The 144,179-nt window shown below is 35.3% G+C and overlaps 1 protein-coding gene and 2 pseudogenes across 1 annotated transcript; all 3 read left to right on the plus strand.

Annotated features, from left to right (window-relative positions):
- Nucleotides 1-21,955: 21,955 nt before the first annotated feature.
- Nucleotides 21,956-90,791, plus strand: Prp4k (Pre-mRNA processing factor 4 kinase; the record flags this gene model as incomplete). The annotated part of the gene is made up of 10 exons (XM_089097648.1): nucleotides 21,956-22,465; nucleotides 25,196-25,767; nucleotides 44,564-44,753; nucleotides 51,570-51,863; nucleotides 60,578-60,813; nucleotides 79,036-79,211; nucleotides 80,124-80,239; nucleotides 82,823-82,943; nucleotides 86,381-86,613; nucleotides 90,457-90,791. Coding segments are annotated over 10 exons (2,655 nt in total), but the record flags the coding sequence as incomplete, so codon positions are not given.
- A 7,134-nt stretch (nucleotides 90,792-97,925) lies between these two features.
- LOC148946265 (sialin pseudogene) lies at nucleotides 97,926-99,395 on the plus strand (annotated as a pseudogene).
- A 24,948-nt stretch (nucleotides 99,396-124,343) lies between these two features.
- LOC148946266 (sialin pseudogene) lies at nucleotides 124,344-125,813 on the plus strand (annotated as a pseudogene).
- Nucleotides 125,814-144,179: the final 18,366 nt, after the last annotated feature.

Here is a 144,179-nt window from a genome sequence, read left to right on the forward strand (position 1 = left end):
ACGGTGGAAATTCACTAGCTCAGAATTGGGGTCATAGTCCACCAGCCTGAATGGTGGAAATTCACTAGCTCAGACTTGGGGTCTTAGTCAATGTTCAGAGTGGAGCGTTAGGGTCCAACTATCAAGGCTTTTATTTGTCAAGACCTGAATGCAAAGCGGTGGACATGAACTCGATTGGGAACCCATGATGAAGATAGAAAAAACAAAAAAAACAAAAATATATTGTTGATATGTGTGTAGAGCATGGCATGGTTACCGCTAGGGCAACAGTCTAACCGTTAACGGTTTTAGATATCTATGACTAAGTTCTAAAGCGAGAGTGGAAGTTGGGACAAATTTTTTGGAAGTGCCACGCCTCACCTGCCCAGAGTCTCAGTCAAGTGATCCTAAATTTGAAAAAGTGGAAATTGGCTCAGATTTTCTAAACTAAGCTGCGACAATGAATAGATACTATTGGGAAAGTGATTAGAGACGCTGGACATCCGTGAACAAGTGCTAAATTGAGAGAGGACTTTCGGACAGTATTTGGGGGCACCCACCCGCCCAGAGTCTCCGACTAGTGACTAAAAAATTTAAAAAACACACAGAGACGACAGACACAAAGAGACGACTCAAACACAGAGATGACAAACACACAGACACGACACATAAAGACGACACATGCACAGAGACGATACGTTTTAATTCAAAAGTGTGACCCTAGGATTCCACTTTTCAATCTAGAAGAGTTTAAGTGTCCTAAATTTGAAGGGGGCTATCACCGTCCTGAAGACGAGATTAGGTTCTTCGCACAGTGGATACCTAAGAACATACCTGATCGGGATAAATCCATAAGACATGTTAAAAACTATACTATATCATGGGACAATCGTTTGTGGATGTTTAAGAGTGAACTCTAATTAATATTTTTATGTAAACATTTGTTTTTTTTGTTTTTTTTTTTTTTCTCAAAAAAAAAAAAAATATTTTAAAAAATTTAACCAATAAAAATATTTAAGCTTAAATCCTTAATTTTATTTAGAATAGTTCTATTTTAATCAATTAACAAACTCTTTACTGAAGTCACCTCCTGGATACACAATACAGAAATTTTCATTAAAGAAATTATGAAAAAATTGTAAGTAAGTAGCAAATTCTTTCTTGAATTCACCTGCTGGATTAATTATTTATTTTAGTAAAGTAATAATTTATTTTAGTAAATTAATAATTTATTTTAGTAAAGTAATAATTTATTTTAGTAAAGTAATTATTTATTTTAGTAAAGTAATTATTTATGACGTTATGTCTGCTTTACAAAAATATTGGATGAAGCGTTTTATTATAATACTTCAACAGAATTAAAAATGAATATTAATAAATTAATGAAATTAATAAATAGGAGTTCAGTAATGATAAACTCGCACGGTTTAGTACATATGGTTTTGTAGTGCAGTGAGTTGTTACTAGTAGTAGTATTTTCATTTTTTTTTTGCAAGCCGTTCATACTATACTTTAAATGCATTATGATATTTTCTTGATAAAAAATAGTCATGACTACATCAGATGTTTTTGTAGTGCAGTTAGATGTTAATAGTAGTAGTATTTTCGTGTTTTTTGCAAGAAATTCTTACTATACATTAAATTCATTCAGTTATTTTCTTGATAAAACATAGTCGTGACTACATCAGTTGGTTTTGTGATGCAGTGTGTTGTTACTAGTAGTAGCACTTTCGTGTTTTTTTTTTGCAAGCCATTCATACATGAAAAAATTCCAAGTAAGTAACAAACTCTTTATTGTTTTCATGACTTAGATACATGATGTAGAAATTTAATTCAAGAAATTATGAAAAAATTCTCAGCAAGTAATAATTTCTTTCTTGAAGTCAACTCTTGTGTAGAAATTTAATTCAAGAAATTATGAAAAAATTCTCAGTAAGTAACAATTTCTTTCTTGAAGTCAACTCTTGGATACACAATAAGGGACTTTCATTCAAGAAATTATGAAAAAATTGTAACTAAGTAACAAATTCTTTCTTGAATTCACTTGTTGAATAAACAAAAAGAAATTTCATTCAAGAAATTATGACAAAATTCTAAGTAAGTAACAAAATCTTTAATGTTTTCACGAGTTAGATAAACGATTTAGAAATTAAATTAAATAAATTATTAAAAAATTATCAGTCTAAGTAGCAAATTCTTTATTTAATTAACATGTTGAATAAAAAAAAAGAAATTTCTTTCAAGAAATTATGACAAAATTCTAAGTAAGTAACAAAATCTTTATTGTTTTCACGAGTTAGATAAACGATGTAGAAAATTGTAAACAAGTAACAAACCCTTTCCTTAAGTCACCTCTCGGATACACAATGCAGAAACTTCATTTAAGAAATTATCAAAAAATTATAAGTAAGTAGCAAATTCTTTCTTGAATTCGCCTCTTGGATAAACAAAAAAAGTCATTTCATTCAAGAAATTATGAAAAAATTCTAAATAAGTAACAAATCCTTTCTTGAAGTTACCTCATGGATACACAAAGCAGAAATTTCATTTAAGAAATTATCAAAAATTGTAAGTAAATAGCAAATTCTTTCTTGAATTCACCAGCTGGATAAACAAAAAGACATTTCGTTCAAGAAAATATGACAAAATTCTAAGTAAGTAACAAACTCTTTCTTGAAGTTACCTCATGGATACACAATGCAGAAATTTCATTTAAGAAATCACCTGCTGGATAAACAAAAAAAGACATTTCGTTCAAGAAACTATGACAAAATTCCAAGTAAGTAACAAACTCTTTATTGTTTTCATGACTTAGATACACGATGTAGAAATTTAATTCAAGAAATTATGAAAAAATTCTCACCAAGTAACAATTTCTTTCTTGAAGTCAACTTTTGTGTAGAAATTTAATTCAAGAAATTATGACAAAATTCTCAGTAAGTAACAATTTCTTTCTTGAATTCAACTCTTGGATACACAATACGGGACTTTCATTCAAGAAATTATGAAAAAATTGTAACTAAGTGGCAAATTCTTTCTTGAATTCACTTGTTGAATAAACAAAAAGAAATTTCATTCAAGAAATTATGACAAAATTCTAAGTAAGTAACAAACTCTTTATTGTTTTCACGAGTTAGATACACGATGTAGAAATTAAATTCAAGAAATTATGAAAATATTCTCAGTCTAAGTAGCAAATTCTTTCTTGAATTCACCTGTTGGATAAACAAAAAGACATTTCGTTCAAGAAATTATGACACAATTCTAAGTAAGTAACACACTCTTTATTGTTTTCACGAGTTAGATAAACGATGTAGAAATTAATTTCAAGAAATTATGAAAAAATTCTCAGTAAGTAATCATTTCTTTCTTGAAGTCAACTGTTGGATACACAGTACGGAAATTTCATTCAAGAAATTATGAAAATATTTGTAAGTAAGTAACAAACTCTTTATTGATTCCACCTCTTGGATATACAGTACAGATACTTCATTCAAGAAATTATGAAAAAATCGCAAGTAAGTAACTTTTTTCTCTTTATCACAAACAATTTTCACTTAGCTACATGATGTAGAAATTTAATTCAAGAAATTATGAAAAAATTCTCAGTAATTAACAATTTCTTTCTTGAAGTCAACTCTTAGATACACAATACTTAAATTTCATTCAAGAAATTATGAAGTTATTTTGTAAGTAAGTAACAATCTCTTTATTGATTTCACCTCTTGAATATACAGTACAGATACTTCATTGAAGAAACGTGATTAAACACGTTTTGAAACTACATGCTATTTGCAAGCCTTTCCTTGGCACCTTTCCAAATGAGCGGGGATTCCCCACTGTTTCCTACACATTGCGAAAAGTGAGCAGTACGAGAACTCCACGTTTTCAACCAGACTGGTTTTTTAGACAACACACCCACAGAGATGACACACACACACATAGAGACGAGACACGCACAGACACGACACAGAAACAGAGTCATAGTGAGAGAGATATCCAAAAAAGTTGGGTTGATCTAGGTTCACTTAGAGTGGCGCGCCACTCTAAGTGAACCTAGATCAACCCAACTTTTGGATATCTCTCTCACTATGACTCTGTTTCTGTGTCGTGTCTGTGCGTGTCTCGTCTCTATGTGTGTGTGTGTCATCTCTGTGGGTGTGTTGTCTAAAAACCAGTCTGGTTGAAAACGTGGAGTTCTCGTACTGCTCACTTTTCGCAATGTGTAGGAAACAGTGGGGAATCCCCGCTCATTTGGAAAGGTGCCAAGGAAAGGCTTGCAAATAGCATGTAGTTTCAAAACGTGTTTAATTACGTTTCTTGAATGAAGTATCTGTACTGTATATTCAAGAGGTGAAATCAATAAAGAGATTGTTACTTACTTACAAAATACCTTCATAATTTCTTGAATGAAATTTCAGTATTGTGTATATAAGATTTGACTTCAAGAAATAAATTGTTAATTACTTAGATTTTTTTCATAATTTCTTGAATTAAATTTATACATCATATAGCCAAGTGAAAATTGTTTGTTATAAATAGAAAAAAAAGTTACTTAATAGCGATTTTTTCATAATTTTTTGAATGAAGTATATGTACTGTATATCCAAGAGGTGGAATCAATAAAGAGTTTGTTACTTACTTACAAATATTTTCATAATTTATTGAATGAAATTTCCGTACTGTGTATCCAACAGTTGACTTCAAGAAAGAAACGGTTACTTACTGAGAATTTTTTCATAATTTCTTGAAATTAATTTCTACATCGTTTATCTAACTCGTGAAAACAATAAAGAGTTTGTTACTTACTTAGAATTTTGTCATAATTTCTTGAACGAAATGTCTTTTAGTTTATCTAACATGTGAATTCAAGAAAGAATTTGCTACTTAGACTGAGAATTTGTTCATAATTTCTTGAATTTAATTTCTACATCGTATATCTAACTCGTGAAAACAATAAAGAGTTTGTTCATTACTGAGAATTTTTTCATAATTTCTTGAATGAAATTTATTTTTGTTTATTCAACATGTGAATTCAAGAAAGAATTTGCTACTTAGTTACAATTTTTTCATAATTTCTTGAATGAAATTCCCGTATTGTGTATCCAAGTGTTGACCTCAAGAAAGAAATTGTTACATGCGGAGAATTTTTTCATAATTTCTTGAATTAAATTTATAAACAAGAGTTGACTTCAAGAAAGAAAGTGTTACTTGCTGAGAATTTTTTCATAATTTCTTGAATTAAATTTCTACATCGTGTATCTAAGTCATGAAAACAATAAAGAGTTTGTTACTTACTTGGAATTTTGTCATAGTTTCTTGAACGAAATGTCTTTTTTGTTTATCAAGCAGGTGATTTCTTAAATGAAATTTCTGCATTGTGTATCCATGAGGTAACTTCAAGAAAGAGTTTGTTGCTTACTTATAATTTTGTCATAATTTCTTGAATGAAATGTCTTTGTGTTTCTCCAGCGGTTGAATTCAAGAAAGAATTTGCTATTTTCGTAATAGTTTGGATTATTTATTAAATTAAATTTATACGTTTTTCATAAATGTCGTAAATTCAAGAAAAGATTTGTTAATTAGTTATAATTTTTTCATAATTTCTTGAATGAAAGGACTTTTTTTTTGTTTATCAAAGAGGCGAATTAACGAAAGAATTTGATACTTAATAACAATTTTTTGATAATGTATTAAATGAAGTTTCTGCATTGTTTATCCGAGAGGTGACTTCAGGAAAGGGTTTGTTACTTGCTTACAAATTTCTACATCGTTTATCTAACTCGTGAAAACAATAAAGAGTTTGTTACTTACTTAGAATTTTGTCATAATTTCTTGAACGAAATGTCTTTTTGTTTATCCAACAGGTGAATTCATGAAAAAATTTGCTACTTAGACTGAGAACTTTTTCTTAATTTCTTGATATTAATTTCTAAATCTTATATCTAACTCGTGAAAACAATAAAGAGTTTGTTACTTACTTAGAATTTTTTCATAATTTCTTGAACGAAATTTCTTTTTGTTTATTCAACAAGTGAATTCAAGAAAGAATTTGCCACTTAGTTACAATTTTTTCATAATTTCTTGAATGAAATTCCCGTATTGTGTATCCAAGAGTTGACTTCAAGAAATAAATTGTTACTTAATGAGAATTTTTTCATAATTTATATAATTAAATTTCTACACAAGAGTTGACTTCAAGAAATAAATTGTTACTTTCTGATAATTTTTTAGTAATTTATTTAATTAATTTTATACATATTTTATATATTTAATTAAAAAAATAAATTTTTTTTTAATTAATTTTAATTTTGTAATTTATTATTGTCTTTCAAAAAAAAAAACACGAAAGTTAAAAAAAAATTAAAAAAAAAAATCAAAACAAAAAAAAATTATTTATTAAAGAAAATTTTATATCAAGAAAAAATATGAATTCATTTAATGTATATTAATAATTGATTGCAAAAAACAAGAAAATACTACTACTATTAACATCTCACTGCACTACAAAACAATCTTATTTAGTCATTTCTATTTTTTATCAAGAAAATAACATAATGAATTTAATTTATATTATGAATGGATTTAAAAAAAAAAAATGAAAATACTACTACTAGTAACAAATCACTGCGCTACAAAACCATCTGTACTAAACCGTGCGAGTTTATCATTACTGAACTCCTATTTATTAATTTCATTAATTTATTAATATTCATTTTTAATTCTGTTGAAGTATTATAATAAAACGCTTCATCCAATATTTTTGTAAAGCAGACATAACGTCATAAATAATTACTTTACTAAAATAAATAATTACTTTACTAAAATAAATTATTACTTTACTAAAATAAATTATTAATTTACTAAAATAAATTATTACTTTACTAAAATAAATAATTAATCCAGCAGGTGAATTCAAGAAAGAATTTGCTACTTACTTACAATTTTTTCATTATTTCTTTAATGAAAATTTCTGTATTGTGTATCCAAGAGGTGACTTCAGGAAAGAGTTTGTTACTTGCTTACAATAGAACTATTCTAAATAACATTACGGAATTAAGCTTAAAGTTTTTTTTTTCTTAATTTTTTTAAAAGATTTTTTTTTTTTTTTTTAAAAAAAAAAAAAAAAGAAAAAAACAAATGTTTAAATAAAAATAGTAATTATAGTTCACTATTAAAAATCAAAAAACCATAGTCCCAGGATATAGGATAGTTTTTAAAATGTCTTTTGGATTTATCCCGATAAGGTATGTTCTTAGGTATCAACTGTGCGAAGAACCTAATCTCGTCTTCAGGACGGTGATAGCCCCCTTCAAATTTAGGACACTTAAACTCTTCTAGATTGAAAAGTGGAATCCTAGGGTCAAACTTTTGAATTAAAACGTATCTTCTCTGTGCATGTGTCGTCTTTATGTGTCGTTTCTGTGTGTTTGTCCTCTCTGTGTTTGATTCGTCTCTTTGTGTCTGTCGTCTCTGTGTGTTTTTTAAATGTTTTAGTTACTTATCGGAGACTCTGGGCGGATGGGTGCCCCCAAATACTGTCCCAAATTCATCTCTCAATTTAGCACTTGTTCACGGATGTTCAGCGTCTCTAATCACTTTCCCAATAGTATCTATTCATTGTCACAGCTCAGTTTAGAAAATCTGAGCCAATTTCCACTTTTTCAAATTTAGGATCACTTGCCTGAGACTCTGGGCAGGTGAGACGGGGCACTTCCAAAAAATTTGTCCCGAATTCCACTCTCGCTTTAGAACTTATTCACGGATACCTAAAACCGTTAACAGTTAGACTGTTGCCCTAGCGGTAACCATGACATGATCTAAACACATATCAACAATATATTTTTGTTTTTTTCTGTTTTTTCCATTTTCACAATGGGTTCCCCATCGAGTTCATGTCCATCGCGTTGCATTCAGGTCTTGACAAATAAAAGCCCTGATAGTTGGACCCTAAAACTCCAATCTGAACACTGACTAAGACCCCAAGTCTGAGCTAGTGAATTTCCACCGTTCAGGCTGGTGGACTAAGACCCCAATTCTGAGCTAGTGAATTTCCACCGTTCAGGCTGGTGGACTAAGATCCCAATTCTGAGCGATTGAATTTCCACCGTTCAGGCTAGTGGACGAAACTTGTAGCAATTCACCTCCTGGAAACTTCCCTCCCCCTGGAAAATTCTCCTTGTGGAAAATCCCCTGCAGTGAACTCAAAATTTGGTACTTACGTGTTAACTCCCGACAACACTCAAGGAATGAAGTTAAGTTAATCCTAATCGAATATCCTAAAACATGATAAAAATATAATACTTTAGTAACCAAAAGATTCAAACGATCCCTGAGCTAGTGAATTTCAACCATTCAGGCTGGTGGACTAAGACCCCAATTATGAGCTAGTGAATTTCCACAGTTCAGGCTGGTGGACTAAGACCCCAATTCTGAGCTATTGAATTTCCACCGTTCAGGCTAGTGGACGAAACTTGTAGCAATTCACCTCCTGGAAAAGTCCCTCCCTATGGAAAATTCTCCTTGTGGAAAATCCCCTGCAGTGAACTCAAAATTTGGTACTTACGTGTTACCCTCGACAACACTCAAGGAATGAAGTTAAGTTAATCCTAATCGAATATCCTAAAACATGATAAAAATATAATACTTTAGTAACCAAAAGATTCAAACGCTCCCAAAGAGATACACATAGCCCAAAGAGACACACACGACCCCTATAACTTTGGGGAAATTGAGCATTGAATGGAGCTTAGTTGCCCCTTCAGTTTTTTGGTCGCTTAAACAGGGCACTAGAACTTTGTCCCCAACTTCCACTCTCGCTTTAGAACTTATTCACGGATATCTAAAACCGTTAACGGTTAGACTGTTGCCCTAGCGGTAACCATGCCATGCTCTACACACATACCAACAATATATTTTTGTTTTTTCCATTTTCACAATGGGTTCCCAATCGAGTTCATGTCCATCGCTTAGCATTCAGATGGGCTATACATGGAAGGAGGGGTCCGTTTTCCCAGTTGTAGATTTTTCTTGCTTAGAAGGAGAAATACCCAGTAACGCTTCGATCTATTGATATTTTTGAAAGGGCTAATGCCCATTTAAATATTGGCGTTACTGTGGTACAATATAAAACTGAATTTGAAGATGGGACTCGCTCAAAAAAGAAGGGGGTGGTATTCCCTGTAAGGGGTCCCTCAGTTGATGTGGTTAAACACTGGGTTTGGTTGCTTATACACACCACCTAGTCAACCAAACGCAATCGGTCATTTTAACCCTATCACTGACATTAGTAGAGTTCTGGGGGAGGGTAAGAATAGGGGGAACGTTTCTACTGTCCAACATGCTTGTCACAATTCCGTAGTGATATAAAACTACGGGATCATATGAAGCATTGTAGACGGCATGGCTACCAGACAGTGGAAACGGTTTCAGGGGATAGGGCCATTCTACGTTTCAAAAATTTCCAAAATACCCTTCTCCAGTGCAACAAAATATCTTTGGATTGTGAAGCTAAGCTGGTGGAGGTGAACGATGCACAATTTCCAAACCGAGTCAAAGAACATCTGGCTATTGCAGTGTCCTACGCCCACGTGCAAAGAGATAGTTCTAACACCATGCAGCTGTTAGAAAGAGTTGAAACATTGGATGAGGGACCTGAGTGCATGGACAAGGCATTGACTAAACTGATTGGCACGGCTAATGGTGCTATTTCTCGTTTGAGAAATACCCATTATCCATTGGTGTTGTCTGCAGAGGATCGTCTCGTTATTAAAAATCAAAAAATCTGTTGGGTGTGTAAGGGGGAGTTTGCCGCGGTGGATACGGGGACCACCGGGCCACGTGGGGGGCGGGGCAAAGTCAGAGATCATGACCATTTGTGGCAGGAAATATCATCGGGGGTAGTAATTTTAGAGGGGTTGCGCATCAATCGTGTAATTTAAATGTTAGCCAGCAGTTTTTTATCCCTGTTTTTATTCATAATTCCAATTATGATTTAAAATTTATTTGACCGGCATGGGCACGTATGCATAGGGAGGGAAGGGGAGTAGATTGTCCATGGGTAAATAGTTCATTTACCTACAACATTATTCCCAAATCAACTGAGAAGTTATTGCTTCTCGAGCTGAAATGGCAGGCAATGGATAATGAACTTACGTTCTGGAATAAAATCAGGTTTTTAGATTCCTTTAGTGTTTTCCCCAAGGCATTGAGTCAATTGATTCAAGTGAAAAAAAGCGACAATTTTGATAGCTTTCCATTGCTTAAACAGCACTTTCCAGACAGTGAAATGTATGACCTGTTGACCTGCAAAGGTATATATGCATACGATTATTACTGTTCTGGCGCACGCTTAAGTGAGGAGAAACTACCTCCAATTGAAGATTTTTACAATTCACTGACCAACAGTGAATGCACAGCCGAGGAGTATGAGTTTGCCAAGAAGGTGTGGTCCAAGGGGGATTGTAAAAATGGGTGGGATTATTGTAGACTGTACTTGGACAGTGACGTTCTAACTTTGTTGGATATAGTCTGTAAGAACACAGACCAGATCTATTCAGAGTTCGGGTTAGATATTGGTTATTATTTTTCAAAACCCCATTTAGTGAGGGATTTAATTTTAAAAATTAGCAGGGAGGAAATAGGCCGAATCACCGACGTAGATCAGCACCTTTTTCTAGAGCGTTCAATGAGGGGTGGGTATGTTTTTCATGGGGACCGCGTCTTATCAACCGATCCGAGCGGACAAAGCACCGGTGCAAAGTCAAATGCAGTGTTCTTGGACATGAACTCGTTGTACCCCTCGGCAATGTCCCACTGCTCTTTGCCGTGTGGGAACTATCAATGGCTTGAGAATCCTTGTGAGTTCCCCGACATTACCACCGTCGAGGACAATGGGCCACAAGGATGGTTCTTTGAAGTTGATGGTCACATTCCGCTGGCGCTTCACGACTCAGTCAAAGATTTTGTGTTTCCCTGTATCAATCGACCGGTGAGCAGGGACTCTCTGAGCCCCTACAATCGTTCATTGGTTGAGGATATGGGTATGCACTGGACCCCTTCTAAACAGAAACTGATTGCTGATTTGGACCCTAAGGATAATATCATTGTTCACCATGTGCTTTTGCACTGGATGGTGAGCATTGGTTTAAAAATCACCAAAACACACAGGGTCCTGCAGTTCAATCAGCGACCCTACTTGAAAATGTTTATCGACACCTTTGTCGATAAACGCTCTAAGGCAAATTCAAAGGTGGAGAAGGAAATGTACAAACTTATCCTAAATTCAGCGTTTGGCAAAATGTGTGAAAGCGTTCGTAATAGATCTCGCTGCGACGTCGTGACTGACCCTCTAGAGTGTGCACGAATTATTGCCGACCCCAATTTTACATCGTTCACGAGCATAGAGGCTGGCATGGTTCTTCTACACAGGTGAAAGCGAACTGTGGTACTGAACAAGAATATTGCAGGCGGCAGTTCAGTACTAGAAATTTCAAAAAAGCTCATGTTGTCGTTCTTTTACAATGTGTGCAAGGTGCAATGGCCACGGGAGGGGAGGTTCAAGTTTACTATGGTGATACAGATTCTCTGCTGTTAAAGGTAAATGGGACTGAAGATTTATTGGGTGATTTAGAAAAGGGGTGCACATCAGCACGCGGATGGATTTCACCAACTGGAATCCGACTCTCTAACCCGAGCTGGTGAAACGTCAAGCCCCCATCAACTAGTAAAATTAAAATCAGAGACGGGGAGTGATTTAATCTCCAGGGGGGTGGTCCCAGGTTCCAAAGTTTAGTGCGTTGAAACTCAGAGTGGAGAAGACAAGAAGGCGTGTCAAGGGGTGCCTATACATTTTTTAAAGAGCAATTTCAACATGAACGTGTACAGAGACTGTGTAGAAAGTAGCCTAGTGCCAAGAGCACAAGTGCTTGCAATTCGCTCTCTACAGTATAGAAATTATACTGTGAGAGTGGAAAAAAATGCAATGTCATGTATATCTGACAAAGTCTATGTGCTCGAGAATGGTGTGACTGTCCTACCTCACGGCCACTACCGTATTTCAGATCGAGTTGAATGCATTGACTATCGCAATCAACTTGGTCTGGATAAATTAACCTAATCTGACTAACCACCACTCAACCTGTACATAAATTAACTAACCTGACCCAGTCTAACCACCTTAACTCAACCTCATCTAACCCAAGCACTAACCACCGCTAACCCATCCACTAACCTGTAGCAGTGACGACAACTATTGTTTTTCCATCGCGGTCCCCGGGGGGAGGGGGGGTCCCTTCCCGCGGCCGCCCAGGGGGGGGGGTCCCGCCCGCGGCCGGCCGGCCTTCGGCCCCGCGGCCCCCGGGGGGGGGGACCCACACACCTTTAAATTCACCGTAATCAAGTTCAACTGTGCTACTAGCAATTTCCAAGTGTGTGTGTATTTTCTGTTGTTGTATAGAAAAGCGTTTTTTTGTATAGAAAAGTGTTTAAGTTGACAAAAAGTGTTGTACAGAAAAGTGTTGTTGAGGATGGACAAAAAAGTGTTTTTTTATTGTACATAAAGTATTGTACAGAAAAATGTTTTTAAAGACAAAAAGTGCTTATTTATAAAGTTTTATCATTGCCCTGTGTTCATGTTTAACAAATAGAGTTTTCATTTTGACCACCGGAGAAATTTTGCCAATTGTTCTTGTTGAACAAGTGTTATTATTTTTATCGTTGTGCAGTTCATGTTGACTGCAAATATTTGTTATCATGCAGTGTCGAAATAAATGCTACCATGAAATATTGTTTTTTTTGTCTCTTGAATAGATAGATCTATGAGGAAAATTATTGCTACTTATTCATTGAGCACATATGATTTACAGTTAGTTGTAGTCCGACTGTTGTCAACAGCAGCATGTATCAATTTAAAACACCCTTCAGATCGTTTCTGTGTGGTCCGTCAATGTCGGGAAAAACAACACTTTTAACTAGAATAATTCAAAATTGCGATAAAATGTTTTTGGAAAAACCAAAAAAATCTACTATTGCTATAGTATTTGGCAGGAGTCCTATGATAAAATAAAAGCTAGTGCCACAACCATACCAATACAATTCATACGGGGACTTGATGTTTTCAATAGTATTGAATCGAACTCGTGGTTGAGTATTGATGATTTGGCTTAATCCATTGAAAAGTTCTCACAGGAAATGCTACAACTGTTCACTGTTCGCTCCCACCATGAACACATTTCTGTTACTCTGGTTCTACACAATCTGTTTCATCAGAGCAAATGTATGCAAACCCTTGCTTTGAATTGCACCATCTATATTATCTATCGAGTCGTTGGTGATTAAATCTAGCGAATAACTCTCAAAAAGCAGATATAACCCGGCGCTCCAAAATTTCTGTTGTCACCGTACACTCAGGTGACTAGCAATCCCTACGGTTACATTTTGCTGGATCTTAATTAGAGCCCGCCCGAGGATCTACGTGTAGTCACCGACATTTTCAACAATGAAATTACAGTATATCTTCCGGTGAACAGTAGAAAAGACTAATAGTCACCATTATGACACTGAAGAAACTACACGAACAACGGCATTTGTTTTCCGTTTTAAGCACTTCAAAACTTCTGCTTAGGAAGGCTATACTCAAACATGGGGTTGACAATGATTTCATTAATCTAATATCTGAACTTTGTTTAAATTTAACTGAGGGCAATGTTCAACTGCCATAAGGTGTTAGACAACAGAAAAAGAAACAACGTTCCACTTTACGTGCCTGGGCTTTTAAAAAAAAGGGGAAAAAATTAAAAGAACACGGCTCCTTCAAGCAGGCGGTAGCTTTTTCACACTTTTACTGCCAATAATTGCAGGACTTGTAAACAGTTTTCTCTAGAGAGAGAATGGCAAAACCATATAAATTGACACCATTTGAACTTGTCCTCTCGCCCATCGAACATTTTGAAGACAATCTAAGCAAATTCATTAACGATGAGAATATTGCCGATGACGAAAAACTGCTTTTACTTCAAGATGCATTACGACGTGTGGAAACGCAAAAACCATATCGTGAGAGACCCACCGTCGCCGATCCCTCTACACAAGAAACATCTCAAGATTCTGTACAATCAAAGGAGAAGGAATTTAATTCAATTGTATTGAAAATTGGAAACCTAATGACACTCACCAATCGAGATCAGAGTAAAAGAGTATTATCATATCTCGTATCGGAAACTGACGATCAAGTTCAAGTCGAGAGCACAGGGAAACAAATTATAATTCATGGAAAAAGTTATAATCTAGTTGATTTAATTTGTGATATGGTTACGAATCGTAAAGCACTCATATCTTTTGACTATAATCTATACACCTTTATGTGTGTATCAAACTGTCCCAAAAGTCTTATCTGCAATAATCAAATTCTAAAGAAACTAAGAGAATATATTTCTCCAAAATCACCATTCAAAAAAGAAGAAGAAGATTCAATATTTGAAGATACTAGCAGCGTCACTGATTTTACAACACCTGTGGCTGCTAGGCAAAAGTGAGGACGAATTGATTCGCCCGCCAGTGTGCAAAGGGGGAGTGGACATTACACTACGTGTTTACGCTCAAAATGGATGAAGTTTTGAAAGGTGTCTATGAAAATATTGGTGAAGCGGGGAGTTTAAGTTCTCCCAAAACGCTTTCCAAAGCTGTCTCCGGCACCACCACATTAAAAAATGCAAAAGAGTATCTAGAAAATGAATCGAGTTACACACTACATCGGAATCACAGGCTTCGCAGTAAACAATATCGACAAACTAAAGCCTTTTTCCCTCTGCATATAATGCAAACGGATCTTTGAACTTTAGACGCACGTCAACGGCGTCACAAAGCGCCCTATAAATATATTCTAGTGGCAATCAGTGTCTTTATTCGCTACGCATTTGCCATTCAACTACAGTCAAAGAGAGGTGTCGAAGTTGCTCGGGGCGTTGAAAGTATTCTTGAACATGATTCATATAGAAAAATTCAATCTGATCGCGATAGTTAATTTGTTAATCCCCATTTACAAAAGGTTATTTTTAAACAAAATAAAACACTATATCATAGTCACAGTCCGATAAAGGTTGCATTGGATGAACGATTAATAATAACGATTCGTCTATTAATTTCAAGATATTGCACATTTAAAAATACATCTGCTTTTATTCATGATTTAGATAAAATCATGTTGATATATAATCGACGACCCCATAGATCTCTGTCCAACTCTACATTAACGGATGTTCACTACACTGAAAATGCATTTGAATCTTTTCTAAAGCAATACTTCAAGGGTGAACAGGAGAAAAAGAAGAAGCAATTCAATGTTGGTGATACTGTTCGAATTAATAAAACCACCAATATTTTTTAAAAGGCAAATTATTTATGGAGCACTGAACTTTTTAAACTGTCTAAACTCCTAGACACCATACCCATAACTTATCGACTGCGAGACACCAAGGATGATAAGATTGTGGGCGGTTTTTATGAATATGAACTACAAAAAGTTAGAAACACTAGTGAAATGTATCAAATTGAAAAGATATTAAAGAGTCGTACACGCCATGGTAAGAAACAGTTGCTTGTTCGCTGGTTAGGATACAACTCAGATTTTGATTCTTGGGTCAGTGCTGAAGATATAGACAATGCCCAATGATTTCTATGTGACTTTCATGTCCAATGTTTCTGATCCTCTCTACAACGACTTGAACAGAACAAGTGATTTTTGGACGAAACTCTCCCCCACCATCAAATTCAACGGAAAGTATGAAGTGGCTCTTGTCGACTGTATTCTCAAAAATACCTATGACATCCTGAGAAAGGATCGTAAATATGAAATAAAAATTAGACCCTATTATTGGCCGCCACCAACAGGTGATCAAGAACAAATTCAAAAAATCAATTGGTTGGATTATCCTTATATTGAATTACCTTATGAGGAACTCACCTGTATGAATGATTTATGTCGTACTATCAATAAAAGAATTTCCGCTCGTAAAAAAGGAGCTTTTCATTTCAACTATTCAAAGGAGAAGGGCAAGATCTACATTAGTTCACCTATTGCCAGTGAAAAGATTATTCTCAACGATAACCTAAGGGATGTTCTTGGCTTTAAGCTCAATATAATCAATGGTAAAAGTGCCGAAAACACTAATTTCATTTTGCTGACTACCCGCCTGCCTTCTCCACAGACACCTGTATATTTCTCTATGCTTCATTTGCGGAAACATCTCGGGTTGGTAATTCAAATGTTCCCCTCCTACGAGTTCTTGAACGAAAAACCAATCAAGAACATATTTACCACTACAATATAAAGCATCTTTAGTATAGCCCCGTAAACACTTCCTATTTGGAACTCTGTCAGTTAACACTAAGAACTGAATTGGGTGATCTAATAGCAATTTCAAAGGGTTTGGCTGTTATTACATGCCATTTTCGACCCATCGTTCAAATGCAATATGTCTAATAAAAAAGTGGTATTCACTTGTCCTGATATTGACCGCTATGTTAATACTCTTGGCCCAAGACAACAGGGCAAAGGGATGGACTATTACAAAGGACGCTCGTCAATGTCTGGCTAGGGCCTTGGCAGTTGGTTTGCTAAGCTGTTTCGCTCTTCACTACCACTGGCTAGAAAATATCTTGTACCGGCTGCGACAGATTTTGCATCCTCTACACTATACGATTGGGGCTCTGGCAAGGATTTTAAAAAAGTGCTTCGGAAAATCTTAGGTCCAGTGCGCGAACCCTTGGCGAGAGATTAAAACAGAATGGTAAAGGTTTAAAAAGGTCAAGAAACAACGCATCACTCATCAGTCTCTACTCAGGACGGTAACGTAAGACATCCCTTTTGTCAAAGAAAAGAAGGAAAAAGCCGACACGTAGTGTAACCAGAAGCCCCAGGAGGAAAATTGTCAGATCGAAACTAGATGTCTTCTCCTAAGATGTCCTACCTACCGCATAAGGATTCTCAACCTTCAATCACCGCCTCATTGAATCTATTCAATGCTGAAAATGTTGATGTGAGTGTCAAGCATGGATACTATGAACACTTTTATAAACAACAACCCCTCTCCGATAATATCCACTTTCAAATTTATTCCAATGAAGACTACTTTATTGATATGTCTTCAACATTGATAGATTTGCAAATGAAAGTCCGAAAATCCGATAATACAATGCCAATTCGGGCCGATGGGATATCCTTTGAAAATTGTATACTATATAGTTTATTTCGTCAAATTAGTGTCTACATCAATGGCACGCTGGTGAGCACAAGCAACACTCTCTCAAATTATACAAGCTATAAGCAATTCATGCTGATGACACCCAAGTCGTACAAGGAATTGAGAGGCGCCTCCAATGGATATGAATATATTACTGATACTGATAGTACAGATGCACTTAAAAATGCTACAACTACTGAATTACATCTAGTTGGAAAAATATATCATGAAATATTTGATATACCCCAATGGCTGCCGCCCAATGTTAAAGTGGATATAAAACTGACGCTTGCACCATCCAATTTCATATTGTAAAAAGAACTTGCTGCCAATCCCGATGTGAGTCTCTCCCTCATCTCGGCAATACTACATGTACGCAAACAGCAGGTTATGAGTTCTGTTGCATTGGCCGTGGAAAAACTGAGAGCCAATGGCAACAATATTAAACTACTTGTTCCACATACAATCACCAATCAGCGTCATATTGCAATGGGCTCACGCACCTTCACCGATTCATCCTTTATCAATGTTGAAATCCCCTCGAAATTGGCTTTGGCCTTTGTAAAAAGTGCCAGTGCAATTGGATCATGGTCTGAATGCCCACATAAATTCGAGATGTTTGGACTTTTATCTCTTGTATGCAAAGTAAACGGCATCCCACTCTACAATCTATCTTTTGATAAATCCTATAGAACATTGTACGATTTGACCATGCAAACCCTAGATCATGACTCTCAACTATTTTAAAATGGTATAACCGAAGATATGTTTACTAAAACACATGGTATCATTGTACTGGATTTGTCTGGCACACAGGATATGAGTATAGTACGTACAGGGAGTGTGCGTTTAGAGTGTACATTTGCCGACCCATTGGCTGAGAGTATTGCACTAATCTCACTAAATCAATATGAAACCTATTGGGAAATCACTCCTGAAGGCAGTGTTCTACTAGACTTGGCGCCATGATCACCAGTCAAATAGTCAATGTATTTAATAGGGACCCCTACATGTCCTAATACAAATTCTATTGTCTACCTTCGGACTTTCTTAGAAAAATTCACCGTGTCAAAAATACCTTAATCATTGTTAATAGCAGTCCATCAACTGTGCTGACGGGTCATTGGCTATGCATCTTTCAAACAATGATAACGATTGAATTTTTTGATCCTCTCAGCCTACCATACACAGTCTACATATCTCACATTAGCAACTATATTGAGAGCAGTGGGAAAACTATTATTCAAAATCGGAAGAGGGTGCAGGATCTAACGACTAAAAGCTGCGGCTTCCATGCACTACTATATTTTGTGTTCCGATGTCGTGGATATACTTAAAAGCAGTTTCTCCACATTTATAGTGACAATCCTCATCTCAATAACTTGCTAGTGGAAAATGTTCTCTCAGACCTATATAGTATTGATTTCAATGCCCTAAGATTAAAGTGCTTAAAAAATGTATGTGAATTTGTTTATTAATAAAATGTATATATATACAACAATGTCTTTCAATCTACATTTTAGATTTCTTCATCTTCAATGTATAGGCAACTATCACGAACCAGTAATGCCGATAAATCATTTGGATTCACTGTATACTGATCTTGATTGACTGCAAAGTCAGTGTTACATTTTCTACAGTATAATGTAACTTCACTTTTGTCATATCTCTTTGTATAGTCAATGATACTATTTGCATTCATATTATGAAATTCAAGAGTTTCAATCTGTCTATTTGAAGCAATATCACATACAATGTTTTCAAATGGTGAATCACATTCGGTAACTGCCAAATAAAAATCACTTGGTTTATAGTCATAGTAGGTAGTGTCATCAAAACGATGACGTAGAAACCTAATTGTCTTGTTACTACAACAGTTGAATCGTAGACCAGAGTCCTCTTCCCAGAATAATTTAAATCCGCGACGATACCAATCTCGTAGAAATAAACTGAAATCACGTTTAGGATTCTTTCCAATCATAGCGGGGTAAGTATTCTCCTACTGATCACATTTATCATAGTGACAATTGGAGCACAGGTGCCCTCTAGGATGAGAGTCACACATCTCCTCAAGACATGAATTACGTACTTTAATTTGTACTGCATAGCCTCTATGTAATTTAGAAGTATTAAATAATTTACACTTTTCACTATAGTCATCAATAATTGTACAATTCTCTCATTGATTCCAACTGCCAAGAGTGTACATGCACAATGGACATATATAGAACATTTTTTCGGTTTCCGATGTCAACTCACTCACAGCTAAAACGAAACTGATCCTCTTCGTTCGATAAATTCAATGAGAGGGAAATGGGGGAGAGAGGAGTAACTCTGTAACGTTACCTCTTTCGAATGATGGGGGGAGCCATCTACATTGAATCCATTGGCAATGCTTTCAAAAGTATATCCACAATATGATTCTGTCTTGTTCCAATTAATATATCAATAAATTGGCTATAAGCATTTGAATCACATTTTAAAAGTTTCATACAATAGTCCAATGGGGGAGAATCACTACTCATTATATTGTCAAGTTTTCCCTGACAAGAGAATATCCTGCGTTGAAGAGATAACCCGATAAAATCATCATCCAAAATCAAAATGTTTTTCCATAAACACTAGATTTGATCTAATTCTCTCTTTCTCGAATTTATTCATTTTTCAATCCTTTCACTCTGACTGCTGACTCTAGACTGATCCTGATTCGTTAGCCCTAACCAGAAAAGAAAGGGAATATTTTCGATTTCAAAACAATTTTATTGAATAATTACAACAACAACATCAATAATACAGAGCATTTACAATTAACGATACTGTTTATTGTCTTCAATATGTTTTACTAATGCACTTAAAGCACATTGAAGTCTATTCACATGCGCTATATCAACTTTTGCGGTGAAACATAATTGATCTTCCATTTTAAATTTTCTCAAGGATGTCACATGACTTGCATATACTGCATTCCAGTCCATACAAAGCCGTGATCCTTTTGTGATGTCCACCTTAACGTTTGGTGCTCTTGTACCATTATCAGCAACTCCACTATCAACTTCTAATAGTGTAAACATTCCACTCATCGCCATCAGCACAAATATTTATCCAATGAGTAAAGTCAAAACTGTTCTTCTCACTCCTTTGAATTCTAATCACAGACTAATAAAACTATATCAAAAATCCTGTCCTTATATCCACACTGCCGCTAATATGTAAGCAGGCCTCTGATTGGCTGAGAAGGAGGATGTATCCGTCTCTCTGATTGGCTGAGAAGGAAACACGTGATCTAACTGTTTCCGGGAATCTCATAACATTGCCTAGAGCAACAACAACAAATACTATTTCTGGACACCATGACATTCACGATCCATTACGCAATCAATTTCTCGGAAATTCACTTCCCCCTCGAGTCCTAGATCAATAACATTGTTCCCGTTAGAATTCAATGCGCATTTGCAACCTTCGTTCCAGAGTTATTACACATAGAAACATCAAATAAATCGACCTTGAAAAAAGAGGTCATTGACCCCATTCCGTAATCATTCTCCCTAGGGAGGCTATGCCCTTATTTGGTGCCCCGTCATTATTAAAAATGCTGACATGACCACGTGGTCATGTCACGAGTCGGACCCCCATCTCTACTAGTGCCCTGGTCTAAAGAAGAAAAAAATAAATAAATAATACATTGTGCCAAAATTTAGGCAGCGCTAGTGCGCTGCCTATGATTCCCTATTTTTATAGCCATCTCATTGGTTGTCTGCAGTATCCCAGGGTTGGGTCTAATACCTGTATTGCTAATAATAATGTGACATAATAGCAGATTGATTGACCAGTAATTTTGCTCCTTTCATATATGCTCTTTCAAGTATAGCTACAAGTTGTTCACCATTTTTTCCTGAGTAGTACAATAGGTATGAAGATCATCTATAAGTGTTTTGAGACTTCCTGGCCCTGAAAATTTTCCTTTTCCATCTTTCCTTGAACTGATCCTGTGCAGATGTCCAACCATACCTTTTTATCTTTTCCAGGATACCTTTTCCAACAATACTATCTGTATAATGTACAACATTTTTCCAAGTATGATGCAGGTTCTGATATGGTCTAACCCCCTCGTATATGGCTATTTTCCAATATACCTGAGATTGGTCTAATCTTACTACTTTGGAAGAATTGAAAAAAAAAGTCCAAAAATACATTTTTTGGTTCTACACCCTCTCCAACCCCCACAGTACTTACAAAATGCTCTAGTTCCCTCAGTTTGTTGAATTGCCAAGATTATGAATGCAAAACAGACACAATCTATTATGACAATGTTAACAAAAGTTTTTTTTGCGCCTTATTTATTTCTAATTTGTCATCCATGACATTGATCAGACTATGTAAATGCTAAGAATACTATTTTAGGGAAGCCTACAAAAAGTGGGCAATGCCTGTCCTATGGCCTGAAAGTGTCTTATTTCTGTCAAATATATCTTTCCTTCCATTGCTTGACAATATGAATGAAGTGTTTGCCCATCCCTTTGGCATTTCTGGTACAGCGCAAAAAAAAAAAAAAAAAAAAAAAAAAAAAAAATCATATTCAAAGAAAACATACAAAGGACCAAAGAAAAAAAAATATTGTGATGCCAATTTTCATGCTGAATTTTATAACATCACGCAAACTGGAGTTTGAAAATCCACTATATCCTAATTGCACAAGATTTGAGTACTTTAACTCTCATTTTTAACGTTTTAATTTTTATGTTTATAGTTCCTCTGATTCAGAAAGCAGTGTTCAAGAAGTGCAAGAGGATAAAAGTGAACTCAGCAGAAGACAAAATAATAGTGATAGTGATGATTCAGTTTCCAGCAAAGAAGCCCATAAAAAGTATAGAAAACTGAAAAAGTCTAAGAAAAAGTCAAAGAAGGCTGAAAAGCACAAAAAGCAGAAGAAGAAACATAAGAAACATAGACATGCTTCTAGTGATGAAAGTGATAGCTTGCAAAAAAAGCATAAAAAGAAGAAAAAGAAAGAGGCAAAGAGGAAGGCAAGTGATTATGAAAGTGAAGATGAAACTCCCAAAAAGAAGAAAAAAATGAAAGATGAAGACAAAAATAAACCCGGAAAGAATCATGATGTCAAAAGTATCATTGATACAATAATCAAAGAAGCTGACACTAATGAAAACACAAACGGTCACACAAATGGTGAAGTAAGCAGAGAAATGTCAGTTGAGGACAAGGAGCTAGAGGAACTCATGAGGCAAAAGGTTTGTACCTTTAACTACCACTGTATCTTGTACTTTGATAAATTTATGCTTAAGATGGCAAGGAAATTGAGCTAAAATGGATTTGTCAGGTTTTTTAGTATGATAGGTGAGCTTTTTGAGAAAAGACTTGTGCAACTCTGTTTATCAAATCTCCAAGCTTTAAGTACCAGACCCATTGATTTACTCTAAATTTTGCAATTATTCAGAAAGTTGCCCCCCCCCCTCTTCCATTAAAGAAAGAATGACTACCTAAAACTAGCTAAATAGAGACTAATTGGCTGTTTTACACAACGTTTTTGGAAGACAGTCAAAGATTAATTGATATGGATTTATAAGAACAATTGTTGACTCTTAAGGAATAAACTGGCTCTTTTTCTGCGTGATGTATTTTGAAGATAGCTTATTCTGTGGGCCCAATATGCCATTAGTCCTCAACCTATATTTTATATATATGTTATGCTTTTTTTTTTTTGCAAAATTAACAGATGGCTAGGATAGAATAACCATTGCTCTCCCCCTGGAAGATATTTTCAGATGGATCTTCTGTGCTGAACAAGTATGTTTTCCCAACCATGTATTTTAAGACATTTTCTTCCTCAAGTAATTAGAGTTATTTGTGTGCCAATATATTTGTCTTGTCTTGAAAAATTGGATCTCAATAAGAGAGTTCCTCACAAGGAACTGACTGGCCGTGCCTATAAAAGTGTGTTTAATAGTCTAAGATGGGTTTGGCAATGAAGTATAATGACTAGCAGTTATTTTTCTTTTTAATCAATAGAAAGCGTTCTAACCCTACGTCGCCTAATAATTTATATCTTGGTTCTTGATTAATCCAAATTTCCAAGAAGCTGCAAATAAGGCTTTTTTCTTGGAGCTGATATTTTGCTAAGTGTCACTTATTTTAGACAGGTTTTTTTTTTTATTCATTCTACTTATGTTGTTTATTTTTTATCTAAAATAATTTACCTTTTTTATTTTCCTTTTGATGTTGAAACCGTCGAGAGTGAAGTTCACCTCTAACACAAGTTTTTGTCTTCTTTAGACTTGTGATATATGACCTATCTAGATTAAAGTTCTTGTCAAATCAAAGGATTGAGTCCCTGGAAAATAAGACAAGGATGATGGCTTCTTCTGTCTACCCTCTCTTACGGGCTGCCCCTCTATAAAAATAAGTATTTTCTTATAAAAATTATTTTATTTTATTTAGTATATTGCTGTGTATAATCTCTGCCCGACTAGTTAAAAATAAAATTGAATTTCTTACAGTTCAACTTATCATTGGTTTCTGTGATGCTATTAAAAAGGGGGGCGATAAAGGGGCTGGACAATTTCTGGGTCTTCCAAACAACATCAAATTTCGTAAACTTTTGAATTTGATTGTTCCTAGTAATGCTGGCAGCAATTCAATTTTCAAATTTCACAGGTAAGTATTCCAAATTTTCCTTTAAAGATCTTGCATTGATTGGAATTCAGGCAGGCACCCAGCGTTGTCAGTAGACATACTATTGATGAACCATTAATACTTGTATGATATTCTTCTGACTTCTGTATAGCTGTTTCCTAAAAGAAAAAGCATTTTCTTAAATAGTTTTTCAATTGGAGCCTTTTAAAATGGTTAAACAGTGTTGGAATTGATTTGGTTATGCATCTGCCTTTTTACAGTTAGTAAGTTTCTAAATTCAAAACTTCAGCATTTTTCAACAAAAAGAATTGTACATATATTAAATTTAAGGCCTATTGCCTCAATCCCTATTGTTACAAATAATTTATAGTGAAAAAAATGTGTCACTAACTGTTCATGAAAATATAAGACATATAATGGGTGTAGGGCCATACGAAAAGAGGGTCGTCCCCAAAAAAGGTGGAAGGATGTTGTACGGGAAGTTTTAAGGGAAATGGGAATTTCTTTGGAGGGTGTAAAGATGTAGGCTTTCAATAGATTGGGATGGAGGAAGGGCATGTGTAGCTGTGTTGGTCTCAGACATCTTGATGCTATAGTGAGCGGTTTTGTAAGAGTAGTAGTGTCACTATCCCTGATCTGCTGATGGGGAGGATAGGTGGCATCATCTCCATTCCTGGACGTGTCCTAGAAGAGACCCTAACAAAATCCAGGAAATGGTAAATTATTATCAAAGCAGACAGTGTATCTTCTTTGTCAATTATCTCTGATGTTTATTTTATTCATTTGGTATCAGATTAATGCATGTCCTTACCTAGATGGATCTATGTTAAGAAATTATGCTTTTCTGTTACATGAGAGGAATTTCTATGAGATCCATTGCCTTTGTAAGTAAATTACATTTTGGGAAAAAAACAAGGTCTTACATTGGTGGTCGAAGCCATAAATTCTCTTGGAAAGTGGGCATGGGCGTGTAGGCAACTCATTTTTGAACTATCTTGGAAAATGCTGATCATTTTTAACAAGTGTAGTACAGCAGACGCAGCCAACATTTTAATTGAGTAAGGTGACAAAGGATGTTTTTTTGGAGGGAGGGGTCTCAAAAACCAAAAAAGTCTATTCTCTGGCAGTGTTTTCGTGAGATGTCCTTTGAGCTTATTTTGCAAGGATTCACCCGGTATGCTCTCTTGTATGCAAATACGGTCTTAATTTAAAATTACCCATTTACGAACCTTCAGATAATAATGCCTGCGTGTATCTGCATCTCCTTTATGCTCTTTGTATATGAGCATAATATGTATATTTTCTATTAATTTGAGGTAAATTTACAGGCGCTACTTCAAGCTCAAATTGGTGCCTTTGAGTCTGATGAGGAAAGTGTTGTATCAGCTCCTCTTAAAGAAAAAGTACATGCTAAAAAATCATCCAAATCTGAGGAAAAAGAAAAGCGAGATGAATCCCAGCCAGAGAAAGTTTCCCCTAGGAAAGATAAAAGTAAGAGAGAAAAAAGTAAAGAAAGAAGAAAAGATGAAGCGAAAACAAGAAAGAAGCCCGCAAACGATATAGTTGTAGTCGAGGAAAAGAAGCCAAAGGAAGATAAAAAATATCGACATGAAAGTGAAGAACGTGTTGTAGTTGTATCTAAAACGGACAGACCAAAGTCACCAAGACGATCTGATTCTCGAGAAAGAAGATTTAACGCAAAGGATCAGTATGACCGAGATAGATTTGATCGCCGTGAACGTGATAGACAATATGATTACAGGGATAAACGGGGGGATTATCACCGAAATAGAGGGGATCTAAGGCAAAGAGGATATGGATATGATAGATATCGGGGTGGAAGAGGAGATGGCAGAAGGTATGATAGAGGAGATGATAGACTACGGAGAGATTATGAAAGGTGAGTTGATTTTTTCACCAAAGATTGTTTATTTAAAAGAAACTTATGATCAGCCTTTGAATAACTTCTTTGACTTTTTGTATCTATGTAAGCTTGTGTTTGCATCGACTTAGTCTTGCGTCTTATTCAAATCATTATTTGAAGCATAGAAGTAAAAGTTGATGAAATTCAGAATTAAAATTTTTTGACATTTAAGTAAAGCATATTTGAACTAAAAAAGACCTGACAAATTACTTCTTTCTAGAATTTTGCTGAATATTTGCTGAATATTTGCTGAATAAGAAAAGTTTCTCCTTTCTTAGTAATGCTATTAGAAAGTTATCATTCAGCAAGAAAATGAATTTATGAGCTGAGAGAGATACAACTGTCTATTTAACACTAATCAATGCTCTCTGAAAAGCTTATGAACGTATATCGTGTCAGGTTTTTAGAACTTAAACTTGTGTAGGAGATAATCCATTTTGAAAATTTCGAGAGGTTTGTGAATTGTCTGCTGGGGTATCCCAATGGATAATAATTAGATAATGGCTCTGCCCAAAAATAAGTAAAACCGGATTCATTAAAAAAACATGCTTGACCCAAAAGTGGGCCTCTGGCCTCTGTCCCCCTTCTCCCTCTTATGATTGCTTTTGGCAAAGAGGCAGGCATGTACCAGTCCTTTAGAGCTAGAATCATGCAAATATTTTTGGGATTGAAATATGTATGATCGAAATCCAAATTAGGGCAGTAGCATCCCCCTCTCCTCGCACACCATCCTACTGCTAACTATTTAGCAGAGAGGTAGGAATGTTGCACCTTGTTTGAAGTGGAATCACATACAGATTGTCAATCTGTAGTGACGAAGACACAAACTGGGCCCTTAGGTCCTTCACCCGACCCCACCTCCCTTCTCAGCCTGTCCAATGCCAACTTTTAACAGTGCTTGTTGCTCCTTTTTGGGAAGGATTCACAAAATAATTTTCAACTTTGTGATTAGAGAACAACCCCTCCCCCAAGAGGCGTAATTTACTAGACAGAGGAAGGGCAACTGTCTCCCCAACCCCAATTCTTCCTCCCCCCGTCCCCCCAGATGAAATTTAGTGTCTTCTGAAATCTTGTCAGAACTAAAATAGGCCTACAAAATTCAAACATCCACGGAAACAGATCTGTTTTCTTTAGTATACATTTGCTTTTATGGCACTATATGGCTCATTTTTCATTGTCATTTTCGCTTGAGTTAGGAAAATTGGCTCCAATTTACCCCCCCCCCCCCCGATAATTTTGAAAAAATTACGCTATTGCCCCTCCTCACCCCATCTTCGCCCCTTCCAACTCGGTAGAAGAAAGGTAGAAATGTTGCAGCTTATTTTGAAGTGGAATCACACATGATTTTAAATTCTGCATTGATTTAAATCAAGACATTACTCCTCTATTAACATTTCTAATGTTCTAAAGAGGATAAAAATAAATTATTATTATTCTTGACGGATGCACATCAAGAACCGAAATGAGACAATTGCCCATTCGACATTTCTCTCTTCCAACTTTTCACTGGAGAATTCGGCACGTTGGAAATGTTTGAAAAAAATTATAATGGTGATCTTTATCAGTTCACTATGATTCTGAAATCTTTATGATTTCAGGTATAAAATGGTCCTAGGCCCCTCAAAGATGACTTTCCCTACACTGCAATATTTTTTTTTATTTTTATGATTATGGTTGTTGTTTTTTTTTTTTTTTTTTTTTTACTCAATTTGCCAACATCCGATGAATAAGGTCAGTGAAATTTAATTGATGACTCATACTTAAGAAATGTTCACAGAGAATATTAATGCAATAAGCCGGTGTATTTAAGCTTTAAAGATCGAGGCGTTTAAAGAGCAACGAAACGTAAATTTGCACAACGTAAAAGGAAAAAAGGACATTTATCTGGTAATAAAATGAATGACATGCTATCACATCCAACAGGGTTATGTACATGTGCTGATTTGTCTTTGACAACGATACTATTGATAATAATCAACACAATACATATTTTGGCAATTAATAGGAAAGTATTTACATGACAATCAGTGAGCTATAGAGATAAAAATCGTTTTCAGCATCAAATATATATGAAACAACTTTTGGATGTTATATTTTGAGACAAAATAACGTAGCCATTGCTTGTAGTAGCTGTAATTTTATAAATATCTGCATAGATTTAGACTGGTTTTATGTCTTGACAAACTGATAAAGAATTTGTATATGGTGCATTTTAAAACTAACAACATGATTTGAATGTTGAATGTGTCTTATTTTGAGACCATCTTTAAGGAATGTCTCATCATTTTTTCTTTTGAAGGAAAACTCTTTCTAAGACTACCATTTTTGAAGCTTTAAGGGGTTGACACTGGTTGTCAATCAATCATGAAGAAACAAAATCAATGTGTTGCTCCCACGCCAGTTCCGTCAGCAAAGTCTCCCCAAATTTGCTGCGAAAATTCATGTTGCCCTGGCTACGTAAATCTAGTTATAGGCCCCTATTTCAAGTTGACAGATCTACAACTTGAGTCTCAACTTTGACCTATCAGAATGAAAGCAGGGAATATACCTACCTACAAATATCTCACCTCTCCCTGATTCGTATGATCATAGAGACAGCGCAATAGCATTGCCTAAGTAAAGAACGATGTTGACAAAATGTATTATTATTTTTTTGTTTTTCTTTTTCTTTTTCCATACCAGGGCACTTCGTATCGAAGAAGTTGTCGTAGAAACTTCGAAAAGGGCCCGTTCGATTGGAAATTGGAGTGGCTAGTGCCCTTTTTAATGCTCGAAAGTGATCGGAGGGCAACTAGCCCCCCCCCCCTCCACGCCCATCATTCCCCCAAACACATCCAATCAAAATTTGCACTTTACTGAAAAAAATATAAATGTTTTTACTTTTATAACTTTAATAAATCAAATGATATTAATATTTTGATTACTAAATATAAGTATATGTATATTAAACTGACAATGCGTATTCATTTGTATTTTTTCAGTGAAATATAAATTATGTTCTGGCCTTGGGAAGGCATAGGGGTTTTGAGCCCAACTTATGTTAATTTCTGCTCATTTTGAGTTTGACTCGGTTATTTATTGTAATTTCTGTTCATTTTGGGTTTTATTTATTTATTGATGCTGATTTGTGGTAGTTTCATGCTTGTTAGATTATTTGATTTTATTTTTGCTCATTTTTTGTTTAATGAGAGTTCTTTACTTTTATTTGAAAAACTTATTTTGTGAAAGTTTTTTTTAATTAATTTACAAAGAAGAACTAGCTTAACTACATCTTGGTACCACAGTATAAGAGAAGTCATGAAGGAAAAAAAAAAGAATTGATCTGAGAAGTGGTTCCGGGAAATCTGGAACCGTTAGAGGCACTGTTACTTGTCTCTACACCATCACATTCGTGCATCAAATATCTGCATAGATTTAGACTGGTTTTATGTCTTGACAAACTGATAAAGAATTTGTATATGGTGCATTTTAAAACTAACAACATGATTTGAATGTTGAATGTGTCTTATTTTGAGACCATCTTTAAGGAATGTCTCATCATTTTTTCTTTTGAAGGAAAACTCTTTCTAAGACTACCATTTTTGAAGCTTTAAGGGGTTGACACTGGTTGTCAATCAATCATGAAGAAACAAAATCAATGTGTTGCTCCCACGCCAGTTCCGTCAGCAAAGTCTCCCCAAATTTGCTGCGAAAATTCATGTTGCCCTGGCTACGTAAATCTAGTTATATTTCAAGTTGACAGATCTACAACTTGAGTCTCAACTTTGACCTATCAGAATGAAAGCAGGGAATATACCTACCTACAAATATCTCACCTCTCCCTGATTCGTATGATCATAGAGACAGCGCAATAGCATTGCCTAAGTAAAGAACGATGTTGACAAAATGTATTATTATTTTTTTGTTTTTTTTTTCTTTTTCCATACCAGGGCACTTCGTATCGAAGAAGTTGTCGTAGAAACTTCGAAAAGGGCCCGTTCGATTGGAAATTGGAGTGGCTAGTGCCCTTTTTAATGCTCGAAAGTGATCGGAGGGCAACTAGCCCCCCCCCTCCACGCCCATCATTCCCCCAAACACATCCAATCAAAATTTGCACTTTACTGAAAAAAATATAAATGTTTTTACTTTTATAACTTTAATAAATCAAATCAATCAATCAATCAATCAATTTATTAATACTAAAAAAAAACAATACAATTACAAACTTAAAAATTTAAACACGCCCAAGAAGCTAAGCTTGTACAGGGCCAACAGAACAAATAAGACACTATTATAAAGCACTACAAAAAAAAAAAAAAAAAAAAAAAAAAAAAAAAAAAAAAAAAAAAAAAATTAGATAAGAGACATTTATGAAAATAGGAGAAAATAGGAGAATTATTTGAAATATATTGAATGAAAAAAAAAAGACATAATTGTGGATAGAATGCAAAAAATGAAGAAAAAAGGGGGAAAATACTATACTGGAAATACCCAGCGAGAAAGTGCCTTTGCAGAAAGAGATAGAGGGACATCAGGAGGGATGGAGTTCCATAGTAAAATAGATTGATAAACAGGAGACCTCTGACCTGATATTAATATTTGATTACTAAATATTTGATTACTGAAATGATATTAATATTTTGATTACTAAATATAAGTATATGTATATTAAACTGACAATGCACAGTCATTTGTATTTTTTCAGTAAAGTGCAAATTTTGTTCTGGCCTTGGGAAGGCATAGGGGTTTTGAGCCCAACTTATGTTAATTTCTGCTCGTTTTGAGTTTGACTCGGTTATTTATTGTAATTTCTGTTCGTTTTGGGTTTCATTTATTTATCGATGCTGATTGGTGGTAGTTTCATGCTTGTTAGATTATTTGATTTTATTTTTGCTCATTTTTTGTTTAATGGAGTTCTTTATTTTTCTTTGAAAAACTTATTTTGTGGAAAAAGTTTTTTTAATTAATTTACAAAGAAGAACTAGCTTAACTACATCTTGGTACCACAGTATAAGAGAAGTCATGAAGGAAAAAAAAAAGAATTGATCTGAGAAGTGGTTCCGGGAAATCTGGAACCGTTAGAGGCACTGTTACTTGTCTCTACACCATCACATTCGTGTTAGCAAATAATTTCTCAAAAGCAAGTTTAAATATCTAGGTTTCATTAGAGAAACTAATAAATGCGTATTTTCTACAATGAATTTTGACAAATTAAAAAACAAAAACGAAGTTTCTTCAACAGAAAGTAAGGAGCAACATTCAAACTTAAGACGGACAGAAAATATTACGTATATGAGGGAAATTTACCTTCTCCTCAATACCTAGCTCTTTACGCTAAAGTTTGAGTTTTGTCATAATTCTTCAAGAACGACTCCTGAAACACAGGGGTCGTTTAATTAAAACAGTAAGAATTTTTTAAAACTACTAAAATACTTTAGCGTGAAGAGCGAAGTATTAAGGAGGGGGCAACGCCCCTCATGTACATAATAATTTCTGTTCCTTTAAGTTTTATTGTTGCTCCCTACCTCCAGTTGATAAAAACTTGTTTTTTTTTTTCAATAGATCAAATCTTCATTGACACGAAATAAAAGAAAGTTCCAAAAAGCTGAAGTGAAGAACCCTCTTTACGCGGCCAAACGTAACCATGAACAATTAGTACAGCGTCATCCAAATAATGAAAAGGGGGCTAATTTAAAAAATCTATTTTTCAGCTCAACAAATTCCTCAACAAAGCAAGTAAAAGGACTCAGTTATGCAACTAAATTGCCAGGAAAATCTTGTTCCTCCGTGAGGCTAAAGTTAAAGTTACATATCTAAACAAGAATATCAATATTTGTTTTAACTGTTCATTGAGTGGAAGCTAGTATTCATTGTTACCCGAATATTCCCCCAAATCAAGACATATTTTCGATCGCGTGGACGTGAAATCCGGCAGGTGATACGAAATAGACTCCTATCAGAGCCGAGTGGTTAGCGCTCCGGACTTGAAATCCTGAGGTCAGGGGTTCGAGTTCTGGTGTCACTGGTTATTTGGTTTGGAATGGGGGCCAGTGGTATGACCCTATAAACTAAGTCACAGTCAATCCCGCCTTAGACGGGTGCCTGTAAAAACTTAGGGGAAAAACACGGGAAACGTCGGATAACTTGCCCCCAACCACGCATTGCACTCCCGGCCGAAGGAATTGAATCAGGAGATCGGTACCTGTCCAACGCAGACCTTCGGTCAGCATGCGAAAAAGTTTTTTAAGTTTTTATCAGAGCCACGCTTAACGTTTATGCTCCCTTTGAAACATAAAATGCATTAGTTCATCCAATTAAAATTACGATGTTATTTAGACTTGTTCTCACAGAATGATTTAAACTGGCTTTTAAAATTAAATGATAAGAAGTTCCATTCGAACGATTTTCAAACAATTTTCAATCTACAAAAAATGCTAAACAATCCCTAAAAATAAAATTCTGAATAAAACTGAACCTTTGCTATCGGTTTATAGCAAAATTTTCATCTGTCGTTGAAATAATTAAAAGTCTACATACCAAAAATAACATACCATACCAAAAAGTTGAAAAGGGAAAATAATTCTTAATAGAAGATATAATCATGTTCAAAATAAAACAAGGTACCTTGTAGTTTGTTTTTACAAAATTTGGTCAGACAGTGAGACAGATTCCTCAGATAGATTTGTATCCACTGTTTACGTTTTTTGAGTTATATTGTCTTAATAAAAGGCAGGGGAGATGGCCAATAATAGGCCCAAACCATATTTCATTACCCTTAGTCGAAATACAACCAGAAACGAGTATGTGCACCGCATAGATACTGCGATATTGTCAGCTAGTGCCATTTATCTAAAGTTATTGCTATGCCCAAAACGAAGTAATACATCTTTTGCGTATTTCAAAAGTCATCCACTGTTCACTTTTGTAGATGCATATTAGGAGAGGGCCTTTACTGATACAAAATATATTTCATTATATTTAGCTGAAATAATACCTTGCACAATAGTATGTATAATATACCCATACTATAAGTAATTACCCAATAAGAGCTAGATTCTAGTACGAGTTTCCAACACCAAGTTAACAGAAATCGCTGTTATATTCTGGAACTACTCTTAGATTCCGAAACCACAGAGGTCCTGTGGTTTTGTGTACCTTAGGGGTACACCCCTTTGTCATCTGAAGGATATCTGAAAGGCCTTTGATAAACAGAATCAAATGGTGAAACTATAGAGGGAATAAAAACGAAATTAGTGGGAAGGCTTACAGTCTTGCCTCCTAGTCACGCCATTGCAGCTACTAATTGGCGTTTGCTAATTTCGAATCCCAATCAAGTCCTTTAAGTTTTAAACAAGCTAGTTTCATTTTAAACTTGTTTTTATAATCAATCATGAGTTTGAATTACTGATAAATGGACTAAAGCCAAAAAATCTAAACGTTTATTCAGAAATACTATCAGTTGATATACATAGTTAGAAATAATAATTTTGATTTTTTTGCTTAGAGGCTCAAAATTTAATCCTAGAATTTAATATACAAAAGGGGAGAGTATTTCGAAAAAGTTTCATCTGACAACTTTTCTCCCTCGTTTTCATTCATATTTTGTAAATTATAAAATTTGTTGCTTTTCAAAAATTTGCCATTTTCAAAAAAAAAAAAAATTAAGAAACTCATTTTTAAGTTTATTTTTTTAATCACACTTTTTTTTAAATACTTTCTTTTGGGAGGCATAATTGGTCTACACTTTAAATCGGCCCGTTGCGACAATTCTTACATGATCATTAAATCTATAAATATCATAGCGTTTTTGAGAGTGATAATTTAAAAAAAGGAAAACGCACAATCTTGCTCAAACGCAACACCAAATCACATTATTCGCAGCCTTTATTTTCTAGTCTTTAGTTGCGGCTTTAGATACCCTTAATACAAAAGTTAAGTCTGCCAAAATATATAGTTTTGTTTTTGGGATGTTTAGAATTCTAACTGATGCTACCAGTTCGAAATAGACATTGTTCATAATAAATTTAATCTATTTGTAGGAATTTGTACATAGGCCCTAAAACTAATTATGAAATAAAGCGAAGTAATAAAAACGGTAATCTGATGTCAACAAGAATGCATGGGCAAAAAATTCACAATCTATCATGATGTCATATTTCTACTCTTGTCAAATCACAATACAAAGTGATAGATGACGTCATTTTGTTTTCCAAAAAACTTTTTCAATTATGACATCATTAAGGGTACTTAAGGCGCGGGCAAACTGGTAGTTTAACTCAGATTTAATAAAGCAATGTCAAGTACAACATTTAGTAATATGTATGAAACATACAACTGCCAAGACTACGAAGTCTACGAAAATTTCGAAGACATAGATACAACTTCAAACACATGCAACTACGATGGTGGATATGATTTGGAGGAATATTTTACAAATGGGTATAACTAAAGATATACATCCCAAGTGAAACCAATTCCACAAACAACAGAAATATTGCCTTTCAAGAGCAACTACGTCTTCTCCATCAAAATAAGAAAATTCAAACCTAATACAAAGATTGTTGAGTCAGCAGAAACTGACGGGGTGCAAGAGGAGACTTGGGGTGCATTTGAAAAACAAATAGCACATTCACAATAAAATGATATTTCTAACTGTACACTTTGATCCATGTTATAATCTGCTATGTTGTTGTTTGATGTAACTTTAGTTCTCTAATGATACATCCGTGTGGTGTCGATAATGGGCCATAGAGTACCACAGGGAAAACCGTATCGTGTCTAAAAAGTTGGGGTAGGGGGCCTTAGAGGTTGGTGGTTAGTAGACCTTTGGAGGTTGAGGTCCTTGATGGTTAGGGTCATTGATGATTGCGGTCCTTGATGATTCAAACATATTTTACAGATGAATCGTGTTTGTAGCTGTACTTAGCTATAATTACTATTTGAAGAAAATCAGAGTCGAAAGAAAGATAAAAATAGGCTCAAAATCAATCATGAAAACGAGAAAATTCAAAGAAAGAAGTCATCTCGTTACCCCAAATTTACATGAGGCGAAAAATATATCTTTTTAGACCTTCTATGTCCCCTCCCCGCTATTTTCATGTTTTTGCAAAACCTTAAATATTGATATTTATTTACATGTTTTAAATGTAATTAATCAGGATTTTAAGGGGCCGATACCTCAAATTATATCTTGGACATGTCCGGGTATGATTTGGAAAACAGCGAGAAGTTTTAAAAAATAGAGAGTATTGCTATTGTAGCTAATTTAGAAGGAAAATGCTCCATCAAGGCTACCAAAAAACCCTTGAAAATACTAATAATATATTGTAAAATTTTGCTATTGTAGTTAGTTGAGACGGAAGTATTGATGTCCTTGGTAAAAGCCTGGACGAGGTTTCATGTTCTTGGTAAAAGCCCGGATGGGATTTAATGTCCTTGGTAAAAGCCTGGACGTGATTTAATGTCCTTGGTAAAAGCCCGGACGAGATTTAATGTCCTTGGTTAAAGCATTTTGTATAGTTAGGATTGGTTCTACTTACAGCTAAACTACTTTGTATTAATATACTGTGAGTATTTTATAACCAATACGACATTACAAAATTCCTGTAATACTTCTCCATTGTTCCAAAATATTAATTACTAGCTGAAAATTGCTTTCGTTTTAAAACTCAATTGAAACAATATAAAACATGATTTTTTGCCGAAAAATTGATTTCTTGTGAGGGACTAGAGACTCACCAGAATAGAATTGCAAAATAGATAACAAGAAACAGCGACATGCTTGCCTATTGTTGGCGTAAGGTGGCTTTGTGTCACAATGAATTTGCATTCACAGCTATAGTATTACTATGAAACAAAAATATAATAAATACGGACACGGGAATTAAAAACCAGACTAGGGGAAGGTCATTTCAAAACACTTTGAATGTACAAACGTCTCTTTTTTCACTTGGTTTTACAGGCGAAAAAAGGGCTCCTGTAAAAGTCATAAAAAGATAGTTCTTGTACATAAATTTCAGTATGTGCATTTGTAGATGAGTAAATTCAACTCATTTCAATGTAAAAATAAATTTCCTTATTTTTATATTATCTTGTTCAACTCTGACGTAGATAATTTTGGAGACCACACTGCCTTTCCATGACGATAAATAAAAGTTCAAATAGGGATAAAAAAAGTTGGAGGAAGGGGTCCAGTCATCTTGATGAGTCTGTTACTTACAACTTTTTTAGTGTTAAGTAAAAAATTTCTATCTCTTTTATTGCATATTTTATATTGACAACACTGCTCGATGGTACTTGTGTATTATACAGAACACAGTCGAGTAGTAAAGCTATGTCATCTTGATGAGTCTATTACTTTCAACTTTTTTAGCGTTAAGTCAAAAATTTCTATCTCTTTTATTACATATTTTATATTACCAACACTGCTCGATGGTACTTGTGTATTAAATAGAACACTGTCGAGTAGTAAAGCTGTGTCATCTTGATGAGTCTATTACTTTCAACTTTTTTAGCGTTAAGTCACAAATTTCTATCTCTTTAGAGTCCCCGCTTAATGTTCTAGCATTTATGACATGTTTCAAAGCTAACATTTTAAAAGTCTGGTCTGTGCAGACAGGCCTGATCAATATATACAACGCCCCCTTATGTCATAGCAAATAAAATGGTATTTTGATTTCGAGATAGAAATTATGTAAATTCAAACAAAACACCTCTAGAAAGTCTGGTCTGATTATGTCACATCATCCCGTTAGTGTTCCAACCGGTGATTGACCTAGAAAGAGGCACGTGATCTTGTTCGTACACAGATTGTAGGCCTTTGATTGGCTGTCATCTTGTTCGCACCGTTGTTCGTACCATTAGTAGGTCAATGATCTTTTCATGCTCGTATTCACTGAACAAGTTGCGTCACTCCCATTGGTAGATCAATGCCCATATATGGACTTCCTTCCGGACTGGCACTCCATCTTCTACTACTGTCCCCTCCTCAATATCTCGCTCTTTACGCTGAGGTTTTTTTTTATAACATTTTAAAAAAGGTTGTTATTCTAATTCACGGACCTTGTGTTTCAGGAGTCGTTCTTAAAGAATTGGTCAAACTTTAGCTTAAAGAGCGAGGTATTGAGGAGGGGACAGCCCCCCTCACATACCTAATCCTTTCTGTTCGCTTTAAGTTTTGATGTTGCTCCACTCCATGGAAAGTTTTTCTCATTTAAGATACCACATACCACCCCCCCCACCAAGAAAATTCTCCCCAGAAAATTCCATCCTAACTGAAAATTCTTCCTGGAAAATTTCTTGCGCAAGATTCCGGGTGAAAATTTTTTTCTCATCACACTTTCATTTGAAAGACTTTGATTTCTGATTGTTTTTAAAATCATGCCAAAAATCCTCTCCTCCGTGGAAATTTTGACCCCCCCCCCTTCTCGTAGAAATTTGCTCCCGGAGAAAATTACCCCTGGAGAATTTATTCCGTGGAAAGCTCCCCCATTGAGAATTTCTCCTGTGGAAAATTCTCCCCTCCCCCACCTACGGAAAGATACTCTAGACAACTGCTGCCAGATTAAATTTTGCCCCGGGCAATTTGGCAAAGACAAAATAAGACTAATAAAAATAAATTTGTATAAGAATTCTGGCAAATTCCCGCAGTTTAAATTTCCCCCGGAAAGTTCATCTCCCGGAAACTTCCCTCCCAATGGAAAATTTCCCCCTTAAGAAAATTTTCCCCACCCGAAAAATGTATGCATACTTCCCAATAACAAATACTGTATGTAAACAATGGGCAAATTTTGCGACTTTAAGCCCTTTCACCAGGGGATGTGCGGGGTCATGTTATCTCTGAAGCCATAGTTATTGGGCTTTTCAACTATGCTGAACAAAACGGCATTGTAAAAATTTCGATTTGACGACTTTTAGGAACAAAGGGAGATGAGAGAGGTGGGGGACTAGTCGCCCTCCAATCTTTTTGGTCGCTTAAAAAGGACACAAGAACTATTAATTTCCGTTTGAATGAGCTCTTTCCCTATATTCTAGGACAATTGGTTCGATGCGATCACCCCTGGAACAAACGAAAAAACAAAATTAAAAACTAATAAACACGCATCCATAATCTTTCTTCTAGCAAAAAAAAAAAACAAACAAAATTTCATATTTGTGAAGGTGGGAGCTTGAAACTTGTACAAGAGGGTTCTCGGATACGCTGAATCTGATTGTGTTATTTATGTTAAGATTCATTGATTTTAGAGGTGTTTCCCACCTTGTTCGAAAATCAGGAAAATTTTCTTAGGCTCATACCGTTTTATGGATAGCTCTTAACTAAATAAATCTTATATATTTGGAATCAGTATAATTGCCAATTCTTTTAATATATCTATTGATGCCAAAATTCCGTTTTTTTTGTTTCGGTTACTTTTAAGCCGTGTAGCTCCTTACTTACAGTTCGTTACCAAGAATTGTTTAATCAAACCAGTCTTAGGTCCTGACAGGTGTTTTCGCGCAAATGCTCTCCGGTTCTGTGAACCAGAAATGCTTTTGATCCTGATCAGCGTTTTCGTATCAATCCGACTTTGTCTCGGCTGAGCCTTTGGTCAGCACAATAAAAGGCCCTAATAAGAGCTCGCTACAAATACATTTAAGGTGGCACTTGAAGGCTGTATTTAATTAGATAACTGAAAATACAAAAAGTCTGGATTTGCCTTGACGAGAACATTTCAGCATCCGAGACCAAATTCCACCAAATTTCTATATCAAAGCAAAAATTATACGAAGGCCAAACAATATCAGAGCCAAATTAATATAGAGCACTGCAAACTAAAATTTAAAAAAATTTTGAGAACAGGGGAATGAATAACGTAGTGACATTATTTGCTGCAAAAATAGAGCTTTGGGCAGTAAAAAAACTGATTAAAAAACTTACCAGTTCAATTTCCCTGAGTAAAAATGTATGTAAATAAAAAAAAGTCAATTTGTTGCTTCCAGAAGTACAAGCTCCCACAGATCTAGACAGCTTCTAGAACGCGTACGATCCATGCTGATCTGACCACGTCCTAACTTTGATATAAATAAAGGATGTAAAAAGAAGAAACACTTGTACTTTTAGAACCCACATTTATTCACATCTGATTTTAAAAATGCAGTAAAATCTAATATATATCGGCATTGTATATTTGATACTGCCTGTTTTCATACTAAGGTTCGTTCAAGTCAAGGCACTGCTTCGTTCAGTATTTGTATACACCCTCGTTCGATTGAGCCTATTCATTTCAAGATCTGCGATTGGGGCTAATTTTATAGTTTAACTCAGTATTTAAATACCACGTATTAGATACGCTAAATACCTTACTTACCTTAATTCTATAAATCCGTTCCGTCCTATTCAATAATTGCTAATAACGTGTCTGATAGTAGTCTCTCATCATCTGTTAAAGTGAGCAAAAACTTCTTTCTTACACCCTATAGTTAAGTCCATTGGCACGGTAAGAGTTTTCTATGTGCCATACTTTGTAAGATACAATCTAGCATGCGGTAAAAATAAATTTTACCGAATTTTGTAGCCAAAACACAGAACGGACAAACTAGAATAATGAAATCTAGTATGTATGTCTAGTAGAAAACAGAGTTGCAAAGACGGAAGAAGAAAACATCGAAAATGTATTTAACAAAATTCTGTATCTTCATCTATTTCTTCCCGCTCAAAAAAAAAAGAAAAAGAAAAATCATTATCACACGGATTTCCCAAAAGTTTAAAAATTTAGATGCTAGGTTTTGGATTGTGCTTAATTTCCACGCACAGCAGTAAAAAGGCACTCCCTGACAAAAGGAATAGAAGTAAACCCAGAGATGTTAATTGTATACATACATGTGAATCGTTTTGAAGATCAGTTGGTAGCACTTCGTTCTCATCTGAATCCCCGGATTCCGCCGGAGGAGGGGAGGTTTAATTTTTGGCGGAGCTAATCTGGCAGTTGGAGCTAAAAGCACTGCTTCAGGTTAATCAAGAGAATCCAGTTTACTGAAAAAGTGTAAATGTTTTTACTTTTATAACTTTAATAAATCAAATAATATTAACATTTTGATTACTAAATATCAGTATATGTATATTAAACTGACAATGCACATTCATTTGTTGAAAGTGCAAAAAATTATGTTCTGGCCTTGGGAAGGGCGTGCGTGTAACTGAACCACCGTGTAACTGAACCACAAACAACTGAACCCCTGTAACTGAAGCACCGTGTAACTGAAGCACCGTACAACTGAACCACCGTGCAACTGAACCCCCGTGTAAATGAACCCTCGTGTAACTGAACCAGCAGGCAACTGATGAATCTCATTTAACTAAACCCTCGTGCAACTAAACCCCCATGCAACTCAACCCCATTTAACTGAATCTCCATGTAATTAAACCCCCGTGTAAGTGAACCCCCGTGCAACTGAACCACTGTACAACTGAACCACCGTGCAACTGAACCACCGCGCAACTGAACCACCGTACAACTGAACCACCGTGCAATTGAACCACCGTACAACTGAACCACCGTGTATCTGAACCATCGTGCAACTGAACCATCGTACAACTAAACCACTGAATTCAGATTTTCCGTTCTCTAAAAATATTAGGCAATATCATTGTGTAAAACACAAGTTAGAATTTTTACATGTTCAACCTTGTTGAAATTGTTTGTTTCTTAAATTCACGATATAAACCCCTGTCAAAAGTATTCATGAAGCTTTGTTTTATTTTTGCAAAAGAAAAAGAAGATCCGATGTCATAAACCTTTAAAGCTGATTTATTACCTTGTTTATTACCACAAAATGAAAACAACAAAATAAGCAAAGTGGAAAAAAAACATTACAGTATGTAGACAGTGAGAGCCGCTGTTTACCCCCCCCCCCCGTGAAAAACATCCCTTGAGGAAAATACCCCGCGGAAAATAACACCTCGCGGAAAATACTCCCCTCTCCAGAAAATACTTACCTGTGGAAAATCTCCCCCTCCCCCTCCCAAAAAATACCTCTTGCGGTTGGTTAGTCTCCAATCACTTACGGATTATAAAAAAAAGACAAGAAATGCCTGGGGATTATCAAGCAATTTCTTTCTCCATTCTCCTGTCGTCTCTCCCTTAGAGCTAATTCTGTATTTATTTTCAGGCTCAATAAGAGCTGAGATGTTTCGGCATCAAAATGCACCCTTTGAGGTATCTCCCTCTACCTAGCTACAAAACAATCAGAAAACCCCATTGCAGAAGTTTCAGTTCCTTTTTAAGTTTGTTTTATTTGTCTATTGCTTACAGATAGTATTTGTCATTGGGAAACATACGGAAATTTTTTGCGTGTTTTTTTTTTGGAGGATATTTCATTAGAAGAAAGTATTTGCACGGGTGGGGGGGGGGCAAGATTTACACATAAATTCCTTTTTTTCACTTCCCTTAGAACTTCTCAATTAAACTCAAAAATAACACGGCTCAAAGAAGATTTTTAAATTTTGAAAACCATAATTTCCGCAAGAGGGGTATTTTGCAGGTGAGGGGTTTCCGTGGGTGGAGGAAGGGAAATTTTCCTTGGGGGAGAGGCGTAAACGCTTAGACCCGTAGAAAGTGACAGGGTGAAGGGAACCCCTATTAACAGACATAAAAAAGAGAAATAAATCCGGATTTGAGAGCTTATGACGTCTGATTTTCTTTGTTTTTGTGACAACAAAACAGAGCATTTTTATAAAGTAATTTATATAAATTATTTATATTTATATTTATTATTTATATTTATATTTATATATATTATTAGTAATTTATTTATATACAGTAATTTATATAAAGACTTAAAAAAAAAACTAACAATTCCAACAAGGTTGAATATGTAAAGATTCTAACTTGTGTTTTACCCAATGTAAGTACGGTGGTTGAGTTGCACGAATGTTCAGTTACACGGTGGTTCAGTTCCACGTTGGTTCAGTTACATGGTGGTTCAGTTACACGGGGGTTTATTTAAATGGGGTTGAGTTGCACGAGGGTTCAGTTAAAGGGGGTTTAGTTGCATGAGGGTTCAGTAGCACGGGGGTTCAGTTGCACGGTGGTTCAGTTGCTTGGGGTTCGGTTACGGGAGTTCAGTTTCAATGGAACCCTTGGGAAGGCATAGGGATTTTGAGCCCTACTCGTGTTAATTTCTGCTCGTTTTGAGTTTGACTCGGTTATTTATTGTAATATCTGTTCGTTTTGGGTTTCATTTATTTATCTATGCTGATTTGTGATAGTTTCACGCTTGGTAGATAATTTGATTTTATTTTTGGTCATTTTTGGTTAAATGGAGTTCTTTACTTTTCTTTGAAAAACTTATTTTGGGTAAATTTTTTGTTTATTAATATTCGTAAAATATTCATACCGTACCATGGTTAATTAAATTTCAAAGTATAACGTCTGTAACTTGTGTCTGAATTTTAACGAATCAGATTAATAGCACATTATTAAGTACTTACTTTTAAATGCCCACCTTCCCTTCAATCGGTAAGAGTGAGACCTACAAGTTGTCACTTGGATAGAAATGTTTTTTATGTAGTAATTCTTGAAAAGGATTAAAACACAAACGTTGTTTAAAAGCACCTGTATTTAAATGTCTGCATTGCCCTGATTGGTTTGTTAGAAGCAGCCTATCTAGAAAATATCACTACTGTGGTTAATTGTGTTATAAGTTGTAAGCTCTACAACTTGTGTCTGAATTTTAACCAATCAGAGGGAAAGCAGATTAAAAAATACATTGCTTAAATGCTTCACTTTAAATAGTAAATGGTAAAGCCTCCTAACTTTCACTTGGACATAAATAATTTATTTGTTGCTACTCAAAGAGTATTGGTAACTTAGAAGAGTTGGAACTGGCGCTAGTGCCGACAAAAAAGGAATCTCAACGCCGTCTAGCATTTGGGGACACTACTTTTTTGTACTATAATAATGAGAATAATTAATTTAGTTTGTTTAGTTGGTAAAAAAAATAGTGTAGTAATAAGTGTCTGATCTTAGTTCCTGACAGAAAAACGATTACAAACCTTGAAAAAAAATGCCAAACGCTAGATGGCACTGATGTTTTTTTTTGCCAACGCAAGCACCAGTTTCCACTCTTTTAATATACCCATACTCTTTGTTGCTACTCTTGAAAAGGGAAGAAATAAACCGTTCATTGTCAGGTATCTGAATCCACTTATTCATTGCTCCTCTAATCTGACCCTCTTCCTTTTCTTGAACTCAAAGGAAATTGATTCGACACTTATCTTTATTACTTTTTCACCCTTCCTGGGAAACACTTAGGAGGTAATTGGTAAATAGCATGTTGAGGCTAAGTTGCTAGATTAAGTACATGGAATTGACATTAGGGTGGGACTTGGAAACTAAGGATTTGATTCATGTGGAAAAAACTGCATTTACTCTATGTGTTCCTAAGATTGGGAATGAAATATTCTTAAATGGAGTATCTACAGAAGAAGCAAACTCAATTCTAATAAAAATCTGGAAATACAGCAAAAATTATTCTTTTTTGAAGATGCCCCCCCCCCTGCCTAGAGTAGAAGTTATCCCTTAGCAAAAGGATCCCATCAAATCGTTGACTATGAGTGCTTATGATTATTATTTATATAAAGTTTTTTACCCCCCCCCCTTGTTTCTGGTCTTGCTTGTAAGATAATATATAAATAATCAAATTTGTTGCTATTATGCATGCCAAGATACGACCATTATCTTACTTAAAATGGTTCCAAGGACTGGGATTATAGTTGGTGAATGGTAATTCTGTGGAAAATGATTTTTATATTTAAAAAAAAAATGTTCAGTTTGTTCAGTTTTAGAGAGCAATAGCCTCTCCTGCACTGCCTATCAAACCCTAAGGTCTGCAACCCTGGTGGAGAATTTCTAGCAGGCGACCTGTACCTTGTCCCCTCTTGACCTGATAAAGCAGGTTTTGTGTACAATCCTCAGTTAGAAAAGCGAAAAAAAAAAAAAAAAAAAACAAACAAACAGAATCATGTCATAGTCTTTACAAACCCTTCTACCTGTTGAATATGCATTGGTTCCGTGGCTTTTAGGCATAATATAATTTTGCCCTTATAACTTACCTACAGAAGGGGCGGAGGGGGGATGGGGAGTAGTTCCTCCTTAAGTTATTATTGCCTGAAAATCTTGTTATTCTATGGCATTTAGACCCTCCCCCGCCCCTAAATGTGGGTCTATTTGCAACTATGTATACTGAGAATGGGGAAAAATAAATGGGATAATAGTTTAAAAAAGCTATTTAGCTTCACTGCATCATACTCAGATCATATCATACTGTCAACTCTAGTTAAAGGCAGTTACACATACTTTAATTTGCTTCATAGGGGTGTGTAGGGTTTAGGGATCTTTGGGCTATGTTTCTATAAACTTAGATATGCGAAAATGGGATTTCCAGGTCTTATAAAATTTCGTTTCATTTTGAAACATACCATTTAAAATACGATCCTGTACTTTTACAAAAAAGTGAACCCAATGCATATTACCTCTTTTGAACTTTTGCTTCGATTTTTATTTGACTTCCTTTGCCCTACTTTTACTTTTCTATTTGAGGTAGAATTCAGGTCTCTGATGAGTTAAGTTTAAAATTAATTTAAGGCTATTTTGATGGTTTCTGCTTCTACTGGCAATGCTGTACTATATGTTGCTAGATGTTTTTGGTTCCTATTTCTTTCATTTTTTTTTTTTGTACCAAAGGTCTCCTATTCATTTTCCTATTCTTTGAATTTGTTGAGAACCTCTAATCAGTGTGATAATATATTTTATAGGTATGATCGCGACCGTCAGCGGCGATATCGAAAGCCATCAGATGAAGAAGAATTAGAGCGTTTAAAAAAGAAAGAAAAAGAAGGTACTTCAAGTGAAGAGGCTCTGTTAGACATTGATATCAATGAAGAAGAAGAAGATGAAGAGAAAATAATTGAGGAGAGACGGAGAAAGAGAGAAGAACTAATGAAGGTATTCGTATTATAGTGCCTGCAAAATTGTCACCTCAATATTATTCTGTCTAAATGGCACTCTAGAAACTCCTAATTGCAGTTGCAGACGTTTAAAGATTTTTGCCAGTTTAAAGAGAATTTAAACATTGCAAACTATATACGTAAAATCATATAGATAGAATTTAGCTGCTGGATAAACTGAATTTTCATTTTAAAGCTTAGGAGCTTGAATAAGTTTCTGGACAACAAACGACATAAATGGTAAGCTTGATTAAAGCAAATCCATTTTTCTTAGCCCCAGTGGCTTCACGTGGAGTCTGTAGGACGTCTTTTTTGTGTTTGTCAAATGAGTATTTTGTTTTAAGTCGGAACGTGTTTGGCCACTCGACACGCAAATTGACATAATTAAACAGTGATACAGTTTTAGAATAGACTAGAATATAGAATAGAATAGATTTATTTTAAAAAGAGCTTTCATAGCTTTGGCCTGGGCCACAACTAAATAACGCTATTTTTTACAACATTGGTCACTAAAGTGAAAAACAAAAAAACAAAATACGAACGACTAAATGCACTACAAAAAAAGGGACGAAAGAGTCCACGAAACGATCTGTACGGCACCTTGGGGGCTCAAGTTTGATTTTGCTTCGGGTATTCACATGTTTTGTGCGAGGAGGTGGTAGTAAAGAACGGTGCTACTCACATGCGAGCAACGAATGTCCAAACTTAAGCATTAGTTCGTATCGGCGCTCACGGAGAGACGGAATTTTCCGCGACTCGAGAGCGGACTCATAAGACACGTGATTTGGACTTAGTATGATTTTTGTAGCACGTTTCTGTACAGTTTCGATGTCACTACTTAGGTATTCAGTAATGTGCATTCAGTAATGTTTGAATTCTTGCTCCTGATTTTCCCCGAACATTTTTGTAGCGCTTTATTCAGCAGAAGGGTCAAAAACACACCAAATTCACCCTGGTCTGGTGATAGACCTGGCCTGATCTAGAAACCCATTTGGAATCAAAATATTCAATCTCTAGTTTTTCAGCGGCGAAATATTTCTAGTGACTCTCAAACCTCTAAGCTGTATCATTTATTGCTTTTAAATTATGCCAGTGTTGCCACCCCCTGGTATATTACTCTATATGTGAAGTATGTCGTGGCTTTTAAAGCAAAAATTTTGGGAATGTAGTTTTGAGTGCCACTATTATTTACATATGCTAGAAAAAATACACTCAACAATAGAAGCTTGTGCTAGAAGAGAAATGTAATATCCGAACCTGAGAACGACGTTGTCTTTCTGGTCAAAAACTCATTCCAGGGTATACGCGACTGAAGATTTTGAACGCTCGATAGTCCAGTTAATAAAATCGTATCAGCTTCAGTTTTTCTTCTGTGAAAAGTGACGACTTTTTGGTTAGATTAAAGACAAATTATTTCTGACTGATCAACAGAGACCATTCAAGCGGATAAAATTATTCTAAATGGCGGAACATCTCCAAAGTTTTGGTATCTTATGGAATAGGATAATTACTCTTGAGTCGTGGTATTTTCGCGGCATTACGTCTTATTTATGTCTTAATGACAAATAATTGGTCAAGTCTTCGTCTAGGTACTTGTGGTGCTGTTACGTGTAATATAATTGTCGTATTATCAGGTGTGCGTAGTTTCGATTCAATTTGCAAGAGTTAAAACTCGTGCACGAATTTTGACCAATCAGATTAAAAGCAGACTGAGAAGTACTTTTTGATTGGCTGAAAATTATGGCTCTTAAGCTAGAGCCTTAGTCAAAACCTTCGAATACTATAGATGCCATTTAATGATATTTCAAGCTTTCTCCATGCGTCTTTTCTTTGTTGGCAGTACACACATTGGGAAAAAAAGAATCACGCACGCTACTTATATGATTTTGTAGCTTGATTTTATTGACCGTCGGAGTAATATGAGACCTTTGGCTTTAAGTAACCATGAACAAGAATCCTCAACAAAGTCTGGCTTCCTCACCCTCCAAAATATATCTTTTTGTTTTTCAATAGAACACAAAATTTATAAGTTATTTAATGAAAAAAAAAAGCACAAGCTTGGTTGAAACTCAGGTAGGAGTCATTGCTATTGCACCTGAAATTTTATCTAAGCACGGAGGGAAATGGCTGATATGGCTGCTGCGAGCACTTTATCAAAGGTATAACTTTTTTAAGTTTTTTTATAGATAGAAAATGAAAAATTTTGAGTTAGCTCATTATGTCGTGCCTGAAAACCATACACCATAAAAAATTATGGTAAAACACCGAAAATCGCTACACCTTAAAAAAAACTATGGTATAGGTGGAACAAATCGTCAATAGTTTATGAAAGTGTGATTGTTTTATCCAATTTTCGAGAAAATTAAAGGATAGTACACAGTTTTTTCTCTTCTTTTTCCTGTGTTGATTTTATTGATGCCGTTGTAATTCCCTGCTCATTTCTACAGAAGTAACATTTGTTGCATTTGTGTTTTGTCTATAAGAGTGCTCTGAAGCAGAAGCTGGTTCAATCCATATAGACCATCTTTATTTTATTGAGCTCTATGTACAGTTTTGCTGTTTTATCACCTCCATTAAATCTAAGAAAAATATAATAACAATAATAAAAAACTTCGCGTCGGCTATTTAAAGGCTTGGTAATGTTGCATATTGCCTCAAGTATTGTTTCCATATCAAACAACCTTTCGAATACAATTGTCAACTTTTTTTTTAAATAGGCTTAAATTTCTAAGGCTATTCGTGACCTATTTTATCTTTTTGTTTCATATATGCTGCCAAAAATCAATGGCTTTGCTATAAAAATGTCCCTCTTAAGGAAAATAAGGAATTATAATCAAAATCTGAAAACAGCCTGAAAACCTTAAAGAGTCGATGGAGTTTGCCTAGAAACGAATGATAAGAGATAAATTAAAACCGTATTCTGATTTATTAGAATCTTTTTTTTTTAATTTGATCTATTGCCTTTAAATCGTGGAAAAAAGGACTGCCCACTTTTCTGCATTTTCCTGTGGCAAATGGAATTTGGTTTTTACAGGTCTCCAACGGTGGCAATAAATTATTTAAAAAAATTAGAAATAGTTTTAAAGAAGAATCTCGGCAGGACTCTTAATTTAGGGGTTTTCGCTATTTTAGAAAGACATTGAGCAAAGTGAATGAAACTCAGGAAGACTTTATAGCTCAAATTAGGGCCGGGCAAGGTATTTGCAGTACCTACATCCACCAATTCCTCTTCAACTAGGGCACTTCCTTTTCATGAACTTGGAAAAATGTTCTGGTAGGAAAAACCAACTTCCGAAACAAATCTACAGATCAAATAAAGGTCTTGATCTGTGTTCCAATCTCAAACATCAACAATTCCATAACCGTAATTTTTGGAAGATTCTATGAAACGGACCTTATTTAAAAAAAAAAGAAAATGCCATAGAATCTAGGTCAAATATGAGAAGCTGCCTTATCAATACCCACAGTCGAGAGAAACCAAACTTGCAAAACATGAATTTTTTCCCAAAACTTAATATAGTCGCTCGATGCTACAGGATCTTTTTGAGCAGTAGTTTCCAAACGATTAATTTTATTAGATAAATCGACACAGGATTTCCAAATATTAACAAGCATTTAGTGTGTTTACAACATTTTGTAGAAAAGTCTAATAATTGGAAACAGCTTTAGAAATGCCTCTAGGACGTACAGTCTTATTGACAGCGTTGAGAGGGGCTCTAATTCATTAAAAAATGTCTATCATATCCCATAATGGAAAATGAATTTAGAATTGTCTCTGTAGTCCTGCATTCCTATTGAATTTGTTTCGAGTACCTGACCTACCTAGACATGATATCACTGATTTCATTTAAATATTTCTTCAAATCGATTTTTTATTGGTTTGATTTGATGAAATCTTTTGATTTCATTAAGACGTTAGAATTTTAAGTTTGGCACGTCTGTACTTTTTTGTAACGGGGGGGGGGGGATCTAATCAGAATATTGAAAACAGGATTTGTGTCAAAATTATTGGGTCACAAATGTCGAATTACTTCGATGTCTTATAATATTTTGGTGCCCCCCTCCCCCTCGATGTACTCATGTTTTTAGACACTTTTACTATACCGTATTAAAGGATTGTATTGACCACCAAAGCTGGCTAAATAAACTCTGGATCAGAATAGGAGTGGTTTATAGGGGTCAAAATAGGGAATAGGTTTTCCAGCAATAGGGGTCAGAATAGGACCCCTATTCAGAAAGGGTCGGAAAGGGGTCAGAATAGGGAATAGGTTTTTCAGCAATTCAGCGAAGTATGTTCCTTCGGTCCAATATAAATTTTTAGCTCGTAAAAATTCCTAATATAAGCAGTTAGTAAAGATACTTTGTTGTGGGGCTTCGTTGGAGTATTTTGATCATGAAAAATTGATGTTGGAAAATTGTCAAATTTATTTTCATTAAATGATTATTGACTGTGTTAATAATTATTGTTAGGTAGAGTAGATATGTTTTTATTTAATTATGGACAGCCTTTACGTTTCATTGCTTCTAAATCTATTAGCATTACTTAATAAAAAAAAATAAGTTAAGTTGGATGCTCTTTCACAAATAACCTTACTCAGTTTTTTTTTTTTGATAAAAAAAGGTTGAAGTATGTGCCTTCTAAATTTGTGTACCCTTCCAAAGGAAAAAAGTGCAAGAAAAGACTCCCAATTTATGCATCTATTGAGTCAACGCACTAGAATTCAATTAGAATTTAAAGTAAATTATAATTAATTAAATGTTGAATAGGAAAGTGTCCAGTTCATTATTCAGCAGCCATTAACTTCGAGGGATGAAATCTTGAAAAAAAATGAGAAGTGTATACACCCCTTTGCCTTTGGACATCTTTGCTATTACTACTGCTACCACTAACAACTCACCGCAACAGCAAGCCTCCTGAGACCAACACAATAACGCACGTTCCTCCTCCATCTCAATCTATTCAAAGCCTCCCTCTTTACACCCTCCGAGGAAGTTCCCATTTCCATTAAATCTTTCTTTATTACATCCTCCCACCTAACCGCGGACGACCTGTTTTCCGTTTAGCCTTAGACGGTTGGCCAAAAAGGACAATCTTGTGCAATCTGTCATCCTTCTTCTGTAGAACGTGCCCTAGCCATCTCAACATTTCTCTTATTATAGCCCTATAAAGCGGGATGGAACCGCACTTTTTGTACAGCCTACTGTTTGAAATACGGTCAGTCAGTCTTTGCTATGCCACCTTAATAAATAAAACGAAATCATTAAATGAAAAAACAAGAAAAAAACTAGCGAAATAACATGTTTTCAAAACCTGGGTCTTCAGCACCTTTTATGTTTTTGGAAAACTGGGACGAAAAATTAGGGAACTCAACTAAGAAAGTTGTAGCAAAAAGGGAGGCTCATGCCAGATCCTGTCAGAGCGTACATGCTTGGTTGAATTTCCCTGTTTTCCAGAATAGGAAAAACAGGCCATTTATAGACACTCTTAAGGTTTATAACACTCAAGTGTTTGGAATGTACCTTAAATTCAGATTTATCACATTTTGCGGATATATACTTTTACCTATGAGTGGCTGTGTGATTCCTGCTTTTATAACCAAATATGGTATAAAAAGGATACGAAGGAAATTATTTCCTAATTAAATATTTTTTCACCCAGAAACCAAATCTATCATTTCCTCTGCATCCTTTAGAAGATTTAGAGCAATGTGCATATGCATACTTTTACCTATAAGTGGCCCCCTTTACCTATAAGTATGTACTGGTAGTTTTTGTATTAATATCTAAATCTGATATGAAAAAGTAAAGAAGTAAATCACTTTCTAACCATAATTTTTTGGTGCGAATTAATCCTTAGGAAGAATTGTAGCAATTGGCATGTACATACTTTTACCTAGGAGTGGCTGTATAATTTTTGTAAACAAAGTTGGCATAAAAAAAGATCAAAAGAAGAAAAACACTTTCTAATCAAATAGTTTTATTCTTAACCCGAATACTCTAGTGCGAATTCATCTTTGAGAAGGTTTGCAACAATCTGCATATGTACACTTTTACCTGTGACTAAATTAAATTTGCATATATTGAATCAAATGAAAAAAAAACGTAAAAGTTTAAAAAAAATAATCTTTAGTTTTATTGCTTCTATCTACATATAGACAACTTCAATTGATTTTACCATTACAGGACAGTAGTCCCATTGAAGAAAAAGAAGTATATCATTTAGTTCCCTATTTAATATTCCTTCCATCTATTAATCACTGCCGTCGCAATTATGTTCTTTTCCCCACCCCCACCCCCCTAATAGGCCGGGATATAGCCCTAGGCTATTTTAAATTGACTTGGAATTATGAATCAACTGTTGACGAGAAATAACTTTAAAATCTTTTTTTCCAGACAGTGGTCCGCGTAGCGCAGGTACAGATCTCTTGATTATCTGCCTTCGGCCGGGAGAGCAATGGCGTGGTTAAGGGCAAATCATCTGGCACTGTCGGGGCCCCCCCCCCCCCCACATGGTAAGAAATAAGCATAAAAATAATGAAAATTCACAGAACCAACAAACTTTTGTGTATAAGTTAGCGCTATTTCTGGCCCATTTGGGAGGATGGGTTTGAATCGTGACGGCAGTGAATGTTATGTTTGGAAACATCATTGAATGCGGAATCAAATGATATGTTTCTTTTTTCTTATCTGCGTTCTACCCTATAAGTAAAATAACCATTACTTTCACCTCTGTAATGTTTTTATTTTTGATTTTATAAACTAAGTTTTAATACAAAACAGAGAAAACACGGGAGCTAAATAATTTGTATTTCAGAAACTAAATCCTTCAGTACCTGCCCAGCCTTCAGAAGAGTCACAACAGTCTTGGAACGTTTCACCAACTTATTCCCCTTGTGCACAAAGTGAGCGACTCCCTACAAGCGGAGTGGACACGGATAGTCTGGGCATTAATAGTCCGCGATCCGGGACACCTTTGGTGATGAAATCACCCATTCGGGAAAAGGATGAAATAGAACTGGAAATGCCTCCTCTGCCTCCTTTACCACCGCCAAAGAAAAAAGCTGCAGATATGTTCTCGGAGAATGATATGTTTTCAGAAAATTTTGAGGTATGAGATTAAATTTAAATTGGATGATTCAGAATCAAATATGACAGGGTCCTTAAAAACACTGGAGAAAGTTTCGAGGGAATAATTGAACCCGGTTTTGATACTAATGCACTAATTAGCTGGTAGAAAAGCATATTTGGGATGCCATGATCAATTTTCTGTCAGGTTTGGGTTTAATCCTCATTTTTATGGAGTACCTCTGTTAGTTGGCCCCTATTAAAACTTAAAAGTTGGCCCTATTCTTCGCTAAAACTTTGCAAAATATAAACTGTTGGCATGATTAGATTATCTTATTAAACGCTCAGTCAAATAAAGATGTGAAGGAAGCATCGTTCACATTAATTTGAAGTCAGAAAAATAAGGTTTAAATATTCTTACTGCAACCATGCAAATCATCTATACTGTTTAGAACGTAGTATGTTAATAAACCCTTTTTTTCGAGTAATCACCATTTTAGTGAAGCCTTCTTTCACATCTAGTTAGTATAAGTTGTGCTTGTAAGTTTCGTTATTTTTAAGTGAATTATAGCTTTTTTTTTTATTTAGGGATAGTATCCATTGGTGTCTCGACTGACTCTAGCCAAAAAAGCACATTAAAAGTTTTATAGCTTTTTATCTTAAAACTAATTTTGCGGATTTCAGTGTCGGCTAACCGTCACAAAGACCAAGGACTCATTAACGAATTCTCAAAGGGGATTAGCCATCATGGAGACATGTCGAGAATTTGTGGGTTGACTGAAAAGTCGCTGAAACTTTACTCCACTTTCGTCGACGAGCTTGTCGATCAAGGCAGGTGATACCATAGGGAATTCCGAAAACTGTCAAATTACTCAAACGGAAATTCCTTTCGGCTGATTTTTAGCGTTTTCTTAGAAGGTATGCTTGAACATTTTTAGGGACTGCCCTATCCTGAACTTTAAAAAGGAAATTCTGCTCCATTTAATCTAAACAACTAAATTCCCACTTTTTGATGATATAAATTGAATTAAAACGGAACATTTCTTTCCTCATCACAAAATGCGAGAAGTTCAATGCTTTTTCTAAGATTTCTAGAAAAGTAGATGTCGGCTTTTAGTTTTGTCATACCTCTTATCCAGGTTTATTCATACCTCTTATCTTAGTTTATTCATACCTCTTATCCAACCTCTACCAAGTTATGGCAAGACTGCACAATTAATTCTAAATAGTTTGGCCACATAAACTTAAAAGGTTTATAAGAGACGAGATAGGATGAACCAGTAAGGTGCTATATGACCTTAAGTGGGCTTTTATTAAGCTTAATATTGACCCCCCCCCTAATATATGTCTTATTTGGTTTGAAATTGTACATTGCTTCTAAGTTGAGTATGATGTTCACATTTAGGAATGAGCCCAAGTTATTCCCCCTCCCCCCAAAAAAAACTACAAAGACAGGCGAGTTGTGAAAAATAGGGGGAAAATTTCTATATGTGTGTGCCTGGATACACAGCGCGAATATTATCTCTGGTAAATGTTTTTAATAAATTTTCTGGCAATCTTCCTCGTCCATGAGCTGAAAAACAACTGACAACCTTAAACAACATTAACACAACGTTAATTTGACATCAACATCAACTGACAAAATTAACATTAAGCTCGTCCATGAGCCGAAAAATCATAGGCAGCTTAATCACACTGCCTTAGTAAAAAACAATGTTGGCACAATGTATTATTATTATATTTTTTTCTTCCAGACCAAGACACTTTGTATCAAAGGATTTATCACAAAAACATTAAACAGTCCTCATTCGATGAGAAAATGGAACGGTGAGTACTCTTTTTATTACTCAAAAGTAATTGGAGGGCAGCTAAAACACCTTCCGCGCCCACCATTTACCCAAGCACATCCAATAAAAATTTTGAGATAGCCATTTGTTCAGCGTAGTTGATTTCCAGATAGAAAATATGTTTTTGAGCAGGACACACCCCACAACCCTCAGGGCAAGGTTTTAAGTGATGCCCTGGGGGCATATAAGAACAATGTTGGCACAATGTATTATTATAATTTTTTTTTCCTTTAGACCAGGGCACTTCGTATCGAAGCAACTAACACCCCTTCCACGCCCACCATTTCCCGAAACACATCCAATCAAAATTTTGAGATAGCAATTTTGTTCAGCGTAGTTGATTTCCAGATATAAATCATGTTTTTGAGGACACTCCCTCTACGGCCCTCAGGGCAAGGGTTGTAAGTTATGCCCTGGGGGCATATAAGGTTTTTATAGAAATGTTTGTCGTAGAAACTTCAAAAAAGCCTAATTCGATTGGAAATTCAAAGGACTAGTACCCTTTTTAATAGTCGAAAGTGATTGGAGGGCTAACCCCCTTTCACGCCCACCTTTTCCCCAAACACATCCAATCCAAATTTTGAGATAGCCATTTTGTTCAACTTAGTTTTAAGTTCTGGAAATTAGGTCTTTGAAAATGACAACACCCTCCTTTTGAAGTAGAAACTTCAAAAAGGGCTCATTCGATTGGAAATTGAAATGGCCAGTGCCCTTTTCAATAGTCGAAAGTGATTGGAAGGCAACTAACACCCCTTCCACGCCCACTATTTCCCCAAACACATTTAATCAAAATTTTGAGATAGCCATATTGTTCCACGCAGTTCAATGTTCAGGAAGTTATACCTTTGAGCACGACACTCCACCCACAGTCTTCAGGGCAAGGGTTATAAGTTATGCCCTGGGGGCATATAAGGTTCTTATTGAAATCTTGAAAAACTTGAAACTTGTCGTAGAAACTTGAAAAAGGGCTCATTCCATTGGAAATTGAAAGGATTACTGCCCTTTTTAATAATCGAAAGTGATTTGAGGGCAACTATCCCCCCTCTCACGCCCACCTTTTTCCCAAACACATCCAATCAAAATTTTTAGATAGCCATTTTGTTCAACGTAGTTGAAAGTTTTGGAAATTAGGTATTTAAGGATGACAAACCCTCCCCCCCCGACAGCCCTCAGGGCAAGGGCTATAAGTTATGCCCTGGGACCATATAAGGTTTTTTATAGAAAGCGATGTTGTAGAAACTTCAAAAAAGGCTCATTCAATTGGAAATTGAAAGGGCTAGTGCCCTTTCAAATTTTGAGATATCCATTTTGTTCAACGTAGGTGAACGTTCTGGAAATTAAGTCTTTTAGGATGAGAACCCCCTCAGAGCCCTCAGTGCAAGGGTTGTAAGTTATGCCCTGGGGGTATATAAGGTTTATCTAGAAAATTGTTGCAGAAATTTCAAAAAGGGCTCATTTGATTGGAAATTGAAATTGCCCTTTTTAATAGTCGAAAGTCAGTGAAGAGTAATTAATCCCCCTCTCGTGCCCAACATTTCTCCAAACGTATTCAATAACAGTTTAGAAATAGCCGTTTTGATCAACGTAGTTGACAGTTCCGTAAATTATGCATTTAAGGATGACAAAACCTCAAGAACCTCCAGGTCAAAGGTTGTAAGTTATGCCCTGGGGGCATATAAAGTTTTATAGATAGAGTTGTCGTAAAAACTCCAAAACGGACTCATTCAATTGGAAATTGAAAGGGCTAATGGCTTTTTTAATAGTTGAAAGTGATTGAAGAGCGACTAACGCCCCTCTCACGCCCTCCATTTCACCAAACACATCCAATCAAAATTTTGAGATAGCGATTTTGTTTAACGTAGTTGAAAGTTCTGGAAATTAGGTCTTAGAGGATGACAACCATCCTAACAGCCCTTAGGGTAAGGGTTTTTAATTCATGCCCTGGGGGCATATAAGGTATTTTATAGAAATCGTTGTCGTAGAAACTCAAAAAGGGCTCATTCGATTGGAAATCGAAAGGCCTCGTGCTCTTTTTAATAGTCGAAGGTGATTGGAAGGCTTGACATTTTTATAGTAAAGATAGATGTGGGTATAATGTTTTATTTTGTTGTTGTTGTTGCTTAAACCAGGGCACTTCGCATTGAAGGAGTTGTCGTAGGAACTTCGAAAAGGGCTCATTCGATTGAAAATAGAAAGAACTGATGCCCTTTTTAATAGTCAAAAGTGATTGGAGAGCAAATAATCCCCCTCCTACGCCCACTCTCCCATTTGCCTATTACGTTTAAAACTAAATGTTGCCTTAAGATTAAATCAAAATGCTCTGTGTTAATGCTAATTCCCAATAAGGCATTTCAGCAGTATTCTAAGAACGACTGAGGGTATTATGTTCTAACTTTCGGGGCTACTTCTGCTCTTAAAATTTAACCAAATCAAAATAGCGGAAGTGTATCAAAGAAAGTAAACAGATTTTTTTTGCGAATGGTTTCAAGTTTTTCTTTTCAGGTCAACTAGAGGAGGCATGAAACTAAATTAAACACTACTATTTGCGTCCAGATTTTTAAGATGATGCATGTTGTTAAAAATTTCTGAAAATTTTTCTCCAGCATACAAATAGCAGGACAAACTATAAAGTCTTAAAACAAAAAGATTTAAGAATTATTCTCTTTTTCCCTGAAAAGACTATGTCAATATAAAACGAACAGAAATTAATTAAAAATCATTTTCCACAAAATAAGTTTTTCAAAGAAAATTAAGAAACCCAATTAAACAAAAATGGGCAAAAAATAAAATAATCTACCAAGCGTGAAACTACCATAATTCAGCATCGATAAATAAATCAAACCCAAAACGAACAGAAATCACAATAAAAACCGAGTCAAACTCAAAACGAGCAGAAATTAACATAAGTTGGGCTCAAAACCCCTATGCAATCTCAAAGCCAGAACATAATTTGCACTTTACTGAAAAAAAATACAAGTGAATGTGCATTGTCAGTTTAATATACATATAATGATATTTAATAATCAAAATGTTAATATTAATTGCTTTATTAAAGGTATAAAAGTAAAAACATTTATATTTTTTTCAGTAAAGTGCAAGTTTTGTTCTGGTCTTGGGAAGGCATAGGGGTTTGACCCCAACTTATGTTAATTTCTGCTCGTTTTGAATTTGACTCGGTTATTTATTGTAATTTCTTTTCGTTTTAGGTTTCATTTATTTATCGATCCTGATTTGTGGTAGTTACACGCTTGGTAGATTATTTGATTTGATTTTTGCTCATGTTTTGTTTAATGGAGTTCTTTACTATTCATTGAAAAACTTATTTTGTTGAAAAAGTTTTTTTAATTAATATCTGACAACATTAACACATTAACATTAACAAAACATTAATTTAACATTAACGCCAACTTTAACTGACAACATTAAACAATATTAACACATTAACATTAACACCACATTAATTTGACATTAACATCATCATCAACTGACAACACTAACATTAAAATTCGTCAATGAGCTTGTTTTCTGCATGAGTCATGAGTCATTGTTTTCAATGAGTCATTGTTTTCTGCATGAAGGACTACATCCCAGAGTTGCTTTTAATCCAATTAGTGAGAATGTGTACCCCGTCTCTTGTAATCCTCTGTATAAAGACCTTCATTATTATTTACAATCATAGTTGCTATTATAAAAATCACATAAGGATGTAATTTGAAAATATATTTAGGGAATTACGTTCATCATTAACTATAATACAGGTCAAATCAGAGCTGAATCATACGCATGTATACCCTCAGGTACTTTTCAACAATAGATGTTGCATGCTGGTGAGGTTTCTGCCGTTTGTGGTGAAAATATCTGGAAGGAAATAGACAAAAGAATTTCTTTCATAAAAGGGCAAATAAACTTAAATCCCTCCCATCCGTCATATTAACAACTCAAAGCAAATGTAATAAGATTAGTTCCGTTACTTAAAGGAAAATGCAACTAGAAAGTATTTCAAAATTTTAAATTGTGGGGAATTAAGCTTCTGTCGTTTACACATAAGTGAAAACTTGTTGTCGCAACGATGAGAAAGAACAGCGAAGATATACCAATAAGAACCTTCAGATAATTGTTTTTTACAGTTCATTTGAATTGCCATGGTTAGAGAAGTTGTAATAGATGTTACCACACAAGGTGGGTAACAAAATAAGTCCAGATTATAATAGATTGCAACGTGGGAGGGAAAAGATATCCCTTACATTCTATTTAGAATAGCTAGAATCTGTTTGTGCAACCTAATTTCCAATTATCCTTTTTCTCCGGGATTTTTAGTGTCTTTAAATTCGTCAGGTGAAACACCTGTACGCACGTATCTTAATAGTAACTTCTCGCATTCGTTTCTTTTTTGTGTGGGTGTGTATCTGTGTATGAGTCACTAATTTGTTCTTTGCACCTGTGCTCCTTTGTGTCATAGAAATATGCTTTATATTATAACTGAAAAGAGAAGTGACTAAGGTTTGACGCGATCCTTCCTTTGAAGTGTGTGTGTGTGTATATGTGTATGACTCACTAATTTGTTCTTTGCACCTGTGCTCCTTTGTGTCATAGAAATATGCTTTATATTATAACTGAAAAGAGAAGTGACTAAGGTTTGACGCGATCCTTCCTTTGAAATTTGTGTGTGGAGTTAATTTTTGTGTTAGGAAAACGCCCAATAAATGCGGTTTATGGAAAAGAATATAGTAATTTATAAGTGTAGAAACTGGGGCCAGTGTTGATCCACCTCCCCCCCAACAAAAAAAACATTTAGCGCTTGGCGTTTTTTTGTATTTTTCTCAATCTAATAATAAGAAAAATTGATTTTTTTCATGTAATTGGCATCAGTGTAGCAATAAGTATCTGACCTCTGTTTCTGACAGAAAAACAATTTCAAGGCTTGAAAAATACCAAGAGACGCCAAACGCTAGATGGCATTGATCGCTTATTGTCGACGCACGTGCCAGTGTCTACTCTTGTAAGTTGCCCATGCTCTTTGGTTTATGGTGTTGTTTTTTTCTAAGGAAGTAAAAATATATCACCAAAACTAAAAATTCCGGGACAGGAAAGGAGAATCGTTAGCACGGAATAGCGTTAACAAATAATTCTGTTTATAATTTATAAGATTCTAAGTTAAGTGTTCTTATATTGGCCATGAAAGATGCTAGTTCTGGACAAATAAATAAAAACTATTGGCAGGGTCTCCCCAAAAAGCATCAACATTGAATTGCCAAATATAACTGACTAGTGATTTTTTATCTTTGGAAAACCCCACCAAATGTCATTTCCCTAACAAAGTCAGACATTTCACTCAAAACTGAGAATTCCAGGGCATTAAAGGTGATTCGTTAGCACAGAATAGTATTACTTTTTAATTGTGTTTGTAACTTTTTTTTTAACTACATCATCAGAAACGTCAACACCTTCCCCATCTGAAAGAATAGTTGTTCAAAGACCCCTTGCCCACCTCTGAGAAAATGTGACAACACTGCCTGAAAAACTGCCTCCTTTTTTGGCATTTTATAACCCCTCTCCCCATAAGAAAAGGAGTGTACCCTTTTCCAATTGATTTTCATTTTTGAAGCATCGTCAAAAAGTTGCACTTTAGCTTGTAAAATCAGGACTTGATGGGGGTGACAGTCCCATTACATTTTAGATACTCTGAGTTTGTTATTTAAAACAGGCAGAAAAAAAACACAGTAAACAATTAGGTCTTATTACAAAATATCACAAAACATTTTAATAAAAAAAATTAGGTCATAACAATTAAACAATTAGGTCATAACAACCATCACATTTTAGATACCTCGAGTTCGTTATTTAAAACAGGCAGAAAAAAACCACAGTAAACAATTAGGTCTTTTTTTAATGAAAGTGAGAATAGCTTACAATGAACAGAAATGATCATTTACACGAAGAGGGCTGCTACCTTCCTAAATTTTAAGTTAGATATCCTTCCATTGGGCCTGACAGATGCTAGTGTTTGATAAGTATACAGTATCAGAAATACAGCACACTACAGAAGGAAGCATATAAAATGCAGATTTTGTAATGGATATTGCCCTGGCTACCCTGGCCATTAAAAGAGTGACAATATGGAATATTGAAGATGGACCTGAAAACACGAAGGACTACATCATGTATTGTTACTACAACAGATATTGGACTTGAATGACGACGCACCCTTGCATAAGGATCATGGATTTTTGATGAATAGTAACCCAGACTGTCCCATTCATCAATACAGTCTGGCAAATTTGGGTAGCAGAAGAAGAACCTGAAAAAGTAAACAACTTCTACGTTTACCGATGCTACAACAATCAGATACTTGAATACGGTACAACAATACCCTTTATACGGTTGCCCAGTTTTTAAAGATAAGCTAACCATATATAAATAGAACAGCCGAGGGTAGGACGAGTGACGTTAAGTGCTAACAAGTTTTGCAGCAAGCGTTACGAGAAAACACTTCATTTACTAAAATGGTAGTTATTTTTATTTAATTGTATAGAATTTAAAATATATATATTCTGTACCCTGAGATTGACAAATTAATTTCGAGTTGAAATGAACATTTTTGAGCTGAATGAGGTCCGGTGCAGGAATAAGGTTTTCAGGTTGTTTAAGGATTCAGTTGTTTCGGGTCTTAAGTGCTCAATACTCAAAATTGGATTGGTTTTCTCAAAACAATGTCTGGAGTTTCTGAGGTAATATATTGAGTGAATCCTCCTTAATGATCGGTTTTGTCTCTTGTGTTGTACATTGTGAGTAGAAATGAGTGTTTTTACTTGTTTTTTTTGTATCTCTTTTAGGATTTTTATTTCTTGTGTTCAGAGAAGGTCCTGTTTCTATTTTCTACAATGCATGTACCGAATATTTAATTTTTCAGAGTCCAAGTGGTATAGAACCGAAAAGGAAGATTCAGGAAGGAAATGTTCACTTAACAGACAACTGGGACGATTCTGAAGGATACTACCGTGTCCGTATTGGGGAGGTGCTGGATGGTCGCTACTCTGTATATGGCTATACGGGTCAAGGGGTTTTTAGCAATGTCGTCAGAGCTAGAGACACAGCTAGAAGTAACGAGGAGGTTGCGATCAAAATTATTAGAAATAATGAAATAATGTAAGTTTTGCATTCTTTTCTTTGTTTCTTGCCTCTTCCATAACTGTACATCACCCCTTATCCTCCCTCCCATCTCCATTTTATAGGCATTCTTTGTTGTGTCACAAGCTGAAAGGAGGGGTTGCTATTAAAACGAGGACTAAACCTGCTTTTGTTGAATTGTCACGCGTAAAGGATGGCTGCAGGTTAGTTCCACAAATCCTTGGTGGTGACTTGTCCTCCTCTGTGTCCAACGTATATGACTTACTGTTGTACAATTCTTTTTTGTCTCCATTTTAGCAAAGATTTTTAATCCAATCAATGTAATATTATGTGAAGAATATACAAAATTATCAAGGTGAAAGAGTTTTCTAAAGCCCTTTCTTTCTCTTTCTAACTAATGTTCAAAAGATTACTATTAAGGATTTTTCTTCCTTTACGACATGAAGAGAGAGCAGATGGGATATATTTCGGAATAGGGGAAGATAAGACTATTTGATCCAGGATTCATTCGTTTTAAACTCGTGTGGGTAGATCTAATATTCTCAGCAAAAGATGTTGATTTATTACGCGTTTATGGAAATCAAATACTCTTTTTTGTTATCTTTTTTTTTCGGTGTTTTTTTTATTTATTTTTTATTTATTCCGTGGAAACCATTTCACAAAAATGAAGTGGTGGGAGGGTAAGGTATATTGTATGGCTTGACATTTCCCTGTTTCTTCCAAGAAAGTCTTCTTTTTTTAGTGTTCTTTGAGAGCCAGAGGAGAACTATGACCCCACTCGCATAACTGACCCCAAATTGGTGGCATTGTGGTATATATATATATATATATATATATATATATATATATATATATATATATATATATATATATATATATATATATATATATAATACTACTACTACTACTAACACCCCGCTGAAGTATTAAGTCGCCTGAGGCCAACACAGCTATACACGTTCCACCTCAATTCCTATCTTGCGACGTCCTCCCATTTCATCCGGGGACGACCAGCTTTTTGTTTTTCCCTAGATGGTAAGACGAAAAGGATGATTTTTGGCAATATGTCGTCCTTCATTCGCATAAAATGCTCTGACCATCTCGACCTTTCTGTCATTGTAGCCCTAGAAAGCAGGAGAAAACCAAATTTTTAGTACAGCTTACTCTTTAAAATACGTAAAATACGGTCAGTCAGGAGGGTATATAAAGAATCCATAGACAATTCCTCTGGATAACATCTAGCAAATCCTCCTCCGTCTTTCGAAATCCTCCTCCATGTTTCAGAACCATATTTTACCACTGTCATCGCTGCTGGATCTCATGTTTTAATCTTGGTTCGCAGAGTTATCTTCCTATTCTTTCAAACTTTCTTAAACTGTGAAAAAACACCCAGAGCCTTTGGCTGTCCTACTTTTAATATTTTCATTGTACCCAACACCTTTACTAATAATGCGACCGTTATTTTAAGCTTGACTTATTGCGTAACTATATTTCTGCTTTTTAAGATTTAATATCACTCAGAACCTTAAATTCTCGTTATATAGATAACGAAATAATTGAGCTTATTTAACCTAAGCAATTAAATAATTAAAAATAAGTCAATCTATTTTAGATAATTGAATTCCTGAATTCCGGCCGCACAAATTTGTATATGTGCAATCGACTTCCATCGATGATTTAGAAAAAACGTTGCTTGTCGGCAAGGGCTTTTTCAGGATTTTGATTCGGGGGTTGTTCTACAAAAAACAACTACAATTAAAGAACAGCAAAAAAATTTTCAAATGTGTTTTCGTTACTTTTACGAGTCCCACAATTTTTTTTTTGGGGGGGGGGGTCAGACCTGGTAAACTTCTTCCTACCCTTGATACGGCCTTGCTTGTCGGAGACACTTTTTTGCGTGTGAACACAAAAGGATTTTCATAACAGATTTTTAATAAGCTGACCAAAATATTAAAAAAAAAAAAAAAATTATAATTAGAATTCTTCTTTTGTGCTTCTTTTTAATATAACAGTTACTATTCCTCCCCCCTAGATGATCCCATACATAGCCCTAATGATGTATTTCTCTACTATTTCAATCTAGTCATACGTCAAACCTTCTATATTAAACCAGTAACCTTCTCAGTCTGGAATTTATCACATTGTACAATTGAGTACATAGTTTACCGAAATATTGTTTAAAATGATTTTAAAATTTGGATAAAAATAGAAAGAAATATGATAATATGATTAATAGAAACTTCCTGTATATTATAAAATAATAATTTAATTGTTTTAGTTTTTTATTTTAGTTTTTGCCCAAAGAATCTGTTGAGTATAATGTTTGTGCATATTATAAAGTAAAAATTATTTTTTAGCAGGTTTCATTCTGGAAATACAGCAATAATACCATATTTTTTTTTATCCAAGAATTCTATACTATAACTTTGACAGACATTTTCCACCAGGTCAAGAATGTGAGGAATAGGTTTATGAAGAAGCCCACATTGTATCATGAGACAGAAAAAAATATATTTTTTGGCTATATCTAGGCCCATCAGGAGGGAGGGCGGGGTGTTCTGTAGGACAAGCAATGATAGGCTCTGGAAAGAACATAAAATAAAGAAACTGATGGTACTACTTTTATCTTCTTAACACATTTCCTTTAGCAGTGGTTAACCACTAAAGTTTAAACATAATTTTGGTTCGGAATCAGTTCCTGAACACATCATTCTCATGATACAACTACTTTTCAAGATGGTGTAAAGAGCCCCATTGTGGTGTTGACAACCCTGTATTTTGCTAAATATGTGACTTACGCTTATTTTTTTTTTCAATGGAGACATAATTTATTCCCAATAAAAATCAACAAAAAAGCATGAAGCACAGTAACCTGGGCTTGTATTGCCACTCTGAAAAAAACTTACATTCACGTACATCAGCGCATTCAGGTTCTTATTTCACAACAAAACAACAAAAATATATAAAACATATTAAACATATAGAACTACTTGAGAAAAAAAAAAATTCATAAACCTACAGGCAATGGTGCCTCAACTGCTCACGGAAGCCAGACCTTTCAGCAATATCCCTAATGGAAGATGGGGTCTGAGACTACAGTATCGGAAGAATATGACGAGCAGAGAAAGTAGACCTCGCAAACACTTCAATCGGCCTTCTATACATACCAACCTGTCTCGTTAAATGCCCATTGACTTCAGCAGCTGTCTCAAACATATTGCAAAGACACATTGGATTAATATTATTAATAATATCATACATTGTTTGAAGCTTATAAAATAAGCACAACCCTGAAAACGGTAAAATACGGATTCGCGAATAAATATTTCTAACTGAGGCAAGTCTATCGATTCCATAAATAGCACGAACAGCTGAATTCTAGAGAAAACACAAATGTTTCAGGTGAACATAAAATACATAAAATGTTCCAGACCAAACAGAATAACAGTATAGCAAATAAGGATGGACTAATGAAAAATATAAAAGAAGCAAAACTTTCTGTGTAAACTGATGCTTTAGCTTCCTTATCATACCTATATTCCATGCTACTTTCGACGATATACACTGTATATGCTCTGGAAAACTTAATGTTTCATCAATTATTACGCCTAGGTATTTCACTGACTTCTAGGTATTTCACTGGCAACCAGGGGTAATATGAAAATGATCTGCCCCAGACAACGAAACCCGATTTACTGTGATTTGCTTTCAGCTTGTTGAGCCTTAGCCATTTCTCCACATTTTCCATGTCATTACTCAGTGTCCCTAAAAGCTGAGCTTCGGTGCGCTCTGCAGCTGAAAAATTCGTATCATCAGCAAACAGGACAAGAGATTTCCTAGGTTTATACTTTTCGTCTCCATTTCCAACATTTGTTGTCAAATCACGGATTGCTTGATGGATGTCATTAATATATATTGAGAAAAAAAGAGGGCCGAGAGGGGACCCCTGGGGAACACAGCAACTAACATGGTAATCACTTGATTTCACATCATTCAGTTGCACATAAATAGATCGGTAACTCAAATATGATGAATACCACAATTGTCCAACATTTTCAGAAGAATCATTTGGTCCACTGTGTCGAATGCCTCCAAAATATCTAGGAATATAGTCGCTACTTTCAGCTTCCCATCCAAAGCGCCATTAATCATACGTGCCAAATACTGAACTGCATGCTCCGTAGAGTATCCTTTTCTGGAACCAAATTGGTTTGCGTAAAAGAAATCTTTCAAATTAATTCGTTATAAGAAAGCGTACATAATTGAAAAAGGAGAGCCCCCTTATTTTTTTTTTCTTTTTTGTAAATTGTTTTCTTGCTCTTGGCAACACACAAAAGGGGAGGTCGAATTTCCAAACATGGGGAGTGATTGGAGGGACTTCATTCAGAGACACTATAAAATCTTAAGCTTATTCAAATTTTTTACTTTTTTTTTTTTTTTTTTTTTTTTTTTTTGTATTCCCAGTCAGCGATTCTTGTCAGATTTGATTAACTATCCTTTATTATTTTTTTTCTATGTTTCATATCCTACTAAATACCCGGTAAAGGTCTGGGTCTGAATTAAAACTGAAAAATCTGTTAGAAAAGGCATGTTTTATACCAAAAGGGATGTAACAAAACAAAAAATAATGGGAATAAGAAGAAATACAAAAAGAGGGGCTGTATTTGAGACCTTGGTCCCGCCTTATGCATTGGTAAAATTACTACCAGCCAACACGTAATTCCGTAATTTTTCAAACTTTTAGTTTGTTATTTTACCATAAATACACCTGTTTTGAAATCGTAATTTTATATCTTCCTGTCACATTATTTCATCTCTTGTCATATTAAGCTTCCCCCTTCTCTTTTGCGTTGCAACCAAGAAAAAATAGCGAGTGTTAAGGGGAAAATGTAAAGTGATAAAAATGTCAAGTGCCTTAAGGAGAATGTGAAATTAAAAGGTTTTGGACTCGTTTCTTCCCTGTCTTTTTTTCCTATCGCAATCTTTTCAAGGTCGTACGAACATTTAAAATCGGGTGATTCCTCAAGATCAGGATCAACAAAAGAGAAACAAAGGGTATGTTTGTGGTCACGTAGAGAGCTGGACTGGTAGTTGGAGGGAGACTTTAGAATTTTGAATGTTAAATATATAGAACTCAGTCATTTAAGTTAATTCTTCAGATTTTTATTAATTGCAGTAATTCTTTTTCTTAGCACCTTTTTGACTCGTTGTAATTGTCGTTGTCACAACTATTCTAACCCCATTTGTTTCTTCGTTTTCGTTTATCATTACTTCAGACATTTTTTCAATCCCCTTTGCCCTAGCTGCTTCAATTGGTCTTTCGCTTTTGATGGTCTAGGTTGTTCATTTTCACCCATGGTGAATTTACATTTTTCGGGTCGTTCTCTTGATCTTGTCTCATTTGATGGTCCAGTTTGTTGATTTTGAGCAATTGTTAATTTACGCTTTTGTCCTCTAGGCATTTTGAAACTACTTAAAAGACCATTTATTAATAGACTCATTACACTTGGTATTTTATACTTAGCTATGATATACTTAGCTATGTAATTTTGCATACATCATTATTTCTAAAATAGTACCACCACTCCTGGAATGGAAATTATGTAATTTATGCTTTTGAAATGTGCTCATAAATATGACGCCACTCGTATGATTTTTTTCCGCCAAATTAAGGCTCTTAATGAATTTCTTTCAAACTCGTGCCAGAAAAATCCATCAAAATCCATCAGGCCATCAGGGCCATCAGGCCAGAAAAAAAAAGGAAAAAAATCCATCAGACCAGAAAAAGGATTGCAGTCATTCTTTTTCTAACATAATTCTAACATAATTTTCTAGTAGAATTCTACAAATTCTAATAGTGTGGTTTAGGATACCTAGCCTTATAACAGCTTTTCAGCAGAAGAGGAACGTCATTTTCCACACATTCATGAATATAATGAAGAAGGCAGGTACACGGGGATTCTTTTTGGAGTATGAGCACAAAATCAAGGGAGGGGGACAGAGATTACAAGTAGATAAGAATAGCCAAATTACTTACGTGAAACATTAAAGAAATTATAGCAACTATTGTGGCGGCCAAGATTCATGGGAAATTTGAACCAGAAGTCCCCCACCGTACATACATTCCGATAAGCGATGGTTGGCTTGACTTAAGAATCCTGCCGCCGACGGATTCGACGTGGTTTTTGTATGTGGCGTAGAGCATAGCAAATTTGCTCGTCCAGGTGGACCTATCTGCTGCTATGAGTGGGCCTCAACAACAGCAATAGACTTTTCGTTGCAATAAATAGGTTGTCACTTGGAATGGGAACCTAACAGGTTTTCTAATCTGTTCTGGTTCTTGGAAAATTTAGGTTTATAGTTAGGGATGGAAATTGCTGCTTTTACTCTTATTAAATTCTAATTTACATATGCTCAATGAAAGCTAATTTTCGACTAAGATTTAAGTGATATGTATAATTGATTGCTGAAAAATGGGTGATAAAAACTCGAAATAGCTTTTAAGATTTTAAATTAACCCTTAAGCTTTTAATATTTTAAGCTTTTCTTTGGAGTACTTAAGTAAGTTTTTAAAAATAATTTATAAGTACAAATTTCGTGAAACGCAAATCTCGTGAAAAAGTAATATTTCTTTTTTTATAGTAATTATTACTTTTTTTTGATGTAACAATATTTCGTACCGTTTCACCTACATGTTATGCCTTTTAAAAAGAATAGAAAAATAAACTTGATTTTCATTGCATTTTTGCATAGGATATGATACCTTTCTATGATCAGCGGTTCAATTTGGTTTTGCACAGTTGTTAGTGTTGAAAATAGTGTTTTTATTTGTTTTTCAATAATTGTTTTTTATCTATATGTTAAATTCCTCCTCTTTCACTTTTTTTATGTATTCCTTATTTTTTAATCCAGAAAATAGCATTTGTTTTTTTATGATTGTTTTTTATGATTCTATTCAAATCAACGTTCTTTATTGACTAAAAAGCATACAATGGTTCAATATGGAATGTAAACACTTAAAAATGAAAAATAAAATAGTAACAAACGAGCATAGAAGGAAGACTACAGCAAAATGAGTGCAATCAAACTGTTATAAGATAACTGAATATAGGGTATGGGGTACAATCAAACTGAATATAGGGTATTCAACTTGTCGTCCATGTATCACACATGAAGGTTGTTTTACGGTGTTAAGGTAATTTCCAAAACTGTTTGTAAGGTGTTCTCAAAGGGAGGCCCAATAAGGAAAAATATGATCAATCCTACTTTGTTTTTCCCCTTGAGGACAGCTTAGCTAACGGTTTTGGGAAATTATCTAGAAAGTATGAAAATGTCAGTTGCAACCTTTATGCATCACAGAAATGTTATCTTAACGTTATTATCAACGTTAGAAATTAGAAATTTCTAAATTTTCAGCATTGTCAGTTTACTTACTTTCCTTAGCTTAAAATATGAAGACAATTTTTTGGAGCATCTAAAAAATCATTTTACTCCGGGTCTATAATTTTATTCTATTTAGGCTACTTTATACTCTACTGATTTCTGTTACAAAATAAGAGTTGGGTTTAGCTTTAATGAATATATCTTTTTAAAGTCATTTTAAACCAAAATTTTCGAATATTTTTGTAAAGATACATCTAGCTTTAATAAATCATTTTTTTTTAGTCATTTTTCGCCAAAATCTGGAGTTTGAATCGTTATGTAAAAATATAGCCTGAAAGTTATTTGGCCTATAAGCCTAACTGTGTACGCCGAGTACAAATATATAATAAATAATTTCCATAAACCGTAATTTTGCGTATCTTAATTATAATTCTTAACTCTGAAATCGTTATAATTTTAATTAAATCTTTTATTGATCAAAAATAATAATCTAATTATAAATCCTAGTTCTGAATCGTGGATTGTTTGGAGATTTTTTGGCTCCGACTTTCAATCCTGAAATTTTGCAAGAACTGACAGCAATTCCTTTCATTACTATTCTTACTAACTCATTTTATTTTTGAGTTGTTTTTAATTTATCTGTCGTTTCAGATGCTCTTCTAGCATTTTCATGGCAGCATCAGTAGCCGGCTGATAGTTGACAGGTAATTTCGGCAGGTGACTCTAGGCTAAGAATATAGTGTTTCTTTTATTTGGTTATACCTGAAAAGTTAACACTTCGTCATGCCCCCTGTAAAAGGGCGTATCTCGCATTATCAATATTCTTTGGGAGTAAGAAAGCAGGGTTTTTGAGATTTAATTTTTTTCGGGGTTTTGTCTGATTTGTAGAAGATCAAAATGTGGAACTTGTTATTTGGGGAAACAAAAATAGTTTTTGAAGGATTTTTCTAAGCATGATTTTGATAATTATTTTTATGGTTTTAAAATTGGTAAACTAGATATTAAATAATGATAATTATTTTTTCTTTTAAAAATTGTTTGCTGTATTTAAAGAAAGGAGTTAAATGTCGAGTATTTTGGTAATGGTAGCAGGGTACATACTAAAGCAGGTTAATGGTAATGGTAGCAGGGTACATACTAAAGCAGGTTAATGGTAATGGTAGCAGGGTACATACTAAAGCAGGTTAATGGTAATGGTAGCAGGGTACATACTAAAGCAGGTTAATTGTAAGGGTAACAGGGTCCATACTGCTGAACTGTTTTTTAACCTCTCATGTGATGAAACGATTTTATTTTGTTTCGTGGATTCAGTCGCCCGTTCCTACTTAGTATCGTGCCCTGGCATTTGGAGTGGATCTGGTATGTCTTAAGTCTATTTTTTCTTTTGTTTAATAGATGCTACTGAAATTGAACAGCCTTTCGATTAAGGTAATTTACCTGTCACTGGCCTGTAAGACATGATTTTAAATTTAAATAAGTATAATTTGATTTCCATTCCATTAAAACTTAAGAAGTAGGTACTATTGTAAAGTCCACGCACCCAGGATTTAAAAACTTTTTAGCTTTTATATGAACAACATTGCCATATAACTTTCAATAGCCCAATATTATAAGGGAACCATCTTTAAGCCTAATACAATTGAAAATCTAGAGTTCAGTTACGAACACTGAAGGAAAAAAAATTTTGTGTTCTGTTGATTCACAGCATGTCTGTTAGAATAATGGTGAAAATGTAGTATATGAGTAACTTACTTTACCTGTAATGGTAACGGTAACGAGTACTTTGCATTAACGAGTAGAGCTTGCAACAGAATAATTGGGCTCAGGTTGAAATCCGGGGCATAAAGTTCTGTTAGGTAACCTTTGATCCTGGGAGACTTCAATATTCTTATCCCGATTTAGGCCTCTCCTATACCTCCTCTGGGAATCTGACTACTCCATAAAGGACCACTTGAGAGAAGTTTTTCGGCTTTGCAAATTTTTTATTTTTTGGTTTCGGAGGTAAATGCCTGGATCGTTTTTTTTGTTGTTTTTTTTGGGGGGGGGGTGGAAGATGACTGGGTCTCAATGACCTTATTTGGGAGCAAAAGTGCACTCTAAATATACGAGATAGAGATGTTTTATGCTTCTATTGGTACGGACAGTGTGTCAGGCTCAAATGCCGTTACAACTGTAGAAAAAGCTCCTGTTAGCTTCCATTTCATCCAGGGATTGGTAATCATGGCTGTCTACAGGGAAGACTTCTAGGAAAGTCAACCTTTTGTAGAAGGGAGGGGGGTCTGATACTCAACCGAAAAAGAATTTTGGCACAAATGTTTAAATTCTCCACATTTACACTTCCTTTTTTTGCGTAAGTTTTTTTACGGTGGTTGGAATTTCCTCTCTCACTGATCGGTCATAAGGTGGAACCTTGTTATCAAGACTAGTTATTAAGCACTAAATCTGCCGTTTCCAATTTTAAACAAATATGCGAAAACTGATAGCATATGAAAATGATATGTTTTGATTTGATGGCTGATATGAGGGTTTTCTGGATTTATTACGAGTTTTTCTGAGGGTGTTCGTGTTTTTAGCTGCGTGGATTTTTATAATTAGGAAAGAATTGAATCCCTTACTCGATATGGTCTTCAGTTTAATTTACGTTTTCTGTATTTAGTTTTTCTTTGCTCGACAAATTTGTTTTCATATAAACCCGAGTTTTAACTTTGGTTTTAGTTGAATACTCTTCAAAGAAAGTAATAAAACATGCGGCCAGTCTAATGGCCTAAATTTGAGATAAGAACTTGCTAAAAAATGCATTCGAAAATGTATAAGATAAAAAGCGAATGCTTAGCCTCTAGGTTGGCACATACTTTAAATAGACCAAAATCTGTTTATTTAACGACCAAAACCACACTGTTCCATTGTGTGAAAAAGCAAAAGTTATTTAGATCAAGGAATTTCCTCAAGACAGTTATCAAAATAAAACATAAGCAAATGTTTGGGCTTTATGGTAAAACAAGCGAAAATGAGCGAAACCTTTCTTTTTCAGCGAAGTAAAAGGGGGAAAAAATTGAAGAAACCAATCAAAAACCTTACTTTTAGTTAAAAAAGATCCTTGATACAAATAAAGAAAAACTAAAAGCAATTAAAAATATCTATAATAATTATATACATATAATAACAGTAATTATTATATCAATATATTGTTATGATTATTATATCCAGAAATGCTTCAGCTGAAATTTGGTGCTTTTTGTCCATACATTTTGCTTCTTTTTCGTACAGTGCTTCACTGTGGTAAGATTACAAGAAATTAGTAGTAATAATTGTACAAGTAGGTAAAATTAGCGTACGGTAGCAATAAACGATATGCACATACAGATTGAGTTTTTAATTCAGCGCCATAAGCACCATAGCGCCATAAGCTGATACCTGGCTGATGATCTGACCCGCATCTTTAAATCCTCATCTATTCTTCGTGTTAAATTGATTTTTTTTTCTTTGTAACCCAATATTTTTATCTTTCATCAATCTCCTTAATTTTTTTTCTTACAGAAGTTAATGAAGCAAATTAAGTTAATGAAAAAAATACCCTTTTTTTGAAATGTCGGAAGTTTATTTCATCAATCTTAGTTTTGCTTGTATCCGAGTTCATTAGCGAATGGTGATTTTTGTTCCGGAATTAAAATTGACTCGTTTTTCAATTTTATTTTTATTTTTATTATTAGTACTTTTCAATGGTTGTCTGTAATGAAATTACTTTGCCTTTTAAAGTAGTGGTTCCTAAAATGAGACATGTTTCATTCTCTCTTTATTTTAAGTTTTTATTATTTGTTTATTTGTTAAGTAGGCCATACTTTCTGAGAATTAATTCATTTTAGGATAAATTAATTTCACTAATTAGAATTAAATTATGAGATATTGACAATCATGAAAATATTTGTTAGAACATTTTTAAAACTAAAAATGAACAAATTAATTGCTATAATAATAACGTATAATTTAAAACACTGAGAAACAATTGTCAGACAAAAATACCTATTTAAGCAATAAAAGAAAATTTGTATCTTCGTTCCATCTTCGGCTGTCCTTTGCCGCCACCTATTACTATGAAAAAACTTGTTTTTGACTTATGGATGGACTTTATCTAATTTTGACACGGCGACTCCAGTATTACTGCCAGAATGTTTCCATCAGCTATCCTTTCTGAGATATGACCTAGTATCTCCTAGGGTAAAAATAAGTTTTATCTTTTTTCCTGCCATAACTTGGTATTGGCACACTAGAATGACTAAACCTATTATGTACCTTACCCCCCCCCTTTTAGGGGGGTTCAAACCCCCTAACCCCCCTTTGGGTACGGCCTTGAGGGGATGGGTAAGGATTTTTTCAGTTCCATTTTTCGCGCCTCTGCTTGCTTTTGCAAGCACAGTGGAGGCCAGAGATCTCAAGATTTTGAATGTATCTCTTCAAACTTGCCCCCACTCCCACCAATTTTCCGTGTATATCCCCTCTCTTAAAAATACTAGCTTAAACTATGGTAATAAATGTTATCATAACAGCAGATTGCCACTTTTTATAAGAAACTGAAATACCTGTATATCCGACCTTGTTTTACTCTCAGATACCTAGTTTTGACGAGTATACCTTATAAAGAGAAAGTAGTCACACTAGAATGACTATTCCAAAAACTTTATAATTTAGAAACAACTGAAAGAGAGTGAGGAAATTGCGGTTTTCAGGTATGGATAGACAAGGCCATGTCCGTTGAGAATTTTCTCTCCATAGACATTGTCAGTCTAAAAGTGACCACAATACTTGATAAAATACTTGATTTCAAATTAAAAACTTATTCAGGTGCTAAAGTATAATATTATATTTAGTTAAAATATTAAAACTTAGTTAAAAAAACTTAAATCATAATTTGAAGATATGAATATTTTGGACTCCAAAATCATTTCTGTCATGATACCTTACCACTGTACACGCCTATAGTGGCCCCGGAGAAAATGTTCTAAATAGGAATCTGATCTAGGTGTCAGACAATAATTTCCATTACTTATAACTGTAACGCTGTGGTAGAACAGTGAATTGGTGCGTTGCTTGGTAATACGAGGCTCAGGGATCGATCTCTGCTGCAACAAGGCTGGGCGACAGGCTTACTAGTTGTCCCTGTAAAAAAGACCTAGAAACTGAAGTATCGATTTAAAGTCCCAGGTGCTAATAATGGTCTGGAGGGTGTTTGTCCTTTTTTTCTCCATTGTGAGCCTTTAGTCCCTTCAGTGGGCCTTAGAAATACCAAGGAGAGTAAAAATGAAATCCGATTATGTCTATTGGTTAAGTGAAAGCCTGAATACCCGTATATATATTGAAAATTAACAAAAAGTCGAGAATATAATTCTTAAAAAATACCTCCATAAATTATGTAGTTTTTGAAAACAAGCTACATAAGATTGTAAAGTTGTCTTTTTAAATCTATAGATTGTTAGTTTGATTTTTTAGAAGAGCATTCTTAATTTGAAACTATTAGTTTTGCTTATTTATTTTCACGATTCAATTTGGCAACACTGACAAAAATATGGCACTATTCCAAAAACTTCATAATTTAGAAACAACTGAAAGAGAGTGAGGAAATTGCGGTTTTCAGGTATGGATAGACAAGGCCATGTCCGTATTTTTTCTTCTTTTTTTCGGGGGGGGGGGGGGTATAGAAAAGGCTTACAAATAAATCAAAATTTGTTCATATGCATTTTGTCACGTTGTTACAAGTCGGAAAAAAATTTCAGGGGGAGGGGGGGGAGGGTCAAACCCCAAAACCCCCACAATGCGTCTTTGTGAATGGTCTTCATATGATTCCGAGGGGGAGAAGGCCAAAAATTCGCATTTTAATGTCCTTGGTACCTTAAGATAACTTCATCCCCTTTTCACGTTCTAAATATTACCTAACAATAATTGATTTATTTAATGTCTATAAATTCCTACTTTTGTCTCTTGTTTTTAATTCCTTTGATTTATAGCGTCAGTTAGAGAGCGGCACCTGAATTATGACCAGACAAAGGAAGCTACGATTACGGGTGCCACACATCTGGTGACACTACGAGGACCCTTTGGTTATCCATTGAAGATGAGTGCTTTTCTGAGCATTTTATGTTGCTTGCCGAAATTACCTTTCTCTTTTAAGCCTAGGCTTTAATTTACATTATCACTTAGTTGAATGATCAATGCTTTTAAACAAATAGATTCTGCACCTGTTCAAAAATTAAGCTCGTTGACTAATTGGATAGAAGTATGAATTATTTAGTGTCGAAAAATAGTTACCGAGGGAGCAAGTTGAAATCATAAATTTCATGATAGTTTTTCGGAGTTTCAAGAATTGCACGTATGTTTCCTAATTACTTTGATTAAATTATTAAATTTTTGTAGTATTATATATATAAAAAAAGATTATTGCATTAGACATTTGAGTTATTGATTATATTAATTTTTTTATTGCGCTATTGAAAATTATGTAATTAATTCAATTATGTCATTTCATTATTTTTAGATGCTCTTGTCCACAAGAAAAAGTTCTATTGAATGAAATAAGTAAAATGTTTCAGAATTCGCGTATCCATGTGCTAATTTGTTCTTAGTTCTTAAGCTAAACGATTTCACTGAAACAAGAGATTTTGCTACAAACCTGCAGCTGTAAATGGCGCCAAAAGAACAAGATACTTATATCACTAGATTCTGTAGTCTCAGCCAGAATTATAATATTATTTATACTCTTTCTTAGGGAATTACCTAAACTTACTTAAAAAATAGGAAAATTGTGCTTTTTTCAACAATTTTCCAGTTTATACTCAGCGTATTTTTAATTCGAAAAGCTATATATGTCAAATTTCAAAATTATAATTTGGTAGATGAATAGAGCTAAATCTCAGGTATAAAATAATAGTAGATTTGTGGTGTTTCGTTGATTTATTAAAACTAGGAGAGCAGAAAAATAACATAAAAAATTGCATAGGGAACATACACCTTAAGAACATACACCGTTCGTTCCAAATAAAAACGTCGTTAATCCAAGTTTGTCTAGCTAGTTCTTTCCGTTTGATAATTTTTATTCTCAATTTGGAGTGTTGGATTATCAACAGAAATGAAAAATAATGATTTATGCTAAAGGCTATTTGTTTTTAACCAACTTTTTTGATAGTGAAGAAAGATGGTGTATTAAAGTCAGCTCTGCTCTATATTTCCAAAGTTTCCAGCGATTCAAGATCGACAATCTTGCTAAGAAGAGCGGTAATTTCAAATTCCAGAAAAGGGTCGGATTTTAAAATTTTGAAATGAACTTGAATTCCACAATTGAATCAAGCGATATCAAATTCGGGTAATCTAACTATCGATTTGATGAAATTAAATTGTCATGCAAAGGTCTTGATAACGTTTTTAGCGACTCTTTGGACTCGCCCTTTGTGTTTGTTGAAATCCCCCCCACCCTCCCTAAACAATAAGGAACAGTGCATCTACGCTCATGCGTAATCTAGCTAAATTCTTTATTTTATATTCTTATGTCTTGGAACCTTTTGGTATTTCCGAGGATTAAGTAGCGCATTAAAAAAATAATAATAGACTAAAATTGAAGTTAGTTGGGATTGAACTTCGAGTCACTATATATTAATGATTTAAAATCTATTCCTTAGCTGCCATGGTACAGTTCAAGTCTAAGCATTATTGTCAGACATTGTTACAACATCGTGGTCCAGAGCCCATATTTTATGTATAGTAACCATGGGCGTGTCCAGGATTTTTGTTCCTGAGGTATTTTTTCGGAGGGGTGGTGGAAAAAAAAACTTTTAAAACGCATCAAAATTTGTTTTTTATGCATTTTTGTTACGTGTCTACGAGTCAGACAAAAATTTTGGGGGGTTTCGAACCCGGTATCCCCTGAATACGGTCATGATAATAACCCAATTAGCCATGAAAATAGCATAAGTATTGAGGTGCAACCAACAATTCCGTAAAACAAGATGTACAAGCGGTGTTGATGGTCAACTAAAATTAGAAACGCTCCAACTACCACAAAACGCATTTATTATAGTATGCATATGTGGTTTGGCTATTAATGTATTGATCTGGGATTTTAAATTGATACAATTTAAAAACGAAGTGGCAATACAATAATTTAAAGGTGGTTTTAGATAAAGTGTAACTAAATTTAAGCAAAGATGTGGCAAAAATGGTACTCACTAAATCAGCCTACTTAAATATAGGGATTTGGTAAAAACCCCCTTCCATCCTCATGAAATTAAAACAGAAGAAATAAGATTGTTTCAGATCAATCTGTTTTAGCCAAAAGTCACTTTTTCAAACAGTTCGTGGCCAAACCGTAAGTAAGGAACGGCTCGGCCTAGCAGTAACCGAAGTCCTTAAAAAAGAATTCTTCTAACAGTTAATGCATCAAATATGTAAAATGTACAAGATCCATTAAGTACAGTGTTGCCAATCAAAAGCCATGAGATTCAGAAAATTTGTTTGACTTTTGAAAAACACCCCAAAAAGTCAAGAGATCTTGAAGGAAATCACACCATCAGGTTCAACATATCAGAGAACTCTACTGTAGAGATTTCAAGCCCCTATCCACAAAAAAGTGCCATTTTCGAAAAAGGGGACCCCTCCCCAGAAAGAGATTTTAACGAAAATCACACCATCAGATTCAGCATATCAGAGAAACCTATTGTAAGTGTCCAGCTCATAGCTCCAAAAATGTGCAATTTTGTACTTTTTGCCAGCAGAAAGGTCACGGGTGGGTGATAATTTTTTTTTATTTACTAATTTCATTTTGTTTCGCCAGGTATGATCGAATCGAAATAATTGTCCTAGAAGTTCGAAAGAAGGCTCATTCGAATAGAATTTAGCACCCCCATACCTTTTTTCCCTAAAGATATCCGATCAAAATTTTCAGATTGCTATTTGGTTCATCCCAGTTAAAACGTCCAATAACTACGCCTCTGGTGATGACAACTTCCAACAGCCACTGGGGAAAGGGCTATAAGTTATGTAATTTGACCATTGTTTACATGTAATGTTTGTTATTGGGAATTTTCTAAGGGTAGGTGGGATTTCTGACGGAAAGAATTTTCCATGGGGGGAGGTTGTGACAGAGGGGGATTTCCCGGCGTGATCTTAAAAATGATCAGAAATTATCTGTAAAACAAGTTTTTTTTTGTTTTTTTTTACTGAAGGTATGGCATTGAAACTTAAGACGAACCAAATTTATTCCGTATACGGAGGGGGCTGACTCCTTGCCCCCTCAGTCCCTCATTCGCGAGACTGAACATTTTTTTTATGCCTTGAAAAAGCTTCTTATTCCAATTGAACGGCCTTTGTGTGTCCGGAGTCGTTGTTAAAGAATTTGGACAAAAAGTCTCGCTTTGGCGTAAAGAGCGAGGGATTTGGAGGAGGCCCCTCGTATACGGAATAATTTTTGTTCCTTTTAACTTTTAGTGTTATTCCTTAGTTTGAGTTTTTAAAAAATTATAATTTTATTTGCATAAATGAAAAGGCATAACATTGAGATTTCGACGAAAAATACTGTAGTAAAAAAAAAAACAACAAACAAAGCTTTTGAAAAGCACCGTCATAAAAAAAAAAATATGCACAAAAAAATATGCAAAAAAAGTACGAACAGATTTTTGGCATACGTACATTATTTCTTTTCTACGTTTTAAAATCATGTTTAGCTTTCATTTTAAAACGATAAATATTAATAGTTCAAAATATTTTCAAGTTAATTTAAAAAAAGTATATTCGTAAAAGAAAAAAAAAGAGGAGACGAGATTCTTAAAAAAGGAGACGTTATTTTACGTATTGTTTGCTACAACGTTGGTGTAGTGCATATTTGATTGTTCTCTGCTTGATTAAAACTTAATTTTCCTTCTTCTGTAATGTTAAAAATTATTTTCATTCACGACCTTTTTAGTTGAAACAGGACTGTATATATTTTTCCGCGGTTAAAGTCATTAGCCAGCAAATTGAGCAGTGGTAATTTTTTGTGTTGGATTAACTTTGTAAAATTACTTACTTCTGTAGAATTATGTTTCTTTTTCAGTTAGGACCTGTTGGTTGAAAAAGGATAATTTATTTTATCCGTGGCTAAAGTCATTAGGTAGTAAAGTGACCTGGTGGTAATTTCCTATGTTGGGATTATCGTTGTAAAATTACTTTCTTCTGTAAAATTGCATAGAAAATTTTCATTTACGACCTTTTAGTTGAAGCAGGACAGTATATATTTTTCCGCGGTTATATTAGTATATAACCGCTAATAATTATATAATATATAATTATATAACATTATAATATATATAGTATATATTAGCTAGCAAGTTTAAGTGGTGGTAATTTTTCGTGTTAGATTAACTTTGTAACATTACTTATTTCTTTAAAATTACAATTTTTTTCAGTTAGGACCTATCGGTCGAACCAGGACAATATTTTTTTTTCTCCGTGGCTAAAGTTGTTAAGTAATGAAGTGACCTGGTGGCAAGGCCATATCTATGGGGGGTTTACCCGTTTGACGCCACTCCCCCTAAAATTTTTGTCTGACTCGTAAAAAGCATAACAAAAATGCAATAAACAAATTTTTGTATGGACTTTAAAATTTTGTTTTCGTCCCCCCCCCCCCGAAAAAGGGTAAATTTTTGCCTGGTGACCATTTTTATGTTGTGATTCTCTTTATAAAATTACTTTCTTCTGTAAAATTACAATCTTTGTTCCATTTACAACCTTTTGGTTGAACCAAGATAATTTATATTCTCTGTGGCTTAAGTCCTTACGTAGCAAATCCAAGTGTTTTCAGTGTGTTATGCTGTGATTAGCTTTATGTTTTGTTTTTAGGCATAAAACTGGACTAAAAGAAATGGAAATGCTGAAGAAGTTGAACGAGACGGACCGCGAGGATAAATATCATTGTTTAAGGCTAATGAGGAACTTCTATCACAAACAGCACTTGTGTTTGGTTATGGAACCCCTTAGTTTGAATTTGAGAGAGGTCTTGAAAAAATATGGCAAAGGTAAATTAATTGACATTTTTTCTTTCATTTTAATTTTACAACTTGAAAAAATGTGGTGCCATAGAAAGAACAGCGAGGAACATTTTATTTCAATTATATATTATGTTTTTTGTACAGCAGGCTTGTTTGTGACAAACCTACCGCTCTTCAGGTGCCAAAAGAAAAAGTTGTGAACTTTCGCTGTGAACTTTCTTGTACTGCTCTAATTAGCGCTAATCCGCTTTAAAGAGGCTCCCCTTCCTTCCTTCTAGAATTGATAAGTGCCTCAGTATGCTGACTTCAGATGCATCTGATGATTTACTCCCAACTACGCACTGCACTCTCTGCTGAAAGCAGAGAATCAGGAGACGGGAACCTGCGCTACACAACTATTAGTCATGCAAAAAAGTTTTAAGCAGTTTACCGACTTCTCATCCGTTAAAGGGTCACAATTAGTTTATCTAAGGCAGGGCTGAATCCAGGATTTTTTTTATTTATTTATTTTTTTATTTTTATTTTTGGGGGGGGGTATAAAAGAATTTGTTTAGGGGGAGGGTGGTTTGCAAAAAAAAAAACTAAACCGCATCAAAAATTTGTTTATATTCATTTTTGTTAAGGTTTTACGAGTCGGACGAACATTTCGGGGAGGGGGGTCAAACCCCCTAGCCTCCCCCTGGATATGGCCTTGATCTAAGGTTATGTTTATATTCATTGGCCATCCACTACCCCTAGAAACAGTTTTATCCCCATAAGAATTGTGTCTGTTGTATTTGTTTAATATTCTTACAACTGATGTCTGTTTTAATTTCCCAGGCAAGCGTCATATCACTTAGTTATTGATTGTGATACGAATATCACACTTCACCTCCATGGAAAATATCCATATTATCAATCCATTATCAAATTTTAAGATTTATTTTTGCTTTGTTCTAGGTGTTGGTCTTCATATAAAAGCAGTCAAGGCCTACACCCAGCAGCTGTTGCTTGCGCTGAAGCTAATGAAAAAGGCCAATATTGTGCATGCCGACATTAAACCAGATAATATTCTTGTAAGTCTTGTTCTTCCTTGCTTTTTTTTTTGTACGGGTATAAAAAGGATTATAGATATCAAAAATGTGTTGACAAATGAAAATCAAAAAAAGTAAGCAGTCAAAATCTCAAAAGGGAAAAAGAATAATCTAAACTTGCAAAACAAATTAAAGTAAATAGTCAGAAAATTTGTAGAGAAATAGGAAAAAGACGAGTTTTCTCCTTGCTTTTACTTTGATAATGAATGGGGACAAAATTTGGAGATGTAAACAGGTTTTATTGGAGTGGAATCTGTTGAACACAAAGAGGGACAAAAAATGTATGTATTGTGTGTTTTGGATATTTTGTGTATTTTGGTATGTTTCGCCAAAAAAAAGTATGTGTTTCAACGGGCGGTTCATTTCTTAAAATGTATTTAAGATAAAATGAAGCTTGAGCGTAGTTTTAGCGTTGGTTTAATGAAGTTCTTTACTTTTCTTGGAAAAACTAAATTTTGGAAAAAGTCTTTTTAATTAACTTCTGTTTGTTTTGTATTGACAGTCTTTTTCAGGAAAAAAGAAAATAAATTTTTTCACTTTTATAACTTTAATAAATCAAATATTGTTAAAATTTTGAGGAATAAATATCAGCATATGTACATTTAACTGACAATGCACATTCATTTGTCCCTCTTTATATATCTAGTAAAGACATTTTAAACAAGTAAAAAATTTTAAATGTATTTTGTTTTCAGTAAAGTGCAAATTATGTTCTGGTCTTGACATAACCCATCTGAATTTAATACGACCACCCATTCCATAAACACCTTATACGCCTCCGGGTCATAACTTAAAGCCCTTACCCCAGGGCTCTGTTATATGTTCTTTGGACTAGTTTAAACAAATTTGCCATCGCACAATTTTAGTCAGATGTGTTTTGTGAAAAGAGGGTTAGTTGGGGGGTGGGGGCTAGTTTACCTCCATTACTAGCTGCGCTCTGATCACTTTGACTCTTAGAAAGGGCACTAGAACTTCTTATTACCAATACAATGAGTACGCTCCAAAGCATATACGACTACTCTTTCTATAAGAACCTTATATGTCCCCAGGGTATAACTTAGAATCCTTGCCCTGAGAGCTGTGGGGGGGGGGGGGGGTGTCTTCCTTACAGACATAATTTCCGGACCCTTATCTACGATGAAATTTTTTTTTTACTCCAAATTGTGATCGGAGGTGTTAATGGAAATGATAAGCATGGAGGGGGGTGGTGCTTTCTCTAAGATCATTTTGACTCTTAAAAAAAAGGTACTATAACTTCCAACTTCAAATCCAATGAGCCATCTGAAGTTTGTAGGATCACCTATTCCATAAAAACCTCATATGCCCTCTTGGCATAACTTACAACGCTATACCCAGGGCGCTGAGGGTTGTGTTATCCCTAGAGGCATTGTTATATGTTTTTTGGACTATTTTGAGCAAAATCGCTCTATCACAATTTCAATTAGATTCGTTTGGAAAAAAGAGGTAGTCAGGAGGTAGCTACCCTCCGTCACTTTTTACTCTTAAATGGGGACTAGAACTTCCAATTTTCAACCAAATGAGCTTCCTCTAAAATTTATAGTACCATCCCTTCAATAAAAAACCTTCAATGCCCCTGGGGCATAACTTACAACCCTTGCTTCCAGGCTCTGAGGGTTTGTTTCAACCCTAAAAGCCTTGTTATAAAATATTTTGAATGTTTTAAATAAAATGGCTGTCTCAAAATTTCTATTAGATGCAATATGGGAAAATACGACGTGTGTGTGTGTGTGGGGGGGGGGTAGGTATATGCCCTCCAATCACTTTGTCTCTTAAAAAGGGCCTTAGAGCTTCTTATTACAAATCCAATGAGCCCCCTCCGAAGTTTATATTACCACACTTTCTATAAAAAACCTTATATGCCCCCAGGGCATAACTTACAACCCTTGTCCTAAAATGGCAACCTCAAAATTTGATCGGAAGTGTTTGGCAAAATGATGGGCATGGAGGGGTCATTTTCCCTCCGATCACTTTTGACAATTAAAAAGGGCACTAGTCCTCACAATTTTCAATCAATTGAGCCCTTTTTGAAGTTTCTACAACAGCGCTTTCTATAACAACCTTATATGCCCCCGGGGCATAGCTTACAACCCTTTACTTGAGGGCCGTGATGGGGTTTGTGAGAATACGAGGTCTGTGTGTAGGGGGGGATATCTGCTCTCTGATCATTTTGACTCTTAAAAACGGCTCTAGAACTTTTGATTACCAATTGAATGAGCCCTTTTTGAAGTTTTTACAACCACCCTTTTTACAAAAACCTTATACGCCCCCACGGCATAACTTACAACCCTTGCCCTGAGGGCTTTGGAGGGGTTGTCATCCTCGAAGACAGAATTTACAGAGTTAAAAACTACGCTGAACAAAATGGCTATCTCAAAATTTTGACTGTATATGTTCGGGGAATGATGGGCATGGAAGGGGGGTTGGTTGCCCTCTGATGACTTTGACTATCATAAAGGGCACTAGCCCTCTCAATTTCCAATTGAATGAGCCCTTTATATATATAGTGAGAAAACAGGAAATCTTAATCAGGTGTTTCTTTCGCAGGTGAATGAATCCAAGGTTCTTCTAAAACTGTGTGATTTTGGTTCAGCTTCTTTGGTTCATGAAAATGAGATCACTCCCTATTTGGTTAGCCGTTTTTACAGAGCTCCTGAAATCATTCTTGGTAAGTGATGGCTGTTTGTAAGGATTCCTATTTTATGTACACCAACTTTGTCTGAGCAAAATAACTGGAGAAGTGTCATTCGCTCTATTTTGTTTTCCCTTATTTGCAGCCCTTCGCCTCTCCTCCTTCCCCTTAAGGCGTCCAGATTTTGGTGATTCCTTCCAAATGTTTTAAAAATTTGGTATAATTTCTTCTTTTTTTTCGGGGGGGGGAGATACTGTTTCCTCAATATTTCTATTCTCGGGAATGAAATCTTCCTTAAGTGCCTAATAGGTGTTTCTTTAATGACACGCTGATCTTTCTACTAAATCAGGTGGTGTTAGTTGGTTGACGCATGTGGCAGTAATACACCTTTGGCAGTGATGGTAGACACTTTTGGCAGTAATAATTTGAAATTTTGAGTTTATAAACTAAACTAAAGAATCCTCTTCTCGTTCCCTTTTTTCATAATCCAGAAATTTAGAGCCAAAGGCTGTACTTTGCCTCTAAAGAATTAGGAAAGCTGCTTTCTGGAATAACTCACTCAGAAAGACAGTTCTAGATGCAAGTGTCACCGAACTAGGCTACTTCTTGGTTGTAATTTCCTACATTTATTCCCCTTCAGATAATAAAGCCGAGCCGTGTGAATACTAAATTCTTTTTGCCACTATGCCCGATCATACAAGTGGGCTTTCTCCTCCCCTTCCAGGGAGTCAGACCTGTGGCCATCTTTGTCTATACCACGTGTGGCCATCTCTTGTATTTTTAATTGGTTCAATTCGGGCTCTGTAAGCTATTCTAGGCCCTTCCTTTACTTTTTAGCAAGATGGTCTAAATGAGCATTAGACTTCCTTGGAAGAAGGACAATATAAACTTACCTTGGGGTTCGAACTGAGGTTCTCAAAAATAATCCAATTTCACCGAAAGTGAAATCATGTTAATGCAAAATTAACTTTTAATGGAACAACTACTCTAGAATATCATCGAATTAATTACTTAGGTCTCATGCTTGACCAGAACCTTAATTTCCAGCTACATATTCCAAACACAATAAAAAAAATGCAACAGAAAAACAATTATACTAAAAAGACTTCTTTCCACACCCTGGGGCTGTAAGGAGAAAACCTTACTCCAGTTTTATATCGTATATGGTACATGTGCAAAGACCCAGATGCAAAAAATTGAAACAACACAAAACGATATAATACGTCTCATATTTGGTCTTAGGAAACCCACAAGCACCAAGTTTCTGCTTATGGAGAGTGGATTAACAACAATAAGGGAGAGACGTAGCTTTCTCTTGACAAAATATCTAACAAAAATTGAATAAAATAGCTCACACACCCTACAGAATTGGTTAAGAAACCTAGCCATGTATTGAGGCATTGCAGATGAGTATGCCAATACTCATAAGAGGTTCCCTGTACCCGCAATGTCTATTGCACGTACTTTTCCTCATTACCCTTCATGGAATAGGTCAGTTTCCATAATAAATACTGATTTCTCAAAGTGGAATAAAAATTTAACCCCCATTGCTTTTGTCCAGAAAAAATTTGCTGAACTTAATACAATTACTTATAAAAACCATTTCCAAATATTTGTTGATGGGTCCAAAATGAATGAGAAGGTAGCAAGTGGTGCCTTGCTTCCTCACCTGAAAATTGCAAGGGGTGAGAGATTGTATAATAATGTATTTATAATGTCTGCAGAGTTGAGTGCCATAATCATGGCATTAGAACACCTTATGGAAAATAAACCCTTGATTGCTAATTCAAATAATATTATAGTTTATTCTGACTCTTTATCAAGACTTAAGTTGCTGTCTTCAGCTCCTCAGTATAAGCTGGATATTGACAATTATCATTGTCTTATTATTATTGATAATCTTGCTTCAAGTAGCATAAGAACTTATCTTCAGTATATTCCTAGCCACTCTGGTATAAGTGGTAATCATCAGGTTGATGAAATAGCAAAAAATGCTATAAATATTGACCATCCAAGTGGGAGACCAATCCCCATCAGAGATATTTACCAATGGAGACTATCAGATATTATGTTTAATAAGAAAAATCCTACTCTTTCCCCCTTTCTCAATAAGTACTTTTCTAAAATGTATCATAGAATTCGTTCTGGAACAAATGGACTAAACTTTCTTGCATTCTTGTATCAGTTTCCTAATTCAAGTGGTTCAGTTCCCCTGTCCCCTCTTTGCAGGTATTGTAATATGAAAAATGAAACAATTGACCACTGCCTATTTGAATGTAATATGCTGACGTCTGTACAGCAAACCTTGCATTGTAAACTGTTAAAGTGCTTCAAACACCACAAAATCTCACTAACAGCTAAGAGCCTAGCTGACTATACCAGCACACAGAACACAGATATCAATATCTATCATCTTATATTTGAACTCCTTGAGTCAAAAGATCTACTGAAAGATATCTGAGAATATATAATAAATAAGAGACAACCAAGCCAGTAGCTCTGTAGCCCGTAGAGTGAAGCAAAAGGAAAAGGGCTAAATAGTATCAACTGAAAAGCCCGCCTGCTGTGAAATAGACGAAGAAGAACTGATATGCCTGGAGCCCGATCTTCACTGCCACATCCCCCCTCCACTTCCCCCCTATCAAGGGAAGTGGCAACTAATTACTACACTATACTAAGTAGAAGATTGCTAGTAGACTTAATTCTATGCCCGTGTCTAGGTAAAACAAAATATTTTGAAAATTGTAAATAATCTAATTCACTATTTAATAATTTAAAAATAATTGAAATAAAAATAAAACTAATAAGTTAAAATAAATTATATAATAAATTTAACAAATAATTTTGTAAAAGAATGCTCAACCTTATCTCGAGATAGCTCATGATATCTTGAGTTTAGTTTTCTTTCCCTTTGCACTCGAAATTCCCGGCAATATGTTTAAACCTAGCTTGGGACAGCAAGCGGAAAGTGATTTTTTGCTGAGTTAATTGACCTACGTTGACATAATTCGATTGACACTGGACAATGCAAAATCTTTGAAGACTTTGAGCACGTCACCAAATGCCATTTTTGTCATTTAATGCGGGAACTGTACGATTTAAATGAAAATAGAGGCCATCTAGTGTCAATTTCGTTTATTTACGCCAAATTAGCATATCTCAATTTGGGGTGTTTTGCGGGAACACGGTTGTCTGGAAAATTTCATTTCGGTAACAAAAAGATGTCATAGCTTTTTTCGCAGTATTTCAAGCGTCACTTTAACGTTATTGGTGATATTATAGAAGCGTCATTGATTTAATTGTTTGACGTCTTTTAAATATCCTATTTGTTGACATTTGTAATAGAACTTGCTCTTTTGGTTTATGTTTTTTTTATGTTTTTGCTGTTTTTTTTTGTATTTACTGATTTCTCCGATGGAAGAATCGTTTTCTACTCTACTCAGTTGCAACTAATATTTAATTCTTACTTGCAGGTTTATCCTACGATTTCGGAATTGATTTATGGTCAGCCGCTTGCACCATCTACGAATTGTATACAGGACGGATTTTGTTTTCTGGATCAACTAACAACCAGATGCTGAAATTCATCATTGACGTGAAAGGAAAATTTCCTAACAAACTTCTGAGAAAAGGACAGTTCAAAGATGCCCATTTTGATGCTAACTATAACTTTCTCTACAGGGATATTGATAAAATAACTGAAAGGGTGAGTGTTAAGTCCTAATTTCTTGGCGGAAAATGTTCGGGAATTTAATTATGTGCATAAGGGGGATAAGGGTCGTTGTCTCTCCTCTAAGTACTGTCTGACTCAGGTATTGTATCCAGTTTTTTTTTGTGGGGGGGGGGGCCTGCAAAAGGTTTTTTTCTGTGGGGGGGGGGTACAAAAAGCTTTTAAAAAAAGTATCAAAAATGTGTTTATATTCATTTTTCTTATGTTTTTACGAGTCGGACTAACTTTTTTTTGGGGGGGGGGGGTTCAAAGCTCGTAACCCCTCACCCACTGGATACAGCCTTGGTCTGAGTACCTCTTCTAAGTTCATCTCATCTCAGTATAACATTTCTGAAAGCGAAACATTTATAATGTAAGATGTTTTCGCACCGTAAAAGGGCTTCTACACCCCCCCCCCCCCCCGTCACATGATGACGATGTCGAGCTATTATTAAAAGAGTTCAGGAAAGTGATAAGTGACTGAAATGTTGTGCTCTTGAAAGTAGTTTATTAGGAATTTAAAGTGTTGCCTTAAACCATAGAATATAATAATAAAAATAAAACATTGGCAGCAAGCTAAGTATGAGCTTGCTTAGCAAAGAAGCAAAGTCAAATATTCTGTAAGTTATGAGATTTTTTTTTCGTTTAAAGAATTTTTCATTGATTATGAGATACCTAGGGCTTGGTTAGTTTGCAGAAACCAGACTAGTATAAAAAAGTGTACAAATTTATTTATCTGACCGTTTGAAAAAAACGAATCTTCTATCTTTGGCCAAATGTAAAGGAAATAAAAAAAAAATATAACAAGAAATTGTTCCAATTTTTTGTTTCCCCTGGCGTATTTACATACAGCAGTTATAGTAAGTAGACATTTTGGTGCAAAATGGTGTAAATGTCTTGCATATTTTATTTACGTTCTTTTTCCTAATTTTGTAGCAACGTTTGCAGTTTTTTGCGTCTGACAAACTTGACATTTTCTATAAGTTTGTACACTGTATTATTAATAATCATAATTTAGTTATTGGGAGGAAGTGAATGTTGGGTTAATACTAGATCCATTTTTTGTATTTGTTCTTTAATTATGGATCTATAGTGTTTTTCTATTTTTCGCTTAAAGCTACATAGTAATTGCAAGTTATGTGTAGATTCTAATCATACGAAATAACAATCTGCTCCCGGCAATTGAATATTTTGAGTTGTCACATTTTGGAAACAATAGGCTACCTTTTATTGGAAATGGTAGCATACATTATTTTCAAATTAATTTTAGCCAAAACTGGGGCAATTTGGAATTTCTCAGACGCCAGTAATCAATAATGCTGGACTGATAACTATATGGAGCATCAAAATCAAAGCGTACTTGTAGTTTATTTCTATGCCATCATCAGGGTACCCTATCACCAAATAATGTAGGTAACTTGCTAGAGTGGAAACTCGCGCTTGTGTTTACAAACTCACCAAAGCCATCTAGCATTCGGCATTTCTTAGGATTTATCAGTGCAGTAATAAGGCAAAAATTATTCAGTTATAAGTTTCTACTGTCATTGTGTAAAGTAAGTAATCATACTAACTACGCTTGACTACCAAGGACCCTGCGTCGGCCCTGCAGTGTGTTGCTACTACCGGGTCTGATCTCTGGGTCCAATGTTACCCAGCTAAGGTCAAACCCTTTGCATCACCACAGGTTTCTCAGTTTCTGAAAATAAACAATGACGAAGCTTGAAAAAAGTCAAATGATAGGTGGTGTTTGTAATTTTGTTGACAACACTGCCAGTTTCCGCTTTGTAAGTTATGCGTACTCTGCCCTTAACTTACTGAAGACGAATATGGTCCTCTAAAATTTTATGAGTCAAATAGTTCTTGATGATATATTTACATTATGTTGTAAAAGTTTTTTTTGTCCAATTAAATTTATGTTTTATTCACTTTTGGTTTATAAAGCTTGTCGTTCTTAGATTTTAATCTTTGGTTTTCTCCAAAAATTCATTTTGCTTTTCAAAACAAACATTTTCAAAAAACTATTGTGCGTTAGCGCGTAATAAAAGTTGTTACAAAGAAAAAAGAATGGACAACGACGATACAATTTTTAATAGTTTGTTAAGAAATGACGATTGATTTAAGATATGATCAAAAATAATTAGCAAATAATGGTTTCTAATGACAGATAGGGGAAAATGATAGCGGTAGAAGCTAATCTCCAATTGTCGTTCATTTATTGACTAATTCTTTATTATGGTAAAAGTGACTGAATTTTCCAGGAGTTTTATTTCTAGAAAGTTTATTTTGTAGAAATTTAAATCAGGATTTTTTATTTGTTTTTATCAATAAAACAGTTCGTGTCTAAGAACTGTGAGTAAAGAGTTTCTTTCCCCTCTTTTTGCCGAAGTTTTGTAATTTTTAAATAATATTTCCTCTCACAGTTCAATGGCCTGTGTTTTTTAGCGGTAGTTCTTAAGAACTTGAGATCGAAGTGTGTAGCTTTAGCGCAAAGAACAAGGGCTACGGAGCCTCTCCATCTTCCCTGAAGTGTGGTTTAGAAAAAAATATGTCCCAAATACTACATTAATAATATATTTTGATAGATTCGTTTGTCTGTCTTGCATCACGATTAACGGGGGGGGGGGATCATAGATATACTGCTTAAAGCTATGTATTTGAGTATTACTAGTTAGTGGAATTTTAAAGAATTATTATTTTTAGAGGGAATAGAGAATGTTTATTTTTCCTAGAGTTTGATTTCCCCTACCCCTTAGAAACGTTCTCGTGAATTTGTCAATCACTTAAAATACTGCTTAAAGCTATGTATTTGAGTAGGACTAGTTAGTGGAATTTTAAAGACTTATTATTTTTAGAGGGAATAGAGAATGTTTATTGTTCCTAGAGTTTGATTTCCCCTACCCCTTAGAAACGTTCTCGTGAATTTGTCAATCACAAAAAAAGAAACTCCAAGATTCCCACTTAGAAAGCCATTCGATGTTAAGCAATGCAATTTTTTTTTTTTTTTTTTTTTTTGTTGTTGTCAAATAGCATATATTTTGTTACTCCAACTTGTTTTACCCAAGCTGTTCATTTTTGTATTCCCTGTTATTTTTCAATCCTGTTATTTTTCAAACCCATTGCGCCACCACAGAAGCAATGAAATTTTAATTGTCTATTTTGAATATTTTGCCGAAAAGAATGGTGAAAAAATCGTTAGTTTGTTATGTTATACTTCATATTTGAGTTATTACTGCGTCTTCGAGGACTTTTCCTGTCAAGTTTGTGTAAAAACAATATGTCCTACTCCCCCCCCCCTTCCGTATCAAGAAATAGTAAAATTCAAGATTTTTTTTTCCAAATTATATTTGGGTAATTTTTTTTAGTTCATTTTTTACTTTGTTACAAGTGGCATAGAGGGCAGAGCCCCATTATAAAAATCTATTACCTTTTCCACCTAGTAAAATCTTCCGAGTTTTTCTGAACTAAAGTTTGTTTTTTTTTAATCAGATTCTTTCTTTGAAAGTTGAAAAGCACATTTTCATTGTGGATACTCGTAGCATAAGTTCTTTTTGTTTGTTTGGATTATTTTTTTATTCATCTCTTGGGGAATTATTTTTAGGTATTATATTTTGAATGATGCCATTATGCATTATGACTTAATCAGTTTTTTTTGTCTCCTTCGGATTCTACACGCGATTCATCATTTCCCCAAGAATTAGAAAAAAAACCTTATGATTTATCAAAATATTAATTAAATCGCTGCGAAATACAGCCCTCTTCAACATTTTGGTCTTACTCCTTTATTTTTGACAAAATTTGGAAAATTATATATCTTTTTAGTAACTGTAAATAATCTTCCAGGAGAAGGTAGTCACATTGACCACTATTAACCCGACCAGAGACCTTTTGGCTGAGCTCCAAGGCTCGCATGAAGTTCCTGGTGACCAGCAAAGGAAAGTTCAACAATTGAAGGACCTTTTAGATAAAATGCTTGTCTTGGACCCTGCGAAGAGGATATCAATTAGTCATGCCCTGACACACCCTTTCCTTTCTGATAAAATAGATTAATGCCTCTTCTACTATATTGTTTTGTAGTGAATTGTGATTTGGTTATATTAAATAATGTGTTTATAAATTGTTTTTAATTAATTTTTTATGACTACATTTTTGTATAAGATGAAAATAGACTGAATAGAGTTTTGGGTACATGATTTTGACAAGATCCGGTGCTAGACGGCAAAAGTACTGCCACAGACCAAGTACGTTTTTTTCCAAATTCGCCCCTGTTACACTGGATTATAGTAATGAGTCTCAAGAGCAGGCATGTCAATGAGTGGCCAATGGACAATTTTTAAGCACAATATTTTTAAGCACAACTTTTATTCTGTCATTCCAACTGTTTATTTCCAGCTTTTTCAACCATCTACCTTTTATCAACTGCTTTTTTAGCCATATATCTTTTTTCAACTGCTTTTTCAACCTTCTACTTTTTACACCATCTGTTTTTCCAGCCATATCTAATGTAAATTTGAAGTTCTAAGGGGGGCAGCAGCCACCCCTGCCCCTCTCCTCCCTCCATACACCCATGCTTCAGAGTATTCAGGGTCGCAAACATACTCTAGAGATGTTAAATTCTCTAAAGATGTTAAATGTGCTTAAAAATTTTGTTAAAAATAGTTCAAACATCAGATAATAAAAGCTCCGAGGTTGACACAAACCCATTTTTTCACTTTGATAGTGTTACTTTGATATCAGTTTTGATGCTTTGATGAATATTTTTTTTTGAAGTTTGATTTTGAAATAAGGAATTTTTAAAAACTTAAAAAATTTTTGCAATCAAAAACGAACAAAAATTAATTAAAAAAAACGTTCCGAAAAATAATTTTTTCAAAGAAAAGTAAAGGCCATTTTAAACTTAAGCTCAGCAGATACAGATACCTTTTAAGAACTGGATAAGAAAATATTTGTAATATAATCCGTTTTCAGTTAAGCGCCAATGACGCAGTAGGCTTTTGGTTTTTATTTATAGTTAGGAAAGGAGGCAGTGAAAGTGTAGTGAAGTGAAACTATATTCGTCTTTAACAACTTTAAAAAGAGCTAATAAATTAAGTTGAATATTTGATGTATAATGATATTAATTGCTGAAAGCTCATCAGTTAGAAATGTTATTATAATTTTAGTGTTTATTTTCAATATAAACTACAAAAGAAACTTTTTGTACTATAATTCGTTTTCATCAAAGTGCCAATGACGCTGTAGGTTTTAGACTTTAACAGTAAGAGAAGGACGTGATACCCAAACTTTTGTTTGTAGTGATTTTTGTTCGTTTCAAGCTTGATTTGTATGTTCAATTTTAAGTTTCACTCCTTTAAGATACACCCGTTCACTCACATTACTGTACGATTTGTGCTAGCTTGCGTTGATTGTTTATTTAATTTCTGCTTATGTTTGTCATCAGTAAGGCTTAAATAATTCAATATTTTTTTCGTCCTTGGCATGGCTTTCACATTCCATATATTCAATGCTCGCTCCGGGGTCTATAAATTCATTTAGATTATTACTTGTTGTATGTTTTTGCTATGATTGTTTATTTAATTTTTGTTCGTTTTGGGTTTCATTTATCCTTTAATAGTAATTTCTGGTCTTTTTGGGTTTGAATTTTAAAAGGTATTTGTATCTGCTGAGCATAAGTTTAAAATGGCCTTTACTTTTCTTTGAAAAACTTATTTTTCGGAAAGTTTTTTTTTTAATTAATAACAAAAAAAGGCAAATAAACATACATCCGTGATCTTTATTCTGGCATTAACACCAAATTCCATATTTTTGCAGATAGGAGCTTGAAATTTCTACAATAAAGTTCTCTGATACGCTGAAACTGATGGTGTGATTTTCATTAAGATTCTACGACTTGTAGGGGTGTTCTCCACCTTTTTTCGAAAATAAGGCAAATTTTCCAAGGCTCGTAACTTTTGATGGATAAAACTAAACTTGATGAAACTTATATATTTAAAATCAGCGTAAAAATTCAATTCTTTTGATGTATTTATTGATATTAAAATTCCGTTTTTTAGAGTTTCGTTAACTATTGAGACGAGTCGCTCTTAGTATACAGTTCGTTACCACGAATTGTTTGATAATGTCTAAAGAAAAATATGTGTTACATCATCCTCTATATAATGATTCCATTTAATATTTCAGATACTATGGGTTACATTTCGCTCTGCAATGTAAAGCAATAAATGAAAAAGACTGATGTATAAACTTCAGAGAGGGCTCATTTGATTGAAAATAGAAAGTTCTAGAAAAATAAAACTTTCCGAAAAATAATTTTTTCAAATAAAATTAAAGGCCATTTTAAACTTAAGATAATTAGATAAATATACCTGTTAAAATTAAAAATCAACACGACTAGAAATTACAATTAAAGAATAAATGAAACCCAAAACGAACAGAAATTAAATAAACAATCATAGCAAAAATATACAACAAGTAAGAATATAAATGAATAAATAGATCTTAAAGAGAGCAATGCTTAGATTGAACATGAAAATCAAGCTTAAGATTAAAGAAAAATATTTTCCTATTGAAGTACAAATGAAACTTAAAACGAACAGGAATTAAATAAGCAGCCAATGCAAAAAAACATACAATAAATATTAATGTAAATTAATAAATAAATCTTAAAACGAGTGAAACTTAAATTGAATATGCAAATCAAGCTTGAAACGGACAAAAATCACTACAAACAAGAGTTTGGGTATAACTTCCTTCTCTCAGTGAAAAAGTGTAAAATCTGCTTCGTCATTGGCGCTTTACTGAAAAGTATATGTGTCTTGAACAGTCTTAGAAAGTGTAAAAACATCAAATTGAATATTTGATGAATAATGATATTAATTGTTGAAAGATCCATCAGTTCAAGAATTTATTTCACTGTAAATGTTTTTTTTTATTTTCAATGCTGTAAGAACTGGAAAAGAAAATATTTGTAATATAATCCGTTTTCAGTTAAGCGCCAATGACGCAGTAGGCTTTTGGTTTTTTTGCAGTTAGGAAAGGAGGCAGTATACAAATACTTTTTTGCAGTGAGAGTGTATTCGTCTTGAACATCTTTAAAAAGAGCTAATAAATTAAACTGAATATTTGATGTATAATGATATTAATTGCTGAAAGCTCATCAGTTCATAATGTTACTATAATTTTAATGTTTATTTTCAATATTAAGTACAAAAGAAAATATTTGTCATAAAATTAGTTTTCAGTAAAGCGGTCTTAGACTTTTACGTCTAAAAGGGAATCAGGCAGCTGGCACTCTGAATATTATTTATGTTTTGCATTTTATGCCATTTTCAGTTACTATGATCTAGGGTTCACTCTTTACTTTATCAATAGATGTTTTTATTTCTAGGTACTATATACCTTGGTTTTTTCTTTACTAGGTTTAAGCTATTTCTACAACCACAATGTCAATAAAAGATGCACAATCCCCATTTATAATGGACTTCCTTGCCAATCTCTTGTATAATGCCAGCTACCACTGTAACCCTGATTACAGTTCGTTCATTTTTGTAATCGTAATAAAAAAAACAATATTTAGAATAAATTAATTTTTTTGACACAAAAAAAGCATTTTCGTACACAAGATGATGATATACTTTAAAGGATGTTTTGGGTAACAGCGATGATGACAAAGTTCGTTTTTTACTAGTTCCTGCTATATTCGGTATTAATATAGATTGTTTTTCATAAACTGTAATATATTATTTAAGATCTGTCTTATAACGAGTATTGTTAAATTCTTCGACATGGTAACAAGATAGGAGAATTATGAAATTTCTTTGGTGAATTACATTCTTGATTAGGGGATATTAATTTTTGTTTTTCACCAGCCTGTTGAAACTCGATTTCATTATGCTTAGTCAAACGTCATTGAAAACATCGATTGAAAAATTACGTCATTATTATTTCTTGGCGCAGGTTTTTCTAAGATTATCTTTTTACCGTTTTTAAGACAAAGAGTTAAAAAGAGCAAAATAATTTGATTATTTGGGGCTTCAGATTTTGATGTCCAATGTTTTGATTAGTAGAATATTAAAAAATATATTTAAAATTCTTTATTGTTAGTCCGTCACTCAACAATTGATATTTATAAGACTCAAAGCTTATCACTTAGAGCGTTTAAATATGGAATTTGAAGCAACTAGTTTTTTGAAGGAGGACAAAAGCGATGCCACTGTTCTTTGTAAACAAACAGTATTGCTTTTGTTCTCCTTCAAAAAACTAGTTGCTTCAAATTCCATATTTAAACGCTCTAAATGATGAGCTTTGAGTCTTATAAATATCAATTGTTGAGTGACGGAAAAACAATAAAGAATTTTCAATACATTTTTTTTTAATATTCTACTAATCAAAACATTGGACACCAAAATCTGTCTTGTCATTTCTGTGATATTTTGATCGTCTGACCTCTTTAGTGATGGTATTCAGCATTTTTTTCAGAAGTAGGGTAAAGCTTATACTCGCAGCATCAAATACAAGTTTCAATACGTGTATTTGATATTGATGGTGACCTTTAAGATAAAGTACAATATATTGGCATTATTTTAAAGTTTCAAACATTTTCTAGTAACTAACTGTAAGGAGCAGCTCGGTCAAATAACAGCCGAAATTCTAAAAAAAAGAAGTTCGATAATATTAGCTTTTTTGTAAAACTGTAGAAGCTTATGGTTTTAACATTAGGAATTCGTCACATCAACGTGCTTTTGTAATTAACAAAAACATATTTCAAAATAAAATCAATATTTTTACGAAGAACTTTGTTTTCATGTACTAGATAAATAAATGTTTTCATAGTTTTATTAGAACCATATATGACGTAAATAGGAAAACACTATATTATGACGTTAGGCCTGATGACATTGGTTATGATGTCTTCATTATTATATAATAGGGGGGGGTTAGAATACAAAGCTTAGACAGAAAACATGGTTTCTTCTGAGCAACCTAAACCTAACAAAAGTCAAGAAGAGTATCAGATCCGAGCAATCCAAATATCTTCTTTAAAAAAATTACATAAAGGATCGATATGGTTCTAATAAATGCAGAACATGTAAGTTTCATCAGATATAATTTCATGTTAAAGATTTATCAGTGACGTCATAATCGTAGCTTGTAGCCAGGTCGTCTCTCATTATTCCAATTAAGAAAAAGCGATAGTCTTGTTCCTGTTTTTATATGAAAGTTTACATTAAGGAACGAACTGTAGCCCATAGTAACTGAAGTAATAAAAGGAATCATTATGTAGATGATTATTTTAATCATATTCTTTAAGAAAGCATCATAAGTAGATTATAGTAAAGAACAAACTCAAACCCATAGTAATTATTAATCATCAGTAGGTACTATGTAAGTTTCATTGGTATTATGGCTTTAGAGATGGCTCAAACCTAGTAAAGAACAAACCATAGCACATATTGGACTTAGCTGCTGATTCTTTGAAGTTCGCCTCCTAATATTCAAAAAAGAAAAAGCCGTAGGCTTTTGCCTGTTTGTAATTATAATATTAGGAGAGATATTATCCCTGTTGCAGCGGTAGCTAGCAACCTAGTCCGAGCCTGAGTCAATTTGCCTTATTTTCAAAAAAGGGGGAACACCCCCTAAAAGTCATAGAATTTTATTCAAAATCACACCATAAGATTCAGCGTATCAGAGAACCTTACTGTAGAGGTTTCTAGCTCCTGTCTGTAAAAATGTAGAATTTTGTATTCTTTTGCCAGAAAAAAGATCACGGATGCATGTTTATTTGTTGTTTTTTTCCAGGAGTGATCGTATCGACTCTGTGGTCCTAGAAGGTCGCGAGAGGCTAATTCGAACGGAAATTAAAGTTCTAGTGTCTTTTTTAATTATCGTCTACATATAACGGTTCTTCATAGCTTGGCAGTTATTTTTTACACTATTTCTGAATTTTTAGCTAGTGCGTTCTAGAATCTGTTCTTCACTGAATAAACATAAAAAGCAAATTCTATCAATATATATATATATATATATATATATATATATATATATATATATATATATATATATATATATATATATATATATATTACTTTTACCCAAACTTCTTTTTAAAGTAAAAATGATAAAATATATCACACACAAGTAAAGTCCCTCGGCTTTTTCTTGGCTAGACATTGTAAAGAACGAACTTGAGTTGCAACTGACGTCATCATACCGTTTTATTATACGGTGATTTTTGGTTGTAACCTACGATTAAGACCTCATTATATCTTGCAGACGAAGATATAACTTTTTGTCAAAAATTTATATGATTTATAATATTATGTTTTGTCGGTAAGAAAAATACGTAGCTATAACCATTTCCTTTGAAATTATCCCTTATAGAGCTCTCTATGATGTTCCAGTATCGTGCCAACAGCGGAGGAAAAAAACAAAAAAAAAACAGACGCATCAGATGTAGAATTACAAAAAAACGATTTTTCTTGTTGTTCAATCCAGGAAAGTGTAAGCTTTCTTTATAGAGTTTTTGGCTACGGTAATTTTATCACCGTACTTCAATTTAGACCTTATATAATTTCTTAGGGAATGTCAGGGTATGTTTCAAAACTTCCATTAATTGGTTTTCAAAATTGTATTTTTCTATTTTAAACAAGATAATAGCTATCATTCCGTAATCAGTTATAAATGACATTTGTTTTGCGCTAGCAAGTTTTTTTGCTTTTTTTGGTTACTATGGACCATTATTCAAACTTCACTAGGTTGCAGCTGCCACTGCAACCCTTATGATCGGAATTCATTTGAAGAGATACAAAAATGAAAGCATAGTAAAATAGAGAAGTTTTGTAGTTGCCTTAGAATATTGCCAAATAGCTTATTGCAGATTACGCGACAAAAATCAGATATTTCATTTGTCATTATACAACTGACAAGACGTGTCCAAATGAAGGAAAGAAAATAGTTACTGTCAGACAATATTTTTTGGAAGTCAAATTTTAGTTAATTTTAATATTGGTATAGAAGAGGTATAATATAGAGGAAATTGACAATAGTTGGAAGAACAGTTAGTGTGAAGTAGATTAGAAGCAATGCAGTTAAAAATGCTCAAAGCTTTTTAAAAAAAGATTTACTTTCCACTTAAATTTAGGAAATTTTAAAAACTATCAAAAGCAAATTTATGTGACCTAGTCATTGATTGCCAACAAACAAAATAATTAGAAATAACTTGGAAACATAAAATTACAAGCCTCAGAGAATTTTACCTAGTTTTGGAAAGACTTTGAAATAGAAAATATTTATAACTTTAAAATAATTTTAAAATGGTTGAATTAAGTAATGATAACAAAGGACCAGTGATAGCAGCAAGGGTTATCTTTACCTTCTTAGCCGCTGCTGGGCTCGCCATACTATATGGACTAAAGATTAATATGTCTATTGCTATTGTAGCTATGGTTAATCACACAGAATTGGATAAGACCATTCATGATGATCTGAACAATGATAAGGCCAACGTTACTTACGCATGTACGATTCCGTCGTCATCTAGTCCCAAAACTTCATCAAATCAGGATGGACCCTTCCTCTGGGATGAACGAACCCAGGGACTAATTAAGGGAGCTTTTTTCTGGGGCTATATTATGACACAAATACTTGGTGGCTGGTTAGCCGAAAAATATTCAGCAAAATGGGTATTTTGGATATCTGTCACTGTCAACGCTGTCTTAACGATAATCACTCCATTGGCTGCAAATTTTCATTTTGGGCTCGTGATTGCTGTTCGGTTGGTGGAAGGACTAGCAGCAGGTCTATCCTTGCCGGCAATGCATGTTCTTGTGTCAAAGTGGGCACCTCCAACTGAAAAGGTAAGAATAGGATCATTCATATATTCAGGCATGTCTCTTGGAACGGTAATCTTCTTACCATTTTCTGGAATCTTAGCTGTAAAACTTGGCTGGGCTTGGGTGTTTTACATTCAGGGCACCATAGCAATCATCTGGTGTGTTTTATGGGTATTTTTTGTGTTTGATTCTCCGTTAAATCATAAATTTATCAACTCCGTAGAAAAGCAGTTCCTTATTGATTCCATGAATTTAAAGACGTCGGTCGAAGGCGTAAAGAAACAAAAAGTTCGTCCACCTTGGATAGATATCCTGAAGTCAATGCCATTCTGGGCTATTGTTGTTGGTCACACTTGCAGCAACTGGGGTTGGTACTTTTTTATAGTGGAGCTTCCTACATTTATGAAACAGATTCTTCGATTCGACATTGCTGAAAATGCCGGCTTATCTGCACTTCCACACATTGCCATGTGGATTTTTAGCCTGATCTTAAGTTCGATCATGGAAAAACTACGCAGGGATAACACTATTAAGCAAGGAACTGTCCGAAAAATATGTAATGGAATCTCTACTCTCCTGCCTGCAATATGCCTAGTTGCTGTTTCTTTTTCTGGGTGCACTCGGCTCGTTGTTGTAACTCTCATGATTTTTGGTGTCATGTTCGTCTCTGGAAAGTTCTGTGGATATCTGGTAAACCATATGGACATTGCTCCAAATTATGCAGGTATTTTGCTGGGTCTTACCAACACAGTGGCAACTGTGCCTGGATTTATTGTTCCCATCTTTGTTGGAGAACTAACGCATGGCAATCAAACTCACGAACGTTGGCAAATTATTTTTTGGGTCACAGCCGGAATTTATATCGTAGAATTGATATTCTACACCATATTTGCGTCTGGTGAGGAACAACCATGGAATAAAAAGCCACATAATGGTGAAGACTCTGTCTAGACCTGTTGATTTTCTAAAATTTACATATAAGGAGCGATTTACTTATTGGGGGGAGGGATATCATTCACGAAGCATTGTCTTACGAATTGTTATAATAAATAACGAATATAAAGCTATTATAAAATGCACTTCGATATAGTCACATAAAGGATCTATCCGGGTTGCAGCGGTAGCTAGCAGCCTAGTAAGAGACGATCACGTCCAACACTAAGGAATATAATAACACATAGCTCCTAAAAACAGAGTCAGATCAAAACAAGAAGGACACTTTTAGAACCGCCTTGTCCGAAACCCTTGTACAGGAAAGTTACCGTCCCTTGGCTTGAACAACGAGAGAAATATATTGGCTTTAAAATCAAAAAAAGGAGCTGCAACCGAGATATTCTGCATCGAGGGCATCTTTTTTTTCTTTTTTTTTCTCCACAGCTAGCGGGACACTGGGACGTCATAAGAGAGCTGATTAATGGCTCACTTTAAGGGAAATTGATGCGTTTAAAAACCAATCAGTCAAAAATCAGGAAATCTCAGTAGTTTTGTTAATCTCTTTTCTATAAACTAAAGTCAATGATTGAGATATTGGGTCCACTGACTTTATTCCTGACAGCTTCATGTGCTGAGTGGCACTCTCCTGAATTTATTGACTACTTACGGACTGTCCATAAATTGGACCTAGTGTTGCAAAAATGACCCCAACAGAGTTGACGTGTATAGATCCGTTTGCAGTTTCCATGCACTCTTACGGAAAATGGACAACTATCTTTAATGATCGAGAATCTATTCCTCACTGAATCAACAAAAAAAGCAAATTCCATCAATATATATATATATATATATATATATATATATATATATATATATATATATATATATATATATATATATATATATATATATATATATATATATTACTTTTACCCAAATTTCTTTTTAAAGTAACAATGATAAAATATATCACACACAAGTAAAGTCCCTCGGCTTTTTCTTGGCTAGACATTGTAAAGAACCAAATCGAGTTGTAACTGACGTCATCCAGGCAAAAATAGGAGAGTTCCTTGTTGTCAGCAGTTTGCCTTTCTCGCTGTCAGACAAACTTATCCATCTTCTCAAGTTCTTACCTGAGAAGGATGTCCTAAACCGTGTGACGGCAGGAAAGCAAAAATATTGTTCGACAGGGATTGTACCCCCACTATCGGCAAGAGCTGGTAAATGACCTCAAAGCCTCCAAGTTCTCGATTATTATCAACGAAACAACGGACAATAGTACTTGCAAACAGCTAGCTATTTGTGTGAGTTTTGTAGATGAGAAACTACAGACAAATGTAGACTTCCTAGACTTTGTCACCTGTCCCGATGGGACTGCTGAAGGTGTGTTCCAGAGGGTTGACAGTTGTCTACAATCGCTAAAGGATGCTGGTGTAGATCTAAAGAGCTGAGTTGGCTTTTGTGCCGATACAACAAATATAATGATGGGCATCAACAGCAGTGTGGCAACAAAAATAAAAGCAAAGTATGATTGGGTCATAGTCATCAAATGCTCATGCAATTTGTGTCATCTCTGTGCTCAGTATGCATCGAAGATGTTACCAAAAAGTTTGGAAGATCTTTGCCGCACCGTAAGAAGTCTTCTTACAAGGAAAAGATACAAAGTTCACGGAGAAATGCAAGAGCATCAAAAAGATTGCCCAGAAATTTTATATTGAAGCTGTGTCCCAGCTAGTCAACCGATTTCCATTTGATCACGACATTTACAACTTTGTAGAGATTGTTGATGTATCTTTTCCAACGGTGAAAGTTAAATCATGTCATATTGTTTGTACTCGGTCTAAGCAAATGGACATTAATTAGGATTAGTGCCTTTGTAAAAACATAAAAATAAGTTGAATAAAGCTCAGATAAGTACAAAGAGACTTCTTATTTCAAAATCAACACCATTCTACTAGGGGGAATTTTCTATTCTCTTATTGTAGGGTGGATTTTTCATTTATTCTCTGCGCCCTTTACTTTATTTCAATAAAAATAAATTTCAAAATTACAAAATGATTATCACTGTTAGATTATTCATTTGAAATTTTGTAACCCCTAAAATTTTTGTGCCCGAGGCAAGGGTCCTATCTGTATCTTCCCTAAAACCGCATCTTGTCAGATCGTGGTCAGATGCTTTTAAACCTTCCAGGTGAGCAAGCTGCTCGTCTTTACTGAAATATCCACATCCATGATTTATATCCACAGCCACATATCCACACTCATCACAGCTATCATAATCGTCATACCCATAACCACAACTATCATACCTATCACGATATCCACAGCCATACTCATTACAACTATCATAATTGGCATACTCATAATCACAACTATCACACCAATCACAACTATCAGAAGACAGTTTCCTCCCTGACAGATTGCAGACAGTTCCTCCCTGCCTTGGTAACAGGTCCTCGGTATCGTAATAACTGTGCAAAGCGCCATCTGTCTTCTCCATTTGGTTCTGATTTTGAAAATCTTCTCTGCCATTTTGAAAATCTGAACCTCCTCGGCCTCTTTGAAAATTTGATCTTCCTCGGCCTCTTTGAAAATCTGATATTCCTCGGTCTTTGTTAAAATCTAACCGTCCTCTTCCTCTGTTATTATCTGACCCTTCTCGGCCATTTTGAAAAACTGAACTTCCTCGATCTCTGTCAAAATCTAACCTTCCTCTTCCTCTGTTATTATCTGACCCTTCTCGGCTATTTTGAAAATCAGACCCTTCTCGGCCAAATTGAAAATCTGAACCTCCTCGGCCTCTTTGAAAATTTGATCTTCCTCGGCCTCTCTGAAAATCTTCCCTTCTTCGACCTCTCTGAAAAGGTAACCTTTCTCTTCCTCAGTTATTATCTGACCCTTCTCGGCTGTTTTGGAAATTTGACCCTACTTGGTCATTTTGAAAATCTGACTCTCCACGGTCGCTTCCAAAATCTGACCTTCCTCGGCCTTTGTTAAAATCTAACCTTCCTCTTCCTCTGTTATTATCTGACCCTCCTCGGCCTCTTTGAAAATCCGATCCAGCTCGGCCTCTTTGAAAATCTGACCTTCCTTGGCCTCTGTTAACATTTGACCTTCCTCGACCTCTGTTAAAATCTAACAATCCTCTTCCTTTGTTATTATCTGACCCTTCTCGGCCACTTTGAAAATTTGACCCTTCTCGGCAATTTTGAAAAGCTGACTCTTCTCGGTCGCTTCAAAAATCTGACCTTCCTTGGCCTTTGTTAAAATCTAACCTTCCTTTTCCTCTGTTATTATCTGACCCTTCTCGGCCTCTTTGAAAATCCAAGCCACCCCTGCCTCTTTGAAAATCTGACCTTCTTTGGCCTCTGTTAACATTTGACCTTCCTGGACCTCTGTTAAAATCAAACCATCCGCTTCCTCTATTATTATCTGACCCTTCTCGGCCATTTTGGAAATTTGACCCTTCTCGGTCATTTTGAAAACCTGACTCTCCTCGGTCGCTTCGAAAATCTGACCTTCCTCGGCCTTTGTTAAAATCTTACCTTCCTCTTCCTCTGTTATTATCTGACCCTCCTCGTCGTCTTCGAATATCTGACCTTCCCCCGCCTCTATTATAATCTAGCCTTTCACTTCCTCTGTTATTGCCAGACCCTCCTCTTTGTAAAGGGCAGGAGCACAAAGTGTCACTGAACAGGATATAAATACTCTTGGTGAACAAATACCAGTAACTAAAATGGAAAATTCTGAGAATGCTGACAAACAATGCAATGACGTAAACCAGTCTGCAAGCAAAAGATGGCAAAAATACAGAAAGAACTACTGATTTTTGTAAAGAAACAGTAGATACGGAAGGAGCAAAAAGTGTCACTGAACAGGATATAAACGCTCTTGGCGAACAAATAGCAGTAACTAATCTGTAAAATTCTGAGAATGTTGACAAACAACGCAACAGCGTAAGCTAGTCTGCAGCAAAAGATGGTGAAAATAGAGAAAGAAGAATGAGAGACTCTCCTGAAAATGCCAGTGCCCTATTCAGAGGCAAAAGGGGTACAAATAGTAACCACCATGCGAGGGGTTACACGAGTGTGCGTGGCATAAGTAGAGGTAGAGGACAAGCATTTAATAGCAGAAATAGAGGCAGTACGGATGATGGGGGTAGTAGAGGCAGAGGAGGTCCAAACTTTAAAGGAGGTAGAGAAATATATGACTCTAACAGAGGTAGAGGAAGGTTTTGTAACAGAAGTCGAGGAGGTTCAGATGGCCAGTTGCCCTCTGATCACTTTTGACTCTTATTCAGGGCACTAGAACTCTCGATTTTCAATCGAATGAGCCCCCTTTGAAGTTTATACGACGACCCCTTCTATATGAAGTGCTTCTAGGAAAAAAGTAAATGGAGTGTGGGGGCAGGCTAGTTGCCCTCCAATCACTTTTGACTCTTAAAAAGTGAATTACAACTTTCAATTTCCAATCAAATGAGTCCTCTAGGAAGTTTACACGAGCATCCCTTCCATAACAACCATATATGCCCCCAGGGTATAACTTAAAACGCTTACCAACCGGGCCCTGGGGGGCTGTGTCGACCCCGGAATTTAATGTTATCAGAACTTTTATTATCAGAACTAAATTATTTTTAACAAAATGTATATTTCAAAATTTTTATCTGATGCATTTAGGGCGTTAAGGAGGGGAGGGGGGCTAGTTGCCTTACGATCTCTTTTGACTCTTAAAATGCCCCTAGAACAATACTCATAACGCCTGCCTCCGGGGCCTGGCGGGTTCCGTCAACACAGCAATTTTTCTTATCTGACCATTGAACTATTTTTAATGAAATGGCTATTATAAAAATTTTATCGGATGGGCCTGGGGAAAAAGGGTGTGTGAGGGGGGCTAGATGCCCTCAGATATCTTTTGACTCTTAAAAATTGAACTAGAACTTTAAATTTCCAATGAAATGAGCCCCCTCTGAAGTTTATACGAGCATCCCTTTCATAAGAACCAAATAAACTCCAAGCATAACAATTGCGAAGCTTGTCCCTTTAGTCTGGGGGGAGTTTTAGTTATCTGATTTTTGAATGATTTTCAAAACACCGGCTATCTCAAAACTTTTAGTGGACGGGTTTGGGAAAAAAAGAGCATGGGGAGGGGGGCTAGTTTAACTCTCTTGAATCTTAAAAAGTGAACTAGAACTTTCAATTTCCAATCAAGTGAGCCCTCTATGAAGTTTATACGAGCATCCCTTTCATAATAACCATACTTGCCCTTAGGGCATAACTTAGAACGCCTTCCCCTGTGCCCTGGGGGATTATATTGACACCGGATTTTTTCTTATCCGACCTTTGAACTATTTTTAACAAAATGTATATCTCGAAATTTTCATCAGATGGGTTTTGAAAAAGAAGGCGTGGGGGGGGGGGCACTGCCCTCGGATCTCTTTTGACTATTAAAAAGTGAGCTCGAACTTTCAATATCCAATCAAATGAGTCCTCTCTGAAGTTTATACGAGCATCCCTTTCATACGAATAATATATGCCCCAGGGCATAACTTACAACGCCTGCCCCCGGGCCCTGTTGGGTTGTGACGACACCTGAGTTTTTGTTATCTGACTTTTGAGTAATTTTTAACTCAACGGCTATCTCAAATTTTTTATTGGATGCATTTGAGGAAAAAGGGGCGTGGAGGTGGGGGTCTAGTTGCCATCCAATCTCTTTTGACCCTTAAAAACTGAACTGGAACTTTCGATTTCCAATCAAATTAGCCCTCTCTGAAGTTTTTACGAGCATCCCTTCCATAAAAACAATATATTCCCCTAGGGCATAACATACAGCCCCTGCCCCCAGGCCCTGGGGGGCAGTGTCGACCCCGGAGTTTTTGTTATATGGTATTTGGACTATCTAAAAAAGCTATCTCAAAGTTCTTATCAGATGGGGTTGAGGAAAAAAGGGCGTGGAGGGGGGGCTAGGTGCCCTCCAATCTCTTTTGACTCTTAAAAAGTGAACTAGAACTTTCAATTTCCAAGCAAATGAGCCCTCTTTGAAGTTAATACGAGCATCCGTTCCATAAGACCCATATATGCCCCCAGGGCATAACTTACAACGCCTGTCCCAGGGCCCTGGGGGGTTGTGTCGACATCGGACTTTTGCTTATATGATCTTTGAACCTATTTTTAACAAAATAGCTATCTTAAAACTTTTATTGGATACATTTGGGAAAAAATGGTTTTGGGGGGAGGGAAGCTGGTTACCCTCCAATATCTTTTGACGCTTAAAAAAGTGAACTAGATCTTTCAATTTCTAATCAAATGAGCCCTCTCTGAATTTTATACGAGCATTCCTTCAATAACAACCATATATACCCCCAGGGAATAATTTATAACCCTTGTCCCTGAAGACTGTGAGGGGAGTGTCCTGCTCAAACATATAATTTCCAGAACTTTCAACTACGTTGAACAAAATGGCTTTATCAAAATTTTGATTGGATGTGTTTGGGGAAATGGTGGGCGTGGAAGGGCTGTCATTTGCCTTAGAATCACTTTACACTATTAAAAAGGGAACTAGCCATTTAAATTTCCAATCGAATGAGCCCTTCCTGAAGTTTCTTCGACAACATTGTCTATTAAAAACCTTATATTCCCCCAGGACATAACTTACAACCCTTGCCCTGAGGACTGTGGGGGAGTTGTCATCCTCAATGACCTAATTTCCAGAACTTAAAATTACTTTTAATAAAATGTCTATCTCAAAATTTTGATTGGATGTGTTTGGTGAAATGGTGGGCGTGGAAGAGGTGTTAGTTGCCTTCCAATCCCTTTCGACTATTAAAAAGGGCACTAGCCATTTCAATTTCCAATCGTCCTTGCCCTGAGGGCTGTGGGGGGTGGTCATCCTCAAAGACCTAATTTCTAGAACTTGAAACTACGTTGAATAAAATGGTTATCTCAAAATTTTGATTGGATGTGTTTGGGGAAAAGGTGGGCGCGAGAGGGGGGCTATTTGCCCTCTAATCACTTACGACTATTTAAAAAGAGACTAGCCCTTTAAATTTCCAATCGAATGAGTCTTTTTTGAATTTATTACGACAACGCCTTCTATAAAAACCTTATATGCCCCCAGGGCATAACTTAAAACCCTTGCCCTGAGAGTTGTGGGGGTTTGTCCTCCTCAAAAACATATTTTCTATCTGGAAATCAACTACGCTGAACCAAATGGCTATCTCAAAATTTTGATTGGATGTGTTTGGGGGAATGATGGGTGTGGGGAGGGCTATTTGCCCTCCAATCACTTTCGACTATTAAAAAGGGCACTAGCCTTTTGAATTTCCAATCGACCGAGCCTTTTTTGAATTTTCTACGACAACGTTTTCTATTTAAACCTTTTATGCCCCCAGGGCATAACTTAAAACCCCTGCCCTGCGAGTTTTGGGGGAATGTCCTCCTCAAAAACATATTTTCTATCTGAAAATCAACTACGCTGAACAAAATGGCTATCTCAAAATTTTTATTGGATGTGTTTGGGGGAATGATGGGCGTTGGGGGGGGGGGCGAGTTGCACTCCAATCACTTTCGACTATTAAAAAGGGCACTAGAACTCTCGATTTCCGATTGAATGAGCCCCTTTTGAAGTCTCTACGACGACCCCTTCCATATGAAGTGCCTCTGGGGAAAAAAAATAATAAATAAATAAATAATAGTAAAAACATTGGAGCCTTAATGGTCTTTTCTATAGGCAACACCATAGCGTTGCCTAGATTGCCAGTGGTCCTAGATAGCGTTGCCAGTGGTCCTAGATTGTCGCGAGATGGCTCATTTTAAAGGACATTAAAAAATTTAGTGCTTTTTTTAATCAAAAACAAAAAAACATTTAAAAATCAAATCACTTTTTGCAAAAACTGCATTTTTGATGTCTTTTCATACTGAAGTCTTGTCAAAGATATTTGATTATTGAAAAATTGTAAACTCTGTGGTAACGAACTGTAGAGTAAGAGCGTCTTGTCTCAATAGTAATTATAGGCAGCGCGCTAGCGCTGCCTAAGTTAAGAACGATGTAAGCACAATGTCTTTTTTTTCTTTTTCTTCAGCCGGGCACTTCGTATTGAAAAAGTTGTCGCAGAAACTTCAAAAAGGGCTCATTCGATTGGAAATTGAAGTGGCTAGTGCCCTTTTTAAAAGTCGGAAGTGATTGGAGGGCAACTAGCCCCCCCATGCCCATCATTCCCCCAAACACATCCAATCAAAATTTTGAGATAGCCATTTTGTTCAGCGTAGTTGATTTCCAGATAAGAAATATGTTTTTGAGGAGGAAACTCCCCCAAAACCCTCAGGGAAGGGTTTAAGTTATGCCATGGGGGCATATAAGGTTTTTATAGAAGGTGTTGTCGTAAAAAATTCAAAAAAGACTCATTCTATTGGAAATCCGAAGGGCTAGTGCCTTTTTTAATAGTCAAAAGTGATTGGAGGGCAACTAGCCCCCCCCACGCCCATCATTCCGCCAAACACATCCAATAAAAATTTTGAGATAGCCATTATGTTCAGAGTAGTTGATTTCCACATAGAAAATATGTTTTTGAGGAGAACACTCCCCCACAATCCTCAGGGCAAGGGTTTAAAATTATGCCCTGGGGGCATATAAGGTCTTTATAGAAGGCGTTGTCGTGGAAACTTCAAAACAGGCTCATTCGATTGGAAATTGAAAGGGCTAGTTGCCCTCCAATCAACAATAGTCGAAAGTGATTAGAGGGCAACTAGCCCCCCCCCCCCCCCCAAGCCCATCATTCCCCAAAACACATCCAATTAAAAATTTTAGATAGCAATTTTTTTCAGCGTAGTTGATTTCCAGATAGTAAATATTTATTGAGGAGGACACTCCCCCACAACCCTCAGGGTAAGGGTTTTAAGTTATGCCCTGGGGACATATAAGGTTTTTATAGAAGGCGTTGTCGTAGAAACTTCAAAACAGGTTCATTTGATTGGAAATTCAAAGGCCTACTACCCTTTTTAATTGTTGAAAGTGATTGGAGGGCAACTAGCCCCCCCTCCCACGCCCATCATTCCCCCAAATACATCAAAACAAAATTTTGAGATAGCCATTCTGTTCAGCGTAATTGATTTCCAGATAGAAAATATGTTTTGAGGACAACACTCTTCCACAACCCTCAGGGCAAGGGTTTTAAGTTATGCCCTGTGGACATATAAGGTTTTTATAGAAGGTATTGTCGTAGAAACTTTAAAAGGGGCTCATTCGCCTGGAAATTCAAAGGGCTGGTGCCTTTATTAATAGTCAAAAGTGATTGGAGGGCAACTAGCCCCCCCACGCCCATCATTCCCCCAAACACATCCAATCAAAATTTTGAGATAGCCATTTTGTTCAGCGTAGTTGATTTCCAGATAGACAATATTTTTTTGAGGAGGACACAACCCTTAGAGCAAGGGTTTTAAGTTATGCCCTGTGGGCATATAAGGTTTTTATAGAAGGCGTTGTCATAGAAACTTCAAAAAAGCTCATTTGATTGGAAATTCAAAGGACTAGTTCTCTTTTTAATAGTCGAAAGTGATTGAAGGGCAACTAGCCCCTCCCCCACCCATGCCCATCAATCCCCCTAAAACATACAATAAAAATTTTGAGATAGCCATTTTTTTCAGCGTAGTTGATTTCCAGATAGAAAATATATTTTTGAGGAGGACACTCCCCAACAGCCCTCAGGACAAGGTTTGTAAGTTATGCCCTGGGGGCATATAAAATTTTTATTGAAATCTTTGTCGTAGAAACTTGAAAAAGGGCTCATTCAATTTGAAATTAAAATGGCTAGTGCCCTTTTTAATCATCGAAAGTAATTTGAGGGTAACTAACCCCCCTCTCACGCCCACCTTTGCCCCAAACGCATCCAATAAAATTTTTTAGATAACCATTTTATTCAACGTAAGTAGAATGCTAATATTGAATTCTACGACCGCCATAGGACCGTGTTATTCTACGACCGCCATAGGACCATGTTATTCTACGTTCCATGGCACCTTTCCATGGCAAATTATTGCTATTGTTGTCAATTGCATATGGAATTATACAAAACCTACCAGACAGCTTTCTTGGCCAACCAGGCAGCTTTGTTGGCAAATCAGACAGGTTTCAGGGATAAAAGGGGGACTCCCCGCACAAATTTGTTGCAACTACAATTTTTTTAACCAGTGTTTTTTTCGAGCTGACACCTGTTTTTTAGGCAGCCAATCAGAGAACTGCTTAGCAATTCGTCATTGAAACTCTGTTTAAAACGTTCATGCATTACAATCTAATTTCCATTATGTTTTAACATATTGAACAGAGTACACTGAATTTTATTAACTTTGAAAACAATGGATATTTCATTTGTCAATTTGAGTATAGTTTACTGAATTTCTTAGATAAAAAGCATGTATTTCCAGATAAAAAAAAATCTTTTTTCCAGTAAATTCAAATTTCAGGGTGACTTAGCCCCCCACTCCCCTCCAACAATACAAACCTTAAAATATTATGAGTATATTTGATAAAAGACGCTAAGTATGCTTTTTTCTATTATGCAAAACAAAAACCCCCTCCCCCATTGTTTTGTTAGGAGCAAAATTCTGTACTTTTACATATCGCGTTCAAAATGTGGCTTTTCCCAATTGTGTGTGTGTTTAAGATATTCCGTCTTTTTCCGATCTACCTAAGGGCATCTGTGTCTTATCATGTTACCAAGAGTGACAATTTCCAAACAACCTTTTATATGTTCATTATCTAGAACTATTATTACCACATGCCAAAGCATAGTGCCAATAATTTCCTTGAGAAAATAGATTCTTGTTGTGGTCAATTAGGCGAGAATGAAGCCTTTGAAATGTGATATGTGAGTGATGTTTGAACAATGTCATCAATTTAAAATAGGGTCTAGCGTTACCGTACACTAAACTCGGAATTGACTTTATAAGGTAAATTATTTTATGGCAAGATATTTTTGAAACCCCCCTTCCCCCCAAACTCAAAATTTTATTTTAAAGCCTTTTTAATTGTGTCTAAAGTCCTTATACTCGTAGATACAAAGTGCTACAAATATCATAATATACGTTATGTGGAATATTATATTATGTTGAAATTTTTTTGAAGCACTCCATCCCCCCCACATCAAAAATTTTATTATTGTTTCCTTGTAAAATGTGTCTAAATTCCTAATAGTTACGTATTGCTACAAATATCATAATTGACTTTATGGGGCGAATTATATTATGTGGAGATTTTTTTGAAATCCCCCTCCCCCCCCGAAACCAAAAATTTTCCAACATTTTACTTTAAAAGTTTTTCTTTTTAGATATTTCTAAAGTGCTAATAGTTATAGCACTACAAACATCAGAATAAACTTTAGAGAACAATTTATCTGTAAATGGGAAGTTATTATTATTTCCTTACTAAATTTTTCTTCCTTTTAAAGGAGGAGGATGATTCCTACAATCACTCTTCCCCCTAGAAAAGACCAAGATGTGGTGATACCACATCGATGCAAGTTGCAAGATCATCCATCATCAGATATGCTAGCTCTGTTACAAGTTCTCTGGATCAGCCGGGACCCTCTCATGCCAGCTCTGCACAGACCACTATGCAACCTGGCAGAAAATTCAAGAGGGAATGGATAGATTCTCATAATGCATCAGCCTCATCTAGTCAAGATCGGGAGGTAACCCTATATCTAGTATTGCCGGGTCGGTCACGACCAATGCAAGGCGAGAATGATGTGGCCCCTACAGCTCTCGACATGCAAGCTGCAAATTTAAATGTGAGTTTTCAAATATTTTTCCTCTCTAATGATTCTTTTTCCCAAGTCAATTTGAAGGAGTGTGTGAGCGGTGCATGCGCCGCTTATTTTTCTGTATACCCGATAATTCATGGAGATATTATAATGAATATTGCAAATTCAATAACGTCGTAATGATTACCATTATTTTGTTGTGTGTTTGTGTGTGTGTGTGTGTGTGTGTGAGCGGTGAATGAGCCGCATGTACTCGATAAATCATTGAGATAGTATAATGAATAGTGTAAATTCAATAACGACAAAATGATTGAATGGAATATATTTATTTCCATATGATTATTTCTTATGTTTGATCTGAATGGTGAAATTTTTTCAATATAAATATTAACTGAATTGTATTTTAATACCGATTTTGAATATTATTAAATTCTTTCGTTTACCTTAATCCATCAAAAGTTATGAAAAAATTAAGAATTTTTTAAGTAAAAATTCTGACATCTCCTAATTTGTTTCCGCAGCACGTTCAGAGACATTCTATCTGACGCTGTTTCCGCAGCGCGTTATAGGCTAATGGAATATAGGCTAAGGGGTTAGAAAAATAATTTCAAACTGTAAGAATAATTCAGAGTGTGTGCGCATGTGTGTGTGTGTGTGAACTAGTGTGCGCGTGTGTGTGTGTGTGTGTGTGTGTGCATATTTGTGTGTGCATGTGTGTGTGTGTGTGCGCGTGTGTGCGCATGTGTATGAACGTGTGTGTGTGTGTGTGCGCATGTGCATGTGTGCTATTAACAAAATTTGTAATTCATTATTCACTTGTTTTATAAATAATGCTATAAGCAAAAATTTGTAATTTATTATGTATTTGTTTGATAAATTCGAATCCAATTAAGAAAAAAAAAATTTTTGATAAAAAAAAAAGTGTGCTATAATTGTGATAAAACTTTTGTCAAAGAAAAAAAACTTAATCCATTCATTTTCTAGTTTCAGGGGGAAGCTGTGAAAACTTCTGCCTTTCCTGGTCCGGGACTTCAAAGTATCATTGGTAATTGTCCCCTCTCACCGGATGATGTTAGTGAAGGTATGTCATTTAATATCCCCCTGGATTTTCAATTTACAGCGGAAGGAATGGACAGTCTTATGCAAATTGTTAGACCTAATTTTTCCGGGGACATTTTTGATGATAGTTTTATAATTAGTGAATTGGGTCCTGTACAAATAGGTGCAGGACATGAAAATAGTGTCCCGTCCGCGGAATTGCGTGAATTTTATTTGTTAGGTTCTGCTCTAGGTCACTTACAAACATATAGGGTAGATTTTAATCCTCCTGAAGAAAACGTGATTGACGGGAGCATTATTTCAACAGACCCTGTAAATGTTCTCCATAGCTACATCGACAGAATTCGAGCACAAATTGAGATTCAGATTCAGAAATGGGAGGGTCAAGGGGGGATTAAAGCATCAGTAAATCAAAAAGTTTATTTACAAAAGTGCTTGTGTTTACAAACTCACCAAAGCCATCTAGCATTTCGGCATTTCTTACGGATTTATCAGTGCAGTAATAAGGCAAAAATTATTCAGTTATAAGTTTCTACTGTCATTGTGTAAAGTAAGTAATCATACTAACGACGCTTGACTACCAAGGACCCTGCGTCGGCCCTGCAGTGTGTTGCTACTACCGGGTCTGATCTCTGGGTCCAATGTTACCCAGCTAAGGTCAAACCCTTTGCATCACCACAGGTTTCTCAGTTTCTGAAAATAAACAATGACGAAGCTTGAAAAAAGTCAAATGATAGGTGGTGTTTGTAATTTTGTTGACAACACTGCCAGTTTCCGCTTTGTAAGTTATGCGTACTCTGCCCTTAACTTACTGAAGACGAATATGGTCCTCTAAAATTTTATGAGTCAAATAGTTCTTGATGATATATTTACATATGTTGTAAAAGTTTTTTTTGTCCAATTAAATTTATGTTTTATTCACTTTTGGTGTATAAAGCTTGTCGTTCTTAGATTTTAATCTTTGGTTTTCTCCAAAAATTCATTTTGCTTTTCAAAACAAACATTTTCAAAAAACTATTGTGCGTTAGCGCGTAATAAAAGTTGTTACAAAGAAAAAAGAATGGACAACGACGATACAATTTTTAATAGTTTGTTAAGAAATGACGATTGATTTAAGATATGATCAAAATAATTAGCAAATAATGGTTTCTAATGACAGATATGGGAAAATGATAGCGGTAGAAGCTAATCTCCAATTGTCGTTCATTTATTGACTAATTCTTTATTATGGTAAAAGTGACTGAATTTTCCAGGAGTTTTATTTCTAGAAAGTTTATTTTGTAGAAATTTAAATCAGGATTTTTATTTGTTTTTATCAATAAAACAGTTCGTGTCTAAGAACTGGGAGTAAAGAGTTTCTTTCCCCTCTTTTTGCCGAAGTTTTGTGATTTTTAAATAATATTTCCTCTCACAGTTCAATGGCCTGTGTTTTTTAGCGGTAGTTCTTAAGAACTTGAGACCGAAGTGTGTAGCTTTAGCGCAAAGAACAAGGGCTACGGAGCCTCTCCATCTTCCCTGAAGTTTGGTTTAGAAAAAAATATGTCCTAAATACTACATTAATAATATATTTTGATAGATTCTTTTGTCTGTCTTGCATCACGATTAACGGGGGGGGGGGGATCATAGATATACTGCTTAAAGCTATGTATTTGAGTAGTACTAGTTAGTGCAATTTTAAAGACTTATTATTTTTAGAGGGAATAGAGAATGTTTATTGTTCCTAGAGTTTGATTTCCCCTACCCCTTAGAAACGTTCTCGTGAATTTGTCAATCACAAAAAAAGAAACTCCAATATTCCCAGTTTGAAAGCCATTCGATGTTAAGCAATGCAATTTTTTTTTTTTTTTGTCAAATAGCATATATTTTGTTACTCCAACTTGTTTTACCCAAGCTGTTCATTTTTGTATTCCCTGTTATTTTTCAATCCTGTTATTTTTCAAACCCATTGCGCCACCACAGAAGCAATGAAATTTTAATTGTCTATTTTGAATATTTTGCCGAAAAGAATGGTGAAAAAATCGTTAGTTTGTTATGTTATACTTCATATTTGAGTTATTACTGCGTCTTCGAGGACTTTTCCTGACAAGTTTGTGTAAAAACAATATGTCCTCCTCCCCCCCCCCCCTTCCGTATCAAGAAATAGTAAAATTCAAGATTTTTTTTCCAAATTATATTTTGGTAATTTTTTTTAGTTCATTTTTTAATTTTTTACAAGTGGCATAGAGGGCAGAGCCCCATTATAAAAATCTATTACCTTTTCCACCTAGTAAAATCTTCCGAGTTTTTCTGAACTAAAGTTGTTTTTTTTTTAATCAGATTCTTTCTTTGAAAGTTGAAAAGCACATTTTCATTGTGGATACTCGTAGCATAAGTTCTTTTTGTTTGTTTGGATTATTTTTTTATTCATCTCTTGGGGAATTATTTTTAGGTATTATATTTTGAATGATGCCATTATGCATTATGACTTAATCAGTTTTTTTTGTCTCCTTCGGATTCTACACGCGATTCATCATTTCCCCAAGAATTAGAAAAAAAAAACCTTATGATTTATCAAAATATTAATTAAATCGCTGCGAAGTACAGCCCTCTTCAACATTTTGGTCTTACTCCTTTATTTTTGACAAAATTTGGAAAATTATATATCTTTTTAGTAACTGTAAATAATCTTCCAGGAGAAGGTAGTCACATTGACCACTATTAACCCGACCAGAGACCTTTTGGCTGAGCTCCAAGGCTCGCATGAAGTTCCTGGTGACCAGCAAAGGAAAGTTCAACAATTGAAGGACCTTTTAGATAAAATGCTTGTCTTGGACCCTGCGAAGAGGATATCAATTAGTCATGCCCTGACACACCCTTTCCTTTCTGATAAAATAGATTAATGCCTCTTCTACTATATTGTTTTGCAGTGAATTGTGATTTGGTTATATTAAATAATTTGTTTATAAATTGTTTTTAATTAATTTTTTATGACTACATTTTTGTATAAGATGAAAATAGACTGAATAGAGTTTTGGGTACATGATTTTGACAAGATCCGGTGCTAGACGGCAAAAGTACTGCCACAGACCAAGTACGTTTTTTTCCAAATTCGCCCCTGTTACACTGGATTATAGTAATGAGTCTCAAGAGCAGGCATGTCAATGAGTGGCCAATGGACAATTTTTAAGCACAATATTTTTAAGCACAACTTTTATTCTGTCATTCCAACTGTTTATTTCCAGCTTTTTCAACCATCTACCTTTTATCAACTGCTTTTTTAGCCATATATCTTTTTTCAACTGTTTTTTCAACCTTCTACTTTTTACACCATCTGTTTTTCCAGCCATATCTAATGTAAATTTGAAGTTCTAAGGGGGGCAGCAGCCACCCCTGCCCCTCTCCTCCCTCCATACACCCATGCTTCAGAGTATTCAGGGTCGCAAACATACTCTAGAGATGTTAAATTCTCTAGAGATGTTAAATGTGCTTAACAATTTTGTTAAAAATAGTTCAAACATCAGATAATAAAAGCTCCGAGGTTGACACAAACCCATTTTTTCACTTTGATAGTGTTACTTTGATATCAGTTTTGATGCTTTGATGAATATTTTTTTTTGAAGTTTGATTTTGAAATAAGGAATTTTTAAAAACTTAAAAATTTTTGGCAATCAAAAACGAACAAAAATTAATTAAAAAAAAATGTTCCGAAAAATAAGTTTTTCAAAGAAAAGTAAAGGCCATTTTAAACTTAAGCTCAGCAGATACAGATACCTTTTAAGAACTGGAAAAGAAAATATTCGTAATATAATTCGTTTTCAGTTAAGCGCCAATGACGCAGTAGGCTTTTGGTTTTTATTTACAGTTAGGAAAGGAGGCAGTATCCATACACTTGTTTGTAGTGAAACTATATTCGTCTTTAACAACTTTAAAAAGAGCTAATAAATTAAATTGAATATTTGATGTATAATGATATTAATTGCTGAAAGCTCATCAGTTCAAAATTTCACTATAATTTTAATATTTATTTTCAATATTAACTACAAAAGAAAATATTTGTCATAAAATTCGTTTTCAGTAAAGCGCCAATGACGCAGTAGTTTTAGACTTTTGCAGTGAGAGAAGGACGTCATACCCAAACTCTTGTTTGTAGTGATTTTTGTTCGTTTCAAGCTTAATTTGCATGTTCAATTTAAGTTTCACTCCTTTAAGATTTATTTATTAATTTACATTAATATCTATTGTATGTTTGTTTGCATTGATTGTTTATTTAATTTCTGTTCGTTTTAAGTTTCATTTGTACTTCAATAGGAAAATATTTTTTTCGTCTTAAGCTTGATTTTCATATTCAATCTAAGCATTACTCGCTTTAAGTTCTATTTATTCATTTATATTATTACTTGTTGTATGTTTTTGCTATGATTGTTTATTTAATTTTTGTTCGTTTTGGGTTTCATTTATCCTTTAATATTAATTTCTGGTCGTTTTGATATTGAATTTTAAAATGTATTTGTATATTATGAGCTTAATTTTAAAATATCCATTACTTTTCTTTGAAAAACTTCTTTTTCGGAAAGTTTTTTTTTAATTAATAACAAAAAAAGGCAAATAAACATAAATCCGTGATCTTTATTCTGGCATTAACACCAAATTCCAAATTTTTGCAGATAGGAGCTTGAAATTTCTACAATAAAGTTCTCTGATACGCTGAAACTGATGGTGTGATTTTCATTAAGATTGTACGACATGTCAAGGGTGTTTTCCCCTTTTTTCGAAAATAGGGCAAATTTTCCAAGGCTCGTAACTTTTGATGGATAAAACTAAACTTGATGAAACTTATATATTTAAAATCAGCGTAAAAATTCAATTCTTTTGATGTATTTGTTGATATTAAAATTCCGTTTTTTAGAGTTTCGTTAACTATTGAGACGAGTCGCTCTTAGTATACAGTTCGTTACCACGAATTGTTTGATAATGTCTAAAGAAAAATATGTGTTACATAATCCTCTATATAATGATTCCATTTAGTATTTAAGATACTATGGGTTAAAGTTCGCTCTGTAATGTAAAGCAATAAATGAAAAAGACTGATGTATAAACTTCAGAGAGGGCTCATTTGATTGAAAATAGTATTGAATCTAGTTCACTTTTAAAGAGTCAAAAGAGACCGAAGCTTAATCTAGTCCCCCCACTCCCTTTGTCCCCAAACTCATCCGATAAAAGTTTTGAGATAGCAATTTGGTTAAAAATAGTTCATACGTCAGATAGTAAAAGCTCCGAGGTTGACACAAACCCATTTTTTCACTTTGATAGTGTTATTTTGATATCAGTTTTGATGCTTTGATGAATTTTTTTTTTTAATTTTGATTTTGAAATAAGGAATTTTTAAAAACTTAAAAATTTTTGGCAATCAAAAACGAACAAAAATTAATTAAAAAAAAACTTTCCGAAAAATAAGTTTTTCAAAGAAAAGTAAAGGCCATTTTAAAATTAAGCTCAGCAGATACAGATACTTTTCAAAATTCAAACTCAACACGACCAAAAATTACTATTAAAGAAACAAATGAAACCCAAAACGAACAGAAATTAAATAAACAATCATAGCAAAAATATACAACAAGTAATAATACAAATGAATAAAAATAGATCTTAAAGCGAGTAATGCTTAGATTGAACATGAAAATCAAGCTTAAGATTAAAGAAAAATATTTTCCTATTGAAGTACAAATGAAACTTAAAACGAACAGGAATTAAATAAGCAGTCAATGCAAACAAACATACAATAAATATCAATGTAAATTAATAAATAAATCTTAAAACGAGTGAAACCTGAATTAAATATGCAAATCAATCTTGAAACGAACAAAAATCACTACAAACAAGAGTATCGGTATGCCTTTCTTCTCTCACTGTAAAATTATAAAACCTACTGCGTCATTGGTGCTTTACTGAAAACTATATGTGTCTTGAGCAGTCTTGGAATGTATAAACAACATCAAATTGACTATTTGATGTATAATGATATTAATTGTTGAAAGATCCATCAGTTCAAGAATTTATTTCACTGTAATTGTTTTTTTATTTTCAATGCTGTAAGAACTGGAAAAGAAAATATTTGTAATATAATCCGTTTTCAGTTAAGCACCAATGACGCAGTAGGCTTTTGGTTTTTATTTACAGTTAGGAAAGGAAGCAATATCCAAACACTTGTTTGGATTTGTATTGAAAGTATTTTCGTCTTTAGTAACTTTAAAAAAAGCTAATAAAATAAGGTGAATATTTAATGCAAAATTATATTAATTGCTGAAAGCTTAACATTTCAAAATGTTAATGTAATTTTAATGTTTATTTTCAATATTAGGTACAAAAGAAAATATTTGTCATAAAATTAGTTTTCAGTAAAGCGGTCTTAGACTTTTACGTCTAAAAGGGAATCAGGCAGCTGGCACTCTGAATATTATTTATGTTTTGCATTTTATGCCATTTTCAGTTACTATGATCTAGGGTTCATTCTTTACTATATCAATAGATGTTTTTATTTCTAGGTACTATATACCTTGGTTTTTTCTTTACTAGGTTTAAGCTATTTCTACAACCACAATGTCAATAAAAGATACACAATCCCCATTTATAATGGACTTTCCTTGCCAATCTCTTATATAATGCCAGCTACCACTGTAACCCTGATTACAGTTCGTTCATTTTTGTAATCGTAATAAAAAAACAATATTTAGAATAAATTAATTTTTTTGACACAAAAAAAGCATTTTCGTACACAAGATGATGATATACTTTAAAGGATGTTTTGGGTAACAGCGATGATGACAAAGTTCGTTTTTTACTAGTTCCTGCTATATTCGGTATTAATATAGATTATTTTTCATAAACTGTAATATACTATTTAAGATCTGTCTTATAACGAGTATTTTTAAATTCTTCGACATGGTAACAAGATAGGAGAATTATTAAACTTTCTTTGGTGAATTACATTCTTGATTAGGGGATATTAATTTTTCTTTTTCACCAGCCTGTTGAAACTCGATTTCATTATGCTTATTCAAACGTCATTGACAACATCGATTGAAAAATTACGTTATTATTTTTCTTGGCGCAGGTTTTTCTAAGATTATCTTTTTACCTTTTTTAAGACAAAGAGTTAAAAAGAGCAAAATAATTTGATTATTTGGGGCTTCAGATTTTGATGTCCAATGTTTTGATTAGTAGAATATTAAAAAAATATATTTAAAATTCTTTATTGTTAGTCCGTCACTCAACAATTGATATTTATAAGACTCAAAGCTTATCACTTAGAGCGTTTAAATATGGAATTTGAAGCAACTAGTTTTTTGAAGGAGAACAAAAGCGATGCCACTGTTCTTTGTAAACAAACAGTATTGCTTTTGTTCTCCTTCAAAAAACTAGTTGCTTCAAATTCCATATTTAAACGCTCTAAATGATGAGCTTTGAGTCTTATAAATATCAATTGTTGAGTGACGGAAAAACAATAAACAATTTTAAATACAGTTTTTTTTAATATTCTACTAATCAAAACATTGGACACCAAAATCTGTCTTGTCATTTCTGTGATATTTTGATCGTCTGACCTCTTTAGTGATGGTATTCAGCATTTTTTTTAGAAGTAGGGTAAAGCTTATACTCGCAGCATCAAATACAGGTTTCAATACGTGTATTTGATATTGATGGTGACCTTTAAGATAAAGTACAATATATTGGCATTATTTTAAAGTTTCAAACATTTTTTAGTAACTAACTGTAAGGAGCAGCTCGGTCAAATAACAGCCGAAATTCTAAAAAAAAGAAGTTCGATAATATTAGCTTTTTTGTAAAACTGTAGAACCATTTTTACTTTTTTGTAAAAATGGCTCTCAGATACAAAGCACAGAAGGTATCCGATCGAGATGGATGGAGCATTTCAAAGAAAATCTTAATCCTGATATCTTTCCAAACTCTGCTGTCCTGGACCTCTTGCCCGTTACTGTCTCAGATCCCAGCCCACCTCCTCTCCGTTCTGAGGTCGAAGATGCCATCCAAGCGCTGAAGACTAACAAGGCCCCTGGCCCGGACGGGATACAGGCAGAACTGCTGAAAGTCCGGTGTGAACCACTTATAGATCTTTTCCACAAGATTGTATCCGGTGCCTGGCAAAAGAGTCATTTCCCAACTTCTTGGTGCGAAGCCACAATTGTTCCACTACACAAGAAGGGGTCAAAGGCAATATGTGATAATTACCGTCCTATTAGCCTAACAAGACAAACTGCCAAGATCTTCACCCGAATTATACTCCAACGGATCAGAGCCGTGTCATCCTTAGTCATCCAAGAATACCAAGCCCGTTTTCGCCCTGGGAGATCGACCGTTGATCAAATTTTCACTGTTCGCCAAATTTTAGAGGAATATCTGGAATTCGGTCGCGGCCTGTATCAGCTCTTCATCGACTTTAGGCAAGCATTTGACCTTATTTGGAGAAATGGCCTATGGCATATCCTTCTCCATTACGGAATCCCACGAAACCTAGTAGATCTTATCAAGGATATGTACTCAAAATTTGGGAGTCGTGTGATGACTAGTGAAGGTCTCACTGACAGTTTCCAGACTTCCGCAGGTGTCCTTCAAGGATGCCTTTTGTCTCCAGAGCTGTTCAACCTTTTCCTCACAGCAGTCTTATCCCTGGTGGAGACAACTTGTGGCGCACATATAGGGGGTGTTCAGATAGATAAGCTAGCCTACGCCGACGATATCGACGAAATGGCTGAAACACCCGAGGATCTACAAGCCGTTCTTAACGACGTCTTCGAAGCCACTAGTTCTTTTGGAATGATCATAAATGTATCAAAAACAAAGGCTATGTGCTGCTCACGAAAGCCACAGGATACAGTTAAGCCAGACCTGAAAATTAATGGAGAGAGTATCCAGTGGGGTGACGAGTTCCCTTACCTCGGTAGTCTGATCACCAGCGACAACAGTCCATCAAAAGACATCAAAAGACGTCTCGCCCTCGCGAGTTCCAGTTTCAAGGCCCTTATGCCCATATGGCGAAGCAAGGATTTGTCTCTGCGGATTAAGACACGACTTTTTGATACCCTGATCATCCCCATCGCAATCTACTCATGTGAAACATGGACACTGAAGGTAAATGACAACCGTCGACTTGCAGCATTTGAAACTAAGTGCCTCCACCGCATCGGCGGGATCACTTACCTTGATAGAATCTCAAATTTCGAACTTTTCGAGCGCCTTAAAGTACAACAAACAATTCTCATGAAGATCCAGTTCCAGCAACTTTGATGGCTCGGTCACGTACAACGGATGAGCCAGTCCTGTCTCCCGAAAATCACCTTAGAAGGCCAATTTCATGGTTCTCGTCCTTGTGGTCGTGCCCACAAAAGGTGGAAGGAAAACTGCACCTCACCACCTCTCGGACCTTCTTCACCTAGCAGAAGATCGTGAAGCATACAAAAGGCACATCCACGCCATTACGAAGAAAGAGGCCCCAAGACGACCTTCAAGGGCGGATGGGACTTAAGTAAGTAAGTAAGTAGAAGCTTATGGTTTTAACATTAGGAATTCGTCACATCAACGTGCTTTTGTAATTAACAAAAACATATTTAAAATAAAATCAATATTTTTACGAAGAACTTTGTTTTCATGTACTAGATAATAAATGTTTTCATAGTTTTATTAGAACCATATATGACGTAAATAGGAAAACACTATATTATGACGTTAGGGCTGATGACATTGGTTATGATGTCTTCATTATTATATAATAGGGGGGGGGGGGGTTAGAATACAAAGCTTAGACAGAAAACATGGTTTCGTCTGAGCAACCTAAACCTAACAAAAGTCAAGAAGAGTATCAGATCCGAGCAATCCAAATATCTTCTTTAAAAAAATTACATAAAGGATCGATATGGTTCTAATAAACGCAGAACATGTAAGTTTCATCAGATATAATTTCATGTTAAAGATTTATCAGTGACGTCATAATCGTAGCTTGTAGCCAGGTCGTCTCTCATTATTCCAATTAAGAAAAAGCGATAGTCTTGTTCCTGTTTTTATATGAAAGTTTACATTAAGGAACGAACTGTAGCCCATAGTAACTGAAGTAATAAAAGGAATCATTGTATAGATGATCATTTTAATTATATTGGTTAAGAAAGCATCATAAGTAGATTATAGTAAAGAACAAACTCAAGCCCATAGTAATTATTAATCATAAATAGGGACTATGTAAATTTCATCGGTATTATGGCTCTACAGATGGCTGAAAGCTAGTAAAGAACAAACCATAGCACATATTGGACTTAGTTAGCTGCTGATTGTTTGATGTTCGCCTCCTAATATTCAAAAAAGAAAAAGCCGTAGGCTTTTGCCTGTTTGTAATTATAATATTAGGAGAGATATTATCCCTGTTGCAGCGGTAGCTAGCAACCTAGTCCGAGCCTGAGTCAATTTGCCTTATTTTCAAAAAAGGGGGAACACCCCCTAAAAGTCATAGAATCTTATTCAAAATCACACCATGTGATTCAGCGTATCAGAGAACCTTACTGTAGAGGTTTCTAGCTCCTGTCTGTAAAAATGTAGAATTTTGTATTTTTTTGCCAGAAAAAAGATCACGGATGCATGTTTATTTGTTGTTTTTTTCCAGGAGTGATCGTATCGACTCTGTGGTCCTAGAAGGTCGCGAGAGGCTAATTCGAACGGAAATTAAAGTTCTAGTGTCTTATTTAATTATCGTCTACATATAACGGTTCTTCATAGCTTGGCAGTTATTTTTTACAGTATTTCTGAATTTTTAGCTAGTGCGTTCTAGAATCTGTTCTTCACTGAATAAACATAAAAAGCAAATTCTATCAATATATATATATATATATATATATATATATATATATATATATATATATATATATATATATATATATATTACTTTTACCCAAACTTCTTTTTAAAGTAAAAATTATAAAATATATCACACACAAGTAAAGTCCCTCGGCTTTTTCTTGGCTAGACATTGTAAAGAACGAACTCGAGTTGCAACTGACGTCATCATACCGTTTTATTATACGGTGATTTTTGGTTGTAACCTACGATTAAGACCTCATTATATCTTGTAGACGAAGATATAATTTTTTGTCAAAAATTTATATGATTTATAATATTATGTTTTGTCGGTTAGAAAAATACGTAGCTATAACCATTTCCTTTGAAATTATCCCTTATAGAGCTCTCTATGATGTTCCAGTATCGTGCCAACAGCGGAGGAAAAAAAACAACAAAAAAAAACAGACAAATCAGATGTAGAATTACAAAAAAAAATGAGTTTTCTTGTTGTTCAATCCAGGAAAGTGTAAGCATTCTTTATAGAGTTTTGGCTACGGTAATTTTATCTCCGTACTTCAATTTAGATCTTATATAATTTCTTAGGGAATGTCAGGGTATGTTTCAAAACTTCCATGAATTGGTTTTCAAAATTGTATTTTTCTATTTTAAACAAGATAATAGCTATCATTCCGTAATCAGTTATAAATGACATTTGTTTTGCGCTAGCAAGTTTTTTTGCTTTTTTTGGTTACTATGGACCATTGTTCAAACTTCACTAGGTTGCAGCTGCCACTGCAACCCTTATGATCGGAATTTATTTGAAGAGATACAAAAAATGAAAGCATAGTAAAATAGAGAAGTTTTGTAGTTGCCTCAGAATATTGCCAAATAGCTTATTGCAGATTGCACGACAAAAATCAGATATTTCATTTGTCATTATAAAACTAACAAGACGTGTCCAAATGGAGGAAAGAAAATAGTTAGTGTCAGACAATATTTTTTGGAAGTCAAATTTTAGTTAATTTTAATATTGGTATAGAAGAGGTATAATATAGAGGAAATTGACAATAGTTGGAAGAACAGTTAGTGTGAAGTAGATTAGAAGCAATGCAGTTAAAAATGCTCAAAGCTTTTTAAAAAAGATTTACTTTCCACTTAAATTTAGGAAATTTTAAAAACTATCAAAAGCAAATTTATGTGACCTAGTCATTGATTGCCAACAAACAAAATAATTAGAAATAACTTGGAAACATAAAATTACAAGCCTCAGAGAATTTTACCTAGTTTTGGAAAGACTTTGAAATAGAAAATATTTATAACTTTAAAATAATTTTAAAATGGTTGAATTAAGTAATGATAACAAAGGACCAGTGATAGCAGCAAGGGTTATCTTTACCTTCTTAGCCGCTGCTGGGCTCGCCATACTATATGGACTAAAGATTAATATGTCTATTGCTATTGTAGCTATGGTTAATCACACAGAATTGGATAAGACCATTCATGATGATCTGAACAATGATGAGGCCAACGTTACTTACGCATGTACGATTCCGTCGTCATCTAGTCCCAAAACTTCATCAAATCAGGATGGACCCTTCCTCTGGGATGAACGAACCCAGGGACTAATTAAGGGAGCTTTTTTCTGGGGCTATATTATGACACAAATACTTGGTGGCTGGTTAGCCGAAAAATATTCAGCAAAATGGGTATTTTGGATATCTGTCACTGTCAACGCTGTCTTAACGATAATCACTCCATTGGCTGCAAATTTTCATTTTGGGCTCGTGATTGCTGTTCGGTTGGTGGAAGGACTAGCAGCAGGTCTATCCTTGCCGGCAATGCATGTTCTTGTGTCAAAGTGGGCACCTCCAACTGAAAAGGTAAGAATAGGATCATTCATATATTCAGGCATGTCTCTTGGAACGGTAATCTTCTTACCATTTTCTGGAATCTTAGCTGTAAAACTTGGCTGGGCTTGGGTGTTTTACATTCAGGGCACCATAGCAATCATCTGGTGTGTTTTATGGGTATTTTTTGTGTTTGATTCTCCGTTAAATCATAAATTTATCAACTCCGTAGAAAAGCAGTTCCTTATTGATTCCATGAATTTAAAGACGTCGGTCGAAGGCGTAAAGAAACAAAAAGTTCGTCCACCTTGGATAGATATCCTGAAGTCAATGCCATTCTGGGCTATTGTTGTTGGTCACACTTGCAGCAACTGGGGTTGGTACTTTTTTATAGTGGAGCTTCCTACATTTATGAAACAGATTCTTCGATTCGACATTGCTGAAAATGCCGGCTTATCTGCACTTCCATACATTGCCATGTGGATTTTTAGCCTGATCTTAAGTTCGATCATGGAAAAACTACGCAGGGATAACACTATTAAGCAAGGAACTGTCCGAAAAATATGTAATGGAATCTCTACTCTCCTGCCTGCAATATGCCTAGTTGCTGTTTCTTTTTCTGGGTGCAATCGACTCGTTGTTGTAACTCTCATGATTTTTGGTGTCATGTTCGTCTCTGGAAAGTTCTGTGGATATCTGGTAAACCATATGGACATTGCTCCAAATTATGCAGGTATTTTGCTGGGTCTTACCAACACAGTGGCAACTGTGCCTGGATTTATTGTTCCCATCTTTGTTGGAGAACTAACGCATGGCAATCAAACTCACGAACGTTGGCAAATTATTTTTTGGGTCACAGCCGGGATTTATATCGTAGAATTGATATTCTACACCATATTTGCGTCTGGTGAGGAACAACCATGGAATAAAAAGCCACATAATGGTGAAGACTCTGTCTAGACCTGTTGATTTTCTAAAATTTACATATTAGGAGCGATTTACTTATTGGGGGGAGGGATATCATTCACGAAGCATTGTCTTACGAATTGTTATAATAAATAACGAATATAAAGCTATTATAAAATGCACTTCGATATAGTCACATAAAGGATCTATCCGGGTTGCAGCGGTAGCTAGCAACCTAGTAAGAGACGATCATGTCCAATACTAAGAAATATAATAACCCGTAACTCATAAAAACAGAGTCAGATCAAAACAAGAAGGACACTTTTAGAACCGCCTTGTCCGAAACCCTTGTACAGGAAAGTTACCGTCCCTTGGCTTGAACAACGAGAGACATACGTATATTGGCTTTAAAATCAAAAAAAGGAGCTGCAACCGAGATATTCTGCATCGAGCGCATCTTTTTTTCTTTTTTTTCTCCGCAGATTGCGGGACACTGGAAAGTTATGGAGAGTTGATTAATGGCTCGCTTTAAAGGAAATAGATGCATTTAAAAACCAATCAGTCAAAAATCAGGAAATCTCAGTAGTTTTGTTAATCTCTTTTCTATAAACTAAAGTCAATGATTGAGATATTGGGTCCACTGACTTTATTCCTGACACCTTCTTGTGCTGAATGGTACTCTCCTGAATTTATTGACTACTTACGGACTGTCCATAAATTGTACCTGGTGTGGCAAAAATGAACCCAGCAGAGTTGACGTGTATAGATCCGTTTGCAGTTTCCATGCACTCTTACGGAAAATGGACAACTATCTTTAATGATCGAGAATCTGTTCCTCACTGAATAAACAAAAAAGGAAATTCCATCATATATATATATATATATATATATATATATATATATATATATATATATATATATATATATATATATATATATATATATATATATATATATATATATATATATATATATATATATATATATATATTACTTTTACCCAAATTTCTTTTTAAAGTAACAATGATAAAATATATCACACACAAGTAAAGTCCCTCGGCTTTTTCTTGGCTAGACATTGTAAAGAGCCAAATCGAGTTGCAACTGACGTCATCGAGGCAAAAATAGGAGAGTTCCTTGTTGTCAGCAATTTGCCTTTCTCGCTGTCAGATAAAGTTATCCATCTTCTCAAGTTCTTACCTGAGAAGGATGTCCTAAACCGTGTGACGGCAGGAAAGCAAAAATATTGTTCGACAGGGATTGTACCCCCACTATCGGTAAGAGCTGGTAAATGACCTCAAAGCCTCCACGTTCTCGATTATTATCGACGAAACAACGAACAATAGTGTTTGCAAACAGCTAGCTATTTGTGTGAGTTTTGTAGACGAGAAACTAGAGACTGATGTAGATGTCCTAGACATTGTCACCTGTCCCAATGGGACAGCTGAAGGCGTGTTTCAGAGTTTTGACAGTTGTCTGCAATCGCTAAAGAATGTTGGTGTTGATCTTAGGAACTGAGTTGGCTTTTGTGCCGATACAACAAATATAATGATGGGCATCAACAGCAGTGTGGCAACAAAATAAAAGCAAAGTATGATTGGGTCATCGTCATCAAATGCTCATGCAATTTGTGTCATCTCTGTGCTCAGTATGCATCGAAGATGTTACCAAAAAGTTTGGAAGATCTTTGCCGAACCGTAAGAAGTCATTTCCGAACCAGCCAAAAAAGAATGGACAAGTTCCAAGAGCTCAAAAGGGCTGATGAAGAGCAAGAGATGAATTTTTCAGCCCCAGCTCCCACTAGATGGCTTTCCACGCAACAAACTGTGAGAAGCATACTGAAAGCATGGAATACCCTAGAAGTTTAATGGCAAGAACTGGCTGAAAAAGACCAACTCACGGCAACGACCAGACACTTTTGACACTGAAGAATCCATAACAAAGGATTCTTTCAAAATTTGTTGACAATGCCTTGGGCGTTTTTAATGACTTTAATGCTCTGTGCCAGGCAGGTGTGCCACAATTTTACTTGCTTAAAAAAGAAGTGCTAGAAGTTGTGAAGAGCCTTTATCACAATTTTATGGTAAAATTGACTATGTGAAAAAGATTGAGTCTGTTCAGTGTGTGAACCTTAAAAGAGAAGAGTTCTTCCTACCCGCCTTTAAGGTTTACCTGGGACCAGAAGCAATTGCCCGTCTGTTTTTCTTACAAGGAAAAGATACAAAGTTCACGGAGAAATGCAAGAGCATCAAAAAGATTGCCCAGAAATTTTATATTGAAGCTGTGTCCCAGCTAGTTGACCGATTTCCATTTGATCACGACATTTACAACTTTGTAGAGATTGTTGATGTATCTTTTCCAACGGTGAAAGTTAAATCATGTCATATTGTTTGTACTCGGTCTAAGCAAATGGACATTAATTAGGATTCGTGCCTTTGCAAAAACATAAAAATAAGTTGAACAAAGTTCAGATAAGTACGAAGAGACTTCTTATCTCAAAATCAACACCATTCTACTAGGGGGAATTTTCTATTCTCTTATTGTAGGGTGGATTTTTCATTTATTCTCTGCGCCCTTTACTTTATTTCAATAAAAATAAATTTCAAAATTACAAAATGATTATCACTGTTAGATTATTCATTTGAAATTTTGTAACCCCTAAAATTTTTGTGCCCGAGGCAAGGGTCCTATCTGTATCTTCCCTAAAACCGCATCTTGTCAGATCGTGGTCAGATGCTTTTAAACCTTCCAGGTGAGCAAGCTCGTCTTTACTGAAATATCCACATCCATGATTTATATCCACAGCCACATATCCACACTCATCACAGCTATCATAATCGTCATACTCATAACCACAACTATCATACCTATCACGATATCCACAGCCATACTCATTACAACTATCATAATTGGCATACTCATAATCACAACTATTACACCAATCACAACTATCAGAAGACAGTTTCCTCCCTGACAGATTGCAGACAGTTCCTCCCTGCCTCGGTAACAGGTCCTCGGTATCGTAATAACTGTGCAAAGCGCCATCTGTCTTCTCCATTTGGTTCTGATTTTGAAAATCTTCTCTGCCATTTTGAAAATCTGAACCTCCTCGGCCTCTTTGAAAATTTGATCTTCCTCGGCCTCTTTGAAAATCTGATATTCCTCGGTCTTTGTTAAAATCTAACCGTCCTTTTCCTCTGTTACTATCTGACCCTTTTCGGCCATTTTCAAAAACTGACCTTCCTTGATCTCTGTTAAAATCTAACCTTCCTCCTCCTCTGTTATTATCTGACCCTTCTCGGCTATTTTGAAAATCTGACCCTTTTTGGCCAAATTGAAAATGTGAACCTCGTCGGCCTCTTTGAACATCTGATCCTCCTCTGCCTCTTTGAAAATCTTCCCTTCTTTGGCCTCTGTTAAAATCTAGCCGTCCTCTTCCTCAGTTATTATCTGACCCTTCTCAGCCGTTTTGGAAATTTGACCCTACTTGGTCATTTTGAAAATCTGACTCTCCTCGGTCGCTTCGAAAATCTGACCTTCCTCGGCCTTTGTTAAAATCTAACCTTCCTCTTCCTCTGTTAATATCTGACCCTTCTCGACCTCTTTGAAAATCCGAGCCACTTCGGCCTCTTTGAAAATCTGACCTTCCTTGGCCTCTGTTAACATTTGACCTTCCTCGACCTCTGTTAAAATCTAACCATCCTCTTCCTGTGTTATTATCTGACCCTTCTCGGCCACTTTGAAAATTTGACCCTTCTCGGCCATTTTGAAAAGCTGACTTCTCGGTCGCTTCGAAAATCTGACCTTACTCGGCTTTTGTTAAAATCTAACCTTCCTTTTCCTCTGTTATTATCTGACCCTTCTCGGCCTCTTTGAAAATCCAAGCCACCCCCGCCTCTTTGAAAATCTGACCTTCCTTGGCCTCTGTTAACATTTGACCTTCCTCGACCTCTGTTAAAATCTAACCATCCGCTTCCTCTGTTATTATCTGATCCTTCTCAGCCATTTTGAAAATTTGACCCTTCTCGGTCATTTTGAAAACCTGACTTTCCTCGGTCGCTTCGAAAATCTGACCTTCCTCGGCCTTTGTTAAAATCTTACCTTCCTCTTCCTCTGTTATTATCTGACCCTCCTCGTCGTCTTCGAATATCTGACCTTCCTCCGCCTCTATTATAATCTAGCCTTTCTCTTCCTCTGTTATTACCAGACCCTCCTCTTTGTAAAGGGCAGGAGCACAAAGTGTCACTGAACAGGATATAAATACTCTTGGTGAACAAATAGCAGTAACTAAAATGCAAAATTCTGAGAATGCTGACAAACAATGCAATGACGTAAACCAGTCTGCAGCAAAAGATGGCAAAAATACAGAAAGAACTACTGATCTTTGTAAAGAAACAGTAGATACGGAAGGAGCAAAAAGTGTCACTGAACAGGATATAAACGCTCTTGGCGAACAAATAGCAGTAACTAATATGGAAAATTCTGAGAATGTTGACAAACAACGCAATGGCGTAAGCTAGTCTGCAGCAAAAGATGGTGAAAATAGAGAAAGAAGAATGAGAGACTCTCCTGAAAATGCCAGTGCCCTATTCAGAGGAAAAAGGGGTACAAATAGTAACCACCATGCGAGGGGTTACACGAGTGTGCGTGGCATAAGTAGAGGTAGAGGACAAGCATTTAATAGCAGAAATAGAGGCAGTACGGATGATGGGGGTAGTAGAGGCAGAGGAGGTCCAAACTTTAAAGGAGGTAGAGAAATATATGACTCTAACAGAGGTAGAGGAAGGTTTTGAAACAGAATTCGAGGAGGTTCAGATGGCCAGTTGCCCTCTGATCACTTTTGACTCTTATTCAGGGCACTATAACTCTCGATTTCCAATCGAATGAGCCCCCTTTGAAGTTTATACGACGACCCCTTCTATATGAAGTGCTTCTGGGAAAAAATTAAATGGAGTGTGGTGGGACGCTAGCTGCCCTCCAATCACTTTTGACTCTTAAAAAGTGAATTACAACTTTCAATTTCCAATCAAATGAGTCCTCTAGGAAGTTTACACGAGCATCCCTTCCATAACAACCATATATGCCCCCAGGGCATAACTTACAACGCCTATCCCCCTGACTGTGGGAGGAGTTTTTTTTATATGAATTTTGAACAATTTTTAAAACACAGGCTAACTCAAAATTTTGTAGCGGGTAGGTCTGGGGAAAAAAGATCGTGGGGAGGGGGGCTAGTATAACACTGTCGACTCTGAAAATGTGAACTAGAAATTTCAGTATCCAATAAAATGAGCCCTCTATGAAGTTTATACAAGCATCCTTTTCATAAGAACCATACATGCCCTTAGGGCATAACTTAGAACGCCTTCCCCTGTGCCCTGGGGGATTCTATTGACACCAGATTTTTTCTTATCCGACCTTGGATCCATTTTTAACAAGATGTCTACCTCAAAATTTTCATCAGATGGGTTTTGAAAAAGAAGGCGTGGGGGGGGGGGCAACTGCCCTCGGATCTCTTTTTACTATTAAAAAGTGAGCTCGAACTTTCAATTTCCAATCAAATGAGCCCTCTCTGAAGTTTATACGAGCATCCTTTTCATACGAATAATATATGCCCCAGGGCATAACTTACAACGCCTGCCCCCGGGCCCTGGGGGGTTGTGACGACACCTGAGTTTTTGTTACCAGACTTTTGAGCAATTTTTAACTCAATGGCTATCTCAAATTTTTTATTGGATCCATTTGGGTAAAAAGGGGCGTGAGAGGGGGGGGGGGGGCTAGTTACCATCCAATCTCTTTTGACTCTAAAAAACTGAACTAGACCTTTCAATTTCCAATCAAATGAGCCATCTCTGAAATTTTTACGAGCATCCCTTCACTAAGAACCATATATTCCCCCAGGGCACAACTTACAACACCTACCCTCGGGCCCTGGGGGGCAGTGTGGACCCCTGAGTTTTCGTTATATGGTCTTTGAACTATTTAAAAAAAGCTATCCCAAAGTTCTTATCGGATGGGGTTGAGGAAAAAAGGCCATGGAGGGGGGGAGCTAGGTGCCCTCCACTCTCTTTTGATTCTTAAAAAGTGAACTAGAACTTTCAATTTCCAAGCAAATGAGCCCTCTTTGAAGTTAATACGAGCATCCCTTTCATAAGACCCATATATGCCCCCAGGGCATAACTTACAACGCCTGCCCCAGGGACCTGAGGGGTTGTGTCGACATCGGAATTTTGCTTATATGATCTTTGAACTATTTTTAACAAAATAGCTATCTTAAAACTTTTATTGGATGCATTTGGGAAAAAATGGTTTTGGGGGGAGGGAAGCTGGTTACCCTCCAATATCTTTTGACGCTTAAAAAAGTAAACTACACCTTTCAATTTCTAATCTAATGAGCCCTCTCTGAATTTTATACGAGCATTCCTTCAATAAGAACCATATATACCCCAGGGAATAATTTATAACCCTTGTCCCTGAAGACTGTGAGGGGAGTGTCCTGCTCAAACACATAATTTCCAGAACTTTCAACTACGTTGAACAAAATGACTTTATCAAAATTTTGATTGGATGTGTTTGGGGAAATGGTGGGCGTGGAAGGTCTGTCATTTGCCTTAGAATCACTTTAGACTATTAAAAAGGGAACTAGCAATTTAAATTTCCAATCGAATGAGCCCTTTCTGAAGTTTCTTCGACAACATTGTCTATTAAAAACCTTATATTCCCCCAGGACATAACTTAAGACCCTTGCCCTGAGGACTGTGGGGGAGTTGTCATCCTCAATGACCTAATTTCCAGAACTTAAAATTACTTTTAATAAAATGGCTATCTCAAAATTTTGATTGGATGTGTTTGGTGAAATGGTGGGCGTGGAAGAGGTGTTAGTTGCCTTCCAATCCCTTTCGACTATTAAAAAGGGCACTAGCCATTTCAATTTCCAATCGTCCTTGCCCTGAGGGCTGTGGGGGTTTGCATCCTGAAAGACCTCATTTCCAGAATTTAAAACTACGATGAACAAAATGTCTATCTCGAAATTTTTATTGTATGTGTTTGGGGAAAAGGTGGGCGTGAGAGGGGTGTTAGTTGCCCTCCAATCACTTTCGACTATTAAAAAGGGCACTAGCCCTTCGAATTTCCAATTGAATGAGTCTTTTTTGAATTTTTTACGACAACGACTTCTATAAAAACCTTATATGCCACCAGGGCATAACTTAAAACCCTTGCCCTGTGGGTTGTGGGGGTGTGTCCTCCTCAAAAACACCTTTTCTATCTGGAAATCAACTACGCTGAACAAAATGGCTATCTCGAAATTTTGATTGGATGTGTTTGGGGGAATGATGGGCGTGGGAAGGCTAGTTGCCCTCCAATCACTTTCGACTATTAAAAAGGGCACTAGCCCTTTGAATTTCCAATCGACAGAGCCTTTTTTGAAGTTTCTACGACAACGCCTTCTATAAATACCTTTTATGCCCCCAGGGCATAACTTAAAACCCTTGCCCTGCGAGTTTTGGGGGAATGTCCTCCTCAAAAACATATTTTCTATCTGAAAATCAACTACGCTGAACAAAATGGCTATCTCAAAATTTTTATTGGATGTGTTTGGGGGAATGATGGGCGTTGGGGGGGGGGGGGATAGTTGCACTCCAATCACTTTCGACTATTAAAAAGGGCACTAGAACTCTCGATTTCCGATTGAATGAGCCCCTTTTGAAGTCTCTACGACGACCCCTTCCATATGAAGTGCCTCTGGGGAAAAAAAATAATAAATAAATAAATAATAGTAAAACATTGGAGCCTTAATGGCCTTTTCTATAAGCAACACCATAGCGTTGCCTCTGACCAGGGGTGATCGTATCGACCCAGTGGTCCTAGATTGTCGCGAGATGGCTCATTTTAAGGGACATTAAAAAATTTAGTGCCTTTTTTAATCAAAAACAAAAAACATTTAAAAATCGAATCACTTTTTTACAAAAAACTGCATTTTTGATGTCTTTTCATACTGAAGTCTTGTCAAAGATATTTGATTATTGAAAAATTGTAAACTCTGTGGTAACGAACTGTAGAGTAAGAGCTTCTTGTCTCAATAGTAATTATAGGCAGCGCGCTAGCGCTGCCTAAGTAAAGAACGATGTAAGCACAATGTCTTTTTTTTCTTTTTCTTCAGCCGGGCACTTCGTATTGAAGGAGTTGTCGTAGAAACTTCGAGTAGAGCTCATTCGATTGGAAATTTGGATGAATAATGTCGTTTTTAATCGTCGACTATGATTGGAGGGCCAATAGCCCCCCCCCACGCCCATTATTCCCCCAAACACATCCCCTCCAAATTTTGAAATAACTAGTGGTTCCATCGGATTTGTTTTCCAGATAGACAGTATGTGTTTGAGGAAGACCGTCCCCCACAATCCTCGGGGCAAGAGTTTCAAGTTATGCCCTGAGGGCATATAAGAACGATGTTGGCACAATGTACTGTATTATTTTTTTCTTTAGAGCAGGGCACTTCATATGGAAGGGGTCGTCGTAGAAACTTCAAAAGGGGCTCATTCGATTGGAAATTGAGAGTTCTAGTGGCCTTTTTAATAGTCGAAAGTGATTGGAGGACAACTAGCCCCCCCACGCCCATCATTCCCCCAAACGCATCCAATCAAAATATTGAGATAGCCATTTTATTCAGCGTAGTTGATTTCCAGATAAGAAATATGTTTTTGAGGAGGAAACTCCCCCAAAGCCCTCAGGGTTAAGGTTTTAAGTTATGCCATTGGGGCATATAAGGTTTTTATAGAAAGAGTTGTCGTAAAAACTTCAAAAAAGACTCATTCTATTGGAAATCCGAAGGGCTAGTACCCTTTTTAATAGTCGAAAGTGATTGGAGGGAAACTATCCCCCCCACGCCCATCATTCTCCCAAACACATCCAATAAAAATTTTGAGATAGCCATTTTGTTCAGCGTAGTTGATTTCCTCATAGAAAATATATTTTTGAGGAGGACACTCCCCCACAATCCTCAGGGCAAGGGTTTAAAATTATGCCCTGGGGGCATATAAGGTCTTTACAGAAGGCGTTGTCGTGGAAACTTCAAAAAAGGCTCATTCCATTGGAAATTGAAAGGGCTAGTTGCCCTCCAATCAATAATAGTCAAAAGTGATTAGAGGGCAACTAGCCCCCCCCCCCCAGGCCCATCATTCCCCAAAACACATCCAATTAAAATTTTTAGATAGCAATTTTATTCAGCGTAGTTGATTTCCAGATAGTAAATATGTATTGAGGAGGAGACTCCCCCACAACCCTCAGGGTAAGGGTTTTAAGTTATGCCCTGGGGGCATATAAGGTTTTTATAGAAGGCGTTGTCGTAGAAACTTCAAAAAAGGCTCATTCGATTCGAAATTCGAAGGCCTAGTACCCTTTTTAATTGTCAGAAGTGATTGGAGGGCAACTAGCCCCCCCCCTCCCAGCCCATCATTCCCCCAAATACATCAAATCAAAATTTTGAGATAGCCATTCTGTTCAGCGTAGTTGATATCCAGATAGAAAATATGGTTTGAGGAGGACACTCTCCCACAACCCTCAGGGCAAGGGTTTTAAGTTATGCCCTGGGGACATATAAGGTTTTTATAGAAGGCATTGTCGTAGAAACTTTAAGAGGGGCTCATTCGACTGGAAATTCAAAGGGCTGGTGCCTTTATTAATAGTCGAAATTGATTGGTTGGCAACAAGCCCCCCCCCCCCACGCCCATCATTCCCCCCACTACACCTGCTAAAAATTGTGAGCGAGTCATTTTGTTCAGCGTAAATGATTTTCAAAGAGAAGATATGTTTTCGAGGAGGACCCTCCCCTACAACCCTCAGGGCAAGGGTTTTAAGTTATGCCCTGTGGGCATATAAGGTTTTTAAAGAATGCGTTATCATAGAAACTTCAAAAAAGGCTCATTTGATTGAAAATTCAAAGGACTAGTTCCCTTTTTAATAGTCGAAAGTGATTGGAGGGCAACTAGCCCCTCGCCCACCCACGCCCATCATTCCCCCAAACACATACAATAAAAATTTTGATATAGCTATTTTGTTCAGCGTAGTTGATTTCCAGATAGAAAATATATTTTTGAGGAGGACACTCCCCCACAACCCTCAGGCCAAGGGTTATAAGTTATGCCCTGGGGGCATATAAAGTTCTTATTGAAATCTTTGTCGTAGAAGCTTGAAAAAGGGCTCATTCGATTTGAAATTCAAAGGGATAGTACCCTTTTTAATCATCGAAAGAGATTTGAGGGTAACTAACCCCCCTCTCACGCCCACCTTTGCCCAAACGCATCCATTAAAATTTTTAAATGACCATTTTATTCAACGTAGTTGAAAATTTTGGAAATTAGGTCTTTAAGGATGAGAACCCCTCCTTCCACAGCCCTCAGGGCAAGGGTTGTAAGTTATGCCATGGGGCATATAAAGTTTTTATTGAAAGCGTTGTCGTAGAAACTTCAAAAGGGCTCATTCAATTGGAAATTGAAAATGGTAGTGTCTTTTGTAGTAGTTGAAAGCGATTGGATAGCGACTAACGAACTTCTCACGCCCACCATTTTCCAAAATACATCCAATCAAAATTTTGAGATATCCATTTTGTTCAACGTAGTTGAACGTTCTGGAAATTAGGCCTTTTAGGATAATAACCCCCTCAGAGCCCTCAGGGCAAGGGTTGTAAGTTATGCCCTGGGGGCATATAAGGTTTATATAGAAATTTGTTGTATAAATCAAAGGCAGCAGGATCGCGCTGCTTAAGTAAAGGACGGGGACACTCGAAAACGAGACAAGAAACGGGTACTAAGTAAAGAGGAGGACACTCCCCCACAACCCTCAGGGCAAGGGTTTTAAGTTATGCCCTGAGGGCATGTAAGAACGATGTTGGCACAATATATTATTTATTAATTTTTTCCTTTAGAGCAGGGCACTTCGTATCGAAGAAGCTGTCGTAGAAACTTCGAAAATCGCTCATTCAATTGGAAATTGGAGTGGCTTGTGCCCTTTTTAATAGTCGAAAGTGATTGGAAGGCGACTAAAACCCCTCTCACGCCCACCATTTCCCCAAACATCCAATTAAAGTTTTCAGATAGCCATATTGTTTAACGTAGTTGAAAGTTCTTGAAATTCGGTCTTAGAGGAAGACAACCACCCTAAAAGACCTTAGGGTAAGGGTTGTAATTTATGCCCTAGGGGCATATAAGGTGTTTATAGAAAGCGTTGTAGTTTTCAAAACGGCTCATTCGATTGGAAATCTAAAGTCCTAGAGCCCTTTTTAATAGTCGGAAGGGATTGGAAGGCTTGACATTTTTATAGTAAAGATCGAAGTGGGTATAATGTGTTGTTTTTTTTTTGTTTGTTGTTTAGACCAGGGCACTTCGTATCGAAGGAGTTGTCGTGGGAACTTTAAAAAGGGCTCATTCGATTGAAAATAGAAAGGGCTGATAACCTTTTTAATAGTCGAAAGTGATTTGAGGGCAACTAACTCCCATTCCATCCCCACCCTCCCACGCCCACCCTCCCACACCAACCCTTCCATTTCTGCTCTTAAAATTTAACCCAATCAAAATAGCTTAAGTGTATCCAAGCTATCAAAGAAAGTAAACAGACTTTTTTGCGAATGGTATCAAGTTTTCCATTTCAGGTCAACTAGAGGAGGTATGAAACTAAATTAAACAGTACTATTTATGTCCAGATTTTTAAAAGGGTGTATGTTGTTTAAAATTGCTGAAAACTTTTCTCCAGCATACAAATAGCCGGCCAAACTATAAAGTCTTAAAAAAAGAAAATATTTAAAGCATTATTTTCTTTTTCCCAGAAACGACTATGTCAATATAAAACGAACAGAAATTAATTTAAAAAACTTTTTCCACATAATAAGTTTTTCAAAGAAAAGTAAAGAACTCCATTTTTATTTTGCTCAAAAATGAGCAAAATAAAATCAAATAATCTACCCAGCGTGAAACTACCACAAATGAGCATCGATAAATAAATGAAACCCAAAACGAACAGAAATTACAATAATTAACCGAGTCAAACTCAAAACGAGCAGAAATTAACATAAGTTGTGCGCGAAACCCCTATGCCTTCCCAATGTCAGAACAAAATTTGCACTTTACTGAAAAAATACAAATGAATGTGCATTGTCAGTTTAATATACATATACTGATATTTAGTAATCAATATGTTAATATTGTTTGTTTTATTAAAGTTATAAAAGTAAAAACATTTATGTTTTCGTAAAGGTATTCAACCGACCAGGCGTATCGAGAAGTAAAATTGAGAGCCAAACAAAACATCAAGGAGCGTTATCACAATGAGGAAGTTTATAGAGAGGTAACAATTCAGCAAGCTAGAGAAAAGATCGAGGAGCGGTTTCACAATGATGAAGTTTATAGAGAAGCAACAATTGAGCAAGCTAGACAAAAGAGCAAGGAACGGTGTGATAATGATAAAGATTACCGAAACAAACATAAGAAAAAAGTTGCTACCAGAATAATGGGTAGATACTGGGGTGACAAAAGCTATAATGAAAAAATTAAAACCTCTGCGAGGCTTTACCAAAGAACGCATAAGGACAAAGTTAAAAATTACATTCAGAAGTCCAAGAAGATGGCGAAAATGCATGCTGATCTATGTAAATTGAGAAATATTTTACGAATGTTTTACCAGGATTACGAAAAGTATTCAAAATTACAGATTAAAATTCTCTTTGAAAGAGCGGATGCTGTTGAAAAGTTGGCTAGAAATGCTTTGGCAAATAGTAATATACAAAACAAATTCTGTCAGTTTGATGAAAAGCTTCCAAGCTATCGGCCGTCTACATTTGACCAGTTTATAGATGCAATGAAAAATTCCAGACAACAGAGTAAACATACAAGGGCATACTTCTTAGAAAATTCGTAAAATAGTTTTGAAAGGAGCAATTGCGGTTTATCTAGCAGTAATAAAAATGCATATACAAGCATACCCATGAACAGCAAAGAAAAAGCAATGCTTTTCAATTATGGCAGAAATGAACCTTTTAGAGTTATTAGTATATGTCTTTGTAAGATTCCTCCTCAAGAAAAAAGTATTTCTAACTGTGTTTTAACCAGTTCTTTTAGTTCTACTGAATATTTGGCAAAAAATGCTCTGTGTTGTGGAACAAGCTGTCCTGAAAAGTACAAGACAACTATTGAAAAATGCTCTGAAACTAGATCTGACAAGGAAATTATGATGACTGAACTTACCTATAACAATCTGAGTAAACACTAAAAAAAAAAAAAAAAATGGGCAGCAGGTTACTTGGCAATGTCATCCTGATATCTGCAAGCTCTATCCGACGGATATTGCATTATGTCAAATTCTTTTTGAAATCCTTGAAAATAATATAGCATTAAAATTTTCAACAGACAAAATGGTTGATTTCTACCTTGACGGCTTGGATTATTGTGAAATCAATTACAGGGACAAAAGAAAGCATGGGCGTTCGTTGTACTGTAGCCCAAATGAGGGATGTCATAGCTATTTGCGTTCTCTAAGGGCACTAGCTCCACATTTTCCTGTCTTGACCTGTTTAATTAATAGTGTATATAAGGCAGCATCAAAATCTAAGATTATACAACATATTAATCTACTAAAAGTCGAGGGTTCGGACAAGAAACTAAGTTATTATTTAAAGAAGTATCAAGAAGACCCGATTGTAATAATCAAAGCGTCATCTATGGTGATAGCAATATTAGAGTTTCTGTAGATGAAAATACAATAATAAATTTATTTGGTGAGAGCCTTGATAAGGTAGCTAACATCAGGGATGTATACCCCACAATGCATTGTGACAGTTGCGAGCAGATAAAGACAAAATGCCAATTGAAGAGTCTAAGATCCCTTTCAAATAGGAAAGGTTTTAATGTAATTTTGGCCCCGATTTTAGAACACCTCCAACAGGACATACCCAAAGATGACAGAGAACAGCTGATTCATTGTACAGGTTGGAAAGAGAATGTCATAGATTCATTCTCTGTCTGTGATTACTGTGCTGGGAAAATGTTGAAAAGTCAGGAGAATGTCCGATCAGTATTAAATAGCCTTCATATCGACTGTACACCAGAATGTATAAAGTGTCTAAATAATTTTGAAATGGCAATGATTCGATTTGTAGTGCCTTGCCTTACGATCGTAAGATTAGGGCAAGTAACTGCGTTGAGAAGACCTAGAACAGAACTTGTTGACGCTCTTAAGGGTAGAATAGTATATCTACCTGTTGATGTGCAAGCAAATGCAGATATTCAGCCTGAAAACTTCTTAACATTGATAGTTTTGTAGTCATTGTCAATGGTCAGCCTACTTATAACAAGAATGTTTGGACTGCACAATTAGATTTGAGAAAAGTCCATGAAGCACTGTTGTGGTTAAGAGAGAGCAACAGTCTCTATAAAACAATACGTGCATACACCCTAGTAGATTTAAATAAAATACTTGAAACGCGTCTTGCTGAAAAAGCAGTTGGTGTTGATAATTTACCTGAAATACCAGAAGCTGTAATCCGTCATTACAATAAAGAACGATTTCTATCCTATATTACAATACAGTTATTATATTTAGCTAGGAGGTAGGGAAACTGAGCTTCTTTTTTAAAGTTTAAATTAAAGAGATACTACGTTAAATTGAATACATTAAAAATTTTCTCTGACGGGGAATCGAACCCGGGTCTTCAGCATGACGGGCAGGGATAGTGACCACTGTACTATCAGAGACTCACAATGTAACAATTACATATAAGTCATAATATCAAATTTGTTAATACATCTTTGTACATGTTTTATATTAAAAGACCAAACCATTGCATAAATTGGACTTAGTTAGCTGCCTGATTCTTTGAGAGACGTCTCTTACTACTCCAAAGAAGAAAAAACCGTAGGCTTTTTCTTGTTACATAAAGGATCGATATAATAACTGAATCTGGGTTGCGGTGGTTATAATAAAGAACAAATATTCTAGCGATTATCGACTAATAACCATATATGACGTAATAAGTGACATGACGTAATATCTAACATCCATTGTGTACTAATAACCATATATGACGTAATGAGTGACGTGACGTAAAAAGAAAAATCAATTTTCATTTTATTTTAGTTTTCTGTTCAGAATTGCAAGAGTTATAAACTGCAAAAATATTTATGGTATCTGAGCAATAATTTTAATCTTTTAATTTAAACTAGAAAGATACCTGAAAATTTTAAAACTAGTTTTATTTTTTGTTAGGTTTTACATTAAAAGACGATCATTTGAATACCAAACCATAGCATACATTGGACTTAGTTAGCTACTTGATTGTTTGAAGTTTGTCTCTTACTATTTCAAAGAAGAAAAAGCCGTACGCTTTTTCCTGTTTGTAATGGTATAGCATAGAATGAACCCCAGTTGCAACTAATCCGGGTTGCAGCGGTTTAAAGTAAAGAACGAAATTCAGCCCATAGTAAATAAAATAGGATTATAATTTATGACTCAAACAAGTATTTGTTTGCTTTGGTCTAAATTACTGTCAGCGGTGGGATTCAAGCCGATGCCTCCGAAGTGACGGGTTTTACATAAAGGATCCATATAGTTCATCATAAATGGTGTAAGTCAAGAGAATCTCTCATGTAGTAGTTATTAATAGTTACATTAAGGAACGATTACAGTAAGGACCTATGTCTATATCATAGTAACTGATGCAACAGGAAAAAGGAAAAGAGGTCTTTGGTATATATGACGTCACATGAGGTTACATTTCTTTCATAAGGGCTAGCGGACTATCAAAAGACCATAGAGAAATGTTTAATGGCTTCTGTTGAAAGATCCGAGGTGCAGCGGTAGCTAGCAACCTAGTAATAGGCAATAAAGTCCAATATTAAGGAATATAATAACCCATAACTCCTAACAATAGAGTCAGGTCAAAACAAAAACTGCACTATTAAAAGCACCTTGTCCAAAACCCTTATATAGGACACTTTCTGTCCCTGAGCATTCTGCTGAAGCGGCATCTTTATTTTTCTCTTTTCTTTTCCACAGATAGTATGGCACTGGAACATCGTAGAGTTGTTCAATGACTCATTTTGAAGGAAATTAATGGGGTTAAAAACCTTTAGTAACTAAAAAAAATTATTTTTAAAACAGAATAAATTTTTCCACTAAAAACTGCATTTTTGATGTCTTTTCATACTTCAGTCTTTTCAAAGATATTTGATTTTTGAAGCAATCAAACAGTTCGTGGTAAAGTTATATTAAAAGACGATCTTTAGAAGAACAAACCATTGCATACGTTCGACTTAGTTAGTTGCCCGATTCTTTGAGAGTCGTCTCTTACTATTCCAAAGAAGAAAAAGCCGTAGGCTTTTTCCTGTTTGTAATCAGGGTTTTCATAATTTGGGTTGTCAATATAATAAAGAACGATTACATTAAAAGACGATCATTGGAATAGCAAACCATTGCATACATTGGAATAAGTTAGCTACTTGATTGTTTGAGGTTCGTCTCTCACTATTTCAAGGAAGAAAAAGCCGTAGGCCTTTTCCTGTTTGTAAATTGTTACATTAAAAGACGATCATTGGAATAACAAACCATTGTGTACATTGGACTTAGTTAGCTACTTGATTGTTTGAGGTTCGTCTCTTACTATTTCAAAGAAGAAAAAGGCGTAGGTTTTTCCTGTTTGTAATCACGTTTTATAATAACATATATGAAGTGAATAATGCTTGACTGTGAGAGAAGATGAAGTCATATACAGGAGAATTACAGTATTCCAGGTTGCAGCGGTAGCTAGTAACCTAGTAAGAGATCCGGGTTGCAGCGGTAGCTAGCAACCTAGTAAGAGACGATCAAGCCCCATAGTAAAAACTAAAGTAACCCATAACTCCTGATAAAAAAATTCAGATCAAAACAAGAAGTACTCTATTAGAACCGCCTTGTCCAAAACTTCTATATAGCAAACTTACCATCCTTTGGCTTGAATAACAAAGAAAATATATTGGCTTGAAAATCAAAAAAATTGACTTTAACCATGATATTCTTCACAAACGGCATCTTTTTTTCTTTCCTCTTTTTCTTCCTCCTGAGCTAGATGGGCACTAGAAAATCATAGCGAGCTGTATAATAGCTCATATTAAAGGAAATTGCTACATTTACTGCCTTTTGTAATTAAAAATAAAATAGTTTTTAAAGTTGAATTAATTTTGTCAAAAACTGAATTTTTGATGTATTTTCATACTGCAGTCTGTTGGAACCCTTGGTCCCAGTTTATTTCAGATAAATGCCCTTCCCAGATTCTTTTCTTTTGGTCCCTTAATTATTCTCTTCCCCCAAGTAATAATGAATAATTTCCCTTCAATTTTGGCGGGGCCATTTTCTGTCCTTCTTTAATTGCGTAGTTGGTTACACAGACCACGAGGCATGAAGTGCGCAGTTGGGGATGATTGATCAGTAATTAGTAAGCCTTTGGATTGGCAGGAAAAATTCACCCACCACCCCACCACCCATTGAACGCACTCAGCCGGCTGAGAGAGCTGGAGAAAAATTGGAAGTGTGATTTAGTTAGTTCCTTTTTTGTAACGTGACTGATTACAGTAAGATTTTTTATACTATATAATCTTTGACTTTCTAGCCTAGGTAGAGTCCGATTTTTACATTTTTGCGCCATTTTTGCACCAATAAGTGGTGGCCCCCGTACCTTACCACCCAATAAGTGGCGGCAGCAAGAAAAAGAACTATCAACAGCACTGATAGTAAAAGAATTTTGCTCTTTCGAAGAGACGGGTTAGTTTGGCCTGGAGAGTAGGCTATTGCGATTACATATAAAAAGACAAAAATACGCAATCAATTAATAGAATTATGAAGGTCTATAATGGCTGTGTGCCTTGTTAGACAAATATAAAAAAGAATGACTTGAAATTAATTGGGTTTGAGTTTACAGTGGGGGAATCTCCGTATTGAAAAGTATTACAGGGTTTAAGGACAGATAAGAAAACGTTGGAAGTTGGGTTATTATTTGAGTGAATTGGTGGATTTAGATATAATCTTCAGTGACGAAGGTTATAAGATTTTTGAAGACGGCAAATTAGGAGAATTTGTCAGTTTGTGCGCACATTGGACAAGGAAGGTGGGAGGCATTGTGATTACATATAAAAAGACAAAAATACGCAATCAATTAATAGAATTATGAAGGTCTATAACGGGCTGTGTGCCTTGTTAGATAAATATAAAAAAGAATGACGGGAAATTAATTGGGTTTGAGTTTACAGTGGGGGAATATCCGTATTGAAAAGTATTACAGGGTTTAAGGACAGATAAGAAAACGTTGGAAGTTGGGTTATTATTTGAGTGAATTGGTGGATTTAGATATAATCTTCAGTGACGAAGGTTATAAGATTTTTGAAGACAGCACATTAGGAGAATTTGTCA

Source organism: Artemia sp. Qi Xiang Cuo, chromosome 12, assembly GCF_049724085.1.
Source record: "Artemia sp. Qi Xiang Cuo chromosome 12, ASM4972408v1, whole genome shotgun sequence".
NCBI lineage: Eukaryota > Metazoa > Arthropoda > Branchiopoda > Anostraca > Artemiidae > Artemia > Artemia sp. Qi Xiang Cuo.